The following is a 116,952-nucleotide window of genomic DNA, read 5'->3' as shown; positions in this document are numbered from 1 at the left end:
TCTCAATATGTAAAATGAGGTAAAGATTGCAATCATTAAACTTGAAAAACTCAAATTTCTACCGCATAGAAACAGGAGAAGCGAAGCATGATAATTGCCTTGTATGTTGTTAAAAACATACAAATTGTAATGAGAGAAAACAGGAATATAAAAGTTACACATTTAGCTATTTTCTGCAAGAACTGCACAAACATAGGAGATGTTCGATTATGTCCCCAACAAACTGAACCAACAAATAAACTTATTTTCACCCCTCGTTAAAGTGTGTAAAAAGTCAATGTAAGTTCATCTTTTGTTGAAAAATATTACATTTTCTTATTAAATTATCAGTGCTTTGCACTCCTAAACCATTCCTGCATCAACTTTTTAATATGTTTTACTATTCCAGGAACTTTTAACAAAGTAAATCAACCATAGAAAAAGACCTAATTTTATCTTGCCAGCACACATTAAGCAGGAGGCAGCGTTCCTACAAATCTCCCATTTTAAACTCCAGACTTTTCCTGCCAGCATCTGGAAAAATTTAAATCAGGAAACATCTTTAACAATTGGAGAAATCTGGGCTGGTTCATTCTAAATTTAAAACAGATTCTTCTAATCAATTGATGCTTTGACATCTATTTGAACTCAGTTCAAGAACTTTGAGTGCAGCTGATGTAAAAGAATCTGGAGGCCAGAAAGGATGTGACGTGATGTTTGAGTGACTGAAACTCACGAACAAACAAGATCAATAAGATGGAGAAAAAAAAAGTTCTGATGAGACTTAAAATAAAGATCATCATGTAAAAACCCGAAAATTAGACTTTTCCATTTTAGGAAACTAAATATGTACACTCAGACTTTTTCCCATACTACATTTTCAGTTTTTCTCACTTATCCAGACTTGAACATAGATCTCTGTACAAAACATGTTCATTAATTTTTTCCACAAAATAATTCTTAGATCACAAGATTTTCGATTGGTCATTTCTGCCTATTTAGAGCTGTTTAGGGCTTCCTGTCACTTTAAATTCAAATTAGGTGCTGGCCACGCCCACTAACTCAAAATTTACACTCGCATGTGAAAATGGATGCAGACAGATACGCAATTACACAACCATACATCTTTGAAAAGCAGAAGTGGGCCTTCTGCACAATCAACAAGAATGCAACAAGTGGTTTCTGCATACAACCATTTATCTTTTCCAGCAGCCATTGTACAGCGGTAAAACCAGATGAAAACTCTGATTTGTTTCAGTCAGTGTAATTAGGAAATTGAACTGACAAAAAGAAACTGCAATAAATCTTTCAAATGGTTTAGAAAGTGCAATTAGGAGTCATAACGGTAACAAAAAATAAATATTCCAGCATGACATTGCTCAGAGAAAAAAGCATAGAATTAGATTGAATAGATTGGCCCTTGTGGATCAGACACATTGTCACCAATATGAAAATCGGATCAGTGCTTCTACATGCTACTGCAAACATCAGGAGCATTAATGAAGTAATAAAGACGCGAGTCGCTCACCAGGAAGGTACTTGAAGCAGTGTGTGCTGCTCCGCTTCCTCTTCCCGTTGGAGACGTACAGACTGACAGACACGGGCCGACTGACGGAGAGGTCGCTGTAGGCAGGAACCTCACGCACAGCAAACACTGCAGCAACAAATACACGCATATATAGGTACGCATTATGATAGAATGCATTTACATTTGCTGTTCAAATATATAACTAATACAGAGAATAAATCTTAAATACATTGAATCAAAGTTTTAAAGTGTAAGATTAAAGCCTGAAGACAGTTGAAACCAGATATTTACATTCACTAGATAAAAAGACAGAAACATGTTTTATTCTTGCTGTCTGAAGTTAAATTAAACCAAACTTATTTTTGTTTTAGGTTATTTAGAATTTCCTAAATTATTTGTATTTGCTCATTTAGTGAGAATTTCTGTCAGAGATTTTTCTTGTAAGTTTCCACAAATTCAAAAGTTGACATTTGTACATACATTCGACTTCAGTTTATTCGGTGTATATAAATATCTGATTTCAACTGAGTATCCATGTATATAATTGAAACCAGATATTTACATACACTGAATAAACAGGAGCTACACTGAATAATGCAGGACAACTTTATATATATATATATATATATATATATATATATAATATATATATATATATATATATATATATATATATATATATATATATATATATATATAAATAAATCAATCTTGAATATCTATCATTAAAAGCTAACAAAATATCATAAAAGTATAAACATTTTTGGGCATATACATCCTTTCTGTCTGCTTGGTATGTTTCCATTAGAGAGAAAAGAATGGACTGAAATGCGAGTGACTAATTTTTCAACAACATTTTGTTAATAGTTTTGCCTTTTTTACCCATTTAGTTCCAACAGATGTGGCGCTTTTAGCAAACAAAAGAACGAGTTTAACAAGCTAAAAACTGGGCACATTAGACTCCATCTTGGCAGAGTCTCAACCACTGAGGCTGTGCTGTGATTTAGTTTTATGGATCTGATTTAATGCTTTTCTACCTACTGCTTAATAGTTAAACCATTGTGTCAGACACAAATTTGCTGCTAAAAGCCGGTATGGGCACATGAAGAACTGAACCAGTAAAGAATGCATTTACATTCACTATTAAAAGTAACATGTGGTGTGGATTTTCTGCAAAATGTGGGTTAATCGAGAAAGATTATCAATAATATAGATACCAGATAAGTATCAGTATCAGATCAATGATAGTGTCAGTTTCCCTCTTGAAATTTACATTTTTGCATTTTAGTTTCTCAACTCAACCTCAAAAAATATGTTATTTATTAGTTATCAAATTATAGTTTTTGCACTTTACTAGAAAAAAATGCACACAAATTGTGTTAGTGTTTTATTCAAATATTTTGGAGACACTTTTAAACTTTGTCCAAATTCTCTCAGGGTAATTCAAATGAAAAACAACCAAAACACCCAAAAGTCAGAAGTTTGATTATATACCTTACTAACCACAAATAATGGCGTGACAATTTTCATACCAATGATTATTATTTTTAAGAGAATTTTGTTTATAGACACATTATAATCAATCTGGTTTTGGTTGTATTTGGTTTTTATTTTAATTTCATTTATTGTTTGGTTGTCCATCTTTTATTTTGGATATATAAAATGTCTTCCAGTTCCAGTGTTTTTGTCACAAAACTAAAGATTATTGGTCTGGAACTTGCATGATAATGCCATTATCAACATATTACTTGAAAATGCTCACAAAAAAAACCATTTTATAATTTATTGCAATAATTACTGGATCAATTTATCACTATTTATGCTCTGCAAAGAGGATCAAAGTGGTAGCACTGCTGCCATGGAATAAGAAAGTTCTGAGTTCACCACCCAGTCTGCAATTTTTCTGCAAAATGTTGGAAGCTAGCAATCAATATGACCAACCTATGGGTATCAGATTGTCTTTTATTTACTATATCCAGATTTTTGTTACTCATATTTAAGTCAATAATGACATAAATATAAAAGTATTCCCTGGGCAGACCATCGACAAACATTTAAACTGAGTGAGAGGCATAAAAATACCTCGTTGCTGTTGTCCCGGTCCACATGGGCCTCCTCTTCCCACTGTAGTTTCCCATCTGATGTGCCAAAGCAAAGAGAAACTTAATATTTGGCAAAATTACATTTAATTCAAAAAGCTTGACATTGATGAAAAAAACAACAAAAATCAGAAACATAAAGTAGCATCGCTACATTATATTGATGTCCAGCTATATTTACCAATTAGATCAAACACCAAATGTCACATTCAGCAATAATTGCAGAAATTCTAATTATTGAGAACTTTAAATAAATGATTTCAGGGTTTCTGAAGGTTTCATAAATACTTTTAAAGATATTTCTAAGACCACTTTAAGTTTAATCTACCACCAGTTTTACAAAAAAAAAAAAATTAAAGAAAGAAGTAAGCGACAGAAGTGAGCAAATGTCCAGTCAACAGATGATAATTTACACCTAGCAGTGATAGACGCAGAAAAGCTAGCCAGCTAGCTAAGGATTAGCAGCTAAGTAGCGGTAGCCTCAATAAGCTTGATTCGCAGAACGTAATGAAAATGTTTGGGAGCAACTGAAACTTTTGCCTGACAGTCCGGCAAGAAAATAACATCTACATCGAATATTTGAGATTAAATAGTCCAGCCACGACATAATTTAAGATATGTGATTAGCTTGTTTAAGCTAACGTTAATACTAGCTTAACATTTGACTGTGTACAAAATAGACCAGGGTGTATTTGCTTATTTTATTTAATTGTTTTTGGACTCTACGTGATTTTGGTTTGGTGTCAACCTCATACCGGTGCCCCTCTCCATGAAGAGAACTCTGGAGATCGGCAGGAAGTTGCTCCCTCAGCAGCAGTTCCTCGCCTCCCTCCACGGAGCAGGACGTGACGCTAACGGACTCGATGACCGGAAGCTCCTGGGCCGACCGCTGAGCTGAAGCGATAAACGGACAAACGTTGGCCTCTCGTGGAATTACAACGAGGTTTTAAATTCAGTTGAACTTAATGCAGCGTCTTACAGCATTCAATGGGCAAAGAGGCGACCTGCAGAGCCAGGACGCGCCCTGGAGGGCCAACAGGGGGCGCTACAGGGAGGTGAGTACGAAACACCAGACGCACGCGAGTGTTTTTCCTTCCGACGTCCGTTTCGCCTTTTCGCAGCTCGATGTCGGAGTTTCTCAGTTTTTCAGAATCCCAGCGCAGTCGATGCTGAAAAACAAAATTGTTAAATGAAATTATGTTTTCTGAAGTAGAAGAAACCGCGACAATCTTATTTCATATGTAAGGAAATTCAGACAGAAGAAAAAACATAGGTTTTAAACTTTTACAATCATCTTTCTTCAAATGTGTACATTTGATGTTTTGGAATATCTTTGACTAATATTACAGTCAAAGAATATTTTCTTTGAAATAATTAGAATTTCAAAGAATATTTTCTTTGACTGTAATAGCCTTTCGAGAAAGATATTTTATACGTTTTCTTTTTTAAAACTCACAGAAGCAGCAGATTAAGTTTAAATGTCGAACTTTATAATCTACTTATATGCTCTCTAACCGAAGTCCTGCTGCTGTGTTCAGTCAGGCAAAATCAGAAAATCTGTTCCACAGAATCACTTTCTGTGCAGAAAGACATGCAATAAATTATATCCTGTTTAGGGCAATATACTGTTGTAACAGATGGGGAGTTGGATATTAGCATTAGCTTCTGCTAAATACCATATTGGAATAGCACTTTAGCTTTAGCATAACTAATGCTAATGATTAGTGCTTTTGGGTTAGCGCAACTAGCTTTTCAGTTATCATGTGCACAACTGCTGACAGACATGAAGAATAAAGAAATATTTTAAACATAACCTGCCTGACAACATGAAGTAGGCTTAAAGATTTTAAGTAGCAACACAAAACAGATCTGAAGGCTTCAGTTCCTACTCACAGGGCGGTCATGTTGTTCTCTGGGTTGAGGGGGATGTCCAGCAGTTTGGTTCCTGCCTGGACGCTTTCATGGCTGGCGGTGCCGACCATCTTCCCGGTCACCCTACACAAAGAGAAACATTTAAAATTAAGAGTCCACAAATGTTGGGTACATCAGCTTATCCAAGATATTTAGTTATCTGTTTTCCTTTTAACATTCATTTGACAAATACCATCAAAACAAATGAAAATACTCCTTTTTATATATTTTGTATATGTGTTAGAGGAGAAAAAAAAAACTAATTGCCACAAATAAAACAGTCAAGATTCAGTGAGACGTATTGTGATCACTGCAAAAACACAAAATCTTACTTGAAATGAAATAAAACTAACTTACAAAAATTTGAAAACAATTGTAAATGTCTAGTATCACATATTCTTTAAAAAGTAAATTTCTTCATTACATTTGTGTGTTTATTCTGGCTTTCTAAACATTTGTAATCCAGCAAAAAAGTAAGTATAAGTATAAACAAACCGTACTAATTAGATGTTTAAAAAAATCTCAGATGAGCTTGAGTAGTAGCTGTGATGTCCTGAATAAATCCTGATATTATTTATCTGTCTGATTTTTGAATTCAGAGAAAAAATGGGAGGAGATTTCCTGGAGGCAGAAAACGATTCGTTACACTGCATTTAAAGCCGCAGTTAGATGATGCATCTTGTGAGGAGTTTTAGATTTAATCCATTGAAAAAGAAGCATGGAGATAAATTAGTTCTTTCTGCTCCAGGGTTAAAATAGTTTGGGTTTTTCATTATAGTTTAGTTTCCTTTCATTGTGACTTTTTGTTTGTCCAGTGTGTTTGCTGGTTTTTAGTAGTTGAATATTGTTTAGGTTTAGCTTAGATTTTATTAGTTATAGTTTTTCTCCATCAAACACTGTTTTTGTTTCCTTCAGTTAGTGCCAGTGTGAGTTATTTGTTTGGTTTTAGTTCATTGCATTGACAGTGGTCTGTACCTGTGTATCTGGTAGAAAGGATGAGGTCTGATCGAGCGATCGTCGGCCGTTCCGACAAAAACCTGCAGCGACAGCGGCTTCCTGTCTGCGTAGCCGCACAGCTGGACACAGAAACAAACCACACTGTGACGAAAGCAGCAGGAGACGCAAGTGACTTTCCTTCATCACAAAACACTGAAAAAAATATGACTTCTGCTTAAATCAGGGGTGGCCAAAGTGGAGGCTGGGGGCCATTTACGGTCCTGTATGTATTTCTGTGTGGACCACTGGCACAGTTTAAAGCAAATATAAAGGTTTTTTTTTTCATTTCTTTTCATTTAGTTTGACAAATTTTGGATTTATAAGAAGAATGAAATGTTTGGTAATACATAAGCTTCTTATTCATTCTAAGTCTAAAGTTTTAATTCTTTGTTATTTTGTATAATTATAGAATTACAAACTCAGACAATTTTTATAATTTGCATCTTAAAAACCTTTGTGTTTAGATGCAAAAATTTGATTTGTTGATATTTGCGGGGCAGGGGGGGAAATCTGAAAATAGAAAAAAATGAAAAAAAAAAAAAAGATTATAAAAAATAAAAAGTATGCTTTTTAGATAAGAAATAGATTTTTGTATCTAAAAATGCCTATTACCCCTACATTTCTAAAAAAAATATGACTATGTAAAAATATTTGTAAAATTTCTAAAAGATATAAACAAAATTTTAGATGCTAAAAAAGTAGGGTTTTTTAATCAAAATATCTTATTTAATATTCAAATGTATTTTATTTAAAGTAAATAAATTTACATAATAAGATAAATATACTTACACATTTAATAAAGTAAATTTCTGAAATCTACTGCATAAGATTTAATAAAGTGAATTTAATTTAATACATTATATATGAAATGTAAAGTTGATTTAATTATTTACTTTAGTCCCTCAGACAGTTTGGACCCTTTTGGTTTAAATAAAAGAAATTTGGAGTAAAATCCCGGTTAGACGGATTTTCTGCAGTGAAAAACGTCAGTCGCACCTTGACAACAGGATGTCCTGTTGGTGCGGCTTTGACGGCGGCTCTGCTGCCCTCCGTCTCGTAGTGGGCTCGATGGTGGCCGCGGTTGCACCTCGATGCGCAGCTCATACTGGTCAAACTGGGACGGGAGCGGCCAGTCAAGTGGAGGCAAAGCATTAGACCTAAAGGACAGGAGATTATTTTATAGCTGAGAAAAACATAGATAACAGCACAACAGACACCCAGTGTGAGACATATAGCAAATAAAACGATTTAAATTAGCACTGGTTGTTTCTGACCAATTTTATACCTCGGCATATTTTTATTCAAGTAAAAGTAAAAGTATGTCCAGGAAATTTTTTGTTTTGGTAAAAAAAATTAAAAAATTTATACACTACTGGAGTAAATAAAAGTTTACTCAAGTAGTGAGTAACTGAGCAAATGAGATGATCAGATGGACCAAACTGTAAAAGTTAAGTGGAAATTTTGTTATTTTAAGGACAAAAAAATAACAAATCAGGCAAAATAAAATTTTTGCAAATCAGTTTTCTTTCAATAAAAACTTCAGAAACTTTTAACAGAAACTGCAGGTGTGTGTGTCTGGTGAAGTTTTGGTTAAAGCATGTTTGTCTTCATTAATTGGGTAAAAATTTCAGGTATTTTACTCAAGCAAGAGTAGAAATAATGTTTCCCAAAAGAGAAACATTATTTCTTGCATTTTCTGAAGTAAATGCAAGGGAGTAAATGTAGCTAGTTGCTCAGTAAAAGGTGAGAAGTTTGACGGACAGACCAGCTAATTTAGTCTCATTTCAGACTGAAAAAAATGCTATTGGCCAAAAAATCTGAATCGGCAAGTGAGGTTTTTTAGAGATCGGGCAGAACTCTGCAGTCGGTTCACCTCTAAAGATTATTGCAGCTTTAAGAGTGGGAACATGATCGTTTGCCCCACCTGTCTCTTTGTTGCCCTCCCATGGACTGGCAACCTTTCCAGGATTTATGGTTTTGTCTATTTGAGATCAAATTTCAATAATTCTGGAAACTCTAAAGTGAAGCAGGGTGGATGCACTTCTCAAGTGTCTTTTGGTTGTTTTTCAGTTCGACTAGAGGACATCAGAATCCCTCACACCGTTTTTTACCATAAAATATGTTCTTGCCTGAAGAGAGGACTGTGGGCGCTGGCTCTGGTTCTGCCCCAGGCCAGGGCAGGAGGAACAGGGAGGTAGTCCATGCCCAGAGTCGGGGGCTCTCTCCTGGGCTGCTGGTTCTCCGGCAGCGGACAGGGGGAGCTTCGGCCCAGACCCGGCTCCTGGTCCACTTCTCTGGGAGACAACTGCAGCGAAACACGTCTCTGTTTAACAGCTGATTCAAATGCATTTACATTACAAATATGAGCAAATCTTTGCTTATATAAAAACACAATTACAGTGTTTCCCTTAAATGAGAAATTAAATCAAAATCAAACATGATTAAGGTTGTTCACACAATACGTCATTAAAAATAAGGGCAGGATGTAAACAGTTACATGAGATAAATTCATGTTTCAGTCATAGCCACAACAATTTCTGAATATTTTCTTGCAAATTTTTTTACTTTTGAAACTCAGAGTGAGTTTTATTTTATTTTTTATTTTTTAAATTGCCGTGTTTCCATTTCAATTTGTGCAATTTATGGTTAATGGAAACCCAGTTATTTACTTTGGAGTATTAGGACGTTGTGGTTAGGAAGAATATAAAAGAAGCAAATTTCTGTCAAAAAACTGAAATTTATGGATAAATCTCAGAAAAGTTCTGAAAAAAACAAGTTTCTGAGTTTGAGAAATAAAAAAAAACAAAAAATTTTTTTAGATTAATCTCAGAAAAAAACATGGAAGTCTCTGAATTTAAATAATCAAAAATTTGCTAGAAAAAAATAATAAATTTTTAGATCAACCAGAGTTTTAAAAGTGAAAAATGTTAACTTTTTATACTCACACAATTTAAATTTTTTTCTCAAAAAATCGGAGATTAATCTGAGTTTTTTCAGAAAATTTTTTGATTTCTCAATCAATTATTTTGATTGAAAAATCAATGATTCTCTGATTAATTGATTTCAGAAAAATGATTCCCTGAGCTTGAAAAAGAATGAAGAAGATTGATCTAAAAGAAAATTTTTATTTATTTGGGCAGAAATTTACTCCTTTTTTTCTCTTTATCTTTATCTGGAACAAGAAACCTTTTAGTTTAGTAAAAAAAATGTTATTTCAAAACTGAATTGTTTGCATAAGGCAAATTTGCTTTCATAATTTAAATTTACACATTTTTGTGGCTGATGGAAATGCGGCCACATGTTTTTCTCAAATGAACAAGCCAGGACTTCCACCTGCTCCAGGGACGTCTTCCTGGTTTTCTGCGGGATGTTGAGCTCGCAGCTTCCGGCAGCGCCTGCGACTGCGAGGCGGACTCTCCGCCCTCCAGGTTGCATCCCTGCAGGTCCTCCGAGTAGCTGCTCCTCCGCGAGATGCAGGAGACGCCAGAGAGAGTTCCTGCGCTTCTTTCCTCCTGGGGAGTGGGCCTGGAGGACGGGGACAGTCCGAAACCAACGTTGGCCTCATTGAGCTCCTCTTCCTCCACCAGCAAGGAGTCGCAGCTGGAGGCGGGGCTGAGCCAGCCGCGGGACGATGGGCTGGAGGCGGGGCTGGGGCTGAGGGAGCCAGGGAACCGGTCGCGGTAGGAGAAAGGGTCCAGAAGGGGGAGGTAGAGGCGCTCCCTGTCCCAGCCGCCGCTGCCGCCGCCGCCGCCGCCGCTGCCCATGTCCCAGTAGCTGGGGACGGGCTGCGCTGGGTCATCCTCCGGGGATGGTGGTGATTTGAATGCTGGGGCACTCAACCACACAGGACTCTGACACCTGGAGGAATAGAGAAATAAATGTTTTAGAAATTTAAAAATAAAATTGTAGAAATATAACTTGCATCAGAGTTCAAGATATATGGTTCAGGATATGGCATGAGTAAAAAAACACCCCAAAAAAAATAAAGACAGAAAATTGTGTGCTAACGAATGAATATTATTAACCGTATGTGTGAGAGAGTGTGTAAACAATGATGGCAGGCATGATGCCATGTAGCAGTGCTCATTTTAGAATATTATTTTGCATTGAAAACTGAAATGTGTTCTCCTATAAGCTTCCTTCAATATAATAAAAAAAAAGTCATAAGTTAAGAATGAAGCTAGACAGCATTCACAACTCATCAGTTATGCCTATTTTGAGTTGTTTTAGAGCCTCATGTCACTTTAAATCCAAATAAGCTCCTGCTGGCCACCCCCACCCCCCAACTCAACATTTACAATCGCACATGAAAATGGCTGCAAACAGATGTGCAATTACATGTTTGAAAAGCAGAAGTAGAGCCTCCAGCACAACCAACAAGAATGTAAGAAGTGGTTTCTGAATGGCACGCGATGACAAAACACTCGTCTTTTCCAGCAGCCATTATTCAGCAAAAACAGTAGAAAGACCTGGAACTCTGTTCCGGTTGCTAGGTAACAGGGCTGAAGTTCTGCTTGGGTTGCCAGGTGACCGGGAAGCTTTTGAAACGACTCATTTTCCAAACACCAACAGTCGTCAACTTATTACAAAAAAACAAAAGAAGATTTGATGTTTTTTGGGGGGTTTCTTTTAAAGCGCTTGGACTGTTTTTAGAAGCAGTAGAAACCCAAATGGAAATACAAAAACTAAATAACAGGACCCGTATCATCCAAGGTGGGGCGGAGCCGTACTTTCAAGCTGAGTTCGGTGACATTTGACCCTAAAATCTACTGCAAACCAGGCGACATTTTTCCAATCTGGAACTGGCTATTTTTGAAAAGACTGCAAACATTTTAGCCTTAGTTTCCTATTCTTAGCTATAAATCTCAATAAAAATGAGACAAAATTCTTTAAACAAGGTGTGGAGTAGGAGTCCAACAGAAAGCAAACCAGTTAAAAAGTTTAGTTCAGTGACTCATGAACTGTTTTCGTCTCACCTGAACGGAGCGGGCCGGCAGGCTCTCATAGGTGCCGCTGAACTCTCTGACTGCAGCCCGTCTGGGAGGTGGCGAATGCATCCCTGCCCTCTGATTGGACGAGGGCGGCGGGCTGGGGATGTTGATTGAGTGTCCTGCATGAGCGATGGCTAAGTTGTTGTCTGTACCTGAACGAAACAAAAAAGAAAGTGATCTGTGAGGTTGAATATAAGAAAAAATGTGGTTTGGAAGACCATAAGTGACGAAATTAAATACATGTGATCAGGCCGGCCAAAGCCTTTCTGGGACCCTGAGCAGATCCTGATTTTGGGGGCCACTTCTACCAACATGCCAACATCATATTACTACTATTATTAGTGTCATTTGTAATTAGCTTACAACATATCAGTGTTATTATGGCTATTTATTTTCACCCTGAAGGAAAGACACTAATTAATTAGCATTTTGAAATGCAAAGTGATATTTAAGTGTGGCATATTAATTTAACAATTTAAAAGTTACACTGAATTTACTGTAAAGTTTAATGTTTTTTATTTTTTTATTTTTAACAAATGTGTCAAATGAATGAAACACTACAAAATAAAATCAAAGATGCTGTTGGGAGCCCCCTAGTGGTGCCGGGGCCTCAACCAGCTGCCTTGGAGCAATATGTGACCGACGGAGTGACTGAAAGAAAATTAACTGTGAGGCTCATATATATGGGTAAAAATATGGTTTGGAGGACAAAAAGTGACGAAAATAAATGTATCCTTAAATAAGTAATTAAATGTTCCATTAAATACATAAATGTCTAATTGAATGTTTAAATCATTTACTTGGAAGACAATTTAATTTTTTTAGTTGTTCATACAACAATGGAAACTTTTTGTAAGTGAAGCAGAAAAATAATTAAATACAGATTTAATTATTCTTTGGTTAATTCAAAGGGGCGGGGTTGTGGGCGGGGCTTATTACCATTGGTTAAACGCCACGAGTTTTAGAATCGATTCTTCAACTTCTTTCTGCTACATCGTCTGGAAGACAGTTTCCTGCTCCTATGTTGTTTCTAATTGTAAAACTTTTCCAAAATCTTTTAAAAAATTTTAAAAGATTTTCAAAGAATCAAGCTAAGCTAACCGAGCTGAACAGTGTTAGCCCTGCCCCTCGACTTTAATTATATGTTTGCATTTAGTGATTTATTGACATATTTAATTAATTTATTGTGTATTAAATGTATTTAAAAAATTTTTTTCAATGGTAAATTCAATGATTATTAAACTTTGTCACTAAAGGCCCTCCACATGTTTACAGACATTTTTTGTTTTACTTTTCACTGGGAATAAAAACTGAATATTAATTTAGTCTGTGATCTTTTGCGACATGTGTATTTTCTATTTTTTCTCGAAACCTCAGTCTGCATAATTGTTGGTTTACTTTTGTTGTTTTGGTTTGATATTATTTAAAAATGGATGCATTAAATTTCAATTCAACTCTTGTATACAAAATTACTGATGTAATTAAGATTAATTTTTCTACATGAACATGCCTTTATCATTTATTACGCATTAGTTTTCCTCAATTTGCAGTAATTGTTGTCGTATGGAAAACACCCCGCTGGGGCTTTTTAAAGCAAGCCAACAAAAGCAGTGGACCAAACTGTTTAGCCTGTTTTATTACAATTATATCAATCTCATGGCTGGATTTATTTATTTTTATTAAGATAACACAGCTGATTTTCCTGTGATAACAGGTCAATTAATCCTTTTATAGATTAAGAAAGTTAGCCTGTAACACTCAAGTGGGGTTCATTCCAGTTATTTTTGATTTTACTGCAGTTTTTATTAGAACAACATGATCTTATAAGATATTCAAAGACAGATGAAGGACTACCTAAACCTTTCTAATTGAACCACCATCTGGTGAAATAAACATCAGTATAATGACATAAACCGAACAATTGCCAGGACAAAATGAGTTTTTCAACCTTGTGGTTTATGCTGAGAAGTTATTTTTTTAAAAAGAAAAAAATTAAGCTTTTTAAAATAAACACTGCAATCATATTTTACTTTCAATAAACATTTTTTTAAAGTTTGTAAAGACTTTTTTAGTATTATTTGCACATGAACGGCTGTGTGTGGGTTTCTGAACCCTGACCTATTTGTTTTGTCTACATGCTTTGTGCATTGTTATGGTCTTTCCTTTGCTGGATGCTGAGGAAAAGCAGTGAAACAAACTGCTTCCAAGATGAAATACTGGATATTTAGTCGTGATTGATGCATTTTCTTAACACAAACCTTTTTTCTCGGGACACAAATGAACTGTTTGGGTTTTGTAAGTGTAAATAAGAAGCTTCTTCTTTCAAAGAAAACATTCTGGCCAGAATAAAAAGTTATTAAACAATGTGTTTTGGTGAAACCAAATACACAAAAACAACAAAAAGCATCACCAACAAAACATCAAAACTCACAAGAAAGCACGGTGGTGGTGCCATCATGATGTGGGGATGCGTTTCTGTGTTTTTATCGAGGTGAATGAAAATTTGAAAACAGTAACAGAACATGACTATGAATTTACCCCCTTCAACTTTTTCAAATCGAACATTTTGTGCTGCAAATTGTTTTTTTTTGTGCTGCTGTACTTTAAAACGTATTAACAAATGTTTCGATGTTTGGAGGCTATCAACGGTCAACTGGCCAGTCCACATTTACAAAACCAAATGAAATATGAGGTCAGTCAATATAAGATAATTTACATCAATTTTGTTTGATTTTCTTAATGTGGGACGGTCTATTTCTGACGCGTAATATTTTTAAAATGATTGCAGCACAAACAAAAAAAGATTTCTGCTCAAACGTTTGACACCAATTTAGTTTAATTTGGAAAATATTACTTCAGCAGTCAAACTTCACACCTTTTTTAATATTCTTTATTGATTTTTTTAGCAGAGTTGTGCAGGGTAAATACTAAAATAAAACTAAACACTTTAGTGAGGATGTGTGCAATTTTATAAGCTACTATAGATTTTGGGGGGATTTAGATAACATAAAGGCCCAAGTTATATTTTCTATTAAAAATAGTATTTTTGAGCATCAACAAAATGGCATCACGACCAAAATGATGACGAACTCATCCGTTCCTCATTAACAGCTGCATACCAAGCTGCTAGTTTTTATAACCGGCACTAAAAGACACTTTCTTATGCATGAAATCACCAAAGGTTTTTTCAGTTTCATTTCAAACAGCCACCCAAACAAGGCCACAGCCGCTTGGGGCCACATGTAATTTCCATCTTCCACACGGAGCATCGCAGCGGTTTTCCTGTAATGAGCGAGGCTCCATCTGATCATTGTTGTGCAATGATGGTGGTGAGCCATGCAGGCAAATTTTGGGCAACGTGGACACACAACTGAAACCGCCAACAAATTACGAGTTAGGATTTTTTTAAAAAAGAAAAAGAAAGAAATCTCTTCAAATGTTTCCTGGCAAAAGAATATTTCCAAGTGATTAAAGCTGCTGTACTCAGGCAACGTTTTGTTTTAGATCTGGGCGTATGTGTGTGTGCAGACCAGTAAAGTTTATGAGCCTCGAAAGCTTACCTAACACTTATTGAACACAGTAAAAAAGCTATTCTAAAGTACAAAAGATCTTAATAACTGATTTTTTTTAAAGCCGTGTATACCTCCAACCTGAGAGTTACAGCCCCTTTGAGAGATCACAAAGTATGAGATATTTAAAAAAACATCAGGCCAGGATTTGTGCAATGAACCCCTAAAATGCATGAAAACTGTGGCATTGACAAAAATGCAGTGAGGACTTTTCAGAAAGTTTGACATTTGAGAATAAATGATCCAGATGCACCAATCAATCAACTCGAGATCCATCACCTTCCTCACATTTCCATTTGTTTCACTCACACCCACACTGGTATTTATGTGTGGCACCAATCCCTGAACAAGAAAAAGATCAAATAGATACAAAGTACCAAAATAAGGGAACAAAACTGGCTGATATCAATTGGTATTGGTTTTTGGTGTTAGTACCAAAATACCAAAAAAAGTAGCAAAGAACAAAGAAATGAAGCAATTTTCTGTCTTTAAAATGCATCAGGCATGTATTGGTTACTTTGGTGCACTCTTCTTTCTCTGTTAGATTCAGATTTATACATGTCACTGTTCAATTCAGTCAAATTCAAAACTATTTCCTCTGTCCAAAAGAAAATCTGCATCACATTTTAACCATTTTATATGTTATAATCTGTAGCTAAGAAAAAAAAGAAATCAAGCAACAATTTGAACTTGGTGATGATCAGTGAAACTCCAGCAAATAGAGTAAATATTCTAATAAGATGCATTTTTATGCTTAAGAGCGTCAAAGTCTACCAAAGTACTTTGACTCAGTTTTTTATGTTTATTGAAAGTCACATCAGTGTTTAAGGAATATGATTTGATGCATAAATTAGTACAGAACTGCATAACTTTGTCAGATTGAAACGACCACCTCTGTTAAAAAACATGTTGCTGTTTTATGTGCAACAGTCCTTAAGAAAAAAGGAATATTTAACACTTAAAACCAGCAGATAAGAGCTCAAAAAATTAAAATTGTTATTGGACAGGAAAAGGTTCAATAACAAATTTATCTGGTTTTATTTACCTTTGTAGGAGGATGACTACAAATTTAAATACTTGAAATAAAATGTTATTTATAACTGTAGTGTCCAAAAGAGATTTGGTATTTCTCAAAACAATAATCTAATTTCCTCCATATTTATTCATCACAATCCAAATAGGAAATATAAATAATTTCGATTTTGTTTTTGCATATTTACTTTTTGGAATAGGATATTTTGTTTTATGCAGTTTTGCAGAAATTACGCCTAAACTTGCATCTGCTGCTCAGTGACATCAAACATTTTCACATGAGCATACCAAAAGGAAATGGTGTAATCTAATAAAATATAATATTAAAATAATAATCTACTATTATAAAGACAATATAAGCTCCATGCTTTTGCTGTGACTTAAATTGATTGTCATATTTAATTGTGCAGCAGCTCATTTTTGTTTGAAGTCGGTTTGCATACTGTGTGGTGAGCAGATGCGTAGAGAGGATAAAGTAACGTATCGACCACAAACCTTTCATTCCTGTTTCATTCCCGACATCTAAGAGACTTTGCTCCATATGTGGAATAAATCTTTCTTTGAAGTGTGAATTCACTTGTTAAAATTTATTGGCAGGAGGAATAAACATGCTGAGATCTTGCATTAAAGATTTTTTGTACTTCTACTCACAGGATCACGTGTTTTCTCGATAGAAAAGTGTTTCACTTCAAGATGTCTGCATCTTTGGTTGCTGATTTGGGGAAATAGCACTGATGGCTAATTTAAAGTTGAGCTGAAGTATGAAAAATGTGGCGTCATTAAATAATGAAATATGAGTTCTTTATGAGAAGTTTAAATATATTTTGCAAGAGTAGAGAAGAATAACGAACTTTAAACTTCTAAAACTTTAAACTTTTTAACTTAAATGAAGATTTTCTCTAATTAAAGTAACTTAAACAGATTAAGTTACTTTCTGGAGGCTAAAACAAATAAAAGAGAAACTTATTTGATAAAGGTATTAAGTTTTACTTCAAGAGAAAAACAAATGAATTAAATAATTATCTGTATTTATTCCTGCAAGATGACAGTGCTAAATACACAACCATGCAGATTCACAGAGTATCTGTCCCTAAATATTATTTGATATTTATATTTAAAAACCTGCATCAACATACACGCTTCAGCATAATGCAGGGATGTCCAAAGTGTGGCCCTGGGGCCATTTGCGGCCCTCTGGATGATTTTGTTTGGCTCCTCGTTCCACAATTGAACAATGGAGTGATTAATCCAAGATTTTTACAGACAAATAAAACTTTTTTTTTTATTTAGCTACAAGATACGACTTTATTTTTCTTTTATTAACAATGTTTCTGATGTTATTTATTACATTTGAGTAAATCTGGCAAGTGCTGCTAAAACTTTGTTGCCAAAAGAAAAACTTTTGGAAGATATTTACTTATTATTTAATGCAGCAACTGTGCCAGACACTATTTGTATAACAATTAGACTACTTTGCTTTTTTTAAAATATCACCAATTTAGCATATTATTGGAGAGATAAAAAAAACAGCAAATGTTTTCAGAAATAAATCTTTTCAGTTTTGATTTTAAAAGAAAGTGCCGCTGTCCAAATGGCAAAAAGTTTGGTCAGCCCTGGTCTAACACATTTAGAAACAAAAAGTAATTGAAGATTTTGTTTTGATGTATCAAAAAATAATAATAAAAAAATTTTCTTCCTGATCAGAGTAGAAGAGTACACTGTAAAAAAAAGGTGTAGGTTTTACAGGAAAAATCTGGCAGCTGTGGTTAAAAGGATTTCCTGTAAAACTGACATTAAGTATCAAACTCTACTAAAAAATAATATGCAGATTAATTTTCAGTGATTTAAATCACAGCTGATTTACATTACTAAACTTTTAAGTCTACAAAAAATGCATGTTAATTTTACATTATTTATTTTATATTTTCAAATACAAAATAAAACTGTAGTTTTTCTACTGCCAGAATAATTTTCAATTTTTACCATTGCAGTTTTAACAAATTTGATTATGCTCATGTCTTATTGCTGTAAAAACAACAAAAACATTTTGTTTCAAAAGTTTCTGTGAAATAAACAAAAACATTTATGTTTTTTACTTTACATTTTTTTGATTTTACATAGTTTTTGTGTAAATTCCACAGCCATTTTTAACAGTGTACCTTAAAACAAAGCAGGTGACTTCTTGATCTTTGGCCAGTGGATCATTTTCATCATTAATCTTTTGGGATTTGGTTCTGTTTTGGGAAATATTTAACGTTAAAATAATTCACTTGCTCCATTTTCAGCAGATGTAGTTTGAGTTGAAGTAGGAATACAGTGGATTCAATAAATCGAGGTTATGTTTAATTATAATTATTATTTTCTCTTTTTGACAATGTGTCCCACTCCATGCCATAACCTGCTGCTGAACTGCAGGTTATGGCAGTTTGTCACTTCTTTAGTGACAAACTGCTGCATCCTTGGTGGACAAAAGAGCCTAAACAAAGATCCTTTCTCCAGAAGATGCTAGACTCTGTAACCATCACTTCCACCAACATCCTGCTGATATTTGTACAGTTTTGCTCAAATTTCTGCTGGTGTTTGCTCATCTCTGTTGTTTCATTTTCACATATTGTTAATACTCTGTTTTTGCCATACACAAATATGGCAAAAATAAATAAATTTTTGCCATATTTGTAAAAAAAAAAAAAATCCTACTCAGTTGCTCAATCCTTGGATTGGAGTATGGCATTTTTCCATAACTTTGCAGTATTTTCTGTTGTAAAATACTGACAGTATCTTAAGCTAAATTGTGTTTCATATTTTTAGACCTTTAGTTTTGTGTATATGCATCGATTGCCTGTCACTTTGCAGCTGTTACACCAACATTTCCCTCACTGTGAGACAATAAATTATATTTCTTCTCTTCCTCTCTTCCAAAGGCCTTCAGGTTAACAATTTGAAAGAATATCTGTAGTTTGTATATTTGCCTTTAAAAGTGAAAAGGCTTTGCATTTTAGAGTAGTCTCCTTTCTTCTGCTTTGTTTTTATAACATGCAAAAACAGTGAAACTTAACCTGCATAAAGGTGTTATACGTAAACATTTATGCATCAAAGTATCCCTCCAACTGAAAATAAAAGGTACAAAAATGTGACTTTTGTGCATAAATGACCCAGAATGTCTCTTAAAATAAAGAAAAGTTTATTCTTTGATAAATGGCAGATTGAAGAACAACAGAAGTAAAAATTGCCTGACTCTGATCTCCTGGCTTGGTGCATCTCTCCTGAACTTCTCCTGCAGTTGCACATTCATGCCTGGGGTTTGGTAATCCAACTAAATGCCAGTGTGGGCGTGAAACAAACGATTGGATACGATGCGTGTTTGTGAGAGTTTTGCGGCTAAAAATGAGAGGGAGATGGAGGCCGAGCTAAAGAAGGGAGGTGCGCTCAGTACACACAGAGGTTGAGGTTCCTTCCCAGATGGCAGCTGTTAACTTTGCTCACACGCACAGCTGATTAGAAACACATTGAGTCTGGGGCCGCACGCACACATGTCCAAACACATGCACACGCGCGCCAATGCGCACAACAAACAGGGAAACGGCGAGATATGCACGCAGATGCATACCATACCGAAAAACAAAGCCGCTGTGAGAATTCACCCAGGGAAACAGGCACGCATGCAGCCTGAAGCACAAACACACACCACATTAGCGGATGCATATGGATGAAGGCCGTCATTAGTGTGGATCATGCAACTACACAAGCGTGCATACGCGTTCCCATGCATTAAGAAGGCTTCCAGTTTCTTTATCTGCAGCCTGAACTGAATTTATGACTCTAACCGAGGTTGCTGGAGTCCAGCCGCAACAGGGCGCCGTCACCTTCCTCTTCCCCGCCGATGGAGCTCTCCGGCTCGGTTGTGCGCGCCGGGGACGGCCTCTGGATCTGCCGCTGAGGCGGGTCCTCCTCAAACACCAGCTTGAACTCGAACTCGCCCTCCTCCCAGCCCGAGCCCGGCGCGGCCCCCATCGTCCTCCGGATCAGGACCCAGAGATCCGATCTCAATCTCCTGCGACTCCTTAAAGGGCGCCACAAAAACAAAAAAAAAACAAAACAAAAAAAAAAACTTTCCCAGAGGTTTTCCAAGAGGTTTTAGCTTTCTCCCATCAGCGCGTCATTGCGCAAAAACTATCCATCCCCCTTCTTTTTCTTTTTCTTCTTCTTCGGGTTTTGCTTCGGGCCCCCTCCAAAAAAAAAAGTTTCTGCTGCTTCTTCTGGGTTTATTTGCAAGTTTATCCAACCGGGTGCTTCGCGGTTCGCTTTAAACCATCCTTAAAGAAACATCAAGAAAACTCCCAGTAAGCGCTGATCTTTAATTCCAGTTCCATCGAGATCCCACGACTCCTTCCTCTGTCCCGTTTGAGGCAGAGAGAGAAGAAAAAAGTTCATCAAATATTTTTGTCGTCCTTTACCCTTAATTGCCTTTGGGTGGGTTTCCCAGCCCCGGCTGCTCCGTTACTCATTCCCCATAGGACTCTGTATGTGTCAGTCATGAATCCCCCCTGCCCAGCCTCCAGCCTCCCTCCTCTGCCTCCTTCTGGATTCTCTTTCTGTCACATTTACTTCACATTCTCTTCATACAGTCTCGTAATCCAGTTTTTCCCTCATCATCATAGCTGCCTTTTTCCATTTGGCGGCTAAATTTGGCATCAGAATTGAAGTTTTTCCAGGTATTTGGGTTAAAAGCAGAATGATTGTTATTCTAATCAGGACCAGGAGGCATGGGGAGCTGCTTAAAGTCTCTCATACCTCCATTTGTAGACCAGCTGCATGGCCACCAGGGCTGCAGTGTTAACTGTCAGTTAGTGAACATAAGAGGGCCTATTTCCTGTGGCGATGAACGCAACAACCCCCCTTTTTTGGCTGTCACTCTTCCCTCTCCTCCCCATTTTCTTTTCTTTTTTTTACTTTGTCTTGATTTTTTTCTCCCCCTTGACCAAGTCTCTGTCGTCTCTTCTCCCCTCCCTCCTCTTCCTCTCCACCAAAGATCTGTTTCTCATTATCCTCTGTAGTCTGCTCTCTGTCTGAGTCAGGAGAAGAAAAACTTAAATAAACACACTCACTCTCGGTCTCTCCAACATCTCCATGCTCCGACCCCCCTCCGGTTCTCACAACCGTCGGCTGTATGCTGTGCTGGCGTGTAACCGGGGGCTCGCTTCACTCTCTGGGTCATCCTCCGGGGCCTCGGGGTCCTGGATTGGTCTCAAGATGTTACAGTGCGGTTAGGGAGAAGGGGGAAACTGCTACCAAACAAGCAGACACAAGGATTTCCAAACCCCCCGACAAAACCCAACATCACTAAATCAAAAAATGACAGAACAAGACTGAGACATAATCAGAGGAACTTGTATTTAGTGGTTAGAAAATTAACCATAAAGTTGGCTTGTGCTTTTATGGAAACATCTGCTTTTCTACTTTCTACTTGTGGGATAAGAACATAACACGACAGAAATATTTTAATACCATAATATGGGACAGAACAACAGCAAGATCAAGAGTAAAACAACAGAGTAATAATCTAATGTGGGACAGTTTAGTAAAAATAAAACAATGGACAGTATGGTAGTATTATAAAACAGGAAAGTGAAAGTATAGAGAAAGATAGCATGGTAATACTATAGTATATAACAAAACATTGGAGAGCATATAAGTAGTGTTGTGTAGAACATGATAGACGTAATATAAAGAAGTAAAGTGCATTAATACTTTAATAATACACAGCATAATAGAATTTTAAGGACAGTATAGTTAAAGTTTTTCTTTTCTCTATAAAATAGTAGAGGATAAAGCACAACATAGTAGTTAGTACTGTGCAGTGATGTAGTATTATATATTATAATATATCTTATAATAGTCCTGTGTAGGACAGCAGGAATGCTGTACCTTGAGATTTTCCTTTAATGCTGTTTTTGGTTCATTTTTATTATCTGACTCTCTTTATTATTAAAACATCTTGTACGTTGTGCACGTCTGTGTGAGTCTGTGGGGGGTCACATGTCCATCCTAACGCCATTGTTCAGGTTATTTTTGTTCATTTGGCAGCTTGGTGCTTTTTCTGTAAGCTAAAAATGAATGAGCGGAGTTTGAACCCTTGTCTTTTCATGCGGTTCTGGCAGATTGCGGTTCTGGCAATTGCCGGTTTCACAAACTGAAGAGCTGACGGATCGACCGGTTGGCCGACCGTGACATCTGCTGCGCTATAATAAAATAATGCAACTATAAACAGTATATAGATAGTGCAGCGTGGAAAAGGATGACAACAATGTATAGTGAAGGATAATATAGTAATATTATAATATAGGACAGTATGGTAACAGTATAATTATGGTATTTTTGTGACCAAATAGTATAAAATACAAGTGGACAAATTAAAGCACAGCATAGCCATAACATAGTATATTAAACAGATTGTCTTTTGCAGTCCTGCTTTTGCAAAGAATAATATCATTACAGTGTAGAATAGTATGGTAATAGTACAGCAAAGTATAGCAGCCATAGTAACTTTGCCTCTTGATCAGTAACTGCTGGAGACAGTCAACAGTGAATAGATTTCCTCAAAGTTCAAGATTTTCTTTACAACTATGATCTCTAAAGCAAAGACAAATGAGATCTGACTTTTATAAAACCTCATCTGTGGTTGAAAGGCCAATAAAAAACAAAGACTGCCACACATTAACCCTCCCCAAAGCCTTATTTCAGTGGCTTACACTCAAAGTTTATGGGACAAAATGTGGCTGGTGGAGATGTGCTGCCCTCAAGTGGTGAAAGTTGAGTTTCATCTCTTTAAGGTCAGCAGAAAATCACTTCTTCAACATCCAGAAGAGTCAGGAGAGAAAAACAATCCAGTATAGTGAAGCTAAAGTGTATTTTTCAACTTGATGAAAGGATTTGCTTTTTTTGTTGTTGTTGTTTTTGTTGTATCTGTTTTGGGAGCTTAACTTTACAGTAAAGGTTATACTCAATAAACTTAACATTAAACTAAATAAATGCAAAATACAAGAAATTCTAAAGAATCTTATTGTAAAAACAAAGTGGAAACAAATATCATCATTTCTGGCATTTCTCAGCATGAACTACAAATAACACAACTGATCACCAGAGAAATAAATGTAGCTTAAAGCAAAAAAAAAAAAAAAAAAAATTAATTAAGTAAGACTCACTTACTTAATTAAAAAAAAATTCTGTTGACGTATTCCGGTTTCGTAAAATCAAAACTCAAAATGTTGACAATCACACTAGTCCTTCGACATTTCTACGACAGCTGACCACGTGGTTCAAGTTTTTTACCATGTAGTTACATCAGTTGGCCAGTAAGTGGCAGTAAATGGCTCTACACTTGAAAGTCCACTGAAGAAGCTGAAGAGAAAGTAAAGCCATATACAAGCACACAAATACCAAAAAGACCAGCGTTATTCTGATCAATACACATGAAAGGACGATTACACTGGAAATGAAGTATGATTTATTTGAGAAAACATGTTATCTGTAGTAACAACACTGCAAATAAACAGAGTTTGAGGGAAAACCTTTGCATATGATGCGAACATAATAACATTTCAATAACCAACAAACTTTAAAGACCATTTAACAGTTTTGCTCTACATGTTAAAAATATTCACATCTCTTTACTTTGTATTTATGTTCCAAGTCAGATTTTCTTGCATTCTCTAAATCATCTTAAGGAATATTTATTTTAGCTCTTTAAATATTGGTATCATTTTAACATTGGCTTCACTTCCTCTTTGCAAAATTTTATCCACTTTGTGCTCAAAGAATGAGGAAACAGGAGCAAACTAAGAAAATTAGGCAGCATTATGCCTGTTGTCTTATCTTTATAGATTCAGCTAAAGAAATAATCTTGTTTGTGTCACACTGCAAAAAGATTCAGTGTATAACAAGTTCTGTTGTTTTCCTTGAGTTATGAAGATGAGGGTCAGAAGCTACATTTCTGCTATTTCCATGAAAAGTAGTAAAAAAACATTTAAAACTGAAGTAGAAAACTCCTTTCTCTTGAAAACGGTTCCTGAAGATCACCTTAAATAAGCAAGAAAATTGAATCAATCCTGGTTTCTTGGAAGAAGTAAAATGACATCATTAAACATAAGTAACCATGCGGTAATTTTTAGATTGATACTGATACATTGGGTAAGACAAACCTGTATGCACATCACACTGCTGGTGAACATATTTTCAAATATACCTACCATTAAAATGCACCTTATTGTTTAGATTGTTTTGACAAAATCAATATTTTCAGTTGGGCTGGAACAATTAATCAAATTAATCGTGATTAATCAATTAACGAAATAATCGTCAGCTAATTTAGTAATCAGTTATTACTATACAGATTCTAAAAATGTCAATTTGCATGGACTTAGCTATCTATCCGTGCTACGGTAGGAAAATTTGACCAGGTAGCAATGATAGTCAAAACACCAGATTTAATCTGTTTGCTCTTGAAATGTGGAACAAATCTGATTTGTGCGTCACCTGGCAACTGTTCCAGCCAATGGAATGACAGCGTTCCACTGGGTGCGCTGGATAGCATCTCCTGGATGTGCTGCTTGAGCGGCTACCATACGAATCTGGGCCAGGACCAAGTGGTGCACAGGCAGATGAATCCTACGCGACCAAGATCTGTGGATCACCGAGGAAGCGAGTTGAAACAATGTCACTCTGGCAAGAGCTTGTTTATTCTGAGCCGCATTTTCAATTCAAGAAAAATAAATTAAAAAAAACAATAATACAATTCAAATTCAGTCAAAAACATCTGGAGTTTCCACAAACAAAATGCACAAATAAAATAACATAATTGCAAGAAGTTAATAAATTAACATCTACAACACACAGTAGATACCAACGTTTGTCCTGCTTAGCTCACAGATTTGTGGCAGTAAATTATTCCAGACTTCATTCAGGTGTTCATGCAGGTTGTAATCAGATATACTTGGTATGCAGAAGTGGACAGAGCAGCCAAAAATTGTACTCAAGTAATAGCAGTTCTACTTCAACTTTTTCCTCAAGTAAAAGTAAAGAAATCCTCTGGTGAGCAACAAGTACTTGGTAAAAACTTTACTCAAGTACTGGGTAACATGGTGAAATGATCAATCATTTAATATTTAAAAATGAAAATATTTAAAAATTCTAAAGTGAAGTGGAAATGTGGGTGACAAAATGACAATAATTTATAGAAATCACACAAAAAAATAATAAAATCAGACAAAAACAAATTCAAATCAGTTTTTTTCAATAAACGTTTGAAACTTTAACAAAAACTGCAGATGTGTGAATTTTTGGTTAAAGCATGTTTTTTCATTCAGAGAGTAGAAAATCCAGAAACTTTACTCAAGTAAGAGTGAAGATACTTCCTAATCAAATTAGTCAAGTCACAGTAAAAGGTACAGACTAGTAAAATACTCCTTAAGGATTTTTTTTTGTCAAGAAACTTCCTCCAATTGCATAAATATAACTAATAAATACCCAAACCTGATATAAAACAATTGTTAAAGTTTTACTCTATCATATGACCTTGGTGTGTGTAAAATTAATGTCAAACATGTAGTCAAAGATAAAGAAACAAGCAGTTCTGGTGCAAAACTAAAGCGATAAGACTCCCTGCGTTCCTTCTGCGTGGACTTCTGCTCATTTTACTCTCCACCCTTTCGTGGAAAAGAGCGTTCCTGTTTCAATCAGACTTGTTGCGACGAGTGGTGCTAAGTTTTATTTGCGTGATCCTTCTGTGCGGTTGTGTTTGCCTCTGCATGCTCTGCATCAATGAGGCCCTGAGGTTTTGCAATCACTCCTCATTTCATTTCACAACACAGTAGCCGAGTGAAAGTATCCTTTCAGGACAACACGAATGTACACTTTGTCTCCCAACATGTGGGCAAGTTTCCATAAACATGCACGTTTGTTTATACTAAAAAAATACTTGTTTTTATCAGAATACTTGAGTTAATGATCTCATATGTGGACATGAAAGTGAAAAGAAGAAGGGGAGTGTGAGTGTTAGTGAAGGACACACCTCTCTGTCTGTAAAACCACAGCATGTTGCAGCCTGTGGGGAAGGACACGATCTCCTCTTTAATGAACTAAGAGACTCAAAGCGGGACAGCAGCCGGATATTTCCATCCAACAACGACACACGACAGAACTCCCCAATCAGAGGTTAGTAAATCTGACGTTTCCTTTATTTTACCCGTTTCTACCACCATGTTTCTCCTCTGGATTTGTCCACGCTACAAATCTGTGGGAAAGTATGTTAATACTTTTCGACTGCTCTGATCCACTGTAAATATTTACAAGCAAACATGGGTTCTCAGGCATGCTGTACAGGAAAAGGAAAAACAGAATTATCCACTTTAATTTTAAAGTATCTACAAACAAGATCATAAACCAGCCAGCTGCGGTCAAGTATCAATAAAACTGATAAACTGATAAAAGTTGACTAAAAAGTGTCTCTGCATTAAATAACATTGAATTTCTTTCTTTTTTTTTTTTTTTTTTTACATTTTAATCTATATTCTCTAGAAGAATATAGAAGAATATAATCTAGAAGAATATAATCTATATTCTATAATCTATATTCTCTATAAGAATATAGATTAAAAGTGATTTTAAGATGATTTTAAAACACCAGTGGAAACATAAAAAACCTCATTAACTGAAAGCAGGGTTTTATAGTTGTAAAAAATAGAAATATGTTTCCAATTAACTATCAAAAAGGATACAAATAATCATTAGCAAACATTTATTCTAAGTTGATACTTGGAAATGATTTTTTTTCCATAATTTGAAGGATGCTTGTCTCTTCTTATGTCAAAAACACATTTCTTGGTTGATCGAAAACTAATTTTGAGTCTGAATCTGCCATTGATCATGACATTTTATTAGCCTGTCTTAAAAAGCGTAATCTACACACAGATTAATTCAAAGAATGATAATTAAATTACTCAAATGACCTGCCTGTTTCATGTTCATGTAATCCTGAGGGCCAGATTATTTCAATCTGTAATTTAAACAATTATTAAACTACATATGTTATTATTTGCGAGATATATGTGGAGATAAAATCCTTATACATTGTTTGGGAACCTGGGAATTTTATTGAAGCCATAAGATGAAAATATATACATGGTCTTCTTTGGATACTGGGCACAGGAAATGAATACTTAATAAGGAAATAAAACTTCCTGTTTCTATCCCTCACTTTTATTGGTATGTTGTGGTCAGTTCAAGGGTCAACTAATTTCTGACCTACAGAATTAACACGCAATATGATAATAACATAACGTTTTTTGGAGATTATTCAAAGATTAATAAAAAATATTGTGTTGTAACACTCCTCTTCTCTGACGCACTGCTGCCAGTTTTCCTGCATGCTTTAGCCTGCTGCAGATTTTTCAGAGATTACATCAGGTTGGCAGACATCCTGTGGTTCTGTAATCCTCATCGTTTATGATTTAGAGTGGTCGAAAAGCATCTTGCTTCGTTTATTCTTCTGCTTCCTCTTTTAAGTCTGTTCAGACATTTAATATAAGTTTACAAAGCAAACCTTAAAAAAATCATCATAATGATAAGGCAAATCCGTTGTTTGTTAATGAAATTTATAACTGATGTAATGATTACGAAAAGCTTGTGTCTTCCTCAAACAGAAGTCGTTATAATCTGGGTGATTTGTTGGTTTAAATATGTTAATAATTAAATAAATGTCACTTAGAAAGTTGTGGAGAAAATTAAACCATTAGCAAGCTTCTGTCTGGGTGGATATGTGACCACGTTTCTCTTTTCAGAAGTCATTTGTTTTCAAATATATTGTTTCCTGGCATGGATGTGGCTTTCAGTCAATAATTGTTCAAAAGGGTATGGAGGTTTATGGCTTTGGGGAGGCCGTGACAGAGGTTTCATATTTGCCGGTTTATTCTACTCTAAAACCGTTATCATCATTGTCCTGTTGACCAACCTAACCTCATGTCTGACTATTAAAGATACTTTCGTTTTAGTATGTGCTTGAAACATGCTTATATTTATACGAACCAATCTTTTTCATTAGAAGTTTATAGCCGAGCCAATCAAAATTATTCTCAATTGCTTTACAGCTCAGCCAATCAAACTTGGCCCTTTCAGTCAGATTTTACCAAATTTGTATTGAAACACTGTTAGGTGTGGTTATGCTCTTAAATTTTGCCATTTTGCAAATTTCACTTTTTTATACTTCAGTTGTTGTCTCAACTGCTTCTAAAAACAGTCCAATTTCCAAAAAAAAAAAAAATATATATATATATAAAAATAAAATTCCCTTCTCACCCACCGCGGGTGGTTCTTATCCTCTGAGCTCGGGTCCTCTACCAGAGGCCTGGGAGCTTGAGGGTCCTGCAGTATCTTGGCTGTGCCAAGGACTGCACATTTCTGGACTGAGATGTCTGATGTTGTTCCTGGGATCTGTTGTAGCCACTGCTCCAGTTTGGGGGTTACTGCCCCGAGGGCCCCGATGACCACAGGCACCACTGTGGTCTTCACCTTCCAGGCCCTCTCCAGTTCCTACCTGAGGCCCTGGTATTTCCTCCTGACCGTTGAGTCACAATCGATGAGCACTGCACCGTTTCTTAGCAACCACTGTGAGTGCTGTACAATGGCTGCTGGAAAAGACAAGTGTTTTGTTGTTGACTTTTTAGTCAACAATTTTGAGACAACTAAATAACAATATAAATTAAATAAGGATAGAATGACTATCTGATTCTTCTGCTTTCAGGTCCAGAAGGATTTCTGATTGTTTTTACAAACTGGTGATGAAATGTACAATTTCTAACTATTTCTCTTGTTTTTACGATCAAATCATTTTAGAATGACAGCTTCCACAAATGAGGAAGACAGTGTCGTGAGCAACGACTACGCCACCGCCATCGGCACCCTCATCCTCACCCTGGTTTTCCTCCTTGGCGTCCCTGGTAACCTCTTCATCGTCTGGAGCATCCTGGCACGCACCCGTAAACGCTCCGTCACCACCATCCTCATCCTCAACCTGGCCTGTGCGGACGGCTTCATCATGGCCCTCACCATCTTCTTCATAATATACCTGGCCAAGCAGACGTGGATCTTTGGACTCGTTATGTGCAAAGGCGTCTTCTACTTGTGCAACGCCAACATGTACGCCTCCATCTTCCTGATCACACTGATGAGCGCACACAGGATGGTGGCGGTGCTGTTTCCGCAGAAACTACACCTGATAAGCAGACAGGTTGTGACGAGGGTGATCATGGGCATGTGGGTGTTGGTCATGACGATTTCCATCCCCTCGCTGGTGTTTCGAGAACTGGAAATTGAGCCAGATCTTAGCCAGAATGATTCACGGATTGTGTGTTCCCCCAATCACACCTGGCCCACTCATGTAAGTCCACTCTTCTCAAAGTGAAAACCCTGTTTGACTTGTACTTTCTACTGCTACAAAATTAGTGAAGCATTTGATTATTTCATCAGGCTGGATGGGGAGACAGAAGACACAAATTACAAAAAAAAAAAAAGTGCTGATGTTAACTGGATCTGATGTTTACCTTTATTCAAAATTGGGTAGTTATATTTACTCAGTTTTACTTACCTGAATAATTTTAGAAAAAAAGTACTTTTGGAGTATTTTGCTGTGCTGTTTTTACTTTTACTTCAGTAATTTTATTTTGAAGTATCAGAACTTCTTCTCAAGTAAAATTTCTGGATTTTCTACCCACTGAATGAATAAACATGTTTTAACTAAAATTTCACCAGAGTCAAACACACACCTGCAGTTTTTGTTAAAGTTTCGTACATTTCTTACTGAAAAAAAAAATTATTTATTTTGGGTAACCCTAACCCTATTTTTGTCCTTAAAACACCAAAATTTCCTCCTAACTTCAAATTTTGTTTTGTAATTTTCAAATATTACATGACTGATAATTTGTTCAGTCAAATTATCAACCATAGTAGACTTTTTAACCAAATACTTATTTTTGGAAATAAAATGTTTAATGATTTCTCCCAGAACCGCACAGGATTCTGGGAGAAAAGAGGAAAGACTTTGGCTGCTCAACCTCTCTGGGCCAAACGTGGCGGAATGAACTCACTCTTTGGTTACCTAGCAACTCACTCACTCTGGTTACCTAGCAACTCACTCACTCTTTGGTTACCTAGCAACTCACTCACTCTTTGGTTACCTAGCAACCTGTTCTGTATCTTGATCAGTCACCATTCTATCATTTTGGCATTATTTCAGATATTCAAAACAAACAAAAAAGAAATAGATAAATAATTACCAAAATCGACTAATATATAACTTTTATACTGTGCTTTTTCAGCCATATTGTTTAGCCCAGCTGAAATGTATAAATAACAGATAAAAGTTGACTCGTTAGCAGAAAATAGTAAAATTAGCATAAACTAAAAGTAGCTGAAAAAAGAATGGTTCTTGGGAATTTGAATGCCACATTTTTTTTGAATAAGAAAAATGGTTCAAATAAAACGATTGAGGTTTGTTCAACTTAAGGAACATAAAGTATTTTTATAAAAATTACAGAACCATAAACTAGAAAGGCTCAACAGTTTCAATTTTTCTTCCAAGTCAGATATGTTTTTCAGTGTTTTTCTTTTTTCCTTTCCTTTCCTCTCCTCTGGTCAGGTCCGGTTCCAGTATTCTTTAGAGACGGTTTCAGGATTCATCCTCCCGTATGCAGCCATCATAACCTGCTACGTCCTCACCCTGAGACGCCTGAGGCAGACCCAGTTCCAGCGAAGGATTCGTAGCGAAAAACTCATCCTCGCTATTGTCATAACATTTGGCATGTTTTGGTTTCCATACCATGTAATCAACATGGTACAGGTGAGTAAAATCTTTTTAACCTCTAATCAAACATTTCCGTTCTCTGTTCTTGGGTTCTTGTTTTCATTAAAGTTTTTTGTGACTCCCAGGTTGCAGCTGAGTGGTATAGCAAGGAGACAAGAACTAGAAAAATGTGAGTAAGATGAAATTGCCTTACATTCTTTTACTACTCTATAAAGATGTCTTACTGAATATTAAGGGAAAAATTGTTCATTTTGTTCACATTTCTGGATGGTAACCAATAACTATATTCTGCTAAGGCATCATGTTTTTAAATCTTTAATGTTTTATCACTTTTTCTGGTTGCTTTTTTGGGGGGGTTATCAGTGGTATTTCCTTTTTAAGGTGTAACCAGGCAATTTAAGGCTGGAGTAATTTGGTTAAAGATTGGTCTAACGTGATTCAATGTTATCCGGTCCATTATAAACATACACGATTGCATAATTATAGATAATTTTCATCTACACTTTGAAGTGCTCCTTTCCCAATTCTCTTACAAAATGACTTTTGTCGTAAATGTTTCAGCCCTGCAGCGCAGGAGACAGATTACAAATCTGTGCTCAATGTTACAACTTTTGTTGCAATGAGTTTGGAAAGGGAGGGAAAGGTTTCCCTGAAAATTTGTTTTTCCATTTGCACAGAAATGTAGGTAAGCAACTCACATGCTAATATAGAACCCTGAGGTACTCCTTTGGATCTATCAAGAAAAGAGGAAAAGGATCCAACATGTAAACTAACTCATCTGTAGATAGACCAATATAAGCAATAACGGTAGTTTACCAAAAATATTGTGGTCAAAAGTAAAATACCCAAATTTAACAGCAGCAGAAATTTTGCATGCCTCATTGTTCTGTCTCTTATTTTGAGTGAAGTATTTTTGTAAGCGTCTACATCAACGCAAGAGTGAGAAGTTTTGTTTCTACAGGATCCTAAAAGTTGCTCTTTGCAGAACTTAATAGATTTTTCTCCATCTTTTTTTACCCACAGATTGGAGTTGATTCATGAGAACTGCCGAGCTGTGACCTCGGCTTTGGCTTTTCTCAGCAGCTGTGCCAATCCTATCCTTTACACCTTTGCTGGAAAGTCCTACATCAAGAAAAATGGCTTAGCCTTCATGGCTAAGCTCTTCGATGGCACGGCGTCATCGGACCAAACTGCAAATAAACAGAATCGCATAGAAAGTGGAGGAGAAATGAACAATATCTTATTAAATACCAACACTACATAATGTACCAATGGGCTAGATTGGCCCATTGGCCAATCTGAAAATTATAACATAATGGGCTAGATTGGCCCATTATGTACCACAGCTTGTGGTACATAATGTACCGCAAGCTCATAATGTATCATGTATAATGGTACGTTATGTCCCATTGGTACATTATGTCCATTAAATGGACCATGAATTGTAAAATGTGCAAAGCTACTTGTGGGAAAAACCAAGTTTCACAACAGAACTTTTACTTTTTCAAACCATCATAAATGACTACAGGATAAACTCTAATTTCAATGATAAAGTCAATACATCCTATAAAAAAGTTTTACAATGCTTGTGGGGATTACCAAAATAGTGTGAGGAAAAATGACAAAATAATGCTATTTAGTGATAATTCATGTATTAGTAGTTTAAAATGAAAGGTTAAAACTTCAGGATGTTTTCAGTCCTCATTGTTTTTGCACATTTCACATTTTCAGGGAATTAGCTGCAGAGCTAAGCAGCACATAAACCAAAAACCGCTTCACTCTTTAACAATATTTGTTCATTTATGTAAAGCCACAAATTGTCAGCTGGAAGCACTTTATATAAAAAACAGGGGCAGTTCTAATTAATCTACTGTAGTCACATTAATTACGACTATAGTCAGAATATTCTGTCAAAAGAGTCTGGTTTAACCAAATTAATGTACATCCCTAAAACAATCTAAGAAAAGTTAGTGGAAATTTGGGTAACACTTTATTTGACGGGTTGTGAATAAGACTGTCATGACATCATGTTAAAAATAAACATGAGTAAGTCTTTATGAATATTTATGACTGTTGTCATAACTTTAGCTTTAATAACATAACGCTACATAATTTTAAAAGTCATAACAAAGACATTTTGAATAATGTCAACTTTGTATTAAAAGCGTCATGATTTACTGAATGACACTTTGACACCAGTGAAATATTCACAGACTTGCTTGTGTTCATGACAGGTGTTATTACATGTATATGACTGTGTTATTACATGTTTATGATGGTGTTATTCCCAACACAGCAAAGTGTTACCAAAAATTGTATCTAGATTTAAAAAAACAAGGTTTGCATTGCATTAGCTGCAACAATTCTTAAACATGAAAACACTGAGAACACTAAGCTGTTCGTAACAATATTATTCAACAGAAGTTGGAATAAATTAATATTATTCGCCTTCAAGGCTCAAGGACAAAAACTGAATGTTATAGTTTCTCAAGAGAAGAGCTTGACAAGATATGGCTATTATTCTACTTTAAAAAAAAGTTTACACTGACAGACTAAAACAATAAAAAAAAAAATAACAGTTTGACCATTATGTAAAAAAATAAAACTTACAAGAAAAATGCCTCTTCCTACTTCACATATTTAAGGGTGTAAGAAACAACTAAACCAACAAAAGATGAGCTGCCATGGAGTATTTGGGTCTAAGTTGGAATCTTACCTTAGAAGATGAGGAAAAAAAATTTTTACCCTGTGAGGCAACAGAGCTAAGAATTAGTCTGTACTTCTAATCTGTCCCAGCTCTTGCTTTTTGTTGTAAACATAAAAAAACTACTGCAAGGTTTCCCTTTTCTGCTTGCTAAACATCCATTGTATTAAGTTTGTGTGCTACTCTTTGTGAGAATTGTTTTATGCTAAAGTATAATCCATCAACCAGTTTGGAAAAAACATGGCAGGTGAATTGCTTTGTTCTTGAATTTGCATATCAAACTGCACTGTACAATTTTTATGTGTTTCTCTCCTACTATAAAGTTTAGTTTTTTGTTTCCTGGTTTGTAAAGTATATGAATGAAACAGGGTTTTAAGTCAGGAAAAACCATTTCTGTACAAAACTTCCTGCAAATGGAGTGAAAAGATACCGAGGACTTTTACAAGAGAACATGATCAAGTGAGACTTACTCTTTAACATCTGAAACTGTAATCCAGTAGATGATCACTTTTCTGGGAGGAATATGACATTCCTCCACCAAGAGTATTATGGTCATGCTACGAAAATAAAATAAAGTCATAATAGTTTGAGAATGAAGTTGAAATAAGAAAAAAAAATACATTTTTATTCTAACTATTTTGATAATGATCTTATTCTTGTACATGTTTATTTTTGTAATATAACTATTTCTGTAATTTTATTTTTGTATGTCTCCAATTTTCCATTGTTTCTAACAAAGCAAAACCTTTGACCAAACTATAGGAACCGAGTTGCTATAAACGTTTTCAGGTTCTTTACTGCGTGACTCAATAGTGATTCCAGCTACCCTTAAGAAAATAAAAAACTGAAAACCTTGGAAAACAAAACAGTTACACAAAAGATCTTTGGGGCTTTACTTTTTGTTTTGCAGAAAAGTTTATTGTCATTTAGGCCTTAAATTAAAACTTTTTTTTTTTTACATGTAGCTCTTTCAGGATATAAAACAAATCAGTAGAAAAAATTGAAGCGTTAGGTCAAGAAATAGACTCCTGACATCCCACCTGTGGAGGAAAAGGAAAACGGTTAAAGATCAGTTCACTCAACTTAATGTTACAAGTGTAAAAATATAACTTCTGCATCCATTTGTTACTAGTCCACAAACCAAAATCAAAGTACAAGTGTGCAGGTCTGTAAACTACAAATGGATGCTAGCTAGCATTTGATGCTGCATTTAAAACCAGACAGTTCTTACCTCAAGTGGTTCTCCTAATGCATCCTTCCTGAAAAGGAGAGAAAGGGAAATTAAAGTTAAGTCTCAATTGCGGTGGCCTAAACCTGGAGAGCATCAGTAAAGTCAAACCCATCAGTGCAGTGAAAGTAAAATCATCAGTTTCAGGTGAAACACGGACTCACATGCAACTCATCATGCAAGGTTTGACTCCAAAAGTTGAGTACGACACACCAACGACATAAAAAGGCAATTTTCAGGATTTTAACCAAATAGCTCACAGTACAGCTACTAAAAGGGAAAACTAGAGGTGCAGCTCAATAAGCTTAAAAATATATATTCTCTAGTTATATAAAATAGTGTTTTTCTGAAAATGTAAAAAATCTTCTATGTTGAGAGCTCAATTTCCAACACATGCAGAATTTACTTTCATTTATGACAATCGTTCCTGTGGCTCATGCACCTTTTTTTAGTACACCACACTTTTTCCTTCCACTAAACTTTCATCAATATGGTAGGTTTACAGCACTCTCAACAGCCATTTCGGCAACTTCTCATTGAACCCATCACCTGACTCAGGTGAACAAGTCAGTTTAGAAATGTTATAAGGAACTTTATATAATGAAACTTTTTAGTTTTAGTAGGTCTGATTTTTTTTTTTTTTTTTGAATGAGAACAACTTAAATTAGAATTTCAGCTAAAGTCAAATAAACCCTGTGCAGCACAAATTGTCAAACACCATTATGAATCTGCAGAAATCATCAAATGACTCTGAGCTTTTATTTAAACGCTTTTCTTGTCGAGTTCCTCCTGTGAAACCAAACCATGAGGTCGGTTTGGCGCTAACGCTGCAACAAAGCGCAAAAGAAGCTCCTGAATCGCAGCGATCATCCACCTGCTCCGGCATCAATGGCCTCACCAAACAAGAAAACAAACCGGACACGAAACATGCAACACTTACCGCATTTTAGGCTTTCAAACTACGAATTTTTCAGTTTCCTTGCAGCAGCGAGTCCTTCCTCTTGCTCCGTGACAAGGAAGAGAGAATGTTAATGAGGCTGCGCCTCAATTTATCTCTTTATCAAACCACGTGCTTGGCGTCACATACGGCACTTCCGGTTTACGGCAACGTTAAATGTAAAGTCCCCACTTCATTTCTTTAATTATGTTTGCATGTTGCTGTTGAAATCAAGGCTTTCCACGTCCCAAATCTGCAATTTGACCAATCACATTGTAGTTAGTTAACTTCATATGGGTTTGTGTGTTCTTGTTTTATATTTACAGGCTGAAAATAGAAAAATAAATACTGGGGAAACATGTATATTTTCTTTAGATTTTATTTATCTACATACCCAGCCAAATGCTACAAAATGTCTCAACTTTTTTATTAAGTGATCAATATATTTTCAGCTTGGAAACAACTATTAAACTATTAACTATGAAATAGAAACAGTCACAAAATATGGCTAATATTAAGTTTGTTGACTGCACATCATATTTAAATGTTAATTGGTTACAAAAACAATATCCGTAAAAACAAACCTGCTTTACTGTCTCAACTTTCCATTATCAATTGACTCTTTCTGATTGGATAGGTCAGTTCAATAATTTGAATTATGAACATTTTACTTCTTTTTTTGCTATTACAACCATACTTTTTCTTGTATTTTAGTTTTGTTGTTTATCTGTATAAGATTGAATATCTATAAATGATTAAACTGATACACAGGCAATATTACTTATAAGAGAATAACCAAGAATATGGCTATTTTTGACATAAATCTGAAATAGAAGAAAAGGAAGTAAAATTCATAAAACTTACCTAAGTCTTTTTAAATCAAAATGATCCCAAATTAGCAATTATATCTAAAAGTATTCTCATAAATATAAACACGTTTTTCCATTTAATAATGTATATATCATGCACAAATTGAACGTGATAGAAGACTTCTCAAAATACTATATAATTTGACGTGGAAGGAAAGTGTTGCATAGTTATTAAAACACAAAAAATCTGATAAATGAATATATTTATTGAGTTTTTACATTCAGTAACCATCCATCCATTATCTAACAAAACCAGTAGGTAGCAGATTTTTCTAACGAATAAAAAAAGGGGGGAAAAAACTACAAATGTAGTTCACCATGTTGTAGTACGGAACGCCCACTGGTCCAAAAGAGGTAGAAAAAAAGCGTAGTGAGAACTTGGAGTGACACACAGAGGAGAAAACTGTTACCAGCCGCGACGTTGACGAATTTAAAGTTAGCGTTGGGTGGAAACCTTTGGACATGAGAGTCTTAATCGGTAAGAAAAGCTATTGCAGTTATCTGTTTATTTTAAAATAAATCAGAAAGATGAAAACGGTTCAAGCTAGCTTGCTAAGCTAAGGTTAGAGCTGCTGACAAAACCTGGACTGAAGTAATATTTAATGCGACAGTTGATTCAGGTGCTTCTAAAGTCCTGCCGTCAGTTGAAACATAAAATGAGATCGCTGTATTTTGAATTTCGTTGTTATTTAAGCAAAATTATCGCATGTGTTTTGTTTTGTAAGCATGTAAAGTGCGCATGCGCACTATTCACAGCTTCTCCATCCTTTTGGGGGTTGAAGATGTCAGCACAGCTATATACTTTAAAGTATGAAATAATTGATTAATCAGTATATTATGCAATATATTACTATTTTAGTGAGAAGTTTAGATGATATTTTCTTAAAGTTGATATATTTTAAAATTATCTCTCCTGATTTACTATTTTCTTTCATGCTTACAGTCCGTATGTTTGATTTGTGTCTGTCTCTCAGGAGGGGGCACTGGCTTTGTGGGTCGAGAGTTGACACGCCTGCTCAGAGACAAAGGTCACGAGGTCACGTTGATATCCCGTCAGCCTGGTCCAGGAAGGATAACATGGGTATGACCAGCTCCTCAATCATTACCTTCTCTTGATTGATAATAATGAACTTTTCTACAATGTGACTGATTTAAATATGCCTGTAATTTCTTGAATTGTATCTTTTTGCTCCTGCAGAAAGAACTGGAGTCTCACGGACTACCGCCTTGTGATGGTGCCGTCAACTTGGCAGGAGAGAATGTTCTTAACCCCCTTCGATGGTGAGAACCCCCCCAAAAAAACGTTTTTATTGTAATCTGACTTGGTTTTGAAGCCTATTTCCATCACAATAATAGAAAAACAATTAGAACTCATTTCTCTGTATGTATTTAGAATAAAATAGCCACCAAATTTTAGCTATATGATAGACCGAGGTGTGTAGAGTACCCCCAAAAAATCTCAAATGAGAGTAGCACAATTTCAACATATTTTCACTCAAGTAAAAGTTTAAAGTAGCCGTCCAAGAAATGATTCATGTATGAGTAAAAACGTATTTGGTATAAAGTCTACTCAAGTACTGAGTATCAAATAAATAACAAAATCAGGCAAAAATATTTTCCAAATCAGTTTCTTTCAATAAAACTTCTAAACTTTAACAAAAGCTGCAGGTGTGTGTCTGTGTCCGGCAAATTTTTGGTTAAAACATGTTGGTTTTTCATTCAGCGGGTATAAAATCCAGACATTTTACTCAAGTAGAGTAGAAATACTTCATAATAACAATACTCAAGTAAAAGCAAAAGTACAAAATACTCCTCTAAAAAGTTGTAAAAGTAAATGTACCTAATTACTATGGAACTGTGATGAGAAATATTTTTATCACAGTGGCAGAGATGGGCTTCTATAGACCCTATCTATATTTCCACCATATTAATAAAGAATACTTCTATTTATTTGAAAATAGTTAGAATAATTGTAAATTTTGGAAAACATGGCTGGGAAAGTTGAATTTAGAAATAAACAGTGTGTAAGTGCTGTTTACTTAGCAACAAAGACAGGACTGCTCTACCTCAGGATTTGTGCTTCATAGTAACCTACTCAAAACCTTAAGCTAAAACTGTTTTATTTGCATCATGTGAAAAACCATATGCTTTTGAGCTTATACTATCTGCTCATAAGAGGCTTTACTGAACCTTGTGTATAAGGGGTTAAAAATAGTTGGAATAGTTTTTAAACAGTGTTTATAATAACATGTATTAATAACAATAGTGTAAATTTTCTACCTTGCCTTTTCTGGTATTTCAAAATGTATTCTGCTTTTGAATTAGTAACATTCTTCAGTCGTGTTGTACTTTAAATCAGATCTATAACCTGATTTTTTTTTGTCCTTCCAGGTGGAACGAAAGCTATAAAAAAGATTTATTCTCCAGTCGTATTGACACGACTAAAGCTTTGTCCCAAGCCATCGCTGCGTCTTCCAGCCCTCCTCACTCCTGGGTTCTGGTTTCAGGTGTCGGTACGAGTCTACGCTCAGCAGCTGCAAAAGGCACTAAATGTGATTCAGATTCACCATTGATTTTGTCTGGTTTTCCTCGTTGACTCACAGCTTGCTACAAACCTAGTCTCACAGCTGAATACACAGAAGACAGTGAGTGGACGCCCTTTGACCTCCTCTCACAACTCGTCAAAGAGTGGGAGGCTGCAGCGTTTCTTCCTGAGGATGCAGTGAAAACCACCAAACAAGTCGTCATTCGGGCCGGTACGTTCAGAGGGGCAGTAAAGAAGCTGAGGGACGTTTGTTCATGCATCTCTCATTTAGAGAAATATGCTAAAGTTTTAAATCACCTCTGATTTCTTTAGTTACTTCCAAAGAGCCAGACATTTTTGTAGACTGTAGTCTTAATCCACAAATCTCCAGCTTTCTAAAGTTCTGTCAAATTTTTATTTTGGGTGATTTTTTATTGTTTGTCCAGAATTTAAAGATAACATAGGGTCAAAGATACTTTTCAGGCAATTTCCCTTTGTGAATCACCTTGTTGAATCACGTTATTTCACTCATTCTTCCTTCCGTCCACTAGGGGCAGTGTTGGGTCGAGATGGCGGTGCTATGAAGCAGATGCTGCTGCCCTTCTGGCTCGGACTCGGAGGTACGTTGGGCTCTGGGAGGCAGCCTTTCCCCTGGATCCACGTCTCGGATCTGGCAGGAATCATCGCTCGCTCTCTGGAGCCCCCAGCGAACACCGAAGCCCCGCCCCCCTCACCGCAGGTGTACAACGGAGTCGCACCTGCGATCACTACCAACCACGAGTTCACCAAGGAGCTGGGTCGGATCCTGAGGCGGCCCACGATCTTTCCCGTTCCTGAGTTCGTCTTGAGCGCCATGTTGGGCTCAGAGAGGGCCGTGATCCTCACTCAGGGCCAGAAAGTCATTCCCCTGAAAACACTGGAGTCTGGATATCAGTTCAAGTACCCAGACTTGACTTTAGCTCTGAAACAGATTGTAGGGAGTTAATAACTAATGTTGGAACTTTATTTAATCTTTTATTCTGTAAAAACATGAATGAAAATCATTTACTGCCTTCTATACATTGGTAATAATGTTTAAGCCGCTTCATTTTAGGCAATGGGACTTTTTTCTCATTAAATAAATAAACACCAGATGTTTTCACTCTCATTAATAAAACTCCACAATTACATGACACATGCCTGATTAATAATAAATATTTATTTTCTTAATAATAAACATTACCATGTAAGTTTGACTCCTGAAAGCTAATTTTTTAATTCCCTTTTACGTATAATGTTGGGGGAGTGGAAATAAGTTTTCAACCTTCTCTTGACTGACGACTGAAAAATGAAATAATTTTGATCCCATGTGAGTTTTCTGAGACGACTAAGACAACAAAACATTTTTTTCATTTAGATAAAGCTAAATATTAATGAGTTTCCTAAATGTTCCTTCATTCAGTCCTCATTAGTTATAAACACTTTAAAATTTAATGTTTAACCCTCCTGCCTCAGTTCAATGTGATTCATACCAAGCAAATTAACAAAAATAACCTCTCAGAAGTGGCATAGCCTTCTGCTTGTCAATACAGCTGTGAAACGGTTACAACCTTAATTGTTGTTAGCAAATAAGAGTTAAATGTTTTTATTAGTACATTCACTTATCTGAAAATCTAACGCTAAGATCACATGATAGGAATTATCAGGTTCAGTTGCTGGATCAGGCAAAACAAATATATTCATCTGAAGGTTGTAAGTAAGTTAGTTTTATTTTGACATCTTTAAAAAGAAACTTTAATTGGAGGCAAATCAGACTAAAAGCAGAATAATCAATGAGTTACTGACAATGGCACCAAATAAAAATATGTAAATGTGTAATAACTATTGTGATTTACAAAACACAGAGAAGAAAGTAGATTGAAGTCCAAAGTGATGTTTTTGTTTCCAGGACTCAGGAAGTCCTAAATGTCCAGGTTTTCATCAGAATCCGAGTCGCTGTGGACCTTCGTCTCAACGATCGGAAGCTGATCTCCCCATTCGCTGTTCCGCGCGCAGCGGTACATGTCTCTGACAAAACAATTTATTTCAGATCAAAACTGCACAAGAAATATTCTTCTAGCTGATCAATTGTATTGTTAATTTCTCCAGTAAGGAAAGAAATAAATTATGAAATTTGTGGAGCATTTCTCAAATCTATAGATACTGTATTTTTAACGGTATCTATAAAAAATGAGAGGGAGATTTTTGCCCTAAGATGAAATCTAAGAATATTTTCTGCCACTTTTTGCTACATTACATCTGATTATTCCCAGGATCTTTTCCTCTCCATAAAAATCTAATAGTAAATATAAGCAAAAAATAATTACTGGAAATGGAGGAAGGCTCAGTATTACCAAATATCAAAATGTCTTCAGAACTAATAGTTTTTTATGCAAGAAATATATAAATAAAATCTGAATAAATACAGATAAAAATCTAATTTAAGAGATAATTGTTGTTAGTAACTTTATAAAACAAATGTAGAAAAATACCCTTTTTTAAAAATCTTGGTATTGTCAAATGCAATGTTTTCACTTTTTACTTTTAAGATTTTAAATTTATCTGATATTTTACATTGTATTTCTTTTAAAAGTCTTATTATGATCCTCCATCTCTATAATAACTACATTTATTAATCATTATTTAATATTTTTATCATCATTTCCTTAAATCTGGCAGTAAAAAAATACTCAACTAAATGATTATTTTTAAAATCTAGTTCCTATATTTACTGTTAAAATCATTCAATTAATACTCTTTTAAATGTTTTCTGTAAAACTTATTGACACACAAACATCACATTGATTTCCCCAAATAACATTAAAAATTAATAAAATAGTCAAAGCTTTACCCCAGTTTTTTAAAACTTCTGGTAACGATTCTCACACCAAACAGCCCAGCGGTTTTTCTTACCGGCCGTGTTTCCGTGCCGTCACCACCATGTGCTGCAGCCGTCCGTCGGAGCTGCACACGTGGCAGTGGACGTGCCGCGTTCTGCACAGAACCGGCGCGATCAGCCGGCCCCAGTCCAGACCTTCTGGTGTCGGCTCTGCCGGTTCTGTTCGACTCAGGATCAGGTAGCTGAACTTCTCTGTCTGACACTCAAGTCTCTGAATTAAAAAGAAAAACAAAAAAACACAGTGATTGGAAAAATACTCAAGCTTTGATGAACAAAAGGCTCACCTGTCAATTGTTTTTTTTTTATCTTCTATTATGACAAGATTGTGTTTGGATGGTCAGACACTTTAATATGTCAACAAAGTAATGAAACAACTTCTTATGTTATTTTAGTGAAAACTAAATACAATAATTTTTTTGGCATGCAAGTTTTTCAGAAACTTTCCTGACAAAAGCTTCACAAATTAACTCCACCAGGCCTGTCGCTTTAAGAAATGTTGCTGGTTGATAAATTGCCCAGGAAATTATTGTGATAAACGATAATATTGTTGTTTTGAGGCCATTTTCAAGAAATAGAACGGCATGATAGTGCAAGAAACACATCCTCAAAAATCCATAAATTTTACATTCTAATGAGCTGGAACTGGAAGACATTTTAAATATCCCAAATAAACAAACAAAACAACAAGAAAAAAATAGTTATGAAATCTCTGAAAACAAATTTACCCTTAAAAAAGACCAAAGAACCAAACAGATGACTTTCAGTTTTTGGTAGAAAGAGAGAAAAATAAACAGTATTTACTTTCATCATCAAAATGTATTTTTAAGCTAAAAAATAAAGCAGTTATTCCTGATTTCCTACTGGATTTACAGATGACGAGTTTTACCCCTGACAGAGGAAGAGGATGGTAGCGCTGGTGGAAGTTGCAAGGCGTGACGGGTTCCTGGCCCAGTTTGGGACACATCATTTCATGAGGGCACTGACAACAGAAGCAGAGATGATGAACAAAAAGACCCTGAAGCTGCTGGCTTTTAAAACTTATTTTAATCCTACCGGTGCAAACACTGATGCTGGTCTGGGGTCATGAACGACTTTTTCCTGTTCCTGGAGATCAATAATAATATGGATTACTACACTGGGCTAACATTACTAATCAAAATGGTTTGTGAAATATTTGAGTACCTTTAACAAAATGTCTCTGGCCTCCATCATCATCTGATGGCCCTCTTTGGTACCATTTTCCACCAGCACCTTAAACAAACATTTCAATTATTGGTTAATCATTAATATAATCAGCAAATCTACTGTTAATTACTTTTATTAAAGTACTTATTTGGAATTTAAATAAATAATAATATGAGTTATATTATTCTCATGAAAATGAATACCAAGCCTTATATTCTTATTATTTATTTTCCTCTTGAAATTCATAGAATTGATTTATTTATACATTAGAAGTGCACTAAATATTTAATTATTTACTTTTAGATAATAACTACCAAATTATTATACAATCGAGATTTTTTTATTTTATTTTGGTATTTTATATACTTTTTTATTTATGTATATATTTGTTTTTAAATATGTCATTAATGTTATTATCTTGATTATTGATACCATTTAACCTTAATAGTTATTCTCATTAAATAAATTGGCTTCTATTCACTTAGTTAATTCATTTATTTTGAGAATTTTTATTATTTTTGTTTATTATTGTTCCAATCTTCTTTATAATATCTAGTTATGTGTTATTTTATGCTTGTGTTCATTTAGTTACTAATTTATTATGATAAACTCTTAAAAATATGCATCAAAAGTATTTAATTTATTATATAAATATAATAGTAGATAAATCCCAGATGGAACAGACCAGATAGGAGTTTGTTTTCCTCCAGAGAGTCGCCACAGCGTCCGCCCGGTCGTTCACGTTGGGAAGCTCTGACAGGGTAAAAGCTGCCACCACCAAATCGAACTGGACCTGCAGAGAGAACCTGGACCTTCAGGGTTTCATTACAAAAAAACCTGCAACATTTACTTTTCTAACAGATTTCAGCAACAGATTGTTTTAGGTGTGTTTTAAGCTGGTCATTTTTAAATGTTTCAGGCTTTTAATTCTTCCAATGTTGAATAATTGTAATTTATTTGTTGCTTTTACTGCTGCCTCAGTCCCAGTAAAAGCAATTAGTTCTCAATCATCTGATTAAATAAAGGTTGAGTTGATACAAAATTAATATTTAAGAAAAACCTTCGGGTGCGGAAACTTTATATACATATATATATATTGTGTCTATAGAAATATGGGAATGCATTCAATTCTGTTATGCACTTACTATATTAAATATTTATTTAGTATTATTAACTTACAGCATAACAAGTTCAAGTCAAGATACACAGCAGTAGTATGCTTCAAAATAAATAGAAAAAAGATTATAATGCTTTAACCAGCAAGAATATTATTTTACTTGCTGGATTAGTTAAAAAGTTTACTAATTATCTACAATCATATTCAGTAAATTACAAATGAAGCTCCTCAGATTGAAAGTATCCTTAGAAAATAGCAGTTTTCAAGCAAATTGATTTCTTTAAGCACACATTTCTGTTATAAAAATTTAGTTATTTTTAATTGTCCTGATGTATTATTCTGATCTTAAATGTTGTTTTTTATTCTCTGGAAGCAGAAAGTTACCATAATTAGCAGAAATAAAGGCTTAAAATCATCCGTCTGTGAGTAATTAACCAATATAACTTGTTTAATTTAACAAACTAAATTACTGGAAAAAAGTAAATGATCAGAAATATTGCAATTTACTCATTTTGACTGTATATGTGACGTTCATGGTGAGCTCAGATACATTCTTTCTACATTATGAGCAGTTTTAGCTGTTGTCCCTCTAAGGTACAATTAGGAAAAGAATTAATAAATGTCAAAAACTAAAACACTTTTCCTCCATTTCTTCAGAAAAAGTAAATAAACAAGAAAAGATGGACAGATTTCTTAAGTAATTATTACTCATTACGAGGATTTAAGCAGAAATTTGAGCGACTGGACGGGACTGGATTTAATTAATATTTAATTTTCAGGAACTGTTGAATCTGAGATCATGTTACTTCAATAAAAATATATAGATTTGAAAGATTTTTGCACATATTTGGGGTGCCAATAAACATTAATTAAAATCTCCAGACTTTATATTTTTCTTGGACCAAAACTGACCTTAGGAGACAGGAAGAAATTGTCTGAAATAAACATGTTTGATGTGCGGCTGAGCTCTTTCATCGTCTCCTGCACAAAAAAGCAAACTAATTTAACAATTCTCACTTTAAAAAAAATATATGTTTTTTTAAAATCCATTTCTTTACCTTTGAGAAGTTGTTCGGCCAAAACGTTCATCGCTGCAGAGCTGTCCACACACACCATCTCCCTCAAAGAGTCGCCCCAACATGAGTGAGACGCCCTGATGGACAGAGAGAGACACTCGATATATTATTTAAGTTTCAGCCAAACAAATAAAAGTTTCAGTTTGCACACGAACCAGGCAACAGTTCCTAAGCCAGAACCAAAATCAAGAAGTGTTTGAGGAGCAAATGAAGGATCTCGCTTCTTTATCTGAATAAAATCAACAAAAAAAGTGAAATATTAATTAAGGGTTGATAGAAACAGTTGGAGGAGAAGTGATTTTTCCACAACTACCTCATTTAGAGCTCTCCTCACTGCAGCATAGCCTCCAGCCAGCCGAGCCACCAGGTACACCATGCTCAGCTCTTCATCGTACCTGAAACACAAGGCAGTCAGAGACACTTGTATGCTTTCAACTGAAGCTATGAGATGGCTGCTCCAATAAATGACAAATTTAAGCCTAAATCAAGCAGCATGCACGATTACTTTAGGGGCGTCCAGCGATGCGTCGTTCTTCTGAGCTCCGACAAAACCTTCTTCTTGATGCGATCCCCAGGAGTTGCTCATCGACATCTGCAAAAAGATCACAGTTAATTAATTACTCCTGGTTTTATCACAGCCTTCACAGACTTTGAACAATAATTCCCACCCCTTAAAGCTGCAGTATGTAACTTTTATAAATACTATGGAATATGTTTTTTACATATTTGCTAAAACTCTCACCATGCTGTGACTGTTTGCTATGAGAATGGGTCTCCTCCACCTCCTCCTTGAGCCACTATTGACATCTGCGAGGGAGGAGGGCGAGCAGCACCACACCTCATTGTGATTAACAGCGCTAAGACCCGCCTCCTGGCTCTGATTGGTTGTTTCTAATTAACAATGGCAGAAGGCAAAGGAGCTAATTATTTGCATTTTTGTTAAAGTTACATACAGCAGCCTTAACCTACAGAGACTGTGTCATGGTGCAGCCACGAAGGGAAATGTGTTTTATGTGGATGTTTTTGTTGTGATAATCCAACACAAAATTTTGGGTGATTTTGAAGTTGAAGTAAAATAATTTGCACACAAACATTTTGTGTGCAAATCATTTGCACACATTGAAATCTAAAGCTTTTGTTGCAGAAGGGCAGTAGTTTTAAAATCCATCAAAAACTGCTGCCTTCATGAAACCAGGACAGTAATAGTAGGGGGGGGAGGTATTTATAAACAATCATGTATTGTCCTTTTTTCAAAAGGGCTAATAATTTAGCCTTTTTGTGCTAATGCATAAGCACCTAAAATGTAAGGAACTGTATGGATTATCATCTGAAATTGCCTTCAATTCATCACCTCCTCCGATGTCCTGCACGGCTTTCTCCCACAGTTCCTTCTCCATGCTCACAGCTTTCTGCCTCAGCATCAAATCCTCCACCGCTCTCTTCCGGCTCCACAGGAAGTTTGTGAGCTTTAGAGAACGTTCTGCAAGCTGAGGCACCCGAACTCCTGTCGATGGAAACATGAAGCTAATTAGTGAGGAACGCAGTGAGTCTAATTTCTGAATAACCATTCTCCAGCTGGTGAACGTACTGTGAATAATGGACTGTGCAGCCAGCTGGAGCTGTTCGGGTAGCCGGACAGTTTTCAGGTTGGTCACACCTGGATGCTTCCTGTGAAGCTCTCCTTTCAAGAAATCAACCTTAGGCTGAGGAAGAGCTGCTGAACTCACACTCTGGAAAGGGAAACAAAATTCAACTTATGTATTAAAACATATATTTATAGAGTTTATAGATATCCAAGCTTAGCATTAAAGATTTTTCAACTGTTTCCAAACAGAATACAATTATTGTAAATATTCTTCTAAAGAGGCACATGTTTAAGGAATCCTATCATCTGGCCTCCATTGTAAAGATGCTGCGTTCAATGACAGCCACTAATTGCACGCACCCTGAACATTATGTTCGCCACCGCCGCTCGTTGACAAAGAAAACAGGCTCCGTAACTCCGTGACGCCATGTTCTCGGTGTCAGAAATAAACTTTAGCACCGTTAAATGAACAACTTTCATTCACGCTTTCGTAAAGCACACCGTACCATAGCTGCGCCTCAACAAAATAAGTCCGATCAACTACTAAAGAGGAACCCCTAAGACCAAATGTTTTGTTCCTACTCCGAAACAAATACGAAGAGGACTCACTCTTTTCTAAATTCTCAAAATGTATTGCGATTGAATGGAAACAGCGCAGTTTTACTGTTTCTTTGAAAAGTCATCTGTTTTCTTTAAAAAAAGCAAACAAAAAAATAACATTATATAACAAATAAACCAAAAAGGTCGTTTTTTACTCCCAATATAAAAAACGAAGTAGCAGGGCTGGTTGTTGTCAAGGTAAGTCGTGCGCAGTGAGTCATCTTCTGCCGAAACGAGCTTCGCTAAGAAGCTCGTCCAGGCAGAAGAACAAGTCCAGGAAGCAGTGGCGGAGTTTCGCGCTCTGTGTTGTCGCCTCTGGACCTTTATTACCATCACCTAAATTATAAAAAAAAATATTCAGTACAAAATGAGGAGAACCAGAAGTTCCAGAAATAAAAGTCAGAGCACCGTAGAAAACGAGGAAGTCCCGACAAAGACAGGTTGGTGTTTGTTTTTAGCTAGGAAGGAAGCCAACGGTTATTTGTGGATGTCCAGACAAGACTGGACAAGAAACAGTGAGACACAGTAATTATTGAGACAAAGGTCTGAACCTTCAATTTGGACACAAATAAAGTTTTTTTTAACTGCAAAGTGTCTTCTTACCACCCACTTTCACAATTAGTCTGCCTGAAACCTAATTTTACGTTTGTATTAATGCAGTTAATAACTTGCTAATTGGGAGGAAATTTCCAAATATAAAGATTTACAAAAATATTAAGCCTTTAATTATGTACTAAGCAATGTTTTGGACTTTCATCTTGTGTAAACTGCTAAATGCTTATCACCTTTTTCATGAAGTCTTGAAAGGTTTTCAATTTGATCTTGAAACATAAAAAAAGGCAACTGATTTACATTGATGACATAATTTCAGGGTGATATGTAGAATCAATCAGCCTTAGACTATAATGTGAAATATTAATTTCTATTTAAATTAATTGTGTTTGGAGTTTTGCTGAATGCCTTAATTATAAATCAGTAAATAAACTGAGATAAACTCCACCACCTATCCTGACTCTTGTTTGTGCTCAGTGTGGCAGTGGAGAGGAGATGATGGGCAGTGGGAACCCTACCCAGACGAAGCGGGCTCCATACTGGATTCAGCTTCCTCATCAGGAAAGACGTCGGTCACTCTGACTCTTGGTGCAGGAAAGAAATATGAAGTGGATCTGAAGAAAATGGTCCAGATTAATCCTACGACAAAGTACAAGAGAAAGATTCGCTCTCAGATAGTAAAAGCAGGTAAGTACCCTTTTTCTTTTACTTTAGTTTTGTTCAATAGCTGATGCTGTTGTGTAATTAGACATAAATAATTATTTTACATGAATAAATTCACTTTAAATGACTGCAGTAAATTCACTTTCACTGCAGTCTTTGTCAGAACTATTGACTTCATCTTGTGCAAACGAGCGTTTGCAGCTTTATTGTTAATATTTGTATTAAAAGTTTATAATTAAAGATGATAATTAGTTTGTTGTATGTTCAGACATGTAGAGCATAAAATAAAAATATTAGCATACGACTGTAATGTGCTTTCCAACTCCCAAATTATTCCTTTTGAATCCCTACCTGTTAAAGGTAATTCTGAAAGTAGAAAAAGAAATTTACATTATGTAAAGTGTAGGTAGGTATGTTGAATTTATATCTTTGTTTATCTTCTTGAATTTAGAGAGTTTAAATGAAGCCGGTGACGTGGCAGCTGAAAATGGAGATTCAGTTCAAGTCAAAGAGGAAGAGGAGGAGACAGCGGAGCAGCCGGCAGCGAAGAGGAGAAGAGGACAGAGCAAGGGTGCAGCAAAAACCAAAGAAATGCCTAAAGAGGAAATAAAAACTGAAGGTAAAGTATAAAAAGTCAGCTTTAACTATGAAACTAGAGCTGAAAAATGATCATCAGGAATGTGTCTGTCTTTTCTGCCCAGAGGTGGTGCGAACGGTGGTGATGAAGGGCAAAGCTCCACTGGACTCCGAGTGCAAAGCTAAACTGGGAAAGGTGCGTTTCCTGTGTACAAACCAGATGTTAAACATCTGACTGTGGTTTCACACCTGCAGGTTCAAAAATGTGCCACAGATTCTTCTGAAGTCAGAGAAACGTGTCAATAAAAATAACACGTTTAAACTCAAAATATTTGAAATTCTTTTTTCAAAAGAAAAAAGAATTATATAGGATCGTATAGGATAAATACAACTTTATCCTACACGATTAGTCACAATTCCGGTTCTGGATTGTCTCTAAATTGAAAGGGAATGATGCATATTTTCAAGTTTAGATGTAAATTTGTTATTTTTTCAAGTAATTGCTGTAATTTCTGTACTTGCTAACTGTTTTGTTTTCTGTATCAGTGCTGGGTAAGTTTTGTGTTGTTGTTGTTACTGTTTTTTTTTCCTTTTTCTCTATTCAAAATATTTAATAAATGTCCTGTTTGAGACACTCACACATCTGCCACTTCCAGAGGAGAAGTTCAAATAAAAATGCAAACATGCAAAGCAATTTTTTTTCCTAAAAACTATTTAAGAATTTGCAGATTTTTATATTTTTAAACATTCTTCATGTTTCCCTTTCAGGCTCATGTTTACAGTGAAGGAAATGATGTTTACGATGTGATGCTGAACCAGGTAAAATACTAAAAAACAATTTACTTCTGCTTCAACCCGCAGCTTTTTAAAAAATGCCCTATTTTGTTTTGTTTGTTTGTTTTTTGTTGTTGTTTTTAAGAGATGCACCAATCAATCAACCAGAAATGATAATCCATCAATTTTTCTGTAATCTTCTTTTGATTGTTTGTTTGGAAGTCAAATACTGAAAAATCAGTTTTTTTCTCCTGGTCATTAAATGCACCAAAGTAAAGGAATCTTGATAACACCATTTTTTTTCGTATTAAAAAGAAACCTATGAATGAATAAGAGTTATTTTAATGCCTTAATTTTCTGAAGGACTATGTTTTATGTATTTTACATCATAAAATAAGTTAATCATAATCAGTCTGCAGATCAGACCAAGTAAAAAATAAAAAACTACATCAAATTTGTCTGTATCTTAACACAAATCCCACATAATATTTTTCATACAGAAATAGTTCTAGACCACTATTTGAATTCTTTAAACCCTTTGATTCTCATTAAATTTTTTAAATTCATTAAAGTTTGTAGTATTACTTGCATTAATTTGTTATTTTCTGTGTTGCCTGTCAGACAAACCTGCAGTTCAACAACAATAAATATTATCTGATCCAGCTGCTGGAGGACGACGGCGCCAAGGCTTACAGCGTCTGGATGAGATGGGGCCGAGGTGAGTCGGTCTTCACCAGGACTGAAACGATTAATCAGATTAATTGTGATTAATTATTGAAATAGTTATGAGCTGATTTAGTAATTGATTAATCGTAAACAGGAGTATAGAAACTCTAAAAATGTCAATTTGCTGGAAGAACAACACAGTCAGAGCTGCAATTAAACCAAAACTGTACAAAGGACAAATACATTTTGCATTTAAGATTAAAAACATTCTTTGTCTGTAAATATGTCTTACCCAGAACTATTTGCTAAAAAGTGACATTTTTAGCTTGACCTGATTCAAAATATGCAAAAAAATCTCCTGTTAATCACCTTTTGCTGTCCATTTACTAATAAAAACAAATTATTAAAATATTTGTAGATAGTATTTCTTAGCTGCAAATGTATCCTTTTCTACAAATGAGAAAGTGTCATTAAAGGAATGCTGTTGTTTTAGGCAATTATATGTTTGTTTTATTATTAAAGTAATTACTTTATTGCTTATTTTAATCCTTTAAAGCATTTCAAATATTGCATAAAAAAGCCGTAAGTGGTTAAATTAAAAATTTGCACTCTTTTTATCTGATTAATCATCAAAATTACCAGAAAACAGCAAGAATTATTGAGTGAATAAGTAATTTAATGAATGAAATTGAGATAAGGATAGGATTAAGTAAATGTTCACGTGTTCTTGTAAAACAAAAAAGTAGAGGTAAGCTAAATATTCTGTTTTCTCATTTTTTTCTATTTTTTTCAAAAATAAATGAATGAAAATATTGGATAAAGTGATATATTACTAATCACTTGTTCCAGTTCTACTGTTGACAGCAGGGCTGACGGGATACATTTCTTCATCTCTTGTGTTTTCACAGTGGGTAAAGTGGGTCAGAACAGCCTCACACTCTGCGGGGCTGATCTGCTGAAAGCCAAAGACATCTTCAAGAAAAAGTGAGATTGTCTGATTAAAAAGTTTCCCAGAAGCTTTGGGAAACGCTGCTTTGAGTGACTCTTTGAAATGTTGCTGCAGGTTCTTGGACAAGACAAAGAACGAGTGGGATCACAGGGAAAGTTTTGAGAAAGTAGCCGGAAAATATGACCTGGTGTTCATGGACTACGCCGCTAACGAGAAGGTGCGTTTGGAGGTCAGACGTTCTACCGGTTCACACAGTCCACAGTGAGCAGGCTGCATATCAGCATCTACACCTTCACAGAGTTTTATTGAAAGAGTTTTTAAAAAAATATCTGGAAAGTCAAAAGTTTATTCTTTATCCTACTTTCTAAATGTTTTATTATTCCCGAGGTCTTTCCAGTTTTGTGTTTTCTTTAATTTCTTTTCCCTTCTTTTTATTTCCATAATCCTTTGTTCCTCACTTTTGTTCTTCCTTCTCACAAAAAAGTATTTTTGCTTCAGTTTCTAGTGGAAATATCTTAGTACACTTGAAATAAAGCAAAACTAACTTACAAGTATCTTTTCAGCAAGAAATAGGAGCTTGTTTTAAGTAAATAATTCATTAATATTAATAAATAAAATTACTACTTTCACTAGCAGATATTTTATCATAAGTGAAATAGTATGCCAGTGGAACCAGTACTTTTTCCTTCTATATTATAATTTCTTATGTCCTTTATGTCATTTCTTTCATCCTTATGTTTATTTCTTATGTCTTTACTATTATTTTATTCCAGCTTTGATATTTTTAAGTTTGAAATATTAAAATATCTGCCAAATTTCTTATTGTAAATTAAATGCAAAAGCCTGTTAATTTTGGAAATTTGAGTAGAACAAAATGTCAAATCTTTAAGAAGTCTGGGAACTTCATCGTTAAATCTGATGATGTATGAACAAATCCAGTCTGAAATATGTAAAACAACCTTTTGTTTTGTCCCAGGAGGAGAACATCACCACCGTCGACGCCGCCCCCAGGAAGCAGCCGTCCAAGCTGGATGCGAAGCTCCAGTCGCTCCTCGAACTCATCTGTGACCTCAAAGCCATGGAGGAGTGTGTGCTGGAGATGAAGTTCGACACCAGAAAAGCTCCTCTTGGTCCGCGCTCTTAGGGGAAAAAAAAAAATAACTCAATCTTGAAGTACACTGGAATGGATTGTTAAACACCGTTTGCGTTTCCACCTGCAGGAAAGCTGACCTCGGAGCAGATCCGTGCAGGATACGAAGCCCTGAAGAGAATCGAGTCATGCTTGAAGAAAAAGGGAAGCAATAAGGAGCTGCTGGAAGCCTGCAACCAGTTTTACACCCGCATCCCGCATGACTTTGGGTAAGAAGCACGAAATAACGCTGCAAAGAAAACATTTGTCTGTTTTGGTGGAAATTAAAAGAAATTAAATTTCCAGGTTAAAAACACCTCCAGTGATTCGCACAGAAGGAGAACTGAAGGAAAAAATTGCTCTGTTGGAGGTAAAATATTTCAGATTTGTTGCAGTTTATTATTTACATGTTTGATTAAAATAGTCAACCTGTTGTTTTTGTCAGTTTCATTTTATCTAATATTTTTTTCACTCTTGCTTTTATTCTTCTCGTTACATTGACTGAACAAATTATTTCAGATTATTTACGATATCTTTCCCACGTTGTAGGTGAAATAATCTGCCAGTGGAACCAGTACTTTAAAAATATAATATTAAGAAATTAGCAAACTCTTATCACTTAAAGAAAAGTTACTTGTAAGTTATTTTTGTTGTATTTTAATTGTTCCAAGATATTTTCACTAGAAACTAGACCAACTATACTTAAGATTTAGTGTTTTTGCAGTGCTTTGCTTGTCTTGTTGGGTTGTTTTTTCTGTGTTTGACCAAGCTTGTGAAGCTATTGCTGTATTCAAATGAGCTGTTCTGGTCCAGAGTTATCAAATAAATGTATAATTCAGTACATTCATATCTGTGTTATTTAAAAAAGTCACATTTTAAGTCAATTCAGCTCAGATTTTCTGTATCGGATCGGAATCGGCCCACAATAATCCTCAGATGTCGGTATCAGAAATGAAGAAAGTGGATTGGTGCACCCCTAATCATTTTGTCTAATATTTTTTTGAGGCACTGAGTGACATCCAGATTGCAGTGAAAATGGCCGAGTCCAATGCAGACAGTGACGAGCATCCTTTGGACAGACAGTATCACGCCCTGCAGTGCCAACTGGAGCCTTTGGACCAGAGCAGCCATGAGTTCAAGGTTGGTTAAGTTCATTAATTACCCTGAAATGATCAAATAAAAAGAGTTAAAATCCAGTAAATAAATAAGCCATCAAATATTTATTTTACCCGTTGACTAGTTTAAAGATAACTTGAATTTATTACTTTGTAGTAAACTTTCTTCTCATTATCTAAACGTGCTATGTATATTCCCTTTGTGGCCAGCAGGGGGAGCTAACGCTGCTGTAATAGAAGGTGATTGACTTGCTGCACAGCTTATGACAGTCAATTATATTTATATAATATTATTAGTGGTGGGACTTGATTCAAATTTAATCAAATTAATTTAGGATCTGTAATAAATTAACCATATTTTAAGCGAAGCCGTATATTAAGAAAATAAGCAACATTTTCAATTCAAAACCCCTTTTTGCTGCTAAATTATGGAATTAGCAGCAAAAAAATGAATTGTTTTTAATGTTATTTAGGTAATTCAACCATCAGCTTGATAATGCATTTTATTTATTGTTTTGGTTGTGTTTGATTTTTATTTCCTTTTTATTTATTACTTTGTTGTATTTTATTTTGGATATTTAAAATACCTTCCAGTCCTTATGTTGTAGTTCAGTGTGGCCTGTTTTAAGCAAAATTAAACTATATTTGAGAGCGTTATTATGTTATTGTTAATGCATTATTTGAATATGGGAAAAAAATATATATATTACTAATAAATATCATGATAATAAAAGTATTGATATGCTTAATCCTGGCCCTAATACTTCATCGTAGAGATGACCTAAATATAAAGTCCAAATAAACAAAAGCTATAAAACTTGCCTGTCAAACAAGATGGCCACCTTAAGAACGCAAACAATTGTGAAAAAAAATCTAAATTTTCCAAAACTTAAATCTTTGATTTACTGATCAAATGAATTTAATTTCTGTCCTCCTGTCTTTAGGTGATTGAACAGTACCTGAAATCCACTCACGCTCCCACTCACTCCGATTACACCATGAAGGTTCTGGACGTCTTCTCAGTGGACCGGGGCGGCGAGAGCGACAACTTCCTGTCTCATTTACACAACAGGTGGGTCGAGCCAGAACCAGTCTGCAAAAACACAAAATATTAACAAATTTATTTATTTAGTTTCAAGCACAGTTGAAGTAAGACAAAACTAACTTAAAAGTGAAATCAATAATTCCTTACTATTGCTGAGAAAGTTCTAGTTCTATTCTCACTTTTTATAACAAGACATTTTTCCCACGTTACAAGTGAAATAATCTGTAAATGGAAGTAGAACTTTTCATCAATTATTTACTTAAAACAAGCTCCTGAATCTTGCTGAAGTTGGTTTAATCTTATTTCCAGTGTATAGTTGTTAGGTTTTGTGTTCTTGCAGTGCACATGTTGGGTTTTGCCATCCCTGTGTTCATGTGTGTGTTCTGTTTGCACCAGGACTCTGCTGTGGCACGGCTCCCGTCTGTCTAACTGGGTCGGGATCCTCAGTAAGGGGCTCCGAGTGGCGCCGCCCGAGGCCCCCGTCACTGGCTACATGGTACGAAGGAGAGGCTTTCACACACAAATGCATTCATCTTGAGCTTTTTTCCTTGTTTTGAAACAATATTTTTCGATTTTTCTGATGCATAAATTATATAGCATGTTATTTACTTTCACTTGAACTTATTTGCATTTGAAAAGTTTGAACATTTTTTCCAGTGGGTGCCAAACTATAGAAAGAAATAAATGTCTCTTATTTATGGTGAAAAAACGGCAGCTGTTTTACCATATAAATACGGTAAAATTCTGGCAACCGCAAAATACATATTTTCTCATATTTACGCTTTAAAATTGTATTTTACTATAAATAAGAGACTCTTTAGGGGAATTTCAACCTTCAATCCTGTGTTTAAAACCAAACTTAGGTAAGGTTTTAGCTTGAATAAAAAACACAAAAAAGCACAAAGAGGTCAGAAGAATAGAATAGAAAAGGGAAAATCACATTTTCTGTTGAATTCAATGCATATGATTAGTTCACTGAAATAAAACAGTATCAGGAAAGAATTGCAAAACTAATAAAATTATTATATTTTAAATAGATCTAGGTTTTCTCCACCGCTCTGGAAGACATAAAGATGCTTTACATCTTTAAATTTATTATAAAAAATAAAAGTAACTTGACCTTCTGGTCTTTCTCTTTCAGTTTGGTAAAGGTATTTACTTCGCAGACATGTCGTCAAAAAGTGCCAACTACTGTTTCGCCAACCAGAGCCACCATGTTGGTTTGCTGCTGCTGAGTGAGGTGAGAAAACGTGTTTTCAGAAGATTTGTTCTCCAAAATGGTTTTAATGTTTATTTGTTGAACCTTACATCACTTTACACCCAGCTCTGTCATATGTATCAACATGTTTGTGTGCAGGTGGCTTTAGGGGACAGTAATGAGCTGCTGGATGCCGACTATGAGGCCCATAAGCTGCCTGCAGGAAAACACAGCACCAAGGGCCTCGGTCTGACCGGACCCGACCCAAAAAACGCCGTCACGCTGTTAGTCTCGTCACATCTCCACATTCTACCTAAAATCTGCTGTCAAGCAAAGAAACTTACAGTCTATTACTTTTCAAGTTTTATCTGTGTAGCACATTTCAGAAACAAGGCAGTTCAAAATGCTTTACATCATAAAACCAGAAAAATACCAAGTCAAAAAAAAGCATCATACGGTCAACAATTGTCAAAACCAGAGAGAAACATTACTGGTTTTCATTTCACATCAAGAATGTTGGTCAATGTTTCATTTATTATGTTTCAAAAGCAACTCGAGTCTTGATGTAAAAGTAAATCAGTGTTTCGGGTGTTTTGCAGTTTTCTGGAAGTTTGTTCCAGATTGTTGGTGCATAGAAGCTAAATGCTGCTTCTCCATGTTTGGTTCTGGTTCTGGAGATGCAAACCAGAACCAGAAGACCTGAGAGGTCTGGAAGGTTGCTATGACAACAGCAGATCTTTAATGTATTGTGGTTATAAACCGTTCAGTGATTTATAAACTAATGGTATTTTAAAGTCTGTGCTCTGAGCTACAGGGAGCCAGTGCAGGGACTTCAGAACTGGGTGATGGGCTCTAACTCCCTGGTTTTAGTCAGAACTCCAGCAGCAGCATTTTGGATTAGTTCAGTCAGAGCTGTGAAGACACTGTTGCAGTAATCAATGTGTCTAAACATGAACACATGGATGAGTTTCTAATCCTGGAAATGTTCTTCAGGTGATAGAAGGCCGACTTTGTAACCGTTTTTATGTGGCTCTGAAGGTTCAGGTCAGAACCTGATCTGTAGTTTCTAGCTGTAGTAATTTAAGTTGCACACTGACTATATTTTCCTCTATATGTCCAAAGATAACTTCATTTTTTTACTATACAAATAAGTAGGAAAAACAAAGTTATTATAAAATATAAAAACGTAAATGTAACGTGTCTAAACCAATGACCTTTGACTCCTTGTTTGTACTTATTTCTCCCTCAGGAACGGAGCGACGGTTCCGATGGGTCCCGGCGTTAAAACGGGGGTTTCTAACCCCAGTGGCTACTCTCTGCTGTACAACGAGTTCATCGTTTACAACCCGGCTCAGACCCGCATGAGGTACCTGCTGCGGATCCAGTTTAACTACTCCTCTCTCTGGTGAAAACCAGTCCGACCCGGGCCAGTTTGGATCACTGCCCTGTTGGGGAAATCTTACTGTTTTACTGTGGGTTCGGTGATTTGAAGACTCTCCTGTTGCTAGGCAGATTTCAGAAGTTCTCATAAAAATTTACTAGGTCAACCTTTTGGAGAGTAATGTGGCAGCATTTTTTCCCAAAATTTGAATTAAATTATATTTCAACCACTCATACATTTTTATAAGAAAATGTGTAGTGACATTATTTCCTGATCAAACCATTGGTCAAACCATTGGTCAAACCATTGGTCAGAGGCCCAAGCTGATATTTTGAAAGCAATGACTTCCAGTTGAAGTATAAGAAAGATTTAAATGAAATAAACTTCATAAACTTTAAATCTTACCAAGTATTTTTGCTTAGTTTTTTATTGCAAACATTTTAGTTCACTTCAATTAAGACAAAACTAACAAAGCAACTTTCCAGCAAGATTTAAAAGCTTATTTAGAGTCAATAATTCTTCAATATTGATGAAAAAATAGTTCATCTTACAGATTATTTCACTGGAAATGTTTTTGTCATAATTGAAATAATTTGTAAGTAGCAGTATTATCAAAAATATGTAATTATTGACTCTGAAGCAGCTCCTATATTTTGTTGAAAAAGTATAAGTTAGCTTTGTCTTATTTCAAGTGTGCTACAATATTTACATTAGAAAACAGACCAAAAAATAATTGGTGAGATGTTTTGTTTTTGCATCCGATTTTATCTAAGGAAGCCCATCAGTGCCTCTTTAAATCATTCAAAGGCTTTAAATGATTGCAGCGTTTGGCTCAGGAGCCTTTCTTCTCTAAAAATGATCATAAGCCTTAAAGATGACAGATCTGATTATTAAAACTCTGTTTGGGTGTTAAGGTTCAAATTGTAAAACTTTTGATCATATTTCCGCTTCTGCAGTCGACTGAGTTTTTTTTAAAGTTACTTCTAAATCAGTAGAGCTAAACAGTGGGTGTATTATGACAAATGCTGACTGAGATGAAGAAAAAAAATGTTTTTCACTATATTTAATTCATGTTTTTTTCTTTATGGGTTTATCCTGTTTATTACCTCCCATTCTTTGTTTTTTTGTAACCCACATAATCAAATGCCGTAAAGAATTGCTTTTTACAATATGGTTGCAATAAAATACAGAATAACAACAAAAAATAATCAATTGTGATGTTTATTTCTTGGTGTAAATAAGTACACCTCAGTTATATACATTATAATGCTCGATAATTTCAGTTTAGGTAGCGTTTTACACAGTATCACCTCCTCCCCAGCAGGTAGAGGAAGATGAGGATTATGTCCAGGTAGATGGTGAGAGCAGCGTTGACGTATTCCTCCGGATTCAGCCGATAGCTCATCTTTCCCATCATCAGCTGACAGTCGACCAGCAGGAACTGAGCCAGGAAGGGAGAGAGTTAAGCAGGGTGAGAAATTAGAGAACCGCAGCTTTATTATAAAAACACTTCCCTTATTTATGCAAACAGCATTCCTAGAGTCACTGGAGATATTAATAATATTTCCCTTTTTCGTGGCTGTGAGTTTTGTGAGAGTTTTCACTCCTACTAATAACCATAACTGTAATTCACAGAGTTATGAAAAAATCATACTTTGGGCATTTTATACTTCCATTTTGGTCTCTACTGTTTCTAAAAGCAGCCGAAGAAATAAAAACAAACAAACAACACCCTGCCATTTTTTAGGCAGAGTATATTCAACTTTTTTGGGAAACCTCCCAACTATTACCTAGAGCTGTTACCTTGCAACCCAAGCAGAGATTCAAATTCAAAAATACTTTATTTATCCCAAAAGGAAATTAAATGTTGTTTTAACTCATTAAATTGGATTTTTCAAAGAGTTGTTGAAGATGGTGACAGACGGTTGGTATGTGTGTGTTGTACAATGGCTGTTGGAAAAGACAAAGTATGTTGTTGATTTACCATCCAGAAACCACTTGCTGGATTCTTCTGGGTTATGGAGGAGTAGAATATATTTTCCAGGCACAAGGTGTTATTTTTTCCCTGCTCTTACCAGAGAATACAGCAGCGCTCCAAGACATCCATAAATAATGCTGGCGACATGGGAGTAGTAGAAGGTGCAGAAGATCCCAAACATGACGACGTCTACAGCCATGACCAATAGGACGCCGTAACACAGAGTGAAATCATAACGAGTCTGAAAACAGAGCAGAAGGACACCCAGAAAGCTTAGTCCAGTGGTTCTTAACCCGGGTTCCATCGAACCCCAGGGGTTAGGGTCGGTCTCAGGGGTTTGGCGGAGCCTCTGCCGTGGAGGTAAAGACATACTTGTGTAAAGTCGTAATGACACGCTCCGCTTGGCCATCACCTGCTGGATAGGATCACGTGACATTGCTTGGCCAATCAGTGCTGCGGGAAATTTAGTGCGCGCAGTAGTCAACGGCTGTCGTAGTTGTACGTCTTGTGGTTTCTTTCACAATATTTTAATCCATACTAAACATGTCGAGCAAAAAAAGAAAGCAGTCGGATGGATATGTACAATATGGATCCACGTGTATCCCCAGCCGGGGAGGTTTCCTTCTCGGTCCGGGGAGGATATAACAAAAACAAATCAAAACTCATCGCAATACGTCGTTGCTGAGAGGGAAACCTCCCCAGGCAGGGAGGTTTCTCAGCTCCTGTTTCTCAGTCGTGGGAAGATTGAAATTCAAATTAAAAATAAACTCAAAATGATTGACTCTTGATCACATAAAGAAGGCCACGGATAAAATATAAGACAGAGAAAAAGAGTAAAACATGATCTTACTGCAAACCTCCCCCAGCTGATCCTCCCCGGACCTTCCCAGTCCGGGGAGGATCAAACAAAAACGAATCAAACTCATCGTGATACGTTGTTGCTGAGAAGGAATGGCACATTTTTCAAGAACATTATTTCTGTTTGTACGGATATTTAAATTTTCCTTATTTAGGACATTTTCGAATGAAAAAGCACCCCCAACCTGTGATGCGAAGACGATGATGGCAACAGAGATGACCAGCGTCGCTGCCATGGTGATGACGACAGCGGTGGTGTTGTGGAAGGAGGCGACGGTCCCCACCATGTAAGACAGACTGAGGGTGACGATAACCTGCAGCGAGAAAAATCACTTTACAACACACTTTGCTTGTTGTCTTTGGTTTGCAGCTTTACTGTCTGACCTATTTATGTATTTAGTTTGCTTTGAGAGAAAGATGCCCACCAGCCCCACAAGGTTCCAGGGGTGACGCCGGCTGAAAGACCTGCAGCAGCTGAGGGTGAAGGCCACCACAATGAAGACGATGAAGGAGCTGAGGTAGGCCCACAAGTTGTTCTGCACGGCCTTTTTCACGACGCTGGAGAAGGTGAACACGCAGACGACGCTAAAGGTGAACAGCAGCTGGAGCGTCAGGATGCTAAACACCTGCAGCAGAAAGTAAGATACTTTGCTGCGTTAATTGCGATTTATTAACTACATAGATTTTAACGCAACTTTTTCTGACGCACCAGAGCCGGAACCTTTGTGTTGCGTTTCTGGTACACCCGTAAATCTGTCGCACAAGCAACATCCGTCAACCATTTGTAAGTAAGAAATGAGAAATTTCTAAAACATAACATTAAAAAATATAAAGCAAATGTTTCCAAATCCGTATGATGTGTTGTTTATGTTGAGAAGGATGAATACAATTAAGAATTTGTTTTTAAAAAGTAAAAAGTTCCTGTGTTATGGAGGGCAAACAGATCATTTCAGAAAACTGAAATATTTGGTTTCACCCAGGAAACTTTAACAATTAAAGAGCAAGTTTCCAATTGTACATATTTGTATAAACAGTTAAAAATTTGCTGGTAAATTAATCAGTTCCCATGTTATGGAGGGGAACAGCTGAAATATTTAGTTCCCCCCATGACTTTGGTAAATAAAGCAACCTGAAACTCAAGATGATTGGTTAATCCTGTGGTTTCTAAAAGGATTTATTTTCTCTGGAAAGAGAAAAATTGTTCTCACATATCTCAGAATAATAGAGAAATATTTTAAGGCATATAAATGGCAGAAATCTATTTTTGGCCTAAAAAAACGTTGCTAACTGTCACTATTAGATTAATTTACATCTGCCAATGTAACTAGTACTTTTTAAAAATCAATATTAAGGAGTTACTGACTTATATCTTCTGAAAAGTTACTTGTAAGAAGTTTTGTTTATTTCAAATGTGCTAATATATGAAAACTAGACCCAAAAAAGTTGGTAAATGTTTGTGTTTTTGTAGTGTAATAATTGGACATCTGAGTGGACACAAACCTTTCTAGCAAACCCTCTCCTCACGGTTTCATCCTCAAACGACGACGACACAAAGGGAGTTGTGTCCGATGCGATTTCTGGGTTTATGTCTTGAAAAGACTCGTATCCGGTGACGACGGCCTCGGTCTGGCGCGGACCGTACCCGGCCGGCGCCGCAGAGTAAGCTGGAGGCGACTGGTCGTGGTAGGAATACGGTGGAGGCGAAGACGGTTTAGGTATGAGCTGCTCTCTTTGGTCGGCCATCTTGGCTGGAAGAGAAAGATTCAGAGATTTACGTGAAGGAGAAGTAGTTCACCAGCAGAAGTGAGTCGATTCACTTTGCCTCTGTGTGGAAAAGAAATGCAGAAGTAAAACTTGAGCTGTGAAGAATTACGACAAAAATCAGTTTTTCAGTTCTGTTGATTAACTGTAAATCTGAATTTGAACAAAATGCACCGTATTTAGAAGAACAGTAGTCACATTCTTAACTTTCAGCTAGAAATCACTGCTTTTAGAAATTTAACTGATGGTTTATTTTTAAAGATCCACCTCAAAATATACAGAATAATATTAATATAAATTAAACTGAAAGCAGTCTCTATTGATCATCAAAAGAAGCACCTTCTAAATTAAAAATCCTTCACAAATCATTAATTTGAATGTTTTATTTAAAATTGTCCCACTGTGACAAAGCTGAAAACAGAGGCTTTTAATACTCAGTCGTGTGGCATTTATTCATTATTTTTAAATTTATCATACTGTCTCTTATGTTGTATCTTTTTCACCCAAGTTAAAAAGAGGATTAAAAAAAACATTTTTATCTAAGTTAAGCAAAATTAGCCACTCGCGAGTGAATAATGCAAATAATTTTTCATTAAACAATATATAATGCTTTTTAAAAATTAATGAAATGAATCACTTAGGCACAAGAGTAATCTTGTTTATCTATATAATTCTTGTAGAAGAGAATTTACTTGAAGAAAAAACCCCAAAAACAATTAAATAGATTTGGCTCATCATCATCTGTCTCAAGTAGAGATGTTTCTAACAGTTCAGTTCTTAGTCTGGTTTTAACCTTAAATTTGGTGGTTTAGGTTGTTCTTTGAGATTTCTCTGTAAAACTTTACATTTTCAAATGTTGCAGAATAAACCAACCGATCCTCTTACCTTTTCCTCTGAGCGGCTCCACAGGTTGAAGCAGTTCTGCTGTTTGAGCAGGAAATGGCAAAACTCTTAAGAGACTTCCTATCTCTTTAAAGTGATGCAAACGTTTTCGACCTGATGACTCGCCTCATGTTAACTCAGAAAAGATTGTCAGAGGTTTTTAAATGTAAAGGCATATAAAAATCTTTGTATTATCAATACTTATTACCTTTATTGTTGTCTCAAAGTATCTATTTACCTATCCCCACTTTTTTCTTATTTAAAGCCAGATATAAGAAAAATTTGCTTAAAAAGATCTAAAACATCTGGAGAACTGTAGGAACACTGTGCTTGGGCAGGAATACATTTAAAACACACAAGACATTAAAAAAAATACATTTTAAGGATAAATTATGAATTGGTTGTAAGTTTGGGTGTCGTTACAACTCAGATTTTGGTTCTGAACTCAAACAGAAACTGAAAGTTTCTGTTTTTTCTTTTTTTGGATCTGACTAATCGCTGAAAGAAACCGCTGTTGACACAAGTTTTTTTTTTTTTTTTTTACTTCCTGTTTTTTTGATGGTTGTTGATCTAGTAGATAAAACAAAACAAAAAGCAGCCAACAGGCTTTAAAATGAATATGTTGCCACTTGATCAAAGTTTTTTCAGTTTTTCTGCTTCCTTTGGTTCAGGCAGACATCAGATCTACAGATCTACCCCCAGTTTCCTTTTTTAAGTCACTTTGCAATTGTTTCCTGTTGCAGAAGCAAACTCAGAAAGTTGTTGCTGCTGTTAAACTCTGTCTCTTGTGTTGTATCTGTTTCACCCAAGTTAAAAAGAGGATTAAAAAAAACATAAGGTCAATTGTGACCTTTTGTCACAATTGACCTCCCCCAATCACACAAACATGTTTTTTTTTGTGTGATTGAATTGTTCACTCAGATTCATTCAAATAAATATGTTAAATAAAAGCAGCTGCTTTGCCAGAAGAGAAGTATTTACATTTCATCAAATTTTTGCATCTAAATATGTATTTACCCTGCAATACAGCAGATTATTTAACTTATAACAAGACATTTGCCATGTGATAAGTGTGATAATCTGCTTTTCTGTTTGAAGGATCAGTCTGCATATTAGACATGTTCTGGTTTTAGCTGGACTCTTAAAATGACTGACTGGGTTTGATGATCATCATAAACAACTGTGAGAAACAGGAAAGAGGAGTTAACCGAGAAACATAATCATTTCCTTTAGGTCAAGTCTTCAGACAAAGCAAGCCATAGATTCATGCTCTGCAGTTTGTCGGCTTTAATGGTAAATTTGGTCTTGACATAAAAGCACAAAGAGGAAATGGCTGAGGGTCATTGTGTGGTTGGGTCGACTCGAAACAGCTGCTGCAGAGCAAACCTACACAGCAGCAACAAACAAAGCAAACGCAGCCCAGGCTTCCCATAAACCGGCCGACGGTATCTTTCAGTAGAAACGAGCAAACGAAGAGCCGAGTTTTATAAATGTCACCGACGCATCTATTCAGGTTCTCCAAGGGCATTGTGGGATTTTTTTCCTCCTATCATTTAGATTCTATCTGCAGTTTGAAAACTACAAACCATTCAGAGGCAAATCATGTTCCTACAAGCTGACAAACATTGAAGGAGACCAAAAAATTAAACTGCGTCACCATGAACACCAATAAAATTCATGTTTTCCAAAACGTTACTCTAGTAAATGGCAACACTACCCAACTCTGCAGACAAACTGATATTGCCACATCTTTTACAGCTGAATATTTGTGTATTTTTGATTATCTGATGGTTTCAAACAAACACGAAGCAAATGATTTCTCTCACACATATTTATTGTAAAAAATACATATAAAAACAACTTCTGAGACATACAAAAGATCAGAGCTTAGAAACAGTATAATTGAACAGACAAGGACCAAGCCATTTTCTTGAATTGCATTACATATTTACAATTGAATAATAATAATAACAATAAATAAAGTTCAATTTGTTTTTTTTTATACCAGAGTCGAGGCAGATTGTCCATATCCAGAGGATGCAGATTCAGCCGTTGTGACCCATTTTTAAAACTTTCTCATCAAAAACACGGAGCCCCGTGTTTCAGAACCAAATCTTTGTGGGACGCCTTTAAAAAAAAAAAAAACGAAAAATACACACCATCCTTGGTTGGCGAACACAGAGAGCATTTAGCTAGCATTGGTAAAGAAATAAAAAACTGAGGTATTGCACCACACAGCTTAGAGAGGGTAACAGAGTAAATGAGAGTAATTTAGGGGGGTTAAATCCAACCTCCATGAGCATAAACAAACACCCCCATCCCCCCCAGCCAAAGTATCCAACATCATAACTGACCTGTACAACGAACACAACGCCACCGCGGCCTCTGCACACGCTCACACAACGCTCCCAATGCACAGACTCACTTTTGGCATCTTATTTTTCTTCCTTTCAACATTTTTTAAATTCTCCAGTATATATTTTTATGCTTTAATATAAAAAGAGAAACATGCGCAGCGCTGCCCACTAGTGGTGGGGCGAGTCGTAGCACCTCAGACTGAAGAGAACCGTGAACCAGGGAGGAAAAGAAAGGAAACTAATTCAACTCTTTTCACCAAAATTGTCAGCAATAGAAGTGACCGCACCACAACAAAAATATAATTAAAATCAAAATCACCAAAATGTTGATTTTTTTTAAAAAACCTACTCTACAATAAGAATGAATTCTGATTTTTATGGGATTGAAACTAGACCAAAATGATTTTTATTTTGTTGCAGTGAAACATTTTTATAACATTTCTATTTAAAAGTAACAGATTATAATTCTCAAATTTTGGTCTGAGGGCTACACATAATCAATCCAGGAGCTGCAAGTGGCCCCCGATCCCTACTTTGAGCACCCTTGCTCTAAAACCGAACCAAAAAAATCAAGTTGTTTGTTCTGCTGGCTCAATTTAAGAGCCCCAAAAAGGCAAATCAGCACAAAAATACAAAGGAAATCCACTTGACACATTTAGCAATAATCACGACAATAAGTCAGCTAAAAATGCTCAAAATAAAAAGGCAGGGTGGAAAAGGAAGGGGGCGCCTGCTGCTTATGTAATTATTAACCATAAGCTGTCCATAGCCCCCAATGCTGTGAAGAGGAGGCAGATACCACATGGCGTAAACATGCCCCCAAAAGTCCGTCCATTTGTCCCGGCGCGATCCGGCGTTGGCAAAAAAAAACAAACCCAGATTATTACAAAAAAAGAAAAGAAACCGCATTCATAGAAAGTACCAACCAACCAGACATCTGCGAAGTTTACAACACAAACAAACTCACTTTAATGTATTTACAAACAAACACAGGACACATTCTCCCCTCCGTCGCTCACTGTCGTTCCAGATCGCATGAGAATCAACAGAAAAGTGCTCCAGCTGGCGCCAACGTGGTGCTGCTGTCGAATCCTTCCTGAACAATCCTCACGGTAACAAGGACACAAAACTGGCCGACTTTAAAAGAAACAAAACACAAAGGCCCAAAACTTCCCCTGAAATCTTTAAAGGTAACAGAAAGCAGAGAAAATAACAAAACACAGAAAGAAAGAGTAGCAGCAGCCCCCCTTTCCACCAAAAACAGGTGCTCATCGCGTCAGAGCAGAAATAAACGTAACAGCTGAAGATTTGGTTAATTTTGGGGGAAAGCAGAGAAGAAGACATTCATCCCATGTAGGACTTGCAACAATACTTTGTTTTTCTTTGTTTTTTTAAGAAAAAATAATTGATAATAAGGTTTTCTAGGATGATAATATTTAAATGACCCTGGGTGATATAAGTCCCCCCCACACACACACACACACACACACACACCCACTCACCCACAGACAGACAGACATCTTTGTTATTAGACGAAGCAGCTGGTTTCAAAGTCGGCGTTTGGCAGGTCGAGTTTAAATCGATAGAGGAAGATCCTGCTGGCCTTTTACATCGGATAAGGAAATAGGAATTTTGCTCGTTCGATTCTTTGTTCTTATTGTGGTTTCGTTGGGATTCGGTGTCGTCTCCTGTAAAAACACAGAAAAAGAGAATAACTTCAACTTCTCACATTGCAAAAACACCAAATATCACCAAGTATCTCTGGTCCAGTTTTCAGCGAATGTTTCTTTTTTTTTTTCCTGTTCACAGATCTGTGTCATAAGAACCAAAAATTAGGCCGGTTTCTTCTTGCATCCTTAATCTTATCCAGTAAAACCTTTTACTATGTTTGTGTTGCAGCTTCAGTTTGCCTTGAATAGTTTTGCAACTTTTAATGGATTCAATTTTGCCTTTAGAAAATGAGGAAGGAGTTTTGTTTTCACTAATGATTTGAAAAGCTTTTCGTTTCTTCTGCGCTGCAGAAACACAAAATCTTACCCAGTATTGCTGGTCTAGTTTCCAGTGCAAATATTTTGGTACGCATAAAAGAAAATCTAATTTACAACTTTGTAGCAAGACAGAGGAGCTCACTTTATGTCAAGAATTCCTTCATGCTGATTAAAATTATGTGCCCACTGGAACTTGCACTTTTTAATCCTAATTAAGGAATTATTCACCCCAAACAAGCTGCTATATCTTGCTGAAAACTTACTTTTAAGTTACTTTTGCCATATTTTATGTGTGCTGAGATATTTGCACTAGAAACTGAACAGTTTTTTGCAGAGCAAAAAGAGTAAATAGTGTCATCAGTATTTTTCATGCTGAGGTAAACGGCGTCTGAGCAGCAGAGGAGGATGAAGCACTTCCTGTTTTTAAGTAATGGCTGTAAAGCAGAGAAAGTAAATTCCTCTGCTTTATGGCTGAAAAATCCAACATGTTTTCTTTAATAAGACATAAATAAATTCTCCTTATTGCAGCCCAGGCTGTGGCTGAAGGTTCATGTCTGAAGGTTCATGTCTGCCGTTAAGTTCAGTAAACTTTAGCTTTTTGGAGATTTATCCCAGCAGTCGTTAAAAGTTTCAATATCTGCTCTTACAAAGATAACTTTGACTTGAGTCACTGTCTGAACAAAGTGAGGAAAGATGAGCCAATCTCCACTATTTCAGATCAAGTTGACATTTAAATTATAGAGTGGGGAAGTGGGTGAGAAAATATTTTAATGACATCAAACCTGTTATTTTTGCTGCTGACATGAGCAGGCAGACAGACGAAGCTGCTGGCCGGATGAGTCATGTTTTTAAATGCGTCAACTTTAGGTTGAGAAAATGGCTGAATTCACTGATTCTAGTTTTTTTTATTTTTTTTACCAAATGAAACTTGCAGGATGTATGAAACATAAAACTCTACTTAAGAGGCATTTTTAAATCGCTGCAGTGCAATAAAGATAATAAATAATAAAGTAATAAATAAAATCAACTCAGTAGCAGCAGCATCTCGCACTGAAACATGTCAGGAAAAATGACCTTTAAGATAAAAACATTTTCATTCAGAAAAAAACTTTTTAACCAATTATTGTTTCCAAACGTTTGGATAAATGGATATATGTGAACCAATTTTAAAATGTATTCTAATTAAATTTTTCAGACTGTCTAGGAACTTTTAATTCATAAGTCTTTGTTTCTCTGGGGTGTGCATATGATGCGACACTGGTTTTCCGTGACAACACAAGCCAATTAATGAAATTAATTTTACATAAATATAGAATTTTTAAAAACCATGCAGATGTAAATTTAAAAAAATGTAACACCACAAGCAGTTTAAGTTTGTTACTTTTTGTAGCACCAGATTTTAATTCATTTTCTTTACAACTGTTCATATAAACATTTGACTTTATCTGCCAGACTGATGGTGGAAAACCTTTTCTTTCCTACCATCACAAATGTAAAGATGTATTTTTTGAGCCTCACTCTTCCACTGGAACTTTATGTTGAATTTTTCAAAAGCAAAAACAATCTACGTGGGTTGGCATGAAGCAAAGAATGAATATGTAAAAAAGTAGACAAATTACATCCATTGTTGCTTAATATTGGTCTTAAAAAAGTAGATTATTTCACTTACGACAAATGAAATAATCTGACAAGCATCTATTAGTTTTTCTTTATTTCTTATTTCAAGTGTTTTAAGGCATTTGTAGTAGAAACTAGACAAAAAATGCTGAATCAAATTTGCCAACTTTTCTCAGACGTGTATAATCTGAGTCACCTGCTGCGTGGGCGTACCTGAGTCGATCTGGTCGCTGGGCTGGAACCGCCTGACCTGCGAGTCAATCGAAGGGATGCTCAGGGCAGCAGGGCTTCACCTTGGACCAGGAGTCGATGCAGCTGCACAAACACAAAACTCTCTGATTAACCGACACTAATGCAGCAAACTGAGGAGTCGCCTAAAGGCTTTCGTCGACTTCCTGAATCGCTGGTTAGAAACCAGGAAGCCCTTGGTTCATCTTTCATCTCCTGAAAGATGAAAGATCTTTCATTTTATGAAAGCTGAATCCATACACTCCTGCTTTTTGATTAAGAAACAAAGTAATTAAGAGATATAGCTGCGTTTTTGGTGTAAATGCAACATTTGTTTACTTTAGAAAGCTTTGCATGCCAGGAGCTGTTCTTTAGAGCATTAAGTGCTCTTAAACCACTCATTAGAAGCATCATAATGACAGATAAGAAAAGGAAAAGTAAAGAAAAATACATAATTCATCATAATATTTCACAACAACAGACTGGATGGTTTATTTTAAAACATTCTGAGTCCCTGAAAAACTGAACCAAACATCAACTAGTTGGAGCTGAATGTGATTTAAATCGTTTTTATTTTATATATCATCAAATGTGTCGAGTCAAAACTAAAATTAGCAAATTCTTGTAATTTAAACTTTTTTCTCACCAATAAATTAAATGTGCAATATTTTAGATAAATATCGGTTATTGGCCATAACAATATTAATACCGGATATTGATATTGGTCCAAATTTTTGTGTTTGAGCATCACTACTTCTCTGTGTTGTTCTTTTTTTTGTTTCTCCAATTAACAATTAATCGATTACTAAATTAGTTGATAAATATTTTAGTAATTTATTAATCCTATTAATGATTTCATCCCCAAAATGTACTCAGTTTAAGATGGATTTGCAACACTTTCTTTCGAAACGCTTGCTATTGTTTAGTAAAGTTTAATAAATTATATGAAAGCTGATTTGAGTGCAGCAACTAAATTTTCAGTAAATGTCTCTGGATAAATGTTGCTCTAATTATTATAAAAACTTAAGTTATGAGAAGGTGAATACTTTGTGTTGTATTTGAAAACTGTCTCATCCAGCAGTATGTTTAATGCAGTTAGATTCATTTAATCAGAGTAAAATTATTACTGACACATATTTTCCTATTTTGAATCTTCAGTTGGAGGCCACAAACAAATCAGTAAAACGGCCACAAATGGCCCCAAACCGCACCTTAGAAACCCTTGCTTTACACATGTTCTTCTGATCGACTTTTATCATCAAACATGAGGAATCATGTAATCATTTCCAGCTGTTTCCCTCTCCGATTTGCTAACTTCCCCGAATTTCTACTCCTCCATGGGGAAAATTAAAAATTTTCTTCACTCAATCCAACAACCACACCTTAATAAAAATTAAAAAAAAGGGGCTGGAGGCGAGCCCGCCTTCGACCAGAACCGAAATGAAGCCCATCATCCATCTGATACTGTGTGAAGTTCCCTGGAAAGCAGCGCTAAATTCCAACACACTCAGCTTTTCCGAGTGAGGAAATTACACAAACTTCCAGGCTGGGACGTTCCTGTATCTGCTTGCCTCTACGGCTCGGCTGTGAGGCAACGTCGACGGACAAAAAAGAAAACATAAATAAATAAAGTGGAGAGTGGCGTTATCCCCGCGAAGCTCGCACTTAAAAATCTGAAGGAGTCGGCGACGGCTGGAAAACGAGGGGGAAATCCAAGAGAGGCTCATTAAAGCACACTGCGAAACGCGGCGTCAATGTGCTGGAACCAGGCAAACAAACCAGAGGTCCTTTAACAGCTTCATGATTATTAAACCTCCAAGAGGTTTCTGAACATCTGAGGGTGTGCCGAGTTCACATGTCACGACGTTGTAACAGTTGGAGAAACATTTGTGGTTCAGTTTGAAGCTGCTAAATTCCACAGAAGGACATTTTATTCTCTAAAAACAATCCAAGTTTAATTTACAAAGTTTTTAAGATAACTTCAGAACAACCAGTCACTCTGCAAAAAAGGGATCTATAAATATAAATATCTCAGTGGACTTGAAATAAGACAAACTATTAAATTAACTTAAAACACGGGGAAAATATCTTGTTAGAAGCAAAATAATCAGCCGACAAAACTAGAACTTACGCAATTATTTACTTAAAACAAGCTCCTACTTCTTGCTACAAAGTAATTTATAAGTCAGTTTTGTCTTATTTCAAGTGTATTAAGATATTGCAATAGAAACCAGACAAAAATTACTTTGTAAGATTTTGTGTTTTTGCAGTGCAGAAGAAACAAATAACTTTCCAAATCAGCAGCGAACCAAACTCCTTCCTCATTTTTTAAAAGCGTAGTTTTGTTGCATCACCTTCCTGAAAGGTGAAATTAAAGCAATTAAATGTTGCATAACTATTTACGGCTAATTGAAGCTACAACACAACCGCAACAAAGTGTTTCTTTATAGATTTGTTTTTGGTTTAACAACGATTTGTCAATGACATAATTTCAGATATTGTAATTTAATATAAATGACTATTTAGAGATTTTGTTAATATGTGGTTCAAAATGGACTATTTGTGGATTTCTAACAGAAGGGACTATGTACCCCACGCATATCATAGCTATTATGCATGAATGCTGATGGTTGTGAATGCTAATGCTAGTTATTCCTGAAATCTAAAGTCGTTTCTCAGTCACTAGAACATTTAGCAGCGACTACATGAGCAGGATAGACAACACCAAGACCCGCCTCCTGGTTCTGTTTGGCTGTTTTTGCATTTCTTCAGATGGCAACAGCAACTCAAGGAGGAGGTGGATTACAGTGACAGTTTTAACAATTATCTAAAAAGAAAACATATTTTGGTCCAAGCTACATACTGCAGAATAAAAAGCTAAAATAATCTTTAGCTGCAGTCCCAAAATTTGGAAATTTATCTACGAAGTGTTTTTGACAGAGGTGGGGAGGGTACCCAAAATCATCAGGCACGTGCTGAGCTCCAAATACCTTTTGTGGTAGACGCAGAGGCAGGCCAGCCTGGCGATGGTCTCCCCCTGCACCAGATCCTCCAGACAGATCGAGCACTCCCCGCTGTCTTTGCTCAGCACGTCCGCTGCGAACAAACGCACACACACACAAGGCGACAGACAGCGTCATCATCGGCCTTTAAAAACAGAAACAACACACACACACACAGCTGTCAGAGCGTCAAGTTACTGGACGCTTACTGTTGTAAGGTAGCGGAGGAGACGTGAGGCAGCTTAACAGGTGATCCTCGATCCGACCGCCTGGGAAAGGCTTTGAGCAGAAAGGGCAGCGAATACCTGCAGAGGGCAGAGATTAGCACATGATGTCATTTTGGACAGCGATGAGCAAAAATTCAGATGACGCTACCTCGACTTCGGCTGACCTGAAATAGCATCATTCGACTGCGTGCATCCGTATAAAAACAGAGAGTCACGCCTGAGGGAAAGCCAGCACTCAGCCATTCATGGATGTGACAGTCAGGCGGAAACAGCGCCTTGCTGCCCTACATCCCCCCCGCCTCCTCCTCCATCTATGAGCCGCTGCCAGCTTGTGAAGTTGTGACCCATTTCCCTACTCTGGCTGAAGGGCTGGCCCAGGAAACCCACCACTCAGCAGCATTGTGGATCAAAATGTCATGTTTTCAGTCACAACACCACCATCTGCTTGCATCCGATTATCCTGAATGTGTGGCTGAAACGATTAATCGTGATTAATCGGTTATTGAAAGGCTGTTCTGTTTTTAAACTGGTCAGACAGTAGGTAAGTGTAGCGTAGATGTTTATCACTCCAAAAAACAATCATAAAAACTGACAACCAACCTCTCTACCTTTGACTTTAATGAAATAGTTAAAATCTGGTAGGGCTGGAACAATGAATTGGATTAATTGTGATTAATCAGTTTGTGCATTTAAGCATCTATAAAAGAAGTAGTTTTATTTATATAGCACTTTTTCAGCAACAAGGCAGTTCAAAGTGCTTTGGCAATCCAGTTATTTAAAATAAACACTGCAAATGTACCTTTTGCTATAAATAATGAAGTGTCCACTAAAGAAATGCTAAGTTTTTGCATCTTAGGCAATAAAGTGCTTATTTTCTTATTCAAAAAAAGCAATAATTTGCATATTTTAATGTATTTCTAATAATGTTTAAAGAAAAGGCTTAAGTGGTTAAATGATATACCTGCAGAATATGTAAATGTTTAAAAATCAAATTAAATCAATTGTGGAAATAATCGATTATTAAAATAATCGTTAGTTGCATGTACTGCTTCACCCCTTTTGCAAACTCATCTCCCCCCTAAAAAAGGAGAAACACGGTCGGTTGCTTCATGTTTTTAACTTGCAGGCTGGAGGATTGTAAAAGACAACTGCTGTCATACGGAAACGTGAAAGAGCTTCTGTGTTGCCACTTACAGTTTTACGCCACTGCTCCGCCGCAGACAATGGGGTCTCTGATGGTTTGAGTCAGCATGCGAGCACGGGAAAAGAGATTAACTGTCCAGGAATGTAAATTCCCCCAATAATCCATTTTAATTTCAGACCAGGTTGATCCAGGGGGATTTTTTTAATTAAACTAAATCCTCTATTCCATCAAAACATAATTATATGTCTTAGGAAAACAGGATTAAATATTCAGATAGTTTCATTATGTGGAGCATTATGTATAACCTCCCCCTCTTAAGAGTATGAGTGTGATAATCTTTTTTGGAAATATTACATTTTTCTAGTAAAACTGTGAGTCAATGTGGTATTGACCACATTATTTAGTCAGTGAAATACTGTAGTTTAAAGGTTTAAATGTGTCCGGGGAGAAAGATAAATGTACGTAAATCAGCTTATATGGTGAATTCTGGCACATTCACATGATTGGTTGAAGTGATCATGTTAAATAAAGTAACAGACAATGCAGTTTTCTGTGGAATAACAAATGACTCTGTCATTGAAGGACAGCATAGTTATTGCAAATTGAACACATGCACTGTTTTTATAATAATAGTGCTTCTGTGTTTTACACTAACATTTGCTGATTGTTATGAAAGCACAAACATTCGCTACCTGCATTTAACAAAGTGTTGTTTCTTAGAGATGCACCGATCCATTAACCAGACATTGGAACGGGCAGAAATACCCCTGTCCAGCCTTTAATTTAATTTTAGTTTTCTCATTAAACGCATCAAAAAATATTAACTATTGCTGTCTTAATCTGATAAATACATAAAATGTGCATAGTTTCACTTGGACAGGCTCAGGTTGCTGTTTATTATGTCAAGTATGGGAAATTCAGAATTTTCTTTTACTTTTTTTTTAAAATCCAAACGGGTATCAATGCTAAGAAATTCCACTATTTTTGGTCTATAAACTCAACACCACCAGCATGTGCCTTGAGGCACTTTCATAATAATCAGTGAATCAGGAATGGGTTTGCCCAAATATCTTTCTTTCAGTTTGTCTGATATTGCGAAATATGAGTTTTTTTTATTGTTCAATAAGAACCACAACTATTTAAAACCAATAATAAACTTTGATCCATCTTTCTTCAAAGGTACATAAAAAATGTTTCAGTTTAACAATTTATAGCATGAAGTTCACTGAACATTATGAATTTAGTTGGGAAATAAAAGGTTTGGGAACAACGTTCTCTTGAACAAATTAGTACATTTCTTTTCATTGCTAAATATTCGATTGGATTCATAGCAATAGGTTCTAAAATGAAACTAAAACCGGTCAAAAATCAGCCCTGGACGATAAGTAGAAATCGGCTTGAGAAAAGTCTGATCGGTGCATCTAAATGCCTTAAATAAAAACATTTTTACAGAGACTGTGATTAACTTGTTTGGACAAGTTAAAGGAATGGCTTGGAGCGAAGTCTATTTCTGTGACAAACATATAAATTATATAACGCAGCTTCGACTCCTGACTCTTTACTTACTGCCATGTCGGTTGTTAACGCGGTAAAGGCCGATCCAAGCCTCCGACACCGGCCGCTGGTGTGTGCCGCGAACTCGGGCGGACCTGGCTCCGACGCTGCGGGCGGAAGAGTGCCGATTTCCGGGGAGCCTCTCTGAAAAAGTGCGGTGTGGCGTGCGGCCTGTTTCCTCCCCGACTTGGCGTTCCGCTTCGGCGGGGGCCCCCGGGCTCACGCCGCCGTCCTCCTCGGGTTTCCCCTCGCTGTTGTTGTCGTCACCCGGAGACGCCTGGCTAATGCCGGACGGTATGCTGCGGTGGTCGGCCGGGCTGCCGTCGGCGCTCGCCCCTCCATGCTGCCCCAAGTCCGAGTCGCTTCCTTCCTCAGATCGGCTCCTGTTGGCCTCCGTTTCCTCGAAGCTCACCGAGAAGTCGACGACGAGGCTGGTGGGCCTGGTACACCGGGTTCGGCGATAGGAATCCCGCTTTGTGCCATCTTTCGGGAAGGGAGAGGGAACCGGGTCTTGAAGGCGACTCGCTCTCGTCCCCATCTCTAGCAGCGGGCGGGCTAAACGCTGGCTAATTCAGCACACAACAAGGGGACGCGTTCACCTCGAAACGACCCTTAAAAACACGCCAAATGTTCCGACCGAAGCCTCGAAAACAAGCAGCCGCTTGGTAACAACTTCTTACGGAAGAGAAAGCGGCTGGCGGGTCGGTCTGGATGATCTCTCCCCAGCTTTTAGTCCGTCATTCCGTCCACATTTTATTTTTTGACGTGACCGTTGGAGCTGCTGCAGCGGAAATGAGAGCGCGTTCACTTCCTGTCGAAGCTGCGCACACACACGAACAGTTACGGTACACTAAATGTGACCATTTCCAATTTTATTGACTTAAAATATATATATTATATAAAAAGTTGTGGTACGAAATAATAATAATAATAATAATAATAATAATAATAATAATAATAATAATAATAATAGTAGTAAGGTATAGTAATTTTAAAGCTTCATTTAATGACTTAAAACATACACCAAACGTTAGCATAAATATGTAAAATGTATCTAACGGAGAAAAACTATCCATAAAAATGCAAATAATTAAATGAAATATGAGCATACATTTCTACAGGTTTACTCAAAAATGACAGTATCACAACAGAAGACATGTAGAACATTGTTGCCTTTTACACAAAGTTTGTTATAGAAGAGAAAATCGTAATGCAGGTCAGGTATTTTATGCTTTGCTTCCACTAACAGATCAGAGATCAGATCACAGGTTTGATGAGTCAGTGTGGCAAGTTTTACTTTGTTTTTAAGGACTGATCTAATACCACAGAAACTGTAACGTTAAATCACGGCGGAGTCATAGTGCCATCTAGTGGATTAAATAGAAAGTTTTTATTCACATTTTGAAAATTAAATGAAATTACATATTTATAAATGTCTTCTGTTGTGATACTGAAATTAAATATAGTTGTTTGATTTCCTGCGGTGTTTAAATCTGTTTTCATGCAGTCATTATGACACAGAAGTGTTCAAAGTGTGGTCCCGGGGCCATTTCTGGCCCTTTCACTGTTTTTGCAGGGCCCAACTGCTATTCAACAATGATACAAATTTGACCAGGTGGTTGAAAACTGGTCAAATTTCTGAAAGCAGGTGAGAATTTTGTTTTTAAACATTTTTTTATGTTTAATCAGGTCAAAATTATTGCTAACATAATCTTCTTAATGACAAAAACTCACGACACAAAGTGTTTTCCTTTTCATAACCAAGCTTTTGTAATAAGTATTCATTTTTACCAAAAAAACAACTTTCCATATTGAACTCCTGACTACAAAATCTCTACTGATTGGATTAAATTATGAGCGTTAAGGCTGAATTATGAATATATCTCATGTAACTCTTTACATCCATCTCTGCTGTAATTTTTATGACTTATGCGTAAACAAACTTATTCATTAATTAATTTTTTTTATTTAATGAAAACACCACAATTGTGAGATTATGTTGTTTTTTATGTTAGCAGAATGTAGCGTCCAAAATCCTTTACTTTAGGGCTACTAGTGGTTGCCTCTGGGTGTAGTTCGTTTTTACGTGCGTTCAGATAAAGTGTCAGAATACTGATTTTCTATAGTATGAAAGTCTTTTATTATACTTTCCATTTACATACATAAAAGTTCGTTTCTAACCCTCAAACCGAACACAGTAAAAAACTGTCCTCTTCCCAATGGTCAACACCTGAACACCATTACAATCGACCTTAACCCATCCCCCTCACACTCAGAAAACAAAACAATACGCCCTCTGGTGGTGACAACAATTGGCTCCTACACAGAAAATAGACAAAAATTTCCCCATATTTGTAATGCTATTGTTTGGTTCTGGAGCGGACTAGAAGACCTGAGAGGTCTGAAAGGTTGATACAGAAGCAGTAGATATTTAATGTATTTTGGTGCAAAGCCGTTCAGTTATTTATAAACTAACAGAAGTGTTTTAAAGTCTATGAGCTACAGGAAGTGTAAGGACTTTAAAGTTGGGGTGTAGCAGGTTTTTAGTTCCCTCTACGTTCTAAAGGTTTGAGCTAAATATTTTTCATTTCTGCTAGTAGGTTGGGAAGAGATGAAGCAGTGATCAGAAAGTCCAGCATGCATCTGCCAATGTTTAAAGTAACATCGGCTTTGTGTGCTTTTATATTTTGGAAGTTCATTGGAGATATTTGCACTGTTAAAATCTCCAAAAGCAATGAGAAGGCAGGATGGATGTTTTTCCTTTATGATTTGTTGTCTTGAAGAAACCTCCTTTCCTCGGTCCTGAGATGTTTCTCATGGAAACTGTTTGGAAAAGAAGAGAGTCAAGAAGAACAACCTGTCGTATCGTCCACCCTGTAAGTTCATATAGGAAGTGGCCACTTCCTATATGAATCTTCCTCATGCGATGTGAGAAATGGCGCAGATTCTCACTCTTCTTTTTTATCTGTTTCTAGTTGACACACTTCAAATTCAAGGTAAATACTGTTTATTTCTGTTTGTTTTTTTACATTTGGAAGTTTTGAGCATTTTCTTTTCGTTCTAAATTAATCTGGTATATCATTGTAAACGTGACGATCTCATAAAACAAAAGCAGGAAGGAAGAATGTACAGTTCAGTAAGATAAGAAATATCTAAAGTTTTAAAATGTCAAACTTTTGTTCACTTATTCTCACTGCATAAGTGATGTTGACTAATTCTCAAACTGTAGAAATTAAATTTAAATTTCAAACCCTTTCTGTAGAAATTAGAATTACTTCCCTTTCATCAAGTCAGACGATCTTCTTTAAACTCATTACAATTATTAAAATTATCTCTGCAGCAATTTATTGTCATCTGTTTGTTTTACTGATTCTGTTGAATTTATTTTATTTATTTATTATTTTTCCATGAAAAATCTCTCACTGTGTTTTAGTCTTGGTTTGGTCAGATTAGATTGTGAAGTAAGTTTGAACTTTTTATTGTTTCAAATGATGGAGAACAATAACAGAAATTAATACTATGAAGAAAATATGCAAAACAGTCTGCAGATACAAAACATTCACTGTGTCTGTTTGTTTAATATGCTTTATTTTTCCAAAAATCCTTGAATGTTTTCTCTACTGTGAAAACAGAACAAAAAATCCAACCTTTGATTTAAGCTTTTTTGTTGTTGTTTTTTCACAGAGGAGGCAAGATGTCCTGTCAGTGATATACAGACAATTTTCATTTAAAAAATAATAATGACACTAACAGCATTTAGATGAACAATATAGACATTTTAGGATTACACATCTTAACAACTTTGTACTGATCTCAGTTTAGTTTGAATTTTATTTTGTTTTGTGTTTTTCAGTTTCCTCTGCAGTGACTGATGTATTTGTGAAGACTGGAGATGATCTTATTCTTAATCTCACAGCTAAAGTTCCACCAGATGCCATTTGGTCATGGCAATTTAAAAATAAGGCAATAGCAACATTTATAACTGGTATCAAGTCAACTGTTCAAGAAAGTCACGCTGGAAGAATCGAAATTGATGAAAAATCCAAATTCAAACTGAAGAATCTACTAAAGTCAGACAGTGGTATTTATATTGCAAAGGTTGCAGCACCTCGAGATGAAGAACTAACTCAATACAATGTTACAGTTCAAGGTAATTTTTTATATGTATATTTCTGATCCGTGTATATAATAAGTAATTACCTGCTACTCTAAATAGGTGAAACTAGAGTGACTTTTTCAAATCTCTCTTTGTTTTTATGACCTTTACTGATAAAATCCATATTCATAAACACTACAAGCTAAAATAAAGTGTTATAAGAATAATTTTGTCCTTTGAATTGCATTTTTTGCTGGATAATGGCCTCTCTTTACATTTTTTTCCTAATATTCTCAAATCTTCTTCATCCCACAGATCCAGTGTCTCCAGTTGATCTCACCTTTACCTGCTCATCCAGCTCCTCCTCCTATAACCTGACAGCGACCTGCAGGACAGACGACATCAGTGTCACTCTGAGATGTGATTATTTAACCTGCGACCAGGAAGAAGAAGAGAGAAGATCGATCACCAGATCTGGTTCTTCTCTTCTTATCTACAAGTCGAAAGAGTCAATCGTCTGTAGCCATAGCAACCGAGTCAGCAGGATTGAAACCATCAACCAGATCGACAATCACTGCTTTGAACTTGGTAAGACCAGAAAACAACATTTTGGTTTTAACCAAGACATAAAACTTTATTTAAAATCACAGCAATATGATTTTAATGCTTCGGTTGAATTAGAGAGCGTGTGTTTTTAAAAGCTTACAAATGAAAAACTCCAGTCATTATGTTATTATTTTAAGTTAATATGTTAACATTTCACATATTTTCTTCTCTTTACAGCTAAAAGGAGAATCATGACAATCATTAACATCACTAGAATAATCCTGGCTGCATTACTGGTTGTAGTTTTCACTGTAACTGTCGTTATAAGAAAATGTAAGTCTTAGTTTATTTATTTATTTCTACAATAAAATAACTCTAGAATAATGTAGATTTCTTCAGTTTAAAACAGAAGAAGGGTCAGAATAAGTTCCTCATTTGATTTTTGTAACTTTTGTCTAATTTCTAGCCATGGATAATTTACTGATCCTAAAAACAGATGTTTAAGCTTTTTAAACAGGATTACAATGTGATCGACTAAAGAAAACCTGACTTTAAGTGATCTAAAACACATTAAAAGATTGTTTATAATCCATAAGTTGATTTTTAATTAATTAGTTTTAAATTTTATGAAGGAAAATCTGAAATGTTAGTTTTAAATCATCCATGCTTTGTGAGCTTCTTTTGTTTTCTGTGTAGGATCCTAACTCTTTATTTGTTGTAATATTTTGAATAAACTGTGAGATTTAGTTCTCAATTATTGCTGCTTGATGATTTTATTTATTTTTCTAAAATGCATTCTCTGTATTTTTATGTTGCTTTTTAAGATCTTACCGTTTGAAAACTGATTTTTTTTTATTCATCAAACAAAAAATAAATTATGTTTTCTTGTTTGTTTTAGAAGTAGTCACGACAAAAAGAGAAATTCTGTATTTTTATTACACATGAATAATTTTATCAACTAAATTTTTCTGTTTTCAAGGTAAAAGGAAAACCAAGCCAGAGGAAGTGATGTACGAGTTTCCAGAGGTGAGCAGCAAGTTTTATCTCTAAAGATAAGCTGGACGATTTGGAGGATTAAACTAATTAATATATATTTTGTTATTCAAATAAAGTTTATAATTACAACTCTGCAGAAAAATTACTTGTGAAAAATTTTGCACAAATAATTAATTTGGTTTAACAGTCTGCCTCACTTATTACTATTTTATTTCAACATCTCCATCATGTCATCATGATTCTGCTTCTTTTTGTTGTTCTAAACTCCTACTGTAAACTTGTTATTTTACATGTTGTATGAGCTCTCATAATTACTGCCATGCAATGTGAAGTCTGTATGATTACTGACATGTTTAAACTTCTTTTCATGCAGTGACACCAGGTGAACCAGACAAACAGATTCTGCAGACGAGTCATTTTGCCTCATGAAGTTTCTAACAGGAGAGACTGGAAATACCTTCAGACAAACAGAGGAAACCTGTTCATCATCACATAAACTGGGTTTTTTTAAATTATTTGAAAGTAATAAATTTAGATTACAAGTTATGTTATTAGTTTTTTAAATTAAAATTAAAATTAAAATATCTAATGTTATGATTATCTAACATGGATTCTCAGTGCCATCCGCTGGATTAGTAGAGAAAGAACTGAGGGAATAAAGTGATCCACATTTTAAAAAGTGCAAGATTATTATTAATCCCCCAAAGATCCAACAAAATGTTTATTTTGTTTACATGTCTTTTTATGTTTTCTATTCTTATCTATCAGTTCTGTTGTTGATAATGTAATTTTTATATTTCTCCACACAGTAAATAAAATATCATTCTCGGACGCTTAATTGTGCTGCTTGTGAGATTTACACAGTGAGAAACAAAATAACACATGGAAATATTTTAGCATTAAATGGCAGATGGTCTCTATAAATGCTTTTGAAACTCTGAACCAGAATCATCAGCTTTTGACCATCATCGTCTGCTATTTGCTAATCCAAGACGATACCAGTAAATCCTGCTAAAAGGAACCACATGGCTCAATGGTAAAGCTGGCAGTCGATATGCAGAAACTACAGTCCTCAACCTTTTAGTGCATGTCTTCCCTTTCTCTCTCCAGCTTTCTTCTTGTCTAAGTACTAATAAATAAAGGCCACTACTGCCAAGAAAACTTTAGAAAAATAAATCCTGCTCCAATAAAGCAGATTTTAGTGAATATACATGTTCTCCATTGAGCAGCAGATTCAGGAAGCTTTTTGTGATAATAGATCTGTGGGGCAGAAGGAAATGATTGGCGACCTGTCCAGGGTGACCCCACCTCTGACCCATTGACCGCTGGAGCTATTGGCACCAGCAGCCCTCACAATCCCATAGGGTCTCGTTTGACTCAAACATACAACATTGATCCGATTACATCTTTCCAGTCTGACTGTCAATCGTTGACTTTAACCATAACTTCAACCTTTTTGACCATAATTTATTGTTGAATTAACATCACTTGCTATCTGGGAAGTCTGATCAAACACTCACATTGAAATAATAGTAATACATTTTATTACTATTATTTATTTAATGTCATGAAAAGAACCTTTCATGACATTCAAAGATGCTAATGCATAAATAAGGATTAGGAACAAGGAATCAGGAAAATATTAGATATTAAAAGCAATACTTTCAGTTATTAATTCTGTTTTCTTAAATTTTACAATTCTGATGACAAAAATTTTCTCATGAAAAATACCAGTGTCATCTGTAATATAAAGTAAAACTGCAATGCTTTGGTCAGAACTCCTTACCTTGAAAAAGTAACTTAGTTACTTTACTGGGTTTTTTAAAATTATTTGAAAGTAATTAATTCAGATTACAAGTTATGTTATTAGTTTTTTTCAGCAGTTGCCAAAAATCACCTGAGAGTTGAAAATAACTCTTGTAATATGAAATGCTAGTAAAAAAAGTTAATAAATATTAATTCATAGTAGTTAGAATAAAGTTAAAAACAATGTAAATACATTAAAAAGTTGTTGGAAAGTTATAATTTTTTATGTATTAATGTTTGTGTCACTTTGTTCAAGGAAATGTGATCTGTAAATCAGCGATCAGCTAGTAGGCCTCTTCTGGCATCGATTGGTTGAGCCTCATCCTCCCATATGGAGGATTTTAGGCGGTTTTTGTCCCCTTCACTTCCTGTTCTTGCCACGCTGAGCACCGAGAGCGAGGGATCCTGAAGAATTAGGAAAGAAACTTTAAAATAACCGCTACTGGAAAACAGAATGAGGTATAAAATTTATCCTGTAAATATACATCAGTATATATATTTATACTATGCATTCCGATGCATAGTGTAGGTATGCATATTTATATTTATTCATTCAATCATTCATTGGTTTATTTGTTCATATTTAAAGTTTTTCTGAACACTTTTGACATTAATCTGTTTTATTCTATGAAAAGGCTCTCAATGAACATTTTGTAAATGATGGGTTAAACTTGACTACAGTCATTTACTTTTTGCCTTTCCAAACTAATTGTTTTCAATAACCAGCTTCTGCAGATACAAGAGAAAAGGAAAAATATATTTATGTAGGACAGAGAAAGATGATGATGTTAATGGCTACTTATCTTTCTAAAACAGAATATTTCTTTGCCTTCACTACATTAACTTTGAGTTTGATCACTAACCTAGTTTTCTGAAACGGTCTCCAGAGTCACAAAGACAGAACTTTAATACAGAAATTTGTTACATAGATAGAACTTTAACATAACAGTTGCCTGCTTAAATATATCAATCAAATCCGTTTTTATCTACCGCCAAATTATATTAATGTGAAAAATTTACTAGTTTTTGTTTTTAAGTAGTTTTATAAATGACTAATTTTATCTCATCCATGAAATTAAAATGAATCTGAAACAATTTTATTATGAGTTTATGGCTCAAATCACTGCTTAAGCCTAAAGCAAAGCAGGGTTCTGTTAAACGTAGAATAACAGCGCCATCTGCTGGAATGAAAAAATGACCACATCCAATCCAGCTAAAGTTCTGCAAAGAATCCACAAAAAAGAATGTAAAACATTTCAAACGCCTTTAGACATTTATACTAATGTCTTTGGACTGGAAGTTAAGTCTTACCTTGTTTAATATCTTATGTTTTCATCTTTTTTATACTATATTTATAACCTCATAGGTCAGTTTTAGGGGGCTGCACAGTGGTGCAGTTGGTTGCATGGTTGTCCTGGGTTTGATTCTGGTTCTCCGGCTTCCTCCCACAGTCCAAAAACATGACTGTCAGGTAAATTGGCCTCTAAATTCTCCCTAGGTGTGTGTGTGTGTGTGTGTGTGTGTGTGTGTGTGTGTGTGTGTGTGTGTGTGTGTGTGTGTGTGTGTGCGTGTGTGTGTGTGTGTACATGAGGTTGTTTGTCCTGTCTGACCCCACCAGGGACAAGGATGTTAGAAAATGGATGTTATTAGTGTTCCTCTTCTCTACCAGTGTGTCCAGTCTTAATTTGCTCTATTGCAATTAATTAACAAGAGCTGCAATAGAGATTGAAATAAAATCACACATGAAAACGTTTGTTCACACGGTGAGTTTGATTTCATCTCTTATTTAATGAAACGCTGTAATTGAGAAGTTGTGTTTTTACTTTCCACACAAAGATTTACACACATTTGTAATGGAAAAGCAGCTAAAGTCCTCACTAACAGGGACTCATATTTAGAGCTAATCCATCCATTTTCTTTTATTTCCAGACGTCAAACTGTGGAGATGAAAGGTGCAGCAGTGAAACATCCCCAGATGTTCCTCCTCCATGAGTGCTGGAGCGCCACCTGGGGGACAACAGGGGTTCCTGATCCAGGAGGGATGGACGGTACTTGAAGAGGGATCTTGGTCAGATCCAGGAATCTCTTCCCAATGGAAAATCTTAACAAGGAGACATCAAAGATGGACCCTGATGAGATTCCTGAACTATTTCAGTTTACCTTTCAGTTCAGCTCCTTCTTCTATGCAACAGACTGAATCTGAAGCCCCATCAGCTCAGACAGAACCCAAACTTACACTAAATGGATTCTCTGTGGGGTTAAAGGTCAAGGAAGTTTGTTGGCCAATCAAGAACAGGATCTCCATGGACACTGAACCAGATTTGGTACCTTTGGCGGTGTGGGTCGGTACCAAGTCCTGCTGGAAATTAAGATCAGGATCTCCATACTATAATTTTCTGCATAAACTGGACTTGAGGAAACCCAGTTGACCAGAACCAGGAGACAACATGGCACCTCAAGCTTCACTCTGGACATGGACTCTGAGCTTCTCTGCTCTTCAGACCCTCACACCCTGATCACAGAATGAAATGCAGAGTTTTCTCTCCTGTGAAGAAAGGACTATGGACCAAACCTGAACAGTTCAGCTCCTTTTCACCTTCGCCAGGTAAGACGATTGATGTCTCTGGGTGGCTTAACACAGGGAATGTGAGATTTGTTGCCCTTGTCTAGCACAAAGCTCTCAAGGCTGTGGTTCTTCCTGCTCCAGATGTACACTTCTTCCTTCCATTCAATTTTCTGCCAATATGCTTGGATGAACTCTGTGAATGACCAGTTTCTTCAGCAATGGCCTTTTGTGGCTCCTTGAGAGTCATTGGCTCTGTGCAGTCAGCAGTCTTATCAGTGATTGTGTAGCTTACTGAGTGAGAGACAGTTTAAAGGTGATCTGAGTTAATTAGCCTATTAGATGTGGTGCCAGAAGTTTCTGTTAATTTTATTTTTCACAGTGTTATAATCTTCTGAGCAGTTCTGCTGTAAAAATAAAGCTGACTGTTTGCAGCTTGTTGTTGCAAACAAATATATTTATAGTAATGTGATCACTTTTAAATGAATGTTATCTTTTTCATTGTATTTTCCATTTTTCTGTCAAGCACACTAAATTTGCTTTAATCTGCCTTGACAGCTAAACTACTATTTATATATTTAAGCCTTGTGTAGTATTTTTCCACCACAATATGTAGCTGAAACTAAAGTGAAAAAACAGAATAATAACACCTATGTATCTGTGTAAAAGATTTGTTATCTGATTATTTTTATATAGTTTAACTCTAATGTGTAATAAAATTATTTCAAGCAGAAATACATTGTTAAATACTGTTTTATTATAGAATGTAAAACACAAAAGACTGGGAAATAAAATGACACTTACTGTCATTTTAAGATAAACATTTAATGCAAATAAGTGCAAAGTCAGAAATAGACTTTCAATAACAGCTTGGTCTATATAATCACTTTTAGCAAAGCTCTGGATTTATTACTATTTCAAGCTCAGTGCTTTATTATTTGAGATATTACTAATTATTTTCATATAAAATAAGATCTCTTTTGAAGTTTTAATCTTTACAAGTGGAAAGAACAGAAATAATTTGGTTGGACTTTTCCTGTGAAATGGGCTCCATAACTTCTTAGTCAGAGACAGACAGTGATTCAATAGGATCTGAAGGTAATTTTAGTAATTTTATGTAATTTATGGACGGTAGACATGAATGTCATTAATGAAGTCCATAACGTTTATTTTTTTAATTAATAATAAAGGGTTTACAAAACAGCAAAATGAACAATACAAATAAGAAATGAAACAGACAAGATAATGTTATATAGAAAGCACAAACAAATCGAAAAGCAAATAACTAACAAAAAATGAACTCAGAAAGATATTAAAGTGAGAGCATATTTCCATTGTCTTAATGGCTTTTCTATTTTTGAGCACTGTAGAGATCTAATATATTGTTTGAATTCTTCTTTAAAGGCTTAAAAGTGAGTTTTCTGATTTTGGCAACTAATACAATTAGATTGATATAAAAATGCTTTGATTTATTAGTGGGATAAGAGAAGAATCTAACAACACATTTATAAGTAAAGCCCAGTTCACATACACGATTCTTTGGATTAGTCATTAAGACTGTCTTTCATTGGCTCGTCCATGCATAACGTCATGCTGGCACCGCTGCAGCCGTTCCCATTGGCTGCAACCATTACGTGGAGAGTGCACTCCCAGGCGCGCTCTCCGGAATAAAAAGGCTGGCTTAAAAAAAAAAAAAGAAGCGAGGAACAGAGAGACGTAGCGAGGCGGTACATATATACACGGTGTTTTCGCATCAGGTAAGATAATTTAATTTACAGTTGTCGCTTGATTAAGTCTGGAAATGTCAGCAAACTTGTCGTATTTACTAAACATATCTGTTCCTGCTTCATTTTAATTCTCTCCAGTTAGTGAAGAAAACTTTCCAATTCTCTGTCAAGTTTTCTAATGCAATATAAGTCGGCCCCGACAGGACGTAAGCCCGTCAAATATTTCCTATTTATGACTATAACACTGACCACATCGGTCAAGTCTCCCGTTTTGGCTGACAGTCAATCAGGTAAGTCAGTTGGCAAACTTGCCTGACTGTCAGCCGGCGGCCCGCTGCCTTTACCTCAACCGGCTTTTTCCCGGTTTGATGGGCGGACATGAGCCGGAGAGACAAGTGCTGCTATTCAATATTTAAAATAACTGTCATATTAAAAGGTTTCAGACCAGGGTGTGAACTGAGTCTTAGTTAGGTGTTTGAGATTTACGCTCTCGTAGATTTTAGGTCCACTCGGATGAGTTCTGGCCTAGATATTTACTCCATAGGTAGTGCACGCTCACTCGAGATCATACATCTATCCTGAGCAACAGTGCTACCTTATGGTGACGTATGTGCTGTATTAGGAAAACCTCTTGGTATGAATGTGTTGTGTAGGGTGCTGGATTCTGGTGAGCAGATTCCAGTGGGTACAGGTGCTCCACTTGGGCGGAGCACGTGGAGCTCTGCATGTCTTGTTGCGCGCTGTGTTCAATAGGGGGAGAGAGAGAGTGTAGGTTTTATGGCAAGCCTTTTTAACATAAATTCGGTTTTACTGCCCTTACCTTCCAGATATCTCAATTGTTTTATGACTAGACGTTTTAAGCAATTTAAGATATCTCTAATTATATTTTTGACTAGACAAAATACATTTTTGTGATATCTCTAATTACATTTTGACGAGTCAAAATGACGTCAGATTTACCATTGTAAATTCAATTCAAGATATCTACAATGAATGAATGACTATCTGAAATACACATTTCAGATATCTACAATTAAATTATGACTACTCAAAAAGTTAATTCAAGATATTTCGATTGTAGTTTTTGACTAGTCATAATTCTAATTAAAGATATCTCTAATTAGTCCATAATTCAAGATATCTTAAATGCATTTTTGGATAGAAGAAATGTAGTTTTGACTCGTTTGTGAATTATAGATATCTTAAAAGCAAATAATGACTAGAGAAACTAAATTAGAAATATCTTGAATTATAATTTTGACTAGTCAAAATTCCTTTTAAGATATCTCTAATTGAATTAGAGATATCTTGAATTATTCAACTTTCTATTTAAGATATCTTAAATCAAAATTCTGATGAGTCAAAATGACATTACTGATATCTTGAATTTGCATTCTGTCTAGTTTGATTTACGTGGCAATTTGAAAGTTTAATAAAACAATGAAAAATAGAAAAAACGAAACAGATGTTTGAAAATGCACAACTTTCATGTTGAAAATGGATTGACAAGCAGTTTTAGCTTTTCAAAGCTGTTTTTAAGTGCATTCGGTTCATCGGAAATGAATAAACAGGACATTTTTTCAGATATCATTAACAGTCTTACAGTTTATGAAGTTTTGCGTTCTCCCGCATTTCCAACATTGCCGAGCTCTTTCTAATTTGTGAATTTAAGGACAATTTTGTGCAGGAAACATAAAATTCCACAGGCAACTGTTTGGACAGTAAACAGTTGCTGTCTATGGCAACCGTTTTAACATAAATTCGGTTCCGTCTGACTATCCGTAATTACATTCCAGATATCTGAAAATGTATTTTGACTAGAAAAAACTACATTTGACTATCCGGAATGGTAATTTAAGATATCTGTATTTACATTCTGACTAGTAAGAATAATAATTCAAGATATCTCCAATTACATTTTGACTAGTCAAAATTCCTTTCAAGATATCTCAAATGACGTCACTGGATCTGTAATTTGACGAGACACGTATCCGGAATTACGATTTAAGATATCTCGGACGTAATTATGAGTCAAAATTACAATTTTAGATATATGAATTAAGAATGACGTTGAAGACCCTTTGTGCTGTCCAAACAGTTGCCTGCAGAATTTTATGTTTCCTGCACAAAATTGTCCTTAAATGCCACAAATTAGAAAAAATGTTGGACATGCGGACAACACAAAACTTCATAAACTATAAGACTGCTAATGATGTCTGCAAAAAATGTCCTGTTTATTCATTTCCGACGAACCGAATGCACTTAAAAACAGCTTTGAAAAGCTAAAACTGCTTTGTCAATCCATTTTCAACATGAAAGTTGTGCATTTTCAAACGTCTTTTTTTGTTTTTTTCTATTTTACTGTCATTTTAAGATAAACATTTAAATGCAAACAGGTGCAAAGTCAGAGATGCACTTTCAATAAAAGCTTGAAGCTGTATTGATCACCATTTTAAACTCAATGTTTTTATTAATTATTTTCAAATATAATTATTTTCAAATAAAATAGCGTCTCTTTTGGGAAGTTTTAATCTTTACAAGTGGACAGGAAAGTAAATAATTCGTTTGGATAATGGCTTTTTCATGTGGAATTGGCTCCATGAACTTCTTAGTAAGTCAGACAGAGATTCAGTAACATCTGAAGGTTTTTTTAATTGTAAATCATTGATAACGAACAAACCGTAGTCAAACATAGTCTCTTTATTTTTCCGTCACCATTCATGGACATTCTCATTGAAACCATTGGCTGAAAACATTGGCCACGCCTGACCCTCCTGACTCAGGCATGAAAAGTTCAGTTGAAAAACAGCGGCTTGCATGTTGCGGTGTTTCCTTGGTTAACGTCAACGCATCTCTCTCGTATCTTGGATATAAGAAGTGTCGTAGTTTGTGGTTCATTTGATTCTCCCCGGTATGTAATTCCGGTTTTATATGTCTGCATGTATTTGATTCCGGGAATAGTTTTCCGACCAAAACGGGCCAAGTCTCCGATTTTGGCCGGAAAACTACCAGTGTTTTTACTCCTCTTCTCGCCGTGTCATTACTGACAGCAGCAATGATCAAAACTGACATGTTTAAGTGGCGTCTAAACGCACTTAAACCCAGTTCACACTACACGGTTTTTTGCCCCGATTTTGCCCTTACGGCAATCTTAGAACGTTCTGAGTTCTGATCGGGTCCAGTCGGTGGAACGTCGGGACCGCTTTGATGTAAAATCGGGGATACTGAACGTGTTTAATCATCTTTGCTTATTCATCGCAATGTCTGTGGTGTTCCTTATTCGGAGCAGCATGATATTGGATCGTTGTTTTTTGTTTTTTTAAATGAAAGATAATTATAAAATTATTACACAGAGTCCATCTGGTTGAGAAGTGCATTCCAGTCTTTGGTTGAAATTGCGCATTTGATTTTATTCTGCAGTCATAATACAATTTTAATCAATACAATAAGTTTCAATTAAAGGAGCTGGAATAGGCTACGTTAAGCTTTCGCGGTCAGTTGGGGGGGAAAAGGGATAACTGCCATCCGATTTTCTAAAAAACGAATATGCAGGAAATGCTTTCTTCTACTTTAAAGCTGCTCTGATGTTTCAGTCATTCCGTTTTCTGAAACACAGTACAGTATAGGCCATGCATATATTGTACAACAACATAAACACACGAAAAATTATACGTAAACGGTCAATTAAACGACAAAACCGAAAACAAAAACCGACTTTTCAAAAATGTGTAGTGAGAACTGGGCTTTAAACATGACAATAACGACAATCTATGTTTTCTATGTTGAATATTTATTTTTAAAATTGAAATTTGTTAGGTATTTTGTAATCTATATATTTGTTTTATCTTTTGAAATATGTCATCAGACTCGACCTCATTGTGACAATGCAGATGCTCTTTCCTCTGATTGTGTTTGTGATTCTAATTCTTCTGGCAATGTTAAAGGTAAATTATTATCTTTTGTTTTTGTTAGCTTCTTGAGTCAGCAGTGTTTTTCTTAGCAATGAAAACATTTGATCTGTTCATACAATAAACAAATAAAAACAAACTGAGTCACAAACTAATAGGATAAAGTTATTAATAAATTCAGTTTTGTTTTAAAAGCCTTTTGTTGTGTTTCGCAGGTGCTGGGATTGATATTTCTGTGCAGACTGGAGGAGATTTGCTTCTTAATGTCACCGTTCTGAAGAAGTTTCACCTTTTTTACTGCAGTTCAATTCAAAGACACATTAGTGGTGTTTGATTCCAGTGGCAAACCGACAGTGGAGAAGAACTACACTGGAAGAATTGAACTTTCTGGAGATGAAAGATCTGTGAAATTAAAGAATCTACAAAAATCTGACAGTGGCGTTTACTCTGCATGGGGTTTAGGAGACAAAAAGGAGCTGCTGGAAGAATACAACGTTACAGTTAAAGGTAGGTTTTAAAGAAAACATGCTATGAGAATTCAAAACCCAAATATGTGCAATCTGCAGAACAATCCTATCAGATTCATTTTGCTTTAATGTTTTTAAACCTGTTAATATTTTTGATTGTAGCCATAGCACCCAGGTCAGCAATGATCCTGTTCCAGATCTGGAAGCAAGACTGAGGAGTAAAAACCAGTTGGAAAATGTATTGCTGCTCATAACCTCTGTTCTGTAAACCAGAGGTTTACAGATCAAATTAGAACAGGGATATTACACTCTTTATGTCTCCAAAAGTTTAGATGTATTTCTGCTTTAGCTCTATTAAATCCAATAAGTAGGTTATTAGAAGGACCCTGTAGAACTTTCCTGCCTCCTGAGGAAATTATTCAGCCTTTGGCATCAAGGTTGTTGAATCAGAACGACAAATCATGTCGCTGATATTCTCTCATTTTATCTTTTCAGACCAAAATATGGCTACTACAGTTTCTTCTTCTACTGTTTCTCCTACTGTTTCTTCTGCTGCTATTGCTGTTCTTGTCATCATTGCTGTTGCTGTTCTTGCTGCTATTTTGCTGTGGCGTCATCTGAAGAAGGTAAGTCCATCTATTTAATACAACATAAATATCACCTTCTTCTAACTACTTCCAACCTCTGTAGGTTTGATGTTTAAATGTATCAGTTTTTATGACAGCATCTTAGAACGGATCTGGTCTCAGATCTGCAGGTTCAGCATTTTCAGTTTTTTTCATGCATTTATAAAAACAGTCCAGCACCTTAAAACAAGGATTATTTTAAGGTTTTTATGTTTGAATTTTAATTAAGCATGGAGTCATAATGTCAGACTAGTAAATAGCTTCTATAGAGGAAATCAGTCCTTGATTCACATTTTAAAATCTAAATATTATTAGTCAACATTAACTAAAGTGGTAAATGTGTTTCTTCTCCTTTTAGAACTTGAAGTGTCCTGATGTAGAAGATCTAGTTAGCAATGGTATCATTTACTGACTTGATAATTTTAACATTTCTGTCCCCAGAAATCCCAAGACCAGAAAGAAGTTGTACTTTTCTCTGCAAACTCTGAAACAAATTTTCCAAATGTCCAGATCCTCCTTCCACCTCCCCAAAAAACGGAGCCCTCCACCTTCCTGAGTCTGATCACCTCATGGAGAAAACACTGGAGATTCAGCTGTTTAAAGCTGCAGAGAAAACCACAGACTGTCTCTGTGCTGCACTACAGGCCTCTCTCCATAGCTTGTGAACAGCAGCATTAGTTTTCCTGTAACTTTGGGTTTACATGCCTGGTTGACAGAACTAATACTCTGTTGTTACTATATTTATGTCATACAGAAGGTCTGGGTACTTGGTTACTGAGAAACTATTGCTTCCTGTGTTGAGGACTTAAATTTTAATGTTTTCCTTTAATATATGTAACGTGCCAGTTCGAAGCTATGAAGCTTACCGGAAACAACCTGCGCTGTAGCTAACTCTCCTCCACAGCGAATACATAAGAGTTCTGAACAAAGCTGCTGTTAATTTTAACGTTAATTTAATATTTAAAAGTGTGGCCAACACGGACTGAACGGTTCTGTTTATTTCCTCCGTTCCTATTGCTGAAACTACAGACTACAATTATCAAACAGTGCAGAAAATCGACGTCATTGTTCACAACGTGTCTTTCTATTCGCTGATTGGGCCGGAGGAAAACCAACCGGAAGCATTTAAAGTAAAGAAGAATGAGACGGTGCTGAGATTTCACTTGAGCGTAGTTGGACAGGAAGGAATTAACCAGGCTATGAGCTGAAGCAAAAATTGATGGTCGGGTGCATTTGGCGACTGTTTCGGACCAATCAAAAAATTGCGACACAGAGCTCTACAGATGAAGGAGTAGCTCAGGGATGCTCAACACGTCTATCACAATCTACCGTCGATCGCAGGAAGGTTTTGAGTTGATCTCGGCAGCAGGTGACAAACTGAAGGCCTCCAGGACGCTGAGAGCAGAACTTCCTCTTCTGACACTTATCAAAATATTAACCAAGATCCGAAACGTTTGTGGCTTCATTAAAGAATTAAAAAAAAAAAAATCAAAACAACATGTTAAAATCAGTAATCAGTAATTATTGTTTCAATTGCACAATTCAGTGCATTTTGGTTCCATTAACAAATAAAACGGGACTCAAAGACCGACTGACTAGCAGAGCAGGAGTTTAAATCACTGCTGTGATCATGAAAGGCTCATTAATAATCGATAACTAAATATCAAGCCTGGAAACCTGATATTATAACGGACAGAATGTTTTTAACGTAATCTCTGCTCGGCTTGCGCAGCGCAGGCGGTTACCACTGCAACAGGCATGTTTGGAGAGAAAGAGCGTAAAAAGGTGTGATGGTTCTGAGTTGATCACCTGTTCAGGTTGTTTCACCTTTGTTCATCTTTGCTGGTTCATCACAGCAGCTGGAGTTTCTGAATGTTCAATAAATGACAAACTTGAACTAATTATCGTTCATTTGCAGTAAATGTCACAACAGACATCAAATAGGACAAATATATTTAAGTTTTGACAAAAAAATGATTTCTGCTACAATAATTATGTAAAATTAAAGTATTATATCCCAGATTCAGAAGATTTGCCTGGTGTAGCCTATCTTAGCTCAACTGTTTAGACTCTGTGCTTTTGCAATGTTCCTGAATTGCTCAAGCTTTATTTTTGTGACGCTAATGTCCAGCTCTGTCTTCTTTTGAGTTTTGTTGCGGATGAATTTACATTTATCATCATTAACATTTATCATCACTTGCTGAACTGGACGAGCTCGGTCTCCCAGGCATTCAGTAAAAATAAATGAAGACGGGTCTAAATTTTGCAGACGGGAAAAATATCTTTATTATGCCACTCTTCGCATATAATGCATATGTTCTCTGCCTTTGTTCCAGTGATGTCACAGCATTTCGCGTTTCCTAAAATGAAGGCCTACAGACAGGATTTCTTTTTTTTATTTTTTTTTTTATCAATTTAGGGATATTTTCAGTCGATACAGAATTGTAGTAAAAGAGAATCTTCACTTTTGCATCCACCAAAAAAGGAGCCAAAAATGCTTGACTTTATTTCTCATATTTTTTCCTGAAAAAACATAATCATTTTTCGTTCAAGCACTTCATTGTGAAAAAAAATAATTGTTTATCTGATTAGTCTGTTGTTCCTTTTGAGAGTAACATGTAATCTGATTAAGGTTTCACTTTATTTTTTTAAATGCCAGATCTTGTACATAACTGGAAGACTTTGTCTTACCTAATTTTCACTCTTGGGTGTGGCTGTTTTATTTTTCAAGCAGAACCCTTCAACCCTTACCACAGAAAAATACAATGGGAATACGGCATGCATTCATTCTGTTGCAGATTGAGGGTTCATGTGAATGTCTTTGAATAAACATTGTTTGAACTTGAACTTATAATGTGTGGTTAAATTACAGACATCTTAATTTCCAACATATACAATTAGATAAATTTGATATTTTTGTTCTGACTTGTCATAATTCCAAAGACAATTATCATAAATGACAATATTTCCTAGGTGATTTGTAGCTTTGACTAGTGCATATATCTTCAAAACAAATATTGACCAATTAAAACTAAATTGGAGAAGACTAGGACTGTTAATTTGATTAGTAAAAATTTATTTTAATATGTCTCCAAATGAAGGTTAAAAAAGGGGAAATTAAATGTGGCTATAACTAATTAATTCAGATTCTTTTAAGAGTTATTATAGATAAACTTGTATAACAAATTTTGCTGGACGATAAATTGTCCCAGAAATTACTAGAACTGGATCCAACTTTTTGTGCCACACAATGGCTACTTCTCCTGTGATTCATCCTCTATAATCCACTGTGGATTCATCACCAACAATCAATAGCGGTCAATTTGACCAAATCCTATTTTGATAAAAAGGTTTATTGTAAATAAAGAATATAAAAAATGTTTGAATAATGTATCAACCACATTCATGCTCTATTATTTTACCATTCAGGATCTAGTCGAAACAATGTTTTATGTATCTGGAATATGCAGACGAAACCGATTTTATATTACGACGGTAATGCCATAAAATGAGCGGAGAAAGCAGCTGACGTCCCCAACTGCATGCTGTTTACATGAAAAAATGCCGGTTATGACAATTCAGTAAGTTGATAAAATTCAGTATTTGGTTAAATTAGGAAATACCGGTGACCCTGCGTTAGGTACTTTATAAAAACTGTTGTTTCTGGTTCATGTGAGTACGGTGGCCGGGAACCTCATGAGTTATGCACAGCTATGTATGACCGGTCGGGGAAGGGGTGCCCATCAAAACATAATTTTAGTCTTTATATTATAAGTAAAGAACAATTTGTCGAGCGCAATTTCGCGCGTAAGGCACAAATCTGCTCGTAATGATGACAGACGTCGTGGGTACGGTTTGCACCGCTCTGGATCACAATGTTATCAAGTTAGCTAGCAGCTAACCGGCCGGCTAGCGTTACCCGATCAGCTAATTGTTAGCATTTCTGTAGTCGTGCAGCTCATGAACGCTGGTGCTCGCTAGCAGCACCACAACATACCGTCTGTTTTTTCTGCTAACCGGTAAGTTGTGGTGCCTTTTAAATCGCGGTTTGCCAAACTTACCAGACCAGACCAAACAGGACCGACTTTGGGCTCCAGATTCTCGTATATTGACGAGTAAACGGACTGAAATATGACCGAAGAGGAAACTTTTAAACCTCATCATGTTTCTTAACCATGTCAGCCCTGAAACGGTGGGTTTTGTTTCGCTAATTAATAAATGCGGTTTTGACTCATTCATTGCGACACGAGTCGAACGTTTTACAGTTTCAGATGGCGGTTTGCAATTCACGGCTTTTTCTTTTAAATGCTTAAAGCAGGGGTGTCAAACTCAAATACACAGTGGGCCAAAACTTTAAATTGAACAAAGTCGCCGGCCAAGGTTGAACAAATGAATCTTTTGATATGGACCCAAACAAGTTCTAATATAACAATAAATATTGAACAAGCAAAGCTTATCTAACTTAAAAGTGCAGGTGTGCAAAATTGAGTTGCTAATAATAATAAAACATATTATTATATTAAATAAAACATATTTAATATATGAAGTAAAATATTAAATATATTAAATAAAATTTAAAAAAAACATTTAATGCCTCCTTTCTCATGTAAATGTCTAATATTAATTTGAAATTGCCTCGCGGGCCAAATTTGGCCCGCGGGCCAGAGTTTGAACACCTATGGCTTAAAGCATTACAAAACAGAGGCCAGTTATGTAGAATATTTTAACTGTCCAGTCTATTAATGTAGGGAGGATGCATTTTAACTTGTGATCCTGCCAATATCTGCATCCCCTAACTATTGTCCTGTTGATATGAAACCTATAGCGGTAGCTCAAAGAACAAGTGTCCATATATAGAAAAGGTGAAATCCCTCTTGTCTCTTTATTTCCTCCATGTTTAGCGGGGAGGTGCATTTTTTGGCAAAGTAAATTAGTAGCCTGCCACTATTTGCATGCCCTCTTTATTTTCCCCAAATATCATCTCATTGTAAGACTTGTGGGTGTCCAGATACTGTGATTCTCTTTGTGAATAAACGTTCCCTACGGGGAACCTTTCAAAATAAAACATTTCAAAAACATTTTAAATTTTCATAACTCCAATTTTCACTCGTACATTATTGATATGAAACTCATACCAGCAGTTCATAGAACAAATGTGATTATGTAGAAAAAGTTATTTCACTCTTAACTCTTTTATTTGTGCAAACTAGGAGGATAATATTCTTTTTGAGTAATTTTTGCTGTTTTTACCCTTTGTAAAAAACTTACCGAAATGCTGTAAAAGTAATGAATGCATGAGATCAAATAGTCCAGTAACAGATGAGGAAGGTCAACAATAATGACCTCCAAATGTCCTTGCCAGAAAATGCATGCCCTGCAATGTGAAAATATTGTATGGTAATGTGTTGTATGACGTTTTCTACATATCCTCTGAGATACTGGTGTGACTTTCATATCTGTGTGACACATTTTGAGCTGACAAACAGGGGATGCAAATATATCCATATGGAAAAGAAATAGAAAAACATTTTTTTTAAAATAAGCCTTATATTGTCTTCAGTATATGTTTTGTACGTTGTACAATATAAGCCATGTATGATTTATTCTTGAAAGTGGCCACTTTTGCATTTATTTCATCCAATATAAGTAAGTATCCAACTTAATAAGTTTCAGTTTGTGAAAATTAACTGAGGATCTAAACTTGGCAATAATGTGTTATGCAATAAAAATAAGTTTCAAACAAAAAAGATAAAAACCTTATAAGATTTATATACATCGTTTCCTTATGGGTAAGGAGGCTGATCATTTGCTGTGCGAAAATATGCATCCCCTGCTAACTCAGACAAATTGAGAGTTTAGAAATATGTAAGCTTTTCTACATAATCACACTTGTTCTCTGAGCTAAGGGTATGAGTTTCATATCAATACAATAATATTTGGGGAAAATAGTGAGGGGATGCATGTATTGGCAAGCTACTAATTTGCTTTGCCAAAAAAATGGATCCCCCTGCTAAGATGGATAAATAAAGAGTTAAGAGGGATTTCACCTTTTCTACACGTCATGATCTAATTTAAATTAGATAAATCTGAATTCAACCTAAGTATATTAGGCATACAAATGTTGCATCATTATCATTTTATCTCTTGGCTGTTGAGGTGAAAAATATTTGTATCTCATCAGACGCGTCTTTTAATCTTTCAGGGCAGTTGGACTTCTATGGGCCAAGATGAAATTCATCTCCCTGCTTCTTCTATTCTTCCTTGACCAAATTCAGGTAACAGATTAAAAAATAATTTGAATGTAACTTGTTTAAGCTCTGTTCAGTTTCTGAAATCAGCTGTTTATTAAATACCTTTGTGTGGTTTATGCAGTGAGCATCTTGGAACAGACTGACATTAATTAACACAGCTTTTGTTTCCATTCAGTGTCTCCCTGAACATTTTGTTGTTACTTGAGACTTGGTTTTTATTTACATCTAATTTTAATTAAACGTGTTTACTGTTTCATAACTTTGAACAAAATTAGTTGGATTCTTCAAACTGTTTTTGGTGTTCAAATGTGCCTGTAAAACGTTACAACTAATCCTAATGAGGTCAGAACTGCTTTATTAACTCAGTGCCACTGTGATAAAATAGACAGACGTCCCTGTAAATGTTTTTTAATTATCCATCTTTATTAAAACAATTTGATATGACTGAGTAGATCAGAGATTATCTACATCAAAATGCGGTCCTCATTAGGTCTTTATAAAGAAGCTTTTATGTCGTTTTCAAGGCCTGATCACTTTTGAAGCTAAACGGAAATCATTAAAAAACAGAATCTGACAAGAGAAAGTAGATCAAAATCAACAAAAAAGCAAAACATCAAGCACTAATCTATAGTAGATGAAACAAAATCAGTAGCTGAGTTTCCATTATAAATGTGAGCAAATCTTTGTTGATGTTCTGCTCGTGTTGAAAAGGCAATTTCACAATTGCGATGTTTTTTATTAAGAATCAAAATCACACATGAATAAGCTTGTTGACTCTATAAGTCATTAAAATGATGGCAGTAACAGATTTAAACAGTTACATGAGGTATATTTATCGTTCAGCCGTCAGAGGAAACATTGTCATCTTATTCAGAAGCAACAAACCACTTAGGAGCAAATGCAGCGTTTTGGAGAAATTATAGTTGTTGATTTCACATTAGAGCTGTTTGAATGTTACACAACTTTTTATGAAGGGTGCGATGCTGTAAGAACTCCAGTGGATCCAGGTTATGCAGCAGGACACATTAGTCTGTCCACATCTGAATAGTTTTAAAAATAAACTAAATAAGGTTGTTTCAGTGGCCAGGTCCTTAAATTTTATTTCTTATTTTTATTTCTTGTTTTCAACACTTTAATAAGTTTTTGTGTGAGCCTCCACACCTGATAATGCTGTTAACTTGAATTTTACCTTTGTGGGACATTAAGGGATATATGTATATATAAACAGGCTATTAAAGCTCGAGAAAACCTTAAATGTGGCCAAATTAAACCAAGAGAGGAACAAAATCCCTCCATAGTGATGGAAAACTGACATCACCAAATTAGTGCAAAGGCTTAATGCCCTTTTTTGCCACCAACCAGTTATTACGTTGAGGAGGAATTACTATTTTACACTGGATCAGGTTTGTTTCAGAACTTTATTAAATCAAATGGTCATCTCACAGCCAGGCTTCCTTTTTGTCTGACAATAAAATGAACGTTATGAACTGAAACACTAAAGTTTGAAAAATAAAAACAGAACAAATGTGTTTCCATTGGATTTGGTAATTTGGTGCTTCTGTGCTTTCTGCTTTGTCTGAACTTAATTTGTTGTTTCAGCAGGTTCCACTGAGATGATCCAAAAGTTTCTGCCAACTGGAGAGAGATCATCTATCAATTTCCCTGCAAATGACCTTGCCAAAAGTTGTGTGTTCTCTAAGTCAAATATAACAATAGGAACATGTTACTATGATGCAGAGCCAAAACTGGGGAGAATTTCATTGGAAAAGTGGAGCTTTCTTGTCCAGCATCGCTGATATTTACAAGTCCACAGACATCAGACTGTGGAGTTTATTCTGCACAGTTGATAGGAGATCAAACTAAAAGAGTAAACGTCTCCATCACATTTCAAGGTAGGACTTTCTGTATTTAAGGACACAGTACAAAGAACAGCTTATAAATGAAAACTTAAGTGCCTGTAATCTGTAGCACAGTGCTGTTAGACTTCACTTTGCTCTAATGTCTTTAAAGCTTCTCTGCTCTTCCTCATCAGATCCAGTGTCTCCAGTCGAGCTGAAGCTCCATGTGATTTCAGACTCATCCTGCAAAGCAACCTGCAGCACGGAGGACGACGAGGTCATCGACACTTCTTTAAGTTGTGACAATAAATCCTGCCATCTGGCGGGAGGAGAGAGGTCAAAGGTCACCAAATCTGGGGCTTCCCTCAGACTCTACCAGTCAAATGAATCGATCATCTGTAACCATAGCAACCAGGTCAACTGGACCCAAAGCAAGAAACAGATCAATATCTGTGTGAGATCTGAAGGTAAGACTGAGGAGTAAAGAGCATTTTGGTTTAAACCATCTGGAAACACGTTGTTAGTAACATCATGAAGTGAAGCAGCTTCATGTTCATCTCCACAAGATTACAGATCAACTTAGAGCTGGGATCTTAAACTCTAGACGTCTACAAATGTTTAGATGTTTTCTGACTTAGCGTAACTGTATCCAATAAGTAGGTTTTTATCAGGACTCTGTATAACTTTCTTACTTTGTTTGAGTCACCCTGTAGAATCAGAATAAATCTTATTGAATCCATTGTTTTAAACTCTCTTGTTTTCTCTTTTTTAGGGTCCACACTCCAAACTACTCTGATTGTAGTAGCTGGTATAATTGTAGCTGCCATCATTGGTGTGCCATTGTACTGCTATATTAAGGTAAGTCCATCTATGTCATACATTGTAAATATTGCCTCATTCTAACTAATTTCAGTCTGTGTAGGTTTGATGTTTAGGGTTAACATTGTTTCATGACTGACTGACGATCGAATATATTGCTGCACTTTGTCAAAATGTCCCTCTTTGACTGACCACACTTGCTGATTTTTATTTGTAAAAGCATCTTTGGGCATCTTCATATATAATTATGTTCACTTAGAACTTTGAGCCATTATGATCTGGACTCTCAGGACACCATTTTGATTCATAACTGAACTGAGTAAAAAAGGTTTTTCATTTTCTGCACCTGCTACCAGGAATGATCTACAGAACAATTTAAAATGAACATCTCTGGCTAAATTAAATCGGTTCTGAAGGACAGAGAGTTCAGTTCACTCGCCTCCTGCCTTAATATGTAATTATTTGATTTCTCTAAGTTGTGCATTTCATGTATTTGGTCTTGTATTTCAGATTTGTAGCATCTTTTATGCTGCTGTCTTGTCTCTGTATCTCTTAGAAAAGATGTTAATGTCAATGAGTAATTTTTATTCTTGATAACAGAAAGGATACATACATATATACTTATTTGTCTTTGCTGTTCACTAATGTATATTTAACAGCATCGTAGAACAGATTAGATGTTCAGATCACCTTTAAACAATAAACAATAAACCTTTAGAGGTTTATTGTAAGGTTTTTATGTTCCAACCTTAATTAAGCATGGAGTCATAATATCATCTACTGGGTTATTGAACTGTTTCATTAAAGGAAATCAAAGTCTTTGATTCACGATTTAAAAATCTAAAGATTAGTCAAATAGTTTTTGTGTATTTTAAAACATTAACTAAAGTGGTTTAAATGTGAACTGGAAGCATTTTACTGTAAAATAGTAATGTTAATCATTAACTGACTGTTTTTAACTTTGACATTTCTGTCCCCAGAAGAAGTTATGTTTTGCCCAAAGGCAGACAGGGTCATCAAACTCGCAGACGCTCCCTCAATCCCAAGCCAACGGAGATCCCCGCGTCATTCCTGAGTCTGATCGTCTAATGAATGGAAACACTGCAGAGTCACCTGTTTAAAAACACGGACCGTCGCTCTGTGCCGCACCACAGTCCCCTATCCAAAGCTTATAAATGCCAGAAATAGTTTTCCTGTAACTTTAGGTTACAGGTGGTTCTTAGACACACATATACAGTTGACCAAGCTAGTACTCTCCTCTTGGCACTGATTGGTTGTTTCTGATGGGAGCACAGTATTTCTGCTGATGGCAGTAGGGCTACAGGTGGGAATTGTTTACAAACTCATTATTCCAATTTTTGGGACCAAATCATGATGTACGATCAATTATTCATAATGATATTTATTGGTGTGCCTCTCAGTCCACTTTGCAGCTTAGAATTGCAATGAAGAAGGGAATTAATTTTAATCAGTAATTTATACCTAGACTGACTTATTCTTGCTGCATTTTCTGTTTTTATGAAGCCGTCACTGGATAATATATGTTTACGTCAACAACTGCCTCGGTTTACAACGGCAAAGCAATTTCCATGGTGCAGATTTTAGCCATTTCACACATCTTTGCAGGTAAAAGAGGCAAAAAGAGGCATAAAAATGTACCTAATTTCTGACTGCATTTGATAAACATTCAAATAGAGGATAGAGGAATCAAATTATCCTGGTAAAAACCCTTTTCCTAGAGCCATTTGCTTCGTACAAAGGGTCTGGACCCTCAGTTACTGAGAAACTATTGGTTCCTGTGTTGAGATTTTAAAAATGTTTTCCCAGTGATTTAAATAACGCACCGGTTCGACACCATGAATGTTACCAGGAATAACTTGTACTGTAAACAATCATTCTCCACTGTGAAGAGAGAAGAGCCAAACTGAACGAAGCTGCTGTTAATTTTAATGTATTATTCTTACATAGGACCACACAGAGGAACCAGATATGCTAAATATTCTTTCTTTTGGGACAAAGTGAGAGTTTATTTTCATACAGGTTTAACAAGCACTTTTTAACCCAAAATGCACCAGACAGATAAGCATTTTTTAAGTCTTTGCACACAAACTTCATTGTTAAAAAATAATAATCTGTAGAGCCAGTTGTGCCTTTTGGGGTAATAAGAATGTACTGAAGAATTGCCTACTGTGCAATTTGAAAATGCCTGTTTTTCTTTACTCCTGTTTTTCTTTATTCTTAAAAATGCCAAAACTTTTACACAACTGGAAATCTTTGTCCACTTTTACAAAGGAATCAGACATTGTGATGAGTTGCTTGTGTTAATTGAATTGCATTTTTACCTGATACTTTTTTACTTTCATTTTTTAGGCCCGAGCAGCTAAGCGCTGCGAAGGCCTATTGTTTTCCTATTGTTTATTATTATTATTATTCTTCCACCCAAATGAATTGGCTTTTTGGGGGCTTTATCATATTCAAAAACTCACCAAACTTGGCGGAGGCCTTAAGCCTGTTTAAAATTTACGTATTTTAAAGTCGTAGCAAAAATTGCAACAGAAATGTCTCTACGGCGCCACCTAGAAATTGGAAAAACACCCTTTTTTCCCCTCTGCTATTCACTTATTTTATCGTAGACACATGAAATTTGGTACACTTGTAGAGCTCCCCAAGACGCTCAAAATTTACAATTAATGTCATAGTGCAAGTATCACAGGAAGTCAGCCATTTTTGATTGAAGTTCCCATTTTGACCCCATTTTTGCCGATTTTTGCCGTTTACAGCCTTCGTATTTGATCTATCTCCTCCTAGGGATTTTGATTGATCGACTTCAAACTCTGTCAGTCTGTTCATAAGGCATGTCCCATCTAAAGTTATCTAAACGGTGAGTTTTTGAGAATGCTGAAGGGGGGTTAGCAGGGGTCAAAGTTCACCTACTCGCCATAAAAAAATAAACTGCTATATCTCTTACACAGAAACTCACAGAAGCATCAAAGTTTCTGTGATTGATCATCATGGGGTGTCCTACAATACCCTATGGTCGAATGATGACATCACTTAGGCCACGCCCCCTGAGAACAGGAAGTGTAATGTTTTACTGTGAACTGTCGCTATCTGACCCCTTTGACCTCATCAACATGAAACTGTGCCCAGACACAGAAAACATGTTGGTGTGTTGAGGATTCCAACCCCGACCAGCTTCGATGGAGCAGGTGGGCGTGGTGGCGTGGCGAAGTCACCTGTAACGCCATCGCCATACGTTTGGCTCTCAATTCCACATTTTCGGGCCCAGCTGCTGCAAACTCATAAGGATGGATCCTCATCCACTCCCCAACAGGAATCCATCACAATATTTGGTGGGCGTAGCCTAATTTCTCTATAGCGCCCCTAGAAAACTTTAAATGATCACCCCAAGCCATGCTTTAAGCTACAAATACGAAACTTTGTACACATGTGTACCTTGTCAGGACGTACAAAAAAGTCTCTTGGAGCCATGGTCTAAACCCCACAGGAAGTCGGCCATTTTGGATTCAAGTTCGGTTTTTGACCCCATTTTTGCCGTTTACAGCCTTCATATTTGATCTATCTCCTCCTAGGGATTTCGATTGATCGCTTCAAACTCGGTCAGTCTGTTCATAAGGCATGTCTCATCTAAAGTTATCTAAACAGTGAGTTTTTGAGTATGCTGAAGGGGGGTTAGCAGGGTCAAAGTTCACCTACTCGCCATAAAAACATAAACTGCTATATCTCCTACACAGAAACTCACAGACGCACCAAAATTTCTGTGATTGATCATCATCGGGTCTCCTACATTACCCTATGGTCGAATGATGACATCACTTAGGCCACGCCCCCTGAGAACAGGAAGTGTAATGTTTTACTGTGAATGTTCGCTATCCGACCCCTTTGACCTCATCAACATGAAACTGTGCCCAGACACCGAAGACATGTTGGTGTATTGAGGAATCCAACCCCGACCAGCTACGATAGAGCAGGTGGGCATGGCGGCGTGGCGAAGTTACCTGTAACGCCATCGCCATACGTTTGGCTCTCAATACCACATTTTCGGGCTCAGCTGCTGCAAACTCACAAGGATGAATATTTATCCACTCCCCGACTGGAATCCATCACAATATTTGGTGGGCGTGGCCTAATTTCTCTATAGCGCCCCCTAGAAATCAGCAGCCCATAGGTTATGTTGTTATTAATTATTTAAATATACATTATTATAACTTTTTATATATATATAAGTTTATTTTGTGGGTTAATGTACAAACATTCATTCATTTTTGCTAGAAATAATACAAACAAAGTCATTCAGCAAAACTTATGACACAGCGAAGTAAGAACACACTGGGGTCAGTGTTGATGGAGTACCACTGGCACCTTGTGGAGAAATACTGGTACTGCTAGTGCAATACCAGTATTGCGACAGCAGGAGGCAGTGGTACTCCATCAATGAGAAAACAGATCGACGCTACGTAAACAGTCAGCCGGCGACAGCTGGAGCTGCAAAGTTTTCCTGAACATTTTGCTTGCTTTTTGGAGCCACAGAACTGGACTACGCTCAACATTTTGCTTGGATTTTGGAGTTGCAAATACGAACCACGCTTTTGAGCAAGAAGGCTCTGTTGGACCGGAGTTGGAGAAGTTTAAACTGAGCAACAGCTTCCGGGTGCGGGCGGAGGCGCTGAAACTGCGTGAGAGCTTCTGTGGTGGCTGGCGTGAGGCAGCGGTTGCTCGTACCCCTGGCAATAGGCCGGAGCGGCGCTTGGCTGCGAGGGCCGTTCGAGGCTGCTTGCAGCTTTAATTTTACTTCTATTTTCTTGAATATATTTATACATATATATATATATATATATATATATGTATATATATATATACTGAAATGTTATTTGTAATAATATGCAAGTCCTTTTGGGTGTGTGGATATAAATTTTTCAAGCAATACATTGGCATTGCCAAAACAGACATTAATAAAATACTCTATGTTTACACCCATGAATAAACTTTGTTTGGACTTTTATTGTGTGTGTTTTTTGTTGGGGGAGGGGGGTTGCAGGCTCTAGTGTCCCTTATATGGCAGTAGAGTGACAGGAAGGGAGTAAGGTGAGGGGGAAGGCATGCGGAAGACATGCAGTCGAGGACTAAAGGCCTCCAAATGTAGGTCGTGCCATCCCCTGCGCTACAGCAGCACATGTTGGAGTTTCTGAAAGCTGAGATCTGTTAAGCGTCATGCAAGATCCATAAATAATTTTCAGTATTTTACCCAGTTTTAGAGAGATATCAATGCAAAGCAACTTACTTGATGTCCATATGGCAGAAAATCTGCTTTGTGAATTAAAAATTTTCTGTCATTTATACATCTCTGTAAAAGGTTGTATTTACAGGTGAAGGCCTCTGGGTGGCGCTCTGACCCCGTTCAAGATATGCAGAAAGTTTTGTAACCAGCAGTGCAGCAGTCTTTTTTTTCTTTTTGTCAAATTTGTCATCTGTTTTTAGCAGACATTTTTAAAGTAATCTGCAAACAGCTCTGAACTTTTAGAAGGTGAAGTGAAGCCATTTAGTCTGGAAGTAAATTTAAAGTGAACTCAGATATTAGAGTATTTCTACCTACATGGTTAAGTTTGGGCGAATGTTGCAGCAACATGCTTTTTGCTTTTCTGCTTCAGAAACAGATTTTCCTCTACATGCAGATTGAGAATTAAACTATGACTCTAATTTTCACATATTAGTTTCCTGACTAAAACCGAAGGTCACGAGGTGAGAACTGCTCCACAGAACATTACATGTGATGATGAGTACGAAACCACATCCTCTGTAAAGAGCAGTGAAGAGACCATGAAACCTTTTTCTCTTTGAGTCCATTAGCAAGACAACTAGATTTTATAAAAATAATCAACCCTCCCAAACTTTTTCTCAAATAACAGTCAAACTTCAGCGAAGCCTCAGAAACTGCCAGTAAAGATTTGTTTCTTCGTTTCAGGATGTAAATAAAAGCAACAAGACTCATAGTTTATCCAAGGCTTAAGGAATCAGACAACATGGCCGCCGGGATGTTGGGTACAGGATGAGGTGGTTTAACTGCAGACAGCGCTTCACTGTAAATATTCAACATTTCTACTTGAATTTGATTTACAAATCAGAATCTGAATAGTGATGATAATCTGATGTATGGAAGAAGAACAGGGCCACATAAAAATAAATAAAACTGACTTTAATGTCAATATTTTACTTTAAAGTATTTTAAAGATTTCAGACTTTAATCCCACAATTCTGTTTTTTCCTCAGAAGTTTGACTGTTTTCAGGGAATTTTCACTTCTTTTCCACATTCTGACTTTTTTGCACCATTTTGAATTTAAATTCAATATTTTCTCAGAACCTGCCATGTTTTTCAAAATTTAAACTTTTATTGGAATACTGACGTTTCTTTCTTGTTATAGGATTTTTAAACTTGCACTTTTATACACGCTAAAAACTTATTCCAAATTTATTTTGGCAGATTTGAGTTTTCACGATTAAATTTGAATTTAAACAATTTTGATTCTTAGTAAAAACTAAATTTCAACATTTTCTTTACTTTTTCTTTGATGGCCTTAATCTTCTTCCATACAAATAGTGAACTAATAACTAGGATCAATTGCAATGTGTGCGTCATTAAATTGAAATGACTTTTTTGGGATTGAATCAATAAACCTGTACCAAACAAATCATAACAGTGAGATCAGACGAGAAAAAGAAAGAAATGCCAAAAAATTGTGTTATAATTGTTACAAAGAAGGAATAATATATAAAAATTCACAAGTGATTTAGAAAATATATCAGAAAAAGTCATATGTTTTACTCATGTAACCGGTCATTTGTGTTTGAATTCTCCATGAGGTGGACGGCGATGACGACCAACACCATGACAATCAGACCCACTGAGAAAACCACTTTCTTCACGTAACAAATGGAAAATCCAAGGAGTTCGTCTGCATCTGCAACAGGGAGGCATCAATTCAACCAGAGTGACTGGTTAATTTCTCTAATTTAAGTTTTTATCAAGATTTCTATAAATCTAGTCATTTATCTCATGTGCATTTGAAAATACAACCTGAAACATCTTGAGAAGTAAATGTATGTAAACATAACCGAGAGTAAAATCGTATTTTCCCACTTTTCCTTGAACACAACCTTATATGTGACGGTTTTGTGATTTTCCTCCTAATAATTTATGTTTTGACTTGGAAAATCAAAATGTTTTTTTTCTCCACATTGCAAAATGTTCACTCACCTTAAACAATTTTATGTTTTCTCACAAACTTCAATGTAATTAAATGGGATCACAAAGTAGTGCAGAATTGCTAGAGGGACTGAAACTCCTTTTTTTATAAAAATAATTTGTAAAGAATGTTGTGCTTTTGCATTCGTTTAATCTCTATCATTTAATCTCCACATTTTCTTAAGAGCTGCAATAAAAGAGCCAAAATAAGAAGTCCACAAAGGTCATAGACAACCTGTTATGGACGGTTTTCTGGTCAGATAAGATCAAAAATTTACTCTTTTCCTCCTAATGCAAAATGCAAAGTGTGGATTTTTTCCACTTTTTACTTCAGCAGAGAAAATGAATCTGGTCAGAGTTGATGAGAAGGTGGATGGAGTCAAATATAGTACGATAATAATAACAGAAAATCTCTAACTTTGGACTGGGTTGGAAGTTCACCTTCAATTGGTCCAGTCAAAGTCCATGCACTGAACTTTGCTATAACTTGACAAAATGCAAAAAGGGTAGGAAAACTTTATCTTGTTGTGAATCTCAAACTTACCGGCATTCTTCGGACAAAGGTGATCAATCTCTGTTGTTTTCTCCATCCAGCTGACCTGGTTGCTATGGTTACAGACGATGGATGAACCGGACAGGAAGACCTTGAGGGAAGCACCAGATTTGGTGACCTTTGATCCCTCTCCCCCCTCTTGAAGGCAGGTTTTGATGGTAGGTCTGAAAGTGCTGCTGATGTCGGTGCCGTCGGCGGTGCAGGTCGCTGTGACGTTACAGGAGGAAGAGTCGCCGGACACGGAGTCAACGGTCAGATCGACCGGACCCACCGGATCTACGGAGAACCGATAGGAAAAATTGGAGCAAAGCAGAAAACACAGAAACACAGAAAATAAAGACAATGAAGCCTTTTCTTTGCATGTCAGCAAAGCAAACTCACCAATTCAAAATGTTTATTTAATTCATTTAGTCTAAATTGAACATGACACATGTTTACATAAACAAAAGGTTTTGAATGAAAAGTAGAAGTTTGAAGAAAAAACGTCCTAGTCAATTATCTACACCAAAAGCAACTCATGACTCAAACTACTGTCCAAAGAAACCAGAGACAAAAATTGCAGACCTCCACAAGACTGGAAAGGGCTGCAGGGGAATTGCCAAGCAGCTTGATGAAAAAGATGAACTCTGCAAGACGTAAGCTCATGGTGTATCGGTGATCCCCAGAAAGGTGAGGAATCAGTCCAGAACTACTCAGGAGGAGCTGGTCAATGACCTGAAGAGAGCTGGCACCAATGTTTCCAATAATCCACCAAGATATCATAGCTTAAAATCATGCATGGCACAGGAGGTTCCCCTGCTTGAATCAGCGCACGTCCAGGTCCGTCGTAAGTTTGCCCATGACTATTGGAATATGCAGAGGAGTCGTGGGAGGAAGTTATGTGGTCAGATGAGACCAAAATAGAAATTATTGGTCTTAATTCCACTCGCTGTGTTTTGGAGGACGAAGAATGATGAGTACCATCCCCAAAACACTGAAGCGATGGCTGGGTCTACCAACATGAGAATGACCCAAAACACAGAACCAGAAGTGGCTCTGTAAGAAGCATATGAAAGTTCTGGAGTGGCCCAGCCTGTCCCCAGACCTAAACCCGATAGAAAATCTTTGGAGAAGCTCAAACTCCGTGTTTCTCAGCGACAGCCCAGAAACCTGACTGATCCAGAGAAGATCTGTGTGGAGGAATGGGCCAAAATCCCTGCAGCGATGTGAGCAAACCTGGTGAAAAACTACAGGAAACGATTGAAGCTGCAAAGAAAGGTCACTGTTCCAAATATTAACATTTATTTTCACAAATGTTCAAATACTTATTTGCAGAAGTAACACAAATATGTGATTAAAACGTCTTCCATTTTGATTTCCGGGTTTTTTTTTTATGTCTCTCATAGTGGACTTTCACCTAAGATGGAAATTTCAGACCGGTCCATAATTTCTAAGTGGAGAACTTGCAAAGTCGCTCAACTACGTATTTTCCTCACTGCAGCTTTACGTCAACTCAACGCAGAAGTAAAGGAAAATATTACTTCAGATTCATCTGAGGACATTTTCCTTTGCGTTATGTATCTACATTGATCAGGAAGTTGACGCTCCCTGATTCCTGAGCAGGGCAAGAACCGCCAGACAATAAATGCTGTCAAAACTACAACATGGCATAACAAAAACAAGTGTTAGAGACAGAAACATTTTTCTTTTCAAAGTATAAATTTTGTATTAAAATGTCCTACCTTGAACTGTGACGTTGTATCCAGTTAGTACTTTTTCTGAAGCTGCTATTACTACCGCCGTATAAAGTCCACTGTCAGATTTTTGGAGGTTTTTTAGTTTTATGGAGAATCTGTGTTCCAAAAGGTCTATTCTCGTACCATAAAAATGACCCACGTTTGATTCCATGTGGGAAGAAAGACACCAGCACATCATCTGTGGCAAATTTCCATAAAAGGAGATGATAGTTTTTGGGAACCTCCACTTCTGAGACGTTGAGAAAAACATCGCCACCCGTCCGCACAAACACTGAAGCGAAAGCATCAGTTCCTGTAAAACACAGATACATAACAACTTAAGTTTAGGACTGTGTGTTTCATTTTAATGTCAGAAATGTTTGAGGAATCCTGTGAACAAAATGGCAGGTTTACATTCAAGATTTATATAAATAGTTTTCATCTGAAAAATACATTTCTAGGTTCCACAATGTTGGTTGAACAACTTAAAACCTATCAGATGAATGAAGCTGGTTTTTCCACACTTTTTTATTCTACTTTGCATTTATTGTATTTTATTATTTCCTACCTGGTTCATTATTGATGATCAGAAGAGCCAGTATCAGAGACAAAGACATCATCAACTCCTTCTGTGTGAGTCTCTCTTCATGTCTCAACAAACTGTTGAGCAGGAAACAACATCGACCCTCATCATGGTGGGAAGTGTCACCTTTGAGCTCTTCCTGTCCAAGACGCGTTCAGTCAGTTATGTCCTGACTGAACGCGTCTAAACACAAACCGATTGTTCTTGACAGGCATATTGTTTAGATTTTTTTAAATCTGTGCATCAGGAGGCCTGCTTGTGTCCCTCAGCAGTAATATTTAGCTAAAATATAATAATTTAGCAAAATAAACTGGTCTGCAACCATGATCAGAAATCAGTATGAAACGTCACAATTCAAGGTGGGTTTTTCAACATTTGAGACATTTTCAAGAACCTAAATTCAACCATCATCTGTTGCCATACCTACCAGATCAGTGAGACCCAAAAGTTTTTGGGTCAAGTTTTATATCTTGTGTCAAGTTTAACACTGTAATGAAATGAAGTAATTTGTATATTAAATTTAAATCACCTTCAATAATCTACTGTTTTTCTCTTAGCTAAAAGTTCTACTCTCATCCCATTTCCAAGCTGAAAATATGCATTTACAAAAATCTTTTTTTCATTGTTTTGTTGAAATTTCACAAAATTGTATGTAACAATTTTTCATTTTGACTAAACAGAATAATTATTCAAGATATCAGTAATGTCATTCTGACTACTCAGAGTGTTATAGATATCTGAAATAGAAAAAAAAGTAAAGGTGACTCCAATTCATTTCGAGATATCTTAAAAGAAAATTTGACTGGTGAAAATTTGTTCTCTCTAATTTAGTTTTGTTTAATCTTTTTTTCATTGTTTTGTTGAATGTTTGCTAGGCAACGTCGTTTGTTGGCAGTCACCAAGCGGAAACAAGCCTTGCTCCATCTGACTCGCCAGTTTTTTACTCGCCTCGCATTCCCCATTTCCACAGCGCTAATGCACCTATAAGTTGTTTGCCAACCTCTATAAAAAAAGGAAATAAGAAGAACCTATTGAGGCAACTTTTTATTCATTAAATTATCGAAGTTGTTTTGGAAAAGCTACTTTAGAAGCGTGTTGGTGACCTCAGAAGAAGCAGTTTTAACGTCAGGAGGACAGGACGGGAGCTCGGCATAACGCCGGACCCGGTGAAGCCGGTACAGCTTTAAGGTGCAAAGAGGTTCGTTTTTCTGCACTGAGCTAACAGCGGGTGTTTAGACGTTTCCGTAGGAAATTGTGTTTTAAGGAGCAGTTTATTTAAACATCGGAGCTAGCTCAATTGTTTATCCATAGTTTTACTAGCGGTATAGCACAACATGCTAGCTCTTTCCACCAATCAGAGGAAGGGGGCGTAGTTAACCAGTGTCAGTCATAAATACTTGCGATAATTCTACTTCTCCATTCAGTATTTAGGGCATTTAAAAACTAATTTCATATTAATAACAGACAAAGAAACGTTTCGCCGGTTTTCTGTCTATAATAAAGTTTTAAAATGTATTATATAAAATGCAAAGAAAATGTAAATTCACCAACTTGTTTTTAAGTAATGACATTTTGCGGGCTTAATATAACTTTTTAATATTGTCTATCTACAAATCATCCAGGACTCACTCGATCATTTGTCTTTACATACTTTCGGCTCCTTAGTCAACATGAAGTATTATGTTTATGACCTATTGTTGCTGGCGACAGTAATAATAGCAACATAATTTTGAAGCATGTTATTTGATGTTGCCTCTTCTATGTGTTTTTTATTAATATATTTTTGTTTTAGCATTCACTCACTCTGACTTTTGTTAATCCTACAGGGTTTGACTTGAGGTAATTGCAATAAAAAGTTTAGACTTGTAGTTTAAAAATGCTGAAATGATCGAACCTGCTGGATAAATGCAGTTGACCTGCTTATCTTAAACGCCACCTTCACTTAAATATAACAATAATATGTTGAATATTTATTTTTTGCAACTTGGTTTTTTTATTTAAATATGTTAAATGTTTTGTAATCTATATATTCAACTGTTTTTGTTTTATCCATTGAAATATATCATCAGACTCGACCTCATTGTGACAAGATGCAGAAGGTCTTTCTTCTGATTGTGTTTGTGAATCAAATTCTTCTGGACAATGTTAAAGGTAAATAATTATCTTATTTGTTTTTGTTTGTTTTTATTTAGCTTCTTGAGTCAGCAGTGTTTTTCTAACAATGAAAAACATTTGATCTGTTCGTTTAGTAAACAAATTTTAAAAAAAAACTGAGTCACAAACTAATAGGATAAAGAGTTTATGAATTCAGTTTTGTTTTAAAGCCTTTTGTTGTGTTTCACAGGTGCTGGGATTGATATTTCTGTGAAGATTGGAGAAGATTTGCTTCTTAATGTCACCAAAAAAGACATTCTTAAGAAGTTTCACACTTTATACGTGAAGTATAATTCAAAAGTTATATTAGTGGTGTCTAATTCCAGTGGCAAACCTACAGTGGAGAAGAACGACACTGGAAGAATTGAAATTTTTGGAAATGAAGGATTTTTTAAATTAAAGAATCTACAAAAATCCGACAGTGGAGTTTACTCTGTATCGGGCGCAGGAGACACTCATGGGCCACTGGAAGAATACAACGTTACAGTTAAAGGTAGGTTTTAAAGAAAACATGCTATAGAGAAGTCAAAACCCAAATATGTGCAATCTGCAGAACAATCCTATCAGATTCATTTTGCTTTAATGTTTTAAAAACTTCTGTTAATAATTTGATTGTAGCCATAGCACCCAGGTCAGCAATGATCCTGTTCCAGATCTGGAAGCAAGACTGAGGAGTAAAAAGCATTTTGGTTTAAACCAGTTGGAAAATGTATTGCTGCTTAGTAACATAACCTCTGTTCTCCACCAGACATTTTCAGATCAAATTAGAACAGGGACTAATTAAACTCTTGATGTCTCCAAAAGTTTAGATGTATTTCTGCTTTAGCTCACCTGAATCCAATGAGTAGGTTTTTGGTAGGACTCTGCAGAATTTGCGTCCATCCTGATCAGATTATTCAGCTGCTGAAATCAGGCGGATTGGACATCAAGACATTACTGGGGGTTTAGATCATGTTGGATCTGTTTTCTTATATTCTCTTGTTTTTTCTTTTTAGGGTCTGCAAACCATGATGCTGTTGCTGTTCTTGCTGTAGCTCTTCTCCCTTATCTTGTTAGTGGGGCAGCAGTTGGTCCAGCAAGTTGTTATTGCTGCTGGTTTTGCTGTATGGTGCTGTAGAAAGAAGGTGAGTCCATATATGTCATTATTGCATCATAAAGAGAAATAATAATGCAAATGCATGTCAGGGACACCAAGATGTGGGTCTGGATCATAGTTCAGTGAATATAATGATTTAATCCTGCGGTTTAAAAGTCTTGTTTCTTCTTCATTATAATTATCCGACCTAGTTAGCAATGCCATTATTAATGCTAACTGATAAAATTGTCAACATTTCTGTCCCCAGTGCAAGTCCTCAGCTACTTCCCAAGACCAGAAAGGACCTGTATGTTTTTCAGTGAGCTCTGGATCAACTTCTCCAACCATTCTGCCTCTTTCTAACAACAGAGCTCCCCGCCTCATTTCTGAGGATCAGGTCAATCTCCTAATGGAGGAAAACTCTGCAGATTTACCAAAAGCTGCAGAGAAAACCACAGACTTAGCCTGAAAGTTTGAACAAGCACACTTCCCAGCTCCCTTTCTTCACTCTCTGCTGCGGTTCAGTTATCTTTCCACAGCTCCTGCCCTCATCCATCCATCTACCCTTGTTCCTAGTGGGGTTGGGAGGTACTGGTGTTTATCTCCAGCTAATGTTCCAGTCTGTTGCAGGGCTCCTGCCCTCGTGAACGCCAGAAATTAGTTTTTCTGTAACTTTCGTTTTTTTCTTTGCCTTTAGCATAGCTGTAGCAAACCAGCAATATTTGTTAACAGAACGAAGATCATTCTCTCGACTCTTATTGGTCGTTTCTGACCGGGAATGTTGAAGTCAGAGAACCTTAATATGTATTTTTTTTTTGCATTATTTTATTTTTTTGTCGTAAATTTTCTCATTAAACTGTAAGGAAATGTTGGTAGTTAAAACATGTCATAAAAATTACCAAAACTTAAGCTTTAATGTTTCAGTATTTTTTTATGATGATCAAAAATGTATTTTTCTGATGAAATGTTTTAGCTACTGACCTGCTGTGCCTTTTGGAGAAAATGTGAACATACAGAAAATTGTTTACATGCTAAATTATAAACATTTTCTGCTGTACTGTGCAATTTTTAAATGTTTGTCTGATGTCTGTACTTTATTATTTGTAAATCTTCTCTTCTTTAAAATGCAAAAAATTGCACAGAACATGACATATGTTTTTGTTTTACTTCATTTTAACTGATAAGCTCAAACATCAGTATTTGACTGTTTTATTTTTTTTTTACCAAATACTTTTTACTTGGAAGTATTTTCTCAAGTTATTCCTCTTCTAAGTAAAATGTATTATTTGTGTAATATGAAGAGAAGGTTGTGCACTTGAAGCTTTACAATAATAACAGGTTGACTGTTGGTATGGGGATATACTGTTTTTTCAATCATCATTGCCAAAGAAGTAAAGCATTAATGAATTGTTTTTCTTCAGTGTTGACATCTATGAATAAACTAATTTGTTTTAAAGGACTTGAGCTCGAAGTTTTGTTGTGTGGGTTAGTGTTTGCTAACCAAGCTGAGATGTGTTCACCATATGCAAGTTTTCTAAATAGTTTTCAGTATTCTATTCAGGTTTTAATGAGATATGAATGCCACATAAATGAATGCTTTTTTAGAAAATGTAGGTACAGTCCTGCCAATTTCCACCAACAATCTCAGAAATTTTCTATTAAAAAAACTTACAAATTTCTGAATTTGAAATGTCAAATTTGCTTGAAAAAACTTACATTTTTGATTTTTCAAACTCAAATTCCCTTGTTCTAGAAAATTTCTGAGATTCTCAAAATTGCAGTTTTTTCCTAGTAATTTTTCAACTTTAGAAACTCAGAAATGTAATTGTTTTTTTAAGTGTTTTGGTTATAATTTATTACTTTTTTCTATCTTTTAGGCACTGATGCGGGGTAATTCCAGTTCCTTTATTTTCCCCTTGAATTGGTTTTAGGGCGTCAGATGTGAAAAAAAGGACTTTTACTAAATGAAAACAATATGTGGGCTACGGAAGCTCAGATGGGTCAAAACAAGATTCCCAGTGGACATTTGTCCATCTGAGCATTTATAACTTTATTCGAACGAGCATTTTATAAATTTACGAACCTGTATGTGTTTGGTTGTTAGCAAAGCGCAGCTTAGAAAATGTAAATCACAGCCAGTTATAAATAAATACAGCTCAATCACTGCATACGCTTCTTAACAATCCGCCGGTGGAAGACTCGGACAGAAGTGATGGCAAGATGGTGTGGGAGGAGTTTTCCGGGGGTTTTTGTTATGTTTTCTTTTTTTTTTTTTTTGGGCGGATCTGGTTTCAAAACATGTCGAATTATACACGCCCACTTCTGTGCATATAACTCTATTAAATAAATAGTATTGGGTTCTGGAAGTAAATTTGTCCGACCATAGCAGAGATACAGGGAAAGGCCAAAAAATGATAATTTAAGTGAAAATGTATTTCACCTAAATCTAAGATGGTCGTATATAAAAACCTGTAACTATTAAATAAACCATATTAAAGAATAAAAATAAATTGATACTGAATAGTGCCTGGAAGTTCTCTTTCCTTCACACATTTAATCAAAGTAAACCTTTTTTAGTAAGTTATCAATATATTTCATAGGGGAAAAACATATTTTTCTAAAAGA

General features: G+C 36.0%; 7 protein-coding genes, 1 long non-coding RNA gene and 2 pseudogenes across 9 annotated transcripts; 4 read left to right on the top strand and 6 right to left on the bottom strand.

Moving 5' to 3' along the window:
- Nucleotides 1-1,507: 1,507 nt before the first annotated feature.
- LOC129356800 (nuclear factor of activated T-cells, cytoplasmic 4-like) lies at nucleotides 1,508-20,253 on the bottom strand (annotated as a pseudogene).
- A 5,967-nt stretch (nucleotides 20,254-26,220) lies between these two features.
- On the top strand, nucleotides 26,221-34,526 carry LOC129356787 (leukotriene B4 receptor 1-like). The gene is made up of 5 exons (XM_055026336.1): nucleotides 26,221-26,314; nucleotides 28,991-29,534; nucleotides 30,792-30,992; nucleotides 31,082-31,125; nucleotides 31,980-34,526. Exons 2-5 carry the CDS (start codon nucleotides 28,992-28,994, stop codon nucleotides 32,218-32,220), a joined length of 1,029 nt encoding a protein of 342 aa, XP_054882311.1. The 5' UTR covers nucleotides 26,221-26,314; nucleotide 28,991; the 3' UTR covers nucleotides 32,221-34,526.
- A 51-nt stretch (nucleotides 34,527-34,577) lies between these two features.
- Nucleotides 34,578-35,936, bottom strand: LOC129356797 (uncharacterized). The gene is made up of 3 exons (XR_008605457.1): nucleotides 35,829-35,936; nucleotides 34,892-34,919; nucleotides 34,578-34,700 (listed from the first exon to the last, which is right to left on the bottom strand). It is a non-coding gene; the product is annotated as an uncharacterized LOC129356797 (long non-coding RNA).
- Nucleotides 35,937-37,057: 1,121 nt separating this feature from the next.
- On the top strand, nucleotides 37,058-40,351 carry LOC129356791 (epimerase family protein SDR39U1-like). The gene is made up of 6 exons (XM_055026342.1): nucleotides 37,058-37,172; nucleotides 37,669-37,775; nucleotides 37,893-37,975; nucleotides 39,086-39,207; nucleotides 39,298-39,450; nucleotides 39,770-40,351. The coding sequence occupies exons 1-6, from the start codon at nucleotides 37,157-37,159 to the stop codon at nucleotides 40,201-40,203; spliced, it is 915 nt and encodes a 304-aa protein (XP_054882317.1). The 5' UTR covers nucleotides 37,058-37,156; the 3' UTR covers nucleotides 40,204-40,351.
- A 590-nt stretch (nucleotides 40,352-40,941) lies between these two features.
- Nucleotides 40,942-47,612, bottom strand: LOC129356793 (methyltransferase-like protein 17, mitochondrial). The gene is given in 15 exon segments (XM_055026344.1): nucleotides 40,942-41,264; nucleotides 42,150-42,346; nucleotides 43,022-43,114; nucleotides 43,189-43,239; nucleotides 43,318-43,386; nucleotides 44,006-44,126; nucleotides 45,346-45,418; nucleotides 45,496-45,590; nucleotides 45,669-45,742; nucleotides 45,827-45,908; nucleotides 46,019-46,088; nucleotides 46,091-46,105; nucleotides 46,865-47,017; nucleotides 47,102-47,243; nucleotides 47,459-47,612. Coding segments are annotated over 15 exon segments (1,461 nt in total). The 5' UTR covers nucleotides 47,579-47,612; the 3' UTR covers nucleotides 40,942-41,158.
- A 354-nt stretch (nucleotides 47,613-47,966) lies between these two features.
- LOC129356790 (poly [ADP-ribose] polymerase 2-like) lies at nucleotides 47,967-60,827 on the top strand. Of its 2 annotated transcripts, XM_055026341.1 has the most exons (19): nucleotides 47,967-48,138; nucleotides 48,728-48,937; nucleotides 49,365-49,532; nucleotides 49,615-49,685; nucleotides 50,258-50,308; nucleotides 50,885-50,981; nucleotides 51,838-51,913; nucleotides 51,993-52,095; nucleotides 52,855-53,008; nucleotides 53,099-53,237; nucleotides 53,314-53,377; nucleotides 54,013-54,147; nucleotides 55,067-55,194; nucleotides 55,564-55,663; nucleotides 56,309-56,407; nucleotides 56,525-56,649; nucleotides 57,615-57,731; nucleotides 59,068-59,217; nucleotides 60,738-60,827. In XM_055026341.1, exons 1-18 carry the CDS (start codon nucleotides 48,066-48,068, stop codon nucleotides 59,072-59,074), a joined length of 1,917 nt encoding a protein of 638 aa, XP_054882316.1. In that variant the 5' UTR covers nucleotides 47,967-48,065; the 3' UTR covers nucleotides 59,075-59,217; nucleotides 60,738-60,827. The 2 variants fall into 2 exon arrangements, with proteins under 2 accessions (XP_054882316.1, XP_054882315.1); XM_055026340.1 differs by lacking the exons at nucleotides 59,068-59,217; nucleotides 60,738-60,827 and having other exon boundaries at nucleotides 57,615-58,936.
- LOC129356792 (protein lifeguard 1-like) lies at nucleotides 58,971-63,263 on the bottom strand. Its single transcript, XM_055026343.1, has 6 exons — nucleotides 63,229-63,263; nucleotides 62,083-62,330; nucleotides 61,008-61,208; nucleotides 60,768-60,896; nucleotides 59,822-59,965; nucleotides 58,971-59,187 (listed from the first exon to the last, which is right to left on the bottom strand). The coding sequence occupies exons 2-6, from the start codon at nucleotides 62,323-62,325 to the stop codon at nucleotides 59,053-59,055; spliced, it is 852 nt and encodes a 283-aa protein (XP_054882318.1). The 5' UTR covers nucleotides 62,326-62,330; nucleotides 63,229-63,263; the 3' UTR covers nucleotides 58,971-59,052.
- Nucleotides 63,264-65,041: 1,778 nt separating this feature from the next.
- Nucleotides 65,042-76,163, bottom strand: LOC129356801 (E3 ubiquitin-protein ligase ZNRF1-like). Its single transcript, XM_055026349.1, has 5 exons — nucleotides 75,355-76,163; nucleotides 72,627-72,722; nucleotides 72,406-72,511; nucleotides 69,401-69,502; nucleotides 65,042-67,270 (listed from the first exon to the last, which is right to left on the bottom strand). Exons 1-4 carry the CDS (start codon nucleotides 75,878-75,880, stop codon nucleotides 69,445-69,447), a joined length of 786 nt encoding a protein of 261 aa, XP_054882324.1. The 5' UTR covers nucleotides 75,881-76,163; the 3' UTR covers nucleotides 65,042-67,270; nucleotides 69,401-69,444.
- A 1,550-nt stretch (nucleotides 76,164-77,713) lies between these two features.
- LOC129356796 (uncharacterized) lies at nucleotides 77,714-81,811 on the top strand. The gene is made up of 6 exons (XM_055026346.1): nucleotides 77,714-78,338; nucleotides 79,196-79,492; nucleotides 79,754-80,026; nucleotides 80,222-80,317; nucleotides 80,964-81,010; nucleotides 81,354-81,811. Exons 1-6 carry the CDS (start codon nucleotides 78,278-78,280, stop codon nucleotides 81,354-81,356), a joined length of 777 nt encoding a protein of 258 aa, XP_054882321.1. The 5' UTR covers nucleotides 77,714-78,277; the 3' UTR covers nucleotides 81,357-81,811.
- A 26,012-nt stretch (nucleotides 81,812-107,823) lies between these two features.
- On the bottom strand, nucleotides 107,824-111,132 carry LOC129356799 (uncharacterized; annotated as a pseudogene).
- Nucleotides 111,133-116,952: the final 5,820 nt, after the last annotated feature.

This window comes from Poeciliopsis prolifica, unplaced genomic scaffold, assembly GCF_027474105.1.
Source record: "Poeciliopsis prolifica strain line A6 unplaced genomic scaffold, Auburn_PproV2 SCAFFOLD194, whole genome shotgun sequence".
NCBI classification, from domain to species: domain Eukaryota; kingdom Metazoa; phylum Chordata; class Actinopteri; order Cyprinodontiformes; family Poeciliidae; genus Poeciliopsis; species Poeciliopsis prolifica.
The sequence above is the reverse complement of the archived record's forward strand: the minus strand, read 5'-3'. Positions and strand labels throughout refer to the sequence as shown.

Excerpts from the sequence above, each read along its gene's own strand:
- LOC129356787 (XM_055026336.1), top strand. The coding sequence starts at position 28,992 with ATGACAGCTTCCACAAATGAGGAAGACAGTGTCGTGAGCAACGACTAC. Across the intron at positions 29,535-30,791 it reads ATCACACCTGGCCCACTCAT|GTCCGGTTCCAGTATTCTTT; the intron begins GTAAGTCCACTC and ends TCCTCTGGTCAG. Across the intron at positions 31,126-31,979 it reads GAGACAAGAACTAGAAAAAT|ATTGGAGTTGATTCATGAGA; the intron begins GTGAGTAAGATG and ends TTTTACCCACAG.
- LOC129356791 (XM_055026342.1), top strand. Across the intron at positions 37,776-37,892 it reads GTCCAGGAAGGATAACATGG|AAAGAACTGGAGTCTCACGG; the intron begins GTATGACCAGCT and ends TTGCTCCTGCAG. Across the intron at positions 39,208-39,297 it reads GGTTCTGGTTTCAGGTGTCG|CTTGCTACAAACCTAGTCTC; the intron begins GTACGAGTCTAC and ends GTTGACTCACAG.
- LOC129356790 (XM_055026340.1), top strand. The coding sequence starts at position 48,066 with ATGAGGAGAACCAGAAGTTCCAGAAATAAAAGTCAGAGCACCGTAGAA. Across the intron at positions 53,378-54,012 it reads AAAAAATTGCTCTGTTGGAG|GCACTGAGTGACATCCAGAT; the intron begins GTAAAATATTTC and ends TATTTTTTTGAG. Across the intron at positions 54,148-55,066 it reads AGAGCAGCCATGAGTTCAAG|GTGATTGAACAGTACCTGAA; the intron begins GTTGGTTAAGTT and ends TCCTGTCTTTAG.
- LOC129356792 (XM_055026343.1), bottom strand. The coding sequence starts at position 62,325 with ATGGCCGACCAAAGAGAGCAGCTCATACCTAAACCGTCTTCGCCTCCA. Across the intron at positions 60,897-61,007 it reads CCTGGAACCTTGTGGGGCTG|GTTATCGTCACCCTCAGTCT; the intron begins GTGGGCATCTTT and ends TTCTCGCTGCAG. Across the intron at positions 59,966-60,767 it reads TCATCGTCTTCGCATCACAG|ACTCGTTATGATTTCACTCT; the intron begins GTTGGGGGTGCT and ends CTCTGTTTTCAG.
- LOC129356801 (XM_055026349.1), bottom strand. The coding sequence starts at position 75,880 with ATGGGGACGAGAGCGAGTCGCCTTCAAGACCCGGTTCCCTCTCCCTTC. Across the intron at positions 72,512-72,626 it reads TCCTCCGCTACCTTACAACA|CGGACGTGCTGAGCAAAGAC; the intron begins GTAAGCGTCCAG and ends GTTTGTTCGCAG. Across the intron at positions 69,503-72,405 it reads CTCTGCGTCTACCACAAAAG|CTGCATCGACTCCTGGTCCA; the intron begins GTATTTGGAGCT and ends GTGTTTGTGCAG.
- LOC129356796 (XM_055026346.1), top strand. The coding sequence starts at position 78,278 with ATGGCGCAGATTCTCACTCTTCTTTTTTATCTGTTTCTAGTTGACACA. Across the intron at positions 79,493-79,753 it reads ATACAATGTTACAGTTCAAG|ATCCAGTGTCTCCAGTTGAT; the intron begins GTAATTTTTTAT and ends TTCATCCCACAG. Across the intron at positions 80,318-80,963 it reads AACTGTCGTTATAAGAAAAT|GTAAAAGGAAAACCAAGCCA; the intron begins GTAAGTCTTAGT and ends TCTGTTTTCAAG.